A 144179-nucleotide genomic window follows, 5' to 3' on the forward strand; every position below is an offset into this window, starting at 1 on the left:
ACCTGGCTGGCTCAGTTGAGAAAACATGCAACTCTTGATCTCGAGGTTGTGAGTTCGAGCCCCACGTTGTGTGTAGGCATTACTTAAAAATAAAATCTTTAGGGGCGCCTGGGTGGCGCAGTCGGTTAAGCGTCCGACTTCAGCCAGGTCACGATCTCGCGGTCCGTGAGTTCGAGCCCCGCGTCAGGCTCTGGGCTGATGGCTCGGAGCCTGGAGCCTGTTTCCGATTCTGTGTCTCCCTCTCTCTCTGCCCCTCCCCCGTTCATGCTCTGTCTCTCTCTGTCCCCAAAATAAATAAACGTTGAAAAAAAAATTTAAAAATAAAATAAATAAATAAATAAATAAAATCTTTAAAAAAGAATAAAGAATTCTCTCTCAGATCCTATGAGGGATGTAATAACAGATGAGGAACCTGAGGCTCAGGGTTAACGTGATCTCAAGCCCTGAGCTGGTCGTTAAGTGCTCCCCTATGCAGACAGCAGAGAAGAGGAGAGAAGAAGCACTCATCCTGCCCTGTGGGGAGCTACGCCCACATCGGGACATCCAGCAGACCAAGGGAGATGCTTGGAAAACTGTTGAAGGAGAACTCCTACCAGAGGCAGAGCAGAAACCCTGCAGACACTTATAACACCCACAGGAGAGGACGTAGCACTTGCCCGGAAACCCAAGTCGTGCGCAAACACCAGGGCAAGAGGAACGAGAGGCTGCCCCTGGTAGACCTTGGCACTGAGAACCCTGATACCCTGGAGAAGTGTGCACGCAGACTGCAGAGACATGCCTTGGCCGAGCCAGATTACCTGGCAAAGCAAGTCCTATTGTGGTGAGCAACTTCCATATGAGGAGAGGCCTCCTCCTCCAGACAAGTGTCCCAAATGCAGCCCTCAAGGCTTGACATACCTCTCTGGACTGAGCCTCAGATTCAGATGCACATCTTACATTGTGATGCAACACACACACACACACACACACACACACACACACGAGTTTCCTGAAACTCTACTTCACTATATGCGTGATGCATCCCAGCATGTTCTACTCTGTTTGCTTCTACTTCTCTACCCCTCCTGGTCACAGCCCCAGCCTGCAGTTTGACGGAGAAAACAGGTGTGGCCAGGAGAGAATTGGGTGCTCCGTGATGCGTTGCAGGTTGTGTGAGCTGCACAGGGCTGAGAGAAGAGACAGTAGAGAGGGTTTGGAGCAACCCAGGAAGGTTTCCTGCGGAGGAAGCAACGAGAGCTAGACCCAGAGGCATGGCTGGTTCTGTTCAATTTAACAGAACTTAACAGACCTGTTACCGAGCCAGGCTGAGCACTTGGCCTTGGGGTGGGTGCAAACCCGGGGAGCATGAGTAAAGTATAGGGCGGATGGGGATGCCCGTTGTGCAGAAGGCAGGCGGTAAGGCTACTTTCAACCAACAATCACACCACATATGTAGTAACACCATTCCGTTTGCTGGTCTAGGGACCTGCTGACTTGGCCAAGGGCACACCACTGGTACAAGGCAGAGTCAGGCCTGGAGGCTACATCTCCTGACTCCAAGCTTTATGTTCTTTAAAAAAAATTTTTTTAATGTTTATTTATTTTTGAGAGAGAGAGAGAGAGAGTGCATGAGCATGGGAGAGGCAGAGAGAGGGAGACACAGAATGTGAAGCAGGCTCCAGGCTCTGAGCCGTCAGCACAGAGCCCGACGCAGGGCTCGAACTCACAAACTGCGAGATCATGACCTGAACCAAAGTCGGACACTCAACCGACTGAGCCACCCAGGTGCCCCTCTTTAGGCTCTTTTCAGATCTGACATCCAGACTGTCTGGATTCGAATCCTGCCTCCCCCGTGTCAACTTAATTTCCTTCCTGAGGCGTCCGTTTCCTCATTTGTAAAGTAGAGATATTAATAGTACCCATCATATAAACTTGTGAGGTTTCATGAGTAACGTTTGTAAACCACTTAGAGTGGCACCCAGCACATAGACAGTGTCATTTAAATGTGAGTTATTGTTATTGGACACATATTTATCGAGGGCCGAATACAGACAGACCAGGGGTAGGGGTGGGGAAGGAGAGGTATTGAACACATAATTACACACATAATTATACTTGTGGCATAATACTTATGGTATAAGTAACAAAGAGAAGTACAGGATGTTATGAAATAGAATAACAAGGGGTCCTAATGTAATCTCAGAGACCTGAGAAGGCTTCCTGGAGGAAGCGACATTTGAGCTGCCGTCCAAAGGACAAGTAGGAGGGAGTCAGAGCCAAAAGGAGGAGATGAGCTTTCTGGGTTGAGGGACCAGCATGTTAAGGGGACTGTTATAGGAGATGAGCAGCATTCAGAGAACCGTTGACCTCCGTTCTGCTAAAGCAGTCAAAATGCGCCTTCCTGTCTCCTGTCTTCCCAGTCTATACCTGGCCAGTGCTCGTTCACAGGATTTGTTGAATCCATCATTTTTCAAACACAGGCAGAGACTCCCTGCTCACATACAGAGAATAAACCCAGGGGTGGATCCAGCTGGCGATCGGAGCGGCTGGGTCTGAAGGTGTGCCCCTGGCACAGCGTTCATTGATTCTCGGTTGCCTGGGTGGGGTGACCCTGACACCTGGTGTGCTCCCGACCATCCCACTGTCCTCCACAGACCCCAGCAAGACTGTTCAGCGTGCCTCCTCTCACTTCCAAAAGTATCCCAGTTTGGATGATAAATTCTATGTTCATCTTGACTCTGGGACACCTAGGAATATCCTGGTACCATGACAGGTGCACCCAAAAATGCCACTTTGTAAACTGACTCTCTATTGAACGACTTCCCAGTTCCTGGGGGTTTTCAGCCTCTCAGTCCCTGCCAGAAAGTCCTCACCCTTTCCACAGTTGTTCCTGTCCCTTTTAAGAACAACTCACACTTTACGGTGGGACACTCCAGCCTGGCTATAAGACACTACTGTCCAGTGCCCCGTGGGCAGTAGGGTGGAGTGGGTCGAAGAGAGAAGGGCGCCACGGTGACCCAACTTCCTGTGAGCCCTGGCTCTGCCACAGCTGGCTGGCCGGCCCTAGGCATGTCGCTTGGAATGCCCGGACCCCGAGCTTCCTTTTGTCGCAGGGGGATAATGAACACCTCGCCCGTTCCCCTCATGATGAGGGTTTGCTCCAAACAAAGATGAGGAGGAAGCTCCCCGTGTCCCAGAGTGGGACCCCGGGTTATGGTTTGGAGATACTGACAATGAAATAGCACACTGATCAGGCTAATAATAACAGTGTTTTAAAACACCAGGACTGCCCCCGCAAGGACGTTCTAGGAGAGAAGCCTGCACTTTCCTGCTGCCCAGGCCGGTGACTGCCACAGCCAGGAATAAACCAAACTGTCAGCAAAGAAGGAGGAAGAGAAACTCCTGAGCGGGGATGGACAGGGGGCTGTGTGGGCAGAGGCCACACAATGTCACTCCAGCCGCTGCAGAAGGCATCAAACGGATTCACCATCCTGGTTGCCTCTGATAATTTTTTTTTTTCCTTTTTGGAAGCTGGAGATCCCCGTGCCAAGCCCTCAAAGCAGCCTGCCTTTCCATGCAATAAAGCAGCAGTGAGAAAGGCTCAGAGTAATTAAGTGGCTGACGCACAGAAGAAGCCGTTACAAAGAATTGACTAAATTGCCCATTCATTAGCAGCTCGGCATGGAAGGAGAATTACAAATAGGCGGCGGAGCCCGCAGTAATTCAATCTAACCTTGTACTTACAGAAAACAATGAGATAATGAACAGAAAAATTACCAGGCACATATTGTATTTTGTTAAAGGGGCGGGAGGGGGGCGGGAGGGGGGCGGGGGGGAGGTTGGGGGCGGGGGAGCGCAGGGCCGGACTGGCACATGCAAAGCTAATGGCCTCGCTCAAGCTGAGCAAACGTTTCTCCAACACAATCATACTTCTCAGTCTAAGGGCCTCTGGGGAGCTGAGATGAGGCAAGATCGCGCACAAAAAAATGTAATTTATAAGGCGTCTGTGGACTGGAATTTATCATCGGATCCGCTCGCCGCCGCTCAATTGATATGTAGTTGATTTCAAACAACACCCCCCGGGCGCCCAGAGGGAACATTTTTTAGATTTTACGCTTGGATATATCTGTTTAACTCGCCATTTACCAAAACAACGGCTGATGACAGCACAAACCAGTCACTCTGGAGAAAACACGCACACGCTCTCATACACACGCGCGCACACACTGGCGTCCAAGAGCAGCAGCCGACATAATAACAGCAGACAAACCTGCTCAGCCCGGAGAACACTGCTGTGAATCTGGAAAGGGAGAAGGGAGGAAGAAAAATATAAATCCGAGAGACCTAGTCTTTCTCTGTGGCTTTGCAGGACTTAGTGCTTGGAGTTGGTGTTTAGAGCTCACGCCCTGGTTTTCACAGCTGACATCTTCGCCCCCTTCCTGGTTGAGCAGCTTGGAAAGGCTCCAAGCCATGCCAGCTCACCTCTTCCACGTCTCTAGGCACTGCCAGTCCCTGTCTCGGACCAGATCTGGCCTCACCTGGGATCCCCAAGACCCTGGACCTCTGTGGGTGGGAAAGAGTGGGGTCTCCATAGGGGGATGTGGGAAGGGACAAATGGGTTGCAGACTGGAGCACTGATGGACTCTTCCTGGGGCTCCCAGGGCCTCCAGATGTGGCGATGTTGGCAAAGAGCAGTTTTAGAAGAATGTAGATGAGTTACACATCACTCCAAGGGATGAGAGTTCAGAGGCTGGGCCTACAATCACTTGAGGACAACAACCTGCCCAGGTTGGACACAGAAGGAAGAGCATCAGGTATGTTTCTGGTGTTGAAAAAAATAATAATTCACTGCACGCTTGCCAAAAATAGCGAGATCCATTTTATTCAAGACTATTGCAAAAGGGAAGAGACTAAACGCTCAACTCTGAATACAACAGTCCCGGTGGAGATTGATAGCCAGGGGGCAGGGGGTAGAAGAAGAGGGAAAATTACTAATGAGGAATTTGGTTAGGTGTCAGGGGTCTGCATATCAGGGGTGGAACATTCTAAGCAGGCATGGAGAGTTTCTTTGCTAAAACTGGGTTCTGCACACTAAGCAGAGGAGGGTTCGTGGCAGAGAGGGCTCAAGGAGCCAACTGAATTTGATCAAGGGACTGTTTGTCACTGGGTCCAGGGAAGCTATGTGGATAAAAAGCTAGTCATAGCCTGAGGACCTTGTCTTCCCACAGGGAGCCTGTGCCTTAGACCAAGTACCTAACCCAGTGCTTAGTGAGAGAGGAGGGACAGCTTGGAACAGTTTCCACCTGCAGAATCTGATAAACTCTGTGGCTGCAGAAGTGGGAACTCATTCCTGGACCACACACCCTCCATCAAAACAGACAGATCCCTCACAGCATCAGCTGTCAGAAAATGCTGGAAACACGGAACTCTGTGGGCAGGCAGCCTTGCAACTTGTCACCAGCCCGACCTCCAGCGGGGCTAGCGACCGTGACTGACCTGCCAGTAGGGGGCAGTCCAGCCCCAGGGGAAGGACACTGAGCTGGACATCCAGAAAAACCATGATTTTATCCCCATCGGACCACTGATTCACTGTGAGCCTCTCAGTACATCATCGCTTCCGGTCTCTGGGCCCTGTTCTGTGCATTTGGTTTTTTTTTTTTTAATGTTTATTTATTTTTGAGACAGAGAGAGAGCATGAACGGGGGAGGGTCAGAGAGAGAGGGAGACACAGAATCTGAAACAGGCTCCAGGCTCTGAGCTGTCAGCATAGAGCCCAATGCGGGGCTCGAACTCACGGACTGCGAGATCATGACCTGAGCCGAAGTCGGTCACCCAACCGACTGAGCCACCCAGGCGCCCCCTGTTCTGTGCATTTGTAAAATATCCCTAATACTGCCTGACCTTATGGCCACTTCACAGGGATGCTGTGATATATCTGGGAAGCAATCAGGTTACGAAAAGTCCACATGGATATTAAGCACGTCAAAGAATGAGACCAATAGTTCTCAAAGCCGTAGTTCCTGAAGGGTCGTCTGGGAGTGGTAATGGCAGCAGCACCTGGGAACTTAGAAATGTAAATTCTCAGGACCCACCCTAGACCTACTGAATCGGGAGGACAGATCCCAGCCTTCCGTTTTAACAAGCCCTCCAGATTCTAATGCAAGCTCAAGTTTGAGAACCACTGGTCTAGAGGATACAGACCGGGTAACTTGCTGAGAGTATAAAGGGCAGCTGAGAAAAATTATCGGGGGAACTGATCAAGCTTTTGTCTCCAATTGGATTATAACTTGTGCTATTAATCAAAAAAATTTTTTTTATTTCTTATTTAAAAAATTTTTTTTAAGTTTATTCATTTTTGAGAGAGAGGGAGACAGAGCACAAGCAGGGGAGTGGGAGAGAGAGAGAGGGAAACACAGAATCCGAAGCAGGCTCCAGGCTCTGAGCTGTCAGCATGGAGCCCGATGTGGGGCTTGAACTCGTGAACGATGAGGTCATGACTTGAGCTGAAGTCGGATGAGCAACCAATGTAGTGCTGTGTACTTTTCAAAGCACTTTCCGATACTCAATTTCATTTGATACTTTAATTTATTCCCTGAGGTAAGCAGCAGGCAGCTCACATAATATTATCCAAGGAAGCAAAATGATTCAACAAGTTACCCAGTAACAGTCGGGGACGTGGTAATGAGGCAAATAAACGCAGGACTTTGCAATGCCCCACACTGCCTTTTAATCACAACGTCATAGATCTTTTGATCTAGAAGGAATGTTACAACTGATACATCCTCATAAAGAAACGTTTCTCATTTTTCCTATTGCTTAAGCACATTCCCATTTTTGACCACGTTTCCGGTCACATCAAGTGTCTATGTGAATCCTTGACCCACGTGGGACTCTGGAGAGCTGGGGAGGGTAAGTGGGCTTTGTCCTTAACTTCGAAGGAACCATGACCCCAGCAGTCTAGCAAATACTAAAGGTTCCATTGTTACTTCCATTTTATTTTATTTATTTATTTATTTTCAACGTTTATGTATTTTTGGGAAAGAGAGAGACAGAGCATGAACAGGGGAGGGGCAGACAGAGAGGGAGACACAGAATCGGAAACAGGCTCCAGGCTCTGAGCCATCAGCCCAGAGCCTGACGCGGGGCTCGAACTCCCGGACCGCGAGATCGTGACCTGGCTGAAGTCGGACGCTTAACCGACTGCGCCACCCAGGCGCCCCGTTACTTCCATTTTAAAGAGGAGCAAACCAAGGATCTGGTGATGAAGAAATTCGTCTAAGGTAACGTGGCTACTTGGGGCTGAGACTGGAAGTCAGGAATCCTGACTCTTGGGTGCAACTACCTGCTGCGAAGTAGAAGCAGGCTGAAACACACCTTCGACGTTGACTGTTAAATAACGCCTTCGTGTCCAGAGACTTTAGGTATTGACTCAATCTCCATTTACCTCTCTGGTACTTGACCCCACTCATGCTCGTGATATACCACGGTAGCAGAATTCTCGCACAGAGAGTCGTGACTCCGAGGCTTTTAGTTTCCAGGAAGCAACTCAGTTGGGTTCGGACCCAAAGCACTGAGCCCCGAACATCGCACGCCATAGTTCTTTTTTTATATATATATTTTCTATTTCTTTGTCCCCATGTATGGTAACACAGGTAAACATGCAGTTATTAAGTAGTCTCAGTTTACAAGGTCATGAGGGATGTTGTCACGTAGGTGCATAGCCACGTTACCTTGAAGTTTTCTCTCTCTTTTTTCTCTCTCCTTAGGGAGGGGACCCTACCACACCATGAGCCATAGAGTCTTGAAGATCATGTGGCCAATGGGTAATCTGGCTTAGGAAATCCTCCTGTACATTCCTTGTGGGCCATTCTGCCTCTTCTTGAATATCTGCTGTGATGGGGATCTCACTGTGGCACAAGGCATTTGGGAGGTGCTGTACTGAGTCATGATGGGGCTCTCAGAAAAAACTTTGGGGGTCCTGTGCCAATTATTCCCACCCCTCACCTCTACTCCTATGTGTTTCCTTTCTCCAGAAGCCCTTTTGAGATTGCAGAACCCTTGGGAAGTGTCAACTTAAGTCACCATTGGCTGGACACCAGCCCACGCTTCATGACAGAACCCAGAGAATTCCATGCATGGAGTTAGTAAGTGGTTAGCACGAGCCCTGTGTGGAAAGAAAACCTGTCATGGTCAGGGCCAGTGGAAGCTTCCTGTGACTTTGACATTGAATATCCTAAGTTGTCAGCTGTCTGCATACCTTGCAGGAACTCCCGCTCACCATACCTAAAGTTGTCAGTGAGGAAGATGGTTCCATAAGCCTTAAGTAATCAGTGATGAGAGGCAAAGGAAGCTCTTGAAATCTTCCTAGGAAGGCATAGGGGTCCATCCTGAACCATGAACCTCTCTTGTTTTCTTAATCTTTCAATCAACCTTTTTTTTAAGGTTTTTTTTTTTAATGTTTATTTATTATTGAGGGACACAGAGAGACAGAGCATGAGCAGGGGAGGGGCAGAGAGGGAGAGACACAGAATCTGAAGCAGGCGTCAGGCTCTGAGCTGTCAGCACAGAGCCCGATGCGGGGCTCGAACTCGTGAACTGCGAGATCATTACCTGAGCCGAAGTCGGGCGCCCAACCGACTGAGCCACCCAGGCGCCCCTCATTCAACCTTATAATCTCCATTTGCCAGCTCTCACAATGGGACTAGATGTGGAGTACACAACAATTCATCCTGGGCAAAGGGCCAGCAATTAGTGGGATTATCAGTGAGTGACCATTCCCGGGATCATCTCGCCCCCCAAAAGCCCAAATCAGCCCTGTTCTGACTCAAAAAAAAGCGTACACACAGAATTAATTGGATTGCATTTTTAATGAGGCTCTCATCCCATGCTAGGATTAATGAGTTAGCCTTGATAGGGAGTTAAAGACACATTTTTATCGAGGGAAGATACATGATCCCGCTCTGACCTCCTCATCAGGCAGCTTCCTTGCACTTTCTCCGTTTCTGTCCACATGTCCACATAAGCTGTGGAGGCCAGGAGGTGACGAAAGGAGCTTATGAGCCCACCCTGTGTGACCTGAGCCCCTGATGGGCAGGTTGCTTTACAGAAGGATAGCGCCAGGACTACTGTGTACGTTAGTCAGTATCATTTTCCAGAGTAAAGAGGCCCAGATGGTGTGTGGGGACAGGTCTCAGTCAATCGGCAGTGCCTCATTTCTTCAGTGTCTCCAAAACCAGTGCAGCCCCATAAATGGGTTTGTTAGACAACTGATATTTCAGCTCTGATATATTTTCCAATAATCATTGATGAATATCTTTTCGAAGTTTATTACATATTTCCACATCGTACAAATAACACTTGCCAAGCATAATGGAACCTTTTCTTCCCACCGTTACCACCAATATGATTGTGCATTAATATTATGGCTCAGAAAAAAATGATATTTAGGTACTGAGGCTGTTTATCCCTGTACCGAATGGCCCCAGATACTAATATTTGGTATTTTGGAGTCTGAGCTTAGTAATCCTATCTCTTGCTGTCAGAGTTTCACCTGATATTTTTTGCTGTGATGAAGAGATATCGTGGCATGACAAGAAGGGTAGGCAAAGAGTCCCTAAGGCTAGAACGTGAGCTCAAGGAACATCTTGTCTTGCTAACCAGTTTCTAGAGCTTGCAACAGAGTAGGTGATCAATAATCAGCAGATGCATAAATGAATACAATGACTTCGTTTCCAATTCTGGCTTCACTGCTTACTAGCTGCCTCACCTTGGGCAAACCCTTAGTCTCAGTTTCCAAGTCTGAAAAATGGGAATAATGGCAATACCTTATTTTCAGGACTCTCACAAAGATCAAATTAATTAAATGAAAGCAGTGAGGGGCGTGGCCCACTCCTCTGGTGTCAGTGACATTTGCGGCCCAGGCAGCATTAATCAATGAGCCAAGAAACTTCATCACAGATGCAGTGTGTGTTACATCAGCCGGCTGTCTCCCAATCGGCTCACCTGGGCAGGTGACACGTATGTCAGGACCCACACACTCCCTCCCTGAGGACTGACCTCACCTCATCACTGCTCCCTGCCCCCAGGTCCCCCATGTGTCCCATCCCTATGATCTTACCAGATGTGAGGGAGTCATCCATGTAAAGCTGGATGGGACTTACTCTGCAGCCCTTTCCCTGGAGATCTGGATTGCGATTGCTTAAACTAGAAGACTTGAGACCGTTTTCCTAATCAGAATTGATACAGATTTTGATCAGGGACAGATCCTTTGTTAGGAGCCTCTCGGTATCCTCAATCCCCGTAAAGAATTTTCAAGAATAGGAAATGTGCATTTCAAAGAGGGAAAATGAAATGCTTAACCACCTAAAATGAGTAGCTGACAGTAGGGTTTTCAGGAAGCATCAGCAGGTAGAGATTATTTGGGCCACGGGTGGACGGGTGGAGCCAGACTCAGGAGACAGAGGTCTCGTCCATCACTTCTCAAATATCTCAGTGAAAGAGGCTACCTATCTGGGCAGACTTTGTTCACAAAGGACAGGAACCCCGAGTGACACCACATGGAATCATATCCCAATGTCTGTCTAGTTCACCTGGATGCCAGGACAAGCTCAGATATCCCGACTCATTTTCAGCTCATGGTGAGTTCCCTGCTCACCCCTAGAAGTCAATGCAGAAGTCTAATGCTAACAGTCTGGACACCTTTCAAGGAACTACTTTAAAGTCCTTATTACAGTTGTCACCAGGGGTCTTCTTATAAGGAAGACTCAGACATTAGTTACAACTACTATGGGCACCAGCACCATCCACACCATCACGACTGCTTATCATCCATCATCCGCCACACGAACACCACAACCATCACTTTCAATACCAACACCACGATCATCACCACCAACACCGCCACCAACACAATCGACATCACCAACACAGTCATCACCACCAACACCACTACCAACACCACAACCAACACAATCATCACCACCAACACAATCAAGATCACCAACACAATCATCACCCCAAACATCGCCAACAGTACAATCATCACCATCATCAACAAAATCATCACCACCAATAACACAACCATCACCACCAACACAATCATCACCACCAACACAATCATCCCCACCAATACCACCAACAATGCAATCATCACCACCAATAACACAATCATCACCACCAATAACACAACCAGCACCACCAACACAATCATCCCCACCAATACCACCAACAATGCAATCATCACCACCAACACAATCAACACCACCAACACATTCATCACCACCAATAACACAACCATCACCACCAACACAATCATCACCACCAACACGGTCAACACCACCAACACCACTACCAACACCACAACCAACACAATCATCACCACCAACACAATCACCATCACCAACACAATCATCACCACCAATAACACAACCATCACCACCAACACAATCATCACCACCAACACAATCAACACCACCGACACTACTACCAACACCACCACCAACACAACCATCACCACCAACACAATCAAGATCACCAACACAATCATCACCACCAACACGGTCAACACCACCAACACAACCATCACCACCAACACCACAACCAACAAAATCATCACCACCAATAACACAACCATCACCACCAACACAATCATCACCACCAACATGGTCAACACCACCAATACAACCATCACCACCAACACCACAACGAACAAAATCATCACCACCAATAACACAACCATCACCACCAACACACCCATCACTGCCAACACAGTCAACACCACCAACACAACACCACTAACACCACTACCAACACCACAACCAACACAATCATCACCACCACCAACACAACCATCACCACCAACACAACCAGCACCACCAACACAATCATCACCACCAATACCACCACCAACACAATCATCACCATTATCAATCCAGTTGTCACCACCACCACACCCAAATCACCCTCAGCCTCAGGACTGGATTTGAATGAGTCCAGTCAGTTATGATCTCTGTGACCGTCTGAAATTTATTGAAACTCTCTGAGTCTCAGTGTCCCGACGATAATAACTTCTAGAGTCGTGAGATTTAGAAGATTTAGATTTAGAACCCGCCAGGGTTCTCAAGAACATCAATCAGATTTTCTCAGCTCTGAGAAAAGAATGTAAAGTTCATGTCCGGTCGGGCTGGCTCTTGGTCCTGCCTTGTCCCGCCGTAGTGGGCTGCCTGTTTTGTTTCTTCTCTTGGTCTGTTTCCTCCCGCCCTGGAGACACGGTCAGGGAAATAGTGAATTTGCTGGAGGAGATGCATCTATTCTTGCACACTTGTTGTAACAGATACGCACAACATGACAGCCAAATCTATCCTGCCAAACTCCCGGAGCCCGGGGCGTTTTGAATAGACAAATGCCAAAAGTTAGGTCCCGTCCAGCTTCCTCTGACACTCGCACCATCTTGGGAACTTGCTAATTAACACTGACCCGGAAGAGAACATGCCCGATCGAGCACCATTGCTGGGTGGCGCTCTGCCTGCCATCCACCTCCCTCCCTCCTTCCTTCCCTCTCTTTCTTCCTTCTTCCCTTCCTGCCACCCGCTCCTCGCCATTAGTTCACAAACCGCCGCTGTGTGCCCGTGGCCCTGAACCCGAGGGTGCCCGCCCTGTCCGCATGCTCCCTCTTGCTCCGAGGCAGGCACGATGGCACCTCTGTCCCTCTGCCCACCCGCTGTCCTCTGGGAGGTCACAGCTCTTGGCAGACGATCAGTTGTGACCCGCCGGAGGCGCCACCCCGCGTGCATGCCGAACACCATCTTCTCTCCCTCCCGGCATGCCAGGCTCCTCTGACGAGGAAGGGGTAAAGACCCTCCAGGGTTCTCAAGAACATCAATATGTTTTGTATTTAATGTGCTGGCTCTGTTACAACAAATTAAAGCGAGGGGGCCTGGTAGAAGGGAACACAGCCCGCCGTTCCTCTGTCCCTCGTCGAGCAGGAGGTTCTGGAAATGGCACTCCAGTGCGGGGAAGGAGTGCGCATTACACCCCCCTGCAGAAACAGAGCAGACATTAGACAAAGCCCCGAGTCTTAATGGGACGCATCCGGCAAACATCTGAGCTTGGGCCTTCAATCACAAACGCTGCAGGATTTAAAAATGAATAAACTTCACATTGGGTTTCTCTTATTTATCCTTTATGCAAATTGTCCCTGGGAGGACCCATTACGCGCACTGCATGGGGACAGCAGAGGCCGGCTCCGGGCTTGGAGGACCACTTGCAAGCAATTCCTGGCACGCCGGGCCCGTCCTGGCGCTTTACGGAGGGAGAGAAAGTGATCGTAAAAGGGAAATAAACAGATTCAGAGTGTTTGGCTCACGCAGAAAGCACAGGCACGCACGCACACACACACGCACACATACACACGAGCCACATGTGGACCACATTCAAACAGCCACGGCTGACACCAACAAGGGCTTCTGCACAGACAGCACATGTCACCTCCCCGGTTATTTTCTTCCGCTGCCGATGGGAGGAAGGGGGTCTGTTTGTGAGGCCGAGGGAAGAGATGGGCAGGACAGCGAGGGGCACACACGTGGTGGAGACCCCTGGTCTGAGCAGGCGCTGTGAGCCATAGCCCTGTGCAGGTGCTGCACCACCCCCCCAGCCCCTGCTGGGACCCTGCTGGGACTCCCGGGGAGCTAACAAGCTGGGGTAGAGCCAGGCAGTAGTGAGCGGGTCAGGGAGCTGAGGCTGTGAGCTCGGACTAGGGGAGCCAAGCGTAATCAGCCTGAACGTGGTAAGGCCAAGAGCAGGGACACGTGGGGCTCTTAGGAGGAGGACAGAACCAATGGAAGATGGAGACATGAAGAAAACAGAAAGCGAAGAGGGGAAGACACCGACCACTCCTTGTTCTAGCGGAGCCGTCCCCTGCTTAGTCCAGGCCCCACGTTCAGGCTCCTGTAAGCGCAAAGAGCTCGCCCGCTGTCAGCTCCTCACTCATACTGGATGGAGGCCCGTGTCTGCCCCAGAGTCAACCCTGTGGCTTTGGGGTCTTGACGGTGTGGCATCCCCTCTGCCTCTGGCACAGAACAGGGACCCTGGTGAGTGTGCAACAGATGCTTGCTGACCGAGCAAACGTCAGGTAAACACTGGCTCTGAAGTGGGTTAAGCCAGCAGAGCAACCCGCTTTTGGAAACCGTCTGCTGGTCCGGCATAACGAGTGACTGAGGGCCCTCGACAGACAGTTCTGAAAACAGAAACACTCGACTTAAACTGAAATCGGTCACCTGGCTCCCTGGGACCTCACCCTGGGGGCACCGTCAGCTGGTCCCCCCTCTGCTCCTCTGCCGGGTCTTGCAGGCTGGGGGTCACTCTCTCCGCTTTATAGAGCATCACGGGGAGATGGGGGCAAGGCCCCTTGCCTCCCCCGTTTCCACTCTCACTCTCATCCCCAAGCTGTGGCCACCCACTGTGCCACGGGGTCAGAGGAACCACCACGCTTTCCGACCTCAGTTTCCCCCACTCCTGCATCCGTTCCGCCGACGCTGTTGCCCAGCTCACGGCTGATTTCCCCCAAGGGTCCTGGGGCTCACGTTTTATCTCCACCATCCCCACCTCCATCACCATGGCCAGCCCGCATCGTCCATGGGGTCCGCAACAGCCTGGTTCTGGTGCCCCGTTCTGCCCAAGCCCAGCAGGGCTTCCTCAGCGAGGCACCGCTTTGTCCTTCCTCTTGGCCCTGCTCGCCTCCCGGGCTTATCACGTCCAGCCAGAACCTTTGGCTGATTCTTGAGGTTCTCTGTGGCGCCCTCTCACCACTGACTTAGACCCGAAGCCAACTGCCTGCTTAGTAAATTAAATTCCTCTCCTCGCCCAGCAAGCATTTATTGAGAACCTACTAAGTGCCAGGCCCGGTGCTCGACTGAAGAGATTCATAGATGCGGGAACATAGTCTGTCCTCAAGGGGAGCACAGTGCTTGGGGCACCCAGACTGGAGAATCAGCTATTAAGACATAAGGTGATCTTTTAAATTCTCAGGATGGTTGGGGCAGGAGTTGAAACTGAAAGAGGGGTAGGTGCAGGGAAAGAATGTCTCCCAGGTATATCCCCCTTGAGGATATTGTTTCTTAAGTTACTAGTGCATACTTTATGGAAAAGGCAGCCTGTCATTTCCTGTCGGGGGTGAATGTAGGCGGACAAACGGAAAGAAAAGGGAGCAGACCTTTAAATTCTTTTGACTCACTTGCCTTGTGACAAACACCATGCCGAGAAATGTACACTTTTAATCTCATGTAAATGGTACAGAATTCCAAGACGTTAATGCTAAAAAGGACTTGGCATGATACTGAGTGATGACTGCAGGATACGGCAGACAGGACGGCGTCTTAATTAAGAGCCCAAGCTCCGGCACCGGGTTGCCTGGATTCCAGTCCCATGTGGGCTGTGTGCCCACATTGGAAAGTGGCCTAACCTCTCTGTTCTTCCATACCCTCATGGGCTAAATGGGGACAGCAATTGCACCTACCTTGTAGGGTCGCTGTGAGGCTCACGGGAGTTATTATAAGCACAGCACATGGAACAGTGCCTGGCACAGAGCTGGTGTTAGCTATTATTACTGTTCTAAGTGCTGTAGGTGATGAATTCATGTCCTTCTTGCAGGACCCCTTGGAGGTAAATCTATACATACTCATTTCCCAGATGGGAACACTGAGGGACAGAGAGGTTCATTAGTCTTTCCGAGGTCACACAGCTGATAAATGGAAGAATGCAGACACTTCAAAGGCCACTAGTAAGTTCTCCGGGAGACCATGGGCACCACTAGCTGAGAAACCTCCTGGTTTAATCTTTGTTCTAAAAAAAAAAGAGACAGAGAGAGAGAGAGAGAGAGAGAGAGAGAGATGCATGTATTGTAAGGCTTTTGAAAGCGCTCCTAAAAGGATTTGGAAGCCATCGATCTCCGTCTGTCTCGCTTTTCAGGAAAACAGGGATTGAGTGACAGGAAGCGATCTACTCCAGGTGGCAGACAGAGCGTGACCCGAATCCAGGACTCCTTTTGGTCACCTCTGGTCTTTCCTCTGGGCCACCTCTATCCCTGATGCCTTCACAAGCCCTCAGGCAGATTTAAAACGTCTCCCTAAGTGTCCAAGATGATTAGGGCCACGATGGGGAGGGTGGCTGCTGCTGCTGGTCGGGAACCAGGCCTCCCCTAGAGGAGCCAAGAAGAAGGCCAAGGGGCCTGGTTTTGGAGGGAGACTGCCAAGGCTACCAGGGAGGCCGGGCCTCCACCAGTGCATCTCTGCAAATTCAGGGGAGTAATTTGCGTAGGGAAAATGTAATTACTCAAATTGGAACAGGGCCAGGACCTCAAGGCCTGGACTGGGGAAGTGCTGGAAGATTCTTCAGAATATAAAAGCTGCCTCCTTTCTCTGCACCCACCCCCAAACCTCCCCGGGCCAGGTCAGAGCAGCCTCTGAAATGAGAACATTCCTACTGAGACCCCTGCCAAGTGGTGGGGCCTCCTCCTTCCTGTAGCCTTGGGGGCTGGGAGGGCAGGAGCCAGGGAGGCGCTCCTGGCTTGGGAGCTTGGATTTCTGTGTCCTCACGCTCCTGCCTGGATTATTTGACGGTGATGCTACTTAAGCTCTCAAGTCAACCGGTTTGTTTAGTTGGGTTTTAGAAGTCGTGGTTACACTGTTGGCTGTCTGCTGTCCTCACTGGGAAGAGTTTCAAATCAACTGACCTTTGACCAAAAGAAGGAGGTAAGGAGCAACCCTCCCAGCGAGAAAGTCCGGGAGAGGAGTCTCAGACCACCTGGGACATCTCCCTTCACCTTGACGTTCCCCTTCACAGGCTACGGGAGCCGAATTTTACTACCCTCACGCTCCAGACCTCTAGAACTCTACTCTTCCACAACCTTCCAGGTATTCCCCAGGGGACTCACGGACACATGACCCACGTCAATGTCCACATACCACGTGACGAAGACTATCTCAGCCACACCTCCTCCCGCAGAAGACGGACTGGGCATTCAAGAAGACTGTGATACCCCGCCACTCAGTGGCAGCACGCGGAACGGCAGGAGTTCATCTCTCCGTCCGTCTGTCCACGCAGCCGTCTGTCCATCCCATCCCTCAGGTAAGAAAGCCAGCGGGCAGCACACCTGGCTATCTGGGCGCTGGGCGAGGAGGCAGAGGACCTACAATGCAAAGGTAATTAAGACTCATCTCTCCTTGGGTGTTCACCTTGAGTGGGGCCAGGATGGTTTCCTGTAGCTGCCATTAGCATGACGGTCCGGCAGGTGCTGTCCTGGGATAACCCAGCCCTTACTTATTCCTTTGCTGGTGAGGGAATGTTTTCTTTAAGGGTTCCTGTTTGATTTCCGAAGCTGGCACAGGCTCTTACAGGAAACAGTGGGGGACTGTTCCACGCATGGAGAAGTGCCTTTGCTCAGGGCAAAATCCGCTGCTTGGTGAACTGCTCTGCCTTCCCTTCACGTCAGTATGATTTGAGGGAGCCATTAAGCTTTAACAATGCAGAAAATAAATCCCCATTAAAATATATGCACCTTAAAAAAGCCGAGCTCTCAACCCAACCTGCCTTCCCCATCCCCACCTAGCACTAGCTTGACTATCCTTCGAGGCCAAGGAAGAAAACTTCTGATGCCAAGAAGCCTCCCTTGATCCTTCCTGGCTGCGAGTGATCTCTCAACCACCCATAGATGTTTATTTATCGAACACCTAGGCTAGCATTTGATTCGGATCGCAACCGAATTGGATGAAAATGTGTCCTCTTCCAGAATGGCTACCCAGTGGCTTTCAGATTTGTGTTCCTGTTCTTTATTCTCCTGCCCCATTCCTAGAAGGCTTAGGAGTGGCTCCTAAAATGTTTGTTGAATGAATGAATGAATGCGTGGGGCTGCAGAATTAGACGTTTTCTCTCCGGACCCCACCCTTACTGAAATCCACGGCGTTCAAGATCTCTAGCAATGGCAGCATCCCCACGGAGCCCCCAGCAACACTCAGCTGGGCCCAGCTCCAGTCTGCCCTACCCATGGGAAACTTTTCCCTAGACTCTGATCTCATGTGGCTGGGAGTTCCGTTTGATCCCTCCTTCTGTCTTATTGACCTCTAATATCATTTACCCTCTGCCGGGCCGCACACTTTTCATCTGGTTATCATTTGCCTCTCCAGCTGGAGAATCAAGTCACTAAACACCAGGGCTTTCTCCCATTGTTCCCTTCAGAGACTAGAATGTGCTGAGAACACATGGGTGCTCAGATTTGCCAAAGGCTCCGTCATCCCCGGGCTCACGGTTTGGTCTAAACATCTAAGCAACAGATAAGCAGAGACTAACATTTTAGAGCTGAGCCATTTCTCCAGTTGCCCAAAGAAAAAAGGGTCTGGGACCAGCAAGGCTTTGGGGGAGAAATGCAAAATCTGGAAGCAAAGCTGTTTGCTCTACGGAGGACGCCATGTCCCCGGGTCAGCCTGGGGTGGCAAGGCCTGGCGTGGCTCCTTCAGCCTGTTACTATCTCACTTGCCCTCTATTCTCATCGGTCATTCCTTCTTGTCACATTAAGTGCCGGGTCCTTTTGTCTCCTGGGGAGGCAAAAATAAATGAGAGACAATCCTAACGCTAATAAACAAGTTTCTGGTTCGTGGGAGAGGTAGATACGGAATCAGATAAATTGGTGCAGCCTGGTGCCGCTAAGAGATCTCCAAAAACATGATACCAGAAGGGGACTTCTGGAGACTACGGCCACTCCCTCTGCCTGTGGGAGTTGATGAAATCTTCCAGAAGAGGTGCATTAAACTGGGCAAAGCAATTAGGGAAAGAGCCTTCCAGGCAGAGTATGGTGAGTGTGTTTGTTTCCTATTATTGTTGTAACAAATCACTTACTCATTAGCAGCTCACAACAACAGCAAACTTATTGTCTCATAGCTCTGGAGGTCAGCGGTCTGACAAGGATCTCACTGGGCCCAAACCAAAGTGCCCACAGGGCTGTGTTCCTTTCTGGAGGCTCCACCGGGGACCTTCTAGAAGCTGCCCCAACCCCTTGATTCATGGCCCCTTCAAGGCGAAGTCCTTCTCAAATTGCATGGCTCTGACCCTATTCTGGTTCCTCTCCCAGTTGGGAGGACACTTGAGACAACATTGGGCTCACTGGGATGAGCCAAAGTCATCTTTCTATTGGATGGTCAACTGCCTAACAGCCTCGACCGCTCTTTGCCACAGAAGGTGACATAGTCATGGGCTCCAGGGACAGAAGCACGGACATCATGGGACAGCCATTATTCTGCCTGCCACGGCAAGGCCAAAGGCACGGAGATGTGCAAGGACCTGTTCTGTCTGGGGACAGAGAAGTGTTCTGAGGTCGACGTGGAGCGGTTGATGGGGAGAACCTGATTTATAAAGGTCCTCACATACCAAGCACAGTATTGCTGTGGTCTTTCGCCCAGTGTGACTTTTAAGCAGGCCTTGTCCGCGCCTTGTCTTCTCAACAATCATCCCAGCAGCGGGATGGCAGGGGACTCCTGGCACAAGCCCCACAGGAGGAGACAAGGCCTGAACCAAGGCGGTGGCACGCAGGTGGATAAGAGGGGATGGGCTTGAAGCTATTTTGGAGGGATACTTGCCAGGAGGCCAGCTATAATGGAAGATTGCAAGATGTAGCCCAGCAGGTTTAGGTGCCAGTGGGGCACCTGGGGGAAGAAACCCCCCCCCCACCCCGGCCAAGGTGGGTCATGAGCTTAGGGGATGGGAAAACTCCCACTTACTTCACAAGGGCATTGTAAAGACTGATTTAAAAAGTGATTCCTGCCGATGCGAGAACAGCAGTAAACATACCGTCACTCAGTGGCTCATCACAGGCAAGATGCACACGGTGTCCCCTCTGATGATACCATTGTCTGCTTGTCAACAAACGTTTTACTGGCCCCTAGGCTCCATAGGGAACCAAAGGGATCCCTGAGGAGTTCCTGCCCTTGCCAGGTGCCGAATATCACTGGGAAGCCAGGACACCTACGTCAGGAGAAATACAACAATGTAAGTGCTCAAAGCCTCAATAGTCAGGCCCCGAACCTGGGTGTAGAGAGGTGTCTCCTTGCCTCTCACCCCACACATCCAGGGATCCTCATCAAGCCCTTCGGATTTTGTCTTCTATACACTTCCTGAGTCTGCTTCCCTTCCTGCTTTAAACTCGAGCCTTTGTTATTCCTCATTCCAATTATTATTAAAAGCCTCTGAACCAGGCCCCCTTTCCTCTAGTCTTGTTCTACTCCCATCTATTCGATACGTGACAGCCCAAGAATGAGTTTTCTAACTTTAATCTGATCGTAACACTCCTCAGTCGGAGATGATTCGAGAAAATACAGGGAGAAAATTCTAAATGTGAGAGCGGGGAAGCCCTTTCTAAACGTGACACACAACAGGCAGATCAGAAAAGAAAAGAATGATAGATGTGAATACGTAAACTTAAAATTTTCTGCTTGGTAAAAAAAAAAAATTGCCGTAAACAAACAGCAAATTAAGAAAAAAAAAATTGTTTCAATATAAATGATGAAGCACGGATAGCCTAACTATATAAATTGTGCCTACAAATCAAATCAAGAAGAGAAAAACCTAACAACCCGATGCAACAGTTGGCAAGGGAACATGAACAGGAAATGAAATATAGATGGCTTTTAAATACATGAAAAGGAGCTCAATTCACCATAAGAAAAAATGCCAATTTCCTTAAAACTGGACACCATCAGGAGGGGCCCATCAGAAAGTTCGATAATATGCTACACCGATAAGTTAGAGCAAACAGCCACTCTCAAATGCTATGGGTGGGCATGGCTACCATTTGGAAAGCTGTAAGTATCTACCGATTTTTAAAATAAAATTCTGGGGGCGCCTGGGTGGCGCAGTCGGTTAAGCGTCAGACTTCAGCCAGGTCACGATCTCGCGGTCCGTGAGTTCGAGCCCCGCGTCGGGCTCTGGGCTGATGGCTCGGAGCCTGGAGCCTGTTTCCGATTCTGTGTCTCCCTCTCTCCCTGCCCCTCCCCCGTTCATGCTCTGTCTCTCTCTGTCCCAAAAATAAATAAACGTTGAAAAACAAAATTTAAAAAAAAATAAAAAATAGATAAATAAATAAAAAAATAAATAAAATTCTGGGCACCTGCACGGCTCAGTCGGTTAAGCATCTGACTCTTGGTTTCTGCTCAGGTCACGATCTCACGGTTCGTGGGTTTGAGCCCCATGTCGGGCTCTGTGCTGACAGTGCAGAGCCCGCTTGGGATTCTCTGTCTTCTTCTCTCTCTGCCCAGCCTCCCCTGTTCTCTCTCTCTCTCTGTCTGTCTCAAAAATAAACATTTAGAAAAATAAAAAGCATATATTCTTTGAAAATTTCCATCTATAAAATGAATTTTGAGCTCAGCTACAGTTATGTATGTACATAGACACAAATTTATATATTAGGATATTCACTACCAATATCCAAAACGTCTTCAACAGGAGACTGCCTCAATAAATCATGGTATGTATATAATGGAGAAGCTGCACAAAGATTAGGAAGAATGAAGGGGGAGAAAATGAAGGAAACAGTGCTACATACTTCAGATGGAACTATCTCTAAGATACAGTCATAGCAATAAAAGAAATACATAGCAGCTACTTTATGTCGGGCAGTATTTAAAAAAAAATTTTTTTTTAATGTTTATTTATTTTTGAGAGAGACAGAGACAGAATGCGAGTGGGCTAGGGGCAGAGAGAGAGGGAGACACAGAATCTGAAGCAGGCTCCAGGCTCTGAGCTGTCAGCACAGAACCCAACGTGGGGCTCGAACTCACGAGCTGTGAGATCATGACCTGAGCTGAAGTTGGACGCTCAGCCGACTGAGCCACCCAGGCGTCCCTGTCAGGCGCTATTTTAGATTTACATATAGGGGTGCCTGGGTGGCTCTGTGCTGACAGCATAGAGCCTGCTTGGGATTCTATCTCCCTCTCTCTCTGGCCCTCCCCTTCTCTCTCTCTCTCTCTCTCTCTCTATGTGTCTCCCAAAAATAAATCTTTTAAAATCTTTAAAAAAAGAAGATTTACATATTTATATGTAGTTTTGTATATATAGGTCTTTATATATATTTAACTCATGTGATCCTTACAACTCTATAACATTGGTATTATTATTATTATTATTATCATTATTATTATTCCCATCTTATAGATGAAGGAACTGAAGCACATTTGAGTTAAACAATTTGTCCACTATGAAGATATATATGTATTTCTTCCTGTGAAATGTCTTTTTTCTTTCTGTGCTTCAATGTGGATATTTACATCTAATCTATCTTCCAATTCAATCATTTTTTCCCTCAGTGTGTGTAATTCATTGAGTTCTTCATTTCGGTGAATTTTTTTTCAGATTTGGAATTTCCATTTGGTTCTTTGGTTTTCTACTAAAATTATCAATGTTTTCTCTAAATTCTTTCAGCATAGTATTCACAGTAATTTTTTAAAATTCACTTATTTATTTTTTTAGTAATCTCTAATGTGGAACTCAAACTCACGACCCTGAGACCAAGAGTCATGTGCTCTTCCGACTGAGCCAGCTGGGCACTCCTCATAGTGATTTTAAACTCCAGTCTGATAACTGTACCCCTTGGGCCCACTTCTAGTGTCAATCTCAGTCTCTCAGTCATGTCTTCTTATCTTACACACCTGGTTATGTTAATGAGCGTCAGACGTGTATGTGGAAAATTATGGACATAATTTGGTCTTCTAGATGATCTTATCTTCTTCCAGAGAGGGTTCATTTTTGCAGGGCAGTTGGGCGAGAAGCTCTAGCAATCGCCAATTAACCTGACTCCAATTGGGAAGTTGGATGACTTAAAGTTGGCCTTCAATCTCTGTGAAAACTGATCTATTTGTGATTCACCTTTCTCCAAAGGTGGAGTGCATTGGGGTCTCAACCCAAAGCCTGGGTATGTAGCAGACCCCACCTTCCGGATGGGCTCTGAGCGTCCATGTTGATTTCATAGTCCTTTGAGTCTATAGAAAGCTCTGCTCAGCTTCCAGACCCTTAGTCACTAGTTTTGAAAGCATCACACTACTCCTGAGGGAGAAACTGCCTTTACTTGTTGGCTTTATTGCTCTGGTCTTGCCCTTATCCCTCTTCTAACTTTTGGCCTTGAAATTCCTCAAGACCTTGAAAACATTCCAATACCTTCCAAGAGGTTTTCTTTCTTTCTTCCTCCCTTCTTTTCTTTCTTTCTTTCTTTCTTTCTTTCTTTCTTTCTTTCTTTCTTTCTTTTCTTTCTTTCTTTCTTTCTTTCTTTCTTTCTTTCGAGAGCGAGAGAGTGTACACACACATGTGAGCAGGAGAGGGGCAGAGGGAGAGAATCTTAAGCAGATTCCACGCCCATCACAGAGCTCAACACAGGGCTTGATCTCATGACTGTGAGATCATGACCTGGGCAAAAATCAAGAGTCAGATGCTTAACCTACTGAGCCACCCAAGGTCCCCTCTGTCTTTGTTTTTGTTATTTAAAAAAAAAAATATTTTGTTTGGGGGCGCCTGGGTGGCTCAGTCAGCTGAGCGTCCGACTTCGGCTCAGGTCATGATCTTGCGGTCCGTGAGTTCGAGCCCCGTGTTGGGCTCTGGGCTGATGGCTCAGAGCCTGGAGCCTGCTTCCGGTTCTGTGTCTCCCTCTCTCTCTGCCCCTCCCCCGTTCATGCTCTGTCTCTCTCTGTCTCAAAAATAAATAAACGTTAAAAAAAAAATATTTTGTTTGGGGGCGCCTGGGTGACTCAGTCGGTTAAGTATCTGACTTCAGTTCAGGTCATGATCTCATGGTTCGTGAGTTCAAGTCTCATGTCAGGCTCTGTGCTGACAGCTCAGCCTGGAGCCTGCTTCAGATTCTGTGTCTCCCTCTCTCTCTGCCCCTCCCCTGCTCATACTCTGTCTCTTTCCCTAAAAAAATAAATACACGTTAAAAAAAATATTTTGTTTGACCTTTCTGGTTGTTTTTAGAAAGAAGGTTGGTTGAAAACAACTCAGTGCCCTTCAGCAGATAGACTTTTAATTGGAAAAAAGGTGAAAAAAGCACAGGGAAAATCTAGTCAAGAAAGCTTCCCAAGTCACGTAATTGCATAGAGGAAACGTAACCTAGAAAAGTCATTTGGAATGTATCAAACGAGCTGAATCGCAGACAGGGGACAAGGAAGTGGTGTGGAGATCAAGAACATCAGAGCCTGAGGAACAGAGGAAGCACGAAGTTATCAGAGCTCAGGAGCCAGGGCCGTCCATCCAGAGCCGGGACAATGGCTTGACCAGCAGAAGCCGGGACCACAGATCCAGGAGCACCAGGCATGCTGCTTAAAGGCGGGGAGGAAGAGGGAAGTCAGAGATCTTGATGATCCCCGCCTTCTGCCCTGCTGTCGCCTTCCAGTGCCTCCTATTGACCAAACTTCACAAGACACAATGGCCACAGCAGCCTGGGAAAAGCAGAGGAAAGCATGGGGTGAATCCTAGACCAAGTAGGCAAGCGACTCAGCCCCACGCACGCTTGGAAAGACACCTAAGAGACTAGAAACAGTGATTGCTTCTGGGGCGGGCGGAGGATGAGGTTTCGTAGCCGGGAAGCTAGAAGACTTACGTGTGCACATGGTTACATAGTAACCATACACATACCCGTGAAAGGTCGCATTATACCCTTGCATGGCTCCCACCCGCCACGGCAACATTTTTCCAACCTCAGCGTGGTTAAAATTACCCATTACCCTGAAGACAATGCACACTCTGATCGGCGGGTCTGGGGTGTGTTTCCGGAGTCTACGTTTTAACAACCGACTCACGTGATTGTGGTGGTCGGTCCAAGTTAAGCACTTCTGAGACATGGTCGCCAGCGGGGCAGAATTCAAACTCCTTCAGAATGACCGCAAGTTCGTTCAGGGCATCCACGACCAGTTCTGCTCCCAACCGTTCCCCGTCACCAAGGCAGAGGCCCGCGCCTGCTCCTTCCTTCCACGATGTCATCCAAATTCTCAGTGCACTCGGTGCTAGTAATTTGTGTGTCTGCATTCCTCATCAGCACCCGAGGGCGGAGGACTCTTCTTCTTATTCATATGAGATCCCAGGAATGCCTAGCCTTGTACCTGGCACATAGGAGGTGCCCAATAAATGCTGGTTACGTTGACTGGTGGTTTTCAGAGACGAGAGGAATCAGAGTCAGCCGAAGTGCCCAGAAAGGGTTTCCCAGAGGAGAAGCTGCCTTAGAGCGGAAGGGAAATGCATCCCAGGCTGAGGAAAGGGAATTCACCGAGGTACCAAAGGCAGGCAGGCTCATTTCTATTAGGGAGCAACCCTGGCGATGAATATAAAGTGCTTTGTTGTTGTTGTTGTTGTTGTTGTCTTTAAGGCAAATTCCCTAAAACCACACTCTGTAGGTCGCGTATCCCCCCCCACCCCCTATCTGGGGCCATAACTTCCCCAGATGTTAATGAGTACTTCCAGCATTGATCGAGGGGAGAGAGACCCCTACGGGTTTATAAAACATGCAGATGACTGGTTTTTAACGAATGCAAAACGTCAAACAAAAGCAGCATCACAGGCTGGTTACTCATGCATAGTAAAGTTCCCAGGGAAAAAGGAGCAAATAAATAGGAAAAAATACCTTGGCTGGAACCATTCCTAATAGGCAATGGACAATTGGGAACAGCAGGGGGATGCAGGGACACGGGAGCAAATAGCAAATACATTTGGAAGATATCAGCAAGAGTGGGATCAAGGCAGCACCAAATGGCCCTCTGGCTTGTGTTTCTATGGGGCCTGTGTTCAGCCCTAGGCAACATAAATGGACAGGGCAGAGCTTCTGTTTGTTTGGTGGGTGGCTGGGTGGGGGACATGATGGAAGGGGAAGAGCTGGACATATGCACAGCAAAAAGAAAACAGTTCTAGAAATAGGGTGTTTCGATGGGACTTCTATGTGTCCCATTTGGAGCTAGAAGCCACCAACTTGAACTCTGCCCTTGTTAAATATGGACCGGACTTAGCTGGACCCAGGTATTTGTGTCCTCACACAAATGAGTTAGGCTTTTCACGGTATTTCCAAATGTGGTCACATGTATGGAAAGTCACTCTATTTGTCTATGTAGATATGTGGGTTTTTTTTTTTAATGTTTATTTATTTTTGAGACAGAGAGAGACAGAGCATGAATGGGGGAGGGGCAGAGAGAGAGAGGGGGAGACACAGAATCCCAACTTATTAGTTCTGAGAGAGAGAGAGAAAGAGCACAAGCTGGGGAGGGTCAGAGAGAGAGAGGGAGACACAGAATCCGAAGAAGGCTCCGGGCTCCGAGCTGTCGGCACAGAGTCTGACGTGGGGCTCAAACCCACGAACCGAGAGATCATGACCTGAGATCAAGTTGGACGCTGAACCGACTGAGCCACCCAGGGGCCCCTGTGGAGTTTTCTTAGGGCAACGTTTCACCAAGTGCCCCCCTTCAGCTGCAAGGAAGGGCCTGTTCTGCAGTCTGCAGGCTTCCCCAGAGCGGTGAGCATAGGTGGAAAATGTCTATCCAATCTCACGCTGCATCTTAAAGTTTTCTGCAAATGTTGGACTCTGCCTCAACGTCTATCCACATTTGTTTTCATGTGAAGTGGTGTTTACGGTGGACACCTGATGCGTCCTCCGGATCCTCTTCACAGGACAGACACATTCACAATCTGACTGTCAGGAGTGTGGGCTGCTGGAGGCCCACGGCCGTGCTGGCCTGTGGCTGATGGATGGTGGGTAGGAAATACGAAAGTCCACCTCCTTGCCTCGACTTGAGACAGCTCTGAAGGGCCATCTTTGTGGGATCGGCGGAGACCTTGCTTCACGGCTACCCCGTTAGAGGCCAGACCTTCCCTTTGGCTGGATCCCGCCTTCCTTCCTTACAGGAGTACTTTCTGAGAGCATTCTCCCCAAAAAACTCTTTTTCGGAGCTCACTCTCAGGGAACCAAGACAGCATTTGAAACACTCACTTACGTTATGTTAGCGCCCCACCCCCACTTCTATCTTGCCACCGTCCCGGTCAGGATCTTGGCAGTGAATGGAGGTATTCAGCTGGGATTTTGAGCACAGTTGAATGATGAGCCGATTAACATATGGCCAGAGTTAAAGCAACCATCAAGGACTGGTGAGGCAACAAGAGACTGGCCATATCAAGGAACCATGACCACCTTTGGGTCTGCAGGGGCAAAGGGGTCGAAATGGTTTAACTGGAGCCCAGGGAGGTGGGGGCTGCTGTGGATGGGGCACTTCCCATAGGGCCGTAGGTGTAGAGGCCTGAAGCCACGGCCAAATACATACCCCAGGGAACATAAGGAGCAGGGGAGGAGATACCCCACCCCCTCTATCCCCCCTACCCTTGATTTCTCACTGATGTCTCCCATCATTCAAATCCAGCTGGAAACAGGGCAATGTTCTTGATCTTTGAAGGAGAGCCCACCGGGACCCAGAAGCGTGGAAAACGGATGGCTTTGGGGAAAGTGGCAAAAAGGCAAATGCTAATACAAACTCCAAGGGACACACCGTGTTATCAGTGACGTCACTTCCCCTCTGGCCTACCGCTCCATCCTTCCAAAGAGCTCCCCGGTGCGGTTATAGGGGAGGGCCCCTGCACCAGTTCAGGCCACATGTGCGTGTGGGTTGGGGGGCAGGCAGCCCTGTGGCTTAGGCATTGCTTAGCCAGGAAGATGGATTCAGAAGAAAGAGTTAGGGGGTGTGGCTTGAGCCCCAGTCGCCAAAACAACGTGCTTCCGAGTAGAGGAAATGCTCCTGCACGCATGCTCCCGGGAGTTTTCCTCCTCGTTTCGTTAGGCCAACAGGGACACGAAGGCCAGAAGGGCTGAGGCAGAGGAGCTCCCAGGGAGGAAAGCAGCGGAGGGCATGAGGCTGTCAGGTCTTGAGCAGCAGGATTAAAAGGCAGAGACGAAGCTGAGGTCAGCGCTCAGGTGATCAGAGAGAGCGCAGCAGCGTCGAAGGCTTTTGAAGCCAAATTAGGGGTAAAGCAAATGCCACTCCCCAGTGGCATTTTCCCCTCAGAACTGTCACAACCTGGGCCAGGCTTGTAGGCCAGTTTTCTGGTTTGGACCTGGCCATTTAGTAATTATAAGCTCTGGATTCCTGACGTCCACCAGCCCAGCGATGTTGACCAAGCACCTTGCCCAGCGCACTCAGAACGTTGCTGCCCTGACGGACGCACTTGCCATTCCCGGGGGGCCCTGCTTTGCTTCTCGAGGGAGGCCGTCCCTCCTCTGGGGCGTTGCTTCCACACCAGAGGACTGCTTAGGGCGAGCTAGGAATGAACACGGGAGGAAAGTCGGCCCCAGCATCCAGCACCAGAAGCCGGGTGGGCCCCATCCTGCTCTCCTGGTCTCGTTTCTCCGCATCTCACTCTGCCGCCTCCAGGGGGCCTACTCCTCCCCTCCGTCAACCAACCACATTCACCTCTTAGTAACAGAAAAACTCCAGATGCAACTGTCAGCAGAGGTGGGCTAGAGGAAGCGGTGGGCAGCGGGGTGGGGCCCTGGCGCCCGCCAATGTCCATCTTGGGCCTGGGCCACGTTTGCCAGACTCCAGCATCAGGGATGGCCACGCAACTGGTGGCCCTGGCCAGCGGAAGGGGGCAGAAGGCCTTAAACGGCCACTTTCAGGACTTGCCCCTTAGGACCCCTCCCCCACACGATTCCGGCTCTGTTTCCTCTTCCGGCCGTGGAAGAGAGGACGCTGATAACCTCGAGGGGTAGGGAGCCACCGCATGGAGGGAGCAGAGTCCGAGAAGGACTGTGCAGGACAGAGAAATGGCCCCTCCCCGGCATTACCCCCTGCTGACCCCCTGTCACCTGAACAACCCAGCTGACTTGTATTGTCTTAAGCCATCAACTTTTGCGCTTGTGAACACAGCGAGCCAGTCCTAACAAAGCATGAAGCTAGTGAAGAAAGAAGCTGAGGCCTGCGTGTTTAGGAGGCCTGCTGAAACGGGTGATCAAGAAATTTGGTATTTTCCTGTAAGAAAAAGGGGCTGTGAAGGTTTCCGAGCAGGGGAGGAGCCTAGTGTCCCAGCCGAAATGCTCTCTGGCCTGTGGGGGGGACCAGAGTGGGCAAGGCTGGAGGCAGGGGGTGCTGGAGTGAGAAGCAGCTCCAGTGGCGCAGGGGGGTGGGGAACGCGCCCTGGGCCGAGGCTGGGGCAGGAGAAATGGGCTTGGGGAGGGGTGAGATTGCTAAGAGGCTCAGCAGGAAGGACGCATAGAACCCAGTATCCGGCAGGATATTGGGCGGGGGCAGGGGAAGCATGGAGGAACATGAGGAGAACTGGGGGGGGGGGGGGGGGGGGTTGGGGGAAGCCAGTTTGGGAAAAAGAGGATGACCTCATGTTGGACATGTGAACTCGAGCTGCCCGGTGCTACAGAAGGAGAGAGGTCCGGCCCCCGTTGCTTGTGACCTTGGCCCTGAGGAGAAGAACTGTGAATACTTCTCTCCTCTGGGCTGAAAGCGAGAAAGGAAAGACAAGCCATGTATAAATGTCATTAGCGCTTTCACAGTGATAAAAAAACAAAAAAACAAACAAACAAAAACTTTTAAAATAAATGAGGTGCTACTAAATAAACGAATCACTTGAAAATGTACATGGGGGATAGCCGAGATAGATTAAAAAGCAGATTAAAGTAACATCTGTATATTAACATCGTCATAAAATGGAATGGTAATGGGGGGAGCGTGCAAGGTATTATAAAACAATAATCAGAAACATTATGTCAATTATTGAAAACCACATCACCAGTTGAGAGGTATTCCTTAGTCTCTGATGCTTCTGCAGCCATTTGTTCCCCGACTGGCTCTACAAGAAAGGCCTGCTCGATTTCTTGATAAACACCCCTAAATTCTATCACGATATATGCCCAGCTCAGGGACGGGGTTTAGTTAATTCTTCTTGTCACCAGTAATAACAGTTCTCATGACATGACAGCTGAATGCTCTCTCCCCGCCTTGAATGGTTAATGGCCCCATCCAACATGGCCGAAACCATCAGGAAGTAACATGGATTCCTTGTAGTTTTGATAACAAAAACGGGCAGTCATCAGCTTTGCATCTGTAGACCAAACAGATCCGTAGATCTGCTTATTTTTAAACTCTTAACCCACTTTCCCATCTGATCTTCATGGAGACCTGGAAAGCTGTGCTCTCATTTGAAGCACGAGGAGACTCAGTCCAAAGGGTTGTGTCACTTGCTCAAAGTCACCCCCCAGGATGTTGGTAGGCTCTGCACCAGGTCCCATGTCCCTCATCCACCCCCCACCCCACACCCCTATACTTCTTTCCCTTTGCCCCTCTCAGCCCCTCCCAGCCTCTCCTTCCCCTCGACCTCCACTTGTCCTTGTGAGTCCAGGCCCAAGCAGCAGCTTCACCCCTACCACAGACCTTTCCTGCTGGCCTCAGCTCTTCCCTCAGGGCTAGTCAGCACTTCTCTCTCGCTGGTCTTATTAGATGCCCACCCAGGGCCATTTTGTATTCCCTTGCTCACCAATTCCACCCCTGCGCCCCATCCCCACTAGAAAATCCCCTTTACTGAAGGTAACAGAAAACAGAAGCCAGCAGACAGCAGTCTCGTGCCTTCACCTCAGGTTTTCTCAAGGTCATTTCCCACCCTCCCCACCTGCCCCCCATTCTCAGACAAGTCCCTCCCCACCCCCTTTAAACCTTCTGCATGGGCCCTTGGTGTTCTGCAAATCGACACCACCAATAACCTTCCTTTTAAGGACCTCCCTCCCCTTTGATGGCTCCATCTTCCGGTCCTGTAAGTCTCCCTTGTCCTGCAAACCCATTTCTTTCAGCCTCACTTGTGCTCTTCTTCGGGCTTCTGCCTTACCTCCTACCACCGCTCACGAGCAAACTTCCATAAAGAGAAGGCAATTCTAGAGGATACACCTCAGTCATTGGGGGAGCTTGTTAAGAATAAAGATTCCTAGTTCCCCTTTAAGAACTAGAACTTCTTATTCTAAAAAGAAACTTCTGGGGGCGCCTGGGTGGCTCAGTTGGTTGAGCGTCCAACTTCTGCTAGGGTTATGATCTCACAGTCCATGGGTTCGAGCCCCGCGTCGGGCTCTGTGCTGACTGCTCAGAGCCTGGAGCCTGCTTCAGATTCGGTGTCTCCCTCTCTCTCGGCCCCTCCCCCATTCATGCTCTGTCTCTGTCTCAAAAATGAACATTTAAAAAATTTTTTAAAAAAATAGAAGAAACTTCTGCATGGTGAAAAAAAGTCCTGCCCAGTGAAGGAAACCATCAACAAAGCTAAAATGCAGCCTTTGGAATGGGAGAAGATATTTGCACATGACATATCCAATAGAGGGCTAGTATCCAGAATCTATAAAGAACTTATCAAACTCGGGGCGCCTGGGTGGCGCAGTCGGTTAAGCGTCCGACTTCAGCCAGGTCACGATCTCGCGGTCCGTGAGTTCGAGCCCCGCATCAGGCTCTGGGCTGATGGCTCGGAGCCTGGAGCCTGTTTCCGATTCTGTGTCTCCCTCTCTCTCTTCCCCTCCCCCGTTCATGCTCTGTCTCTCTCTGTCCCCCCAAAAATAAACGTTGAAAAAAAAATTAAAAAAAAAAGAACTTATCAAACTCAACACCCAAAAAACAAATAATCCAATTTAAAAACGGACAGAACACATGAAAAGACGTTTCTCCAAAGAAGACAGTCAGATGGAGAATAGACAAGTGAAAAGATGCTCAACATCACTAACCATCAAGGAAACGCAGATCAGAACTACAATGAGATACCATCTCACACTCATCAGAATGTCTAAAATCAGCAACACAAGAAACAACAGGTGTTGGCATGGATGTGGAGAAAAAGGCATCCTCCTGCAACTGTTGGTGGGAATGCAAACTGGTGCAGCCACCGTGCAAAACAGTATGGAGGTTCCTCAAAAAAGTTCAAAATAGAACCACCTTACGATTCAGCAATTGTGCTTCTGGGTATTTACCCAATGAATACAAGAACACTAATTCAAAGGGATATACTCATCCCTATGTTGATAGCAGCATTATTGACAAGAGCCAAGATTTGGAAGCAGCCCAAGTGTCCATGGACTCAAGAATGGATAAAGATGTGGGCGCCTGGGTGGCTCAGTCGGTTAAGTGTGACTTCGGCTCAGGTCATGATCTGGCGGTCCGTGAGTTCAAGCCCCGCGTCGGGCTCTGTGCTGACAGCTCAGAGCCCGGAGCCTGTTTCAGATTCTGTGTCTCCCTCTCTCTCTGCCCTTCCCCCGTTCATGCTCTGTCTCTCTCTGTCTCAAAAATAAATAAACGTTAAAAAAACATTAAAAAAAAAAAGAATGGATAAAGATGTGATACACACGCACAAGCGTGCGTATGCACACACACACACATACACAGGAATATTATTCAGCCATAAAAAGAATGAAATCTTGCCATTTGCAACCACATAGATGGAATTAGAGAGTATAACGCTAAGTGAAATAAGCCAGTTGGAGAAAGACAAATACCGTATGATTTCACTCCTATGGAGAATTTAAGAAATAAAACAAATAAGCAAAGGGGGGAGAGAAAGAGATAGAGAAAAGTCAAGAATAATTCTCTATAATTAGAGAGAACACACTGATGGTTACCAGCAGGGAGGTGGGGGGGGGGGCTGGGTGAAGCAGGTGATGGGGATTTAGGATTGCACTTGTCATGATGAGCACCAGCTGTTGTGTGGCAGTGGTGAAACACCATATTGCACACCTGAAACAGATATGAAACTGTATGTGAACTAACTGGAATTGAAATAAAAATCTTTTAAAGGTAAAAATAAGTATGACGTAATCTATACAATCGAAGTCCTAACCCAAAGAAAGAGGGAATGGCTATATCAGTATCACAAAAAAGAAGACATCAGCGTCAAGAAAATTACTAGGGCTAAGGAGGAATTACAGAATCATAAAAGGGCCGTGTCAAGAAGGCCCCACAATCCTAAATATGTAGGCACCTCCCAGCCGAGTTTCCTAATTTCTGCACAAAGTGAAGGCTGACAGAACTGAAAGAGAAGCAGAAAAATCTATAATCACACTTGGAGACTTTAACATCCCTCCCGCAGTTACCTAGAACAACTAGGTAGAAAAAACACTGAGGATGTAGAAGAACCAAAGAGCTCTAAGAACCACCTTGACCTGGGATTAATAGAACACTCCATCAGAACACAACAGAAAGCACGTTCTTTTCGAGTGCACGTGGAATATTCACGAAGATAGACTGAAGAATGTAATTAGCTTGAACAAATCCAAAAGAATTGGAATCGCACAATGTTCTCTGGTCATAATGGAATTAAAATTAGAAATCAGTCTTAGAAAGGTATCTGGGAAATCCCCAAATATTTAAAAATGAAGCAACACACTTTGACATAAGCCATGGGAGTTCAAAGAGGAAATGTCAAGGCTAGTGGTGGCAAACGATAGCCCGTGGGCCCCATCTGACCCGCCACCACTTTTTATAAGAAAAGTTTTACTGGAATACAGCCATGTCCATTCATTTCCATATTGTCGCTTTCCTTCTAGGAGGCCAGCATTGCCCTAATACCAAAAAAATACCAGGCAAAGAAATTACAAGATAAGAAAACTACAGACTAACATCTCTTATAAACATAGATGTCAAAATTCTGCGCAGAAGTTTGGTGACTCAAATCCATCAATATATATTATAAAAAGGATAATCCATCATGAATAAGTGGGGTTTAACCCTGGCATGAGGGGCTGAGTCCACATTTGAAAATCAATTAATGTAATTCGTTATATTAACAGACGAAAGAAGAAAAACCATACGACCATCTCAATAGGTACAGGAAAATCATTTGACAAAAGTCAACATCTACTCCATGATAAAAATTCTCAGCAAACTAGAAATAGAAAGAAACTTCCTTAGCTTGCTAAAAGACACCTGCACAAGGCTGTACCACTGCATACCTTATTGGGATGGCTAACATCAAGGAAGCATGTGAAGATGTGGGCCACCTGGAACTTTCAAACATTGCTGGCGAGAATGCAAATGATACTCCCACTTTGATGCACCCTTTGGCAGTTTTCTGTAAAGTGGACCGTACACGTACCATATGACCCAACAGTCCCACGCTTAGTTATTTATACAAGAGAAATGAGCGATTTGGATCGTGGAGAACCCGTATGTAAATGTTGGTAGCGGCTTTGTTCATAATACCCAAACCTGGAAACAAACCAAATGCCCTTTAGGGAACGGATAAACAAACTGTGAAACATCTTTATAATGGAATACTACTCAGCAATAAAAGAATAAATTATTGATATAGGAATCAACATGGATGAATTGCAAATGAATTATGCCAAGGAGGAAAGACAGCCTCAAAAGGCTACATATTCTATAATTCCACTTACATGATGTTCTGGAGATAAACAAACCTATAGAGACAGAGAAGATCAGTAGTGCCCAGGTGGTGGGGGTGGGGGAGAGGAGGTGATGCCAAAGGGAATTTCTGGGGGCGTGATGGGCCTGTTCTGTATCTTTTTATTTTTTTTAATGCTTACTTATTTTTGAGACAGAGAGAGAGCATGAATGGGGGAGGGTCAGAGAGAAAGGAAAATACAGAATCTAAGCAGGCTCCAGGCTCTGAGCTGTCAGCACAGAGCCCGATGCGGGGCTCGAGCTCACGGACCGTGAGATCATGACCTGAGCCGAAGTCGGACGGTTACCCAACTGAGCCACCCAGGTGCCCCAGGTCTGTTCTGTATCTTGATGGTGCTCACTTAACTCTAGGCATTTGTAAAACCCCATAGAACCATACACCAGAAAGAGAAAATTTTACCTTATGTAAAGTAAAAATAAATGAAATTTAAAGTAACATGCAAACAGAATAACATCTAACGTTATGGAAACGTCTAAAATTAAAAAACAAAAATTAAACAAAAAGTTGACTTCACGGGAAGTCAGTGTTTAAATGTAATCGGATATTTGAAAGAGCTATATTTTGATTCATTTATAGCCATTAATTCTGTAGTTCATGACTAGTTAATCATATTATTAGAAAGAAGGGCAGGGGCACCTGGATGGCTCAGTCTGTTCAACCACCGACTCTTGATTTCGGCTCAGGTCATGATCTCATGGATCATGGGTTCAAGCCCTGAGTCAGGCTGGTCGCTGATAGTGCAGAGCCTGCTTGGGATTCTCTGTCTTTCTGCCCCTTCCTTGCTCATGTGCTCTCTCTCTCTCTCAAAATAAATAAATAAACTTAAAAAAGAGAAAGAAAGAAAGAAAGAAAGAAAGAAAGAAAGAAAGAAAGATCTTAAGGCACAGAGACATTATACAGATGAGGTTCAACTCGGACAGAGTAAACGTGACCCAGTCTGGAATAAGGTGCACTTCTGGTGAGAGCAGACCCGGGATATTTTCAAGGCTTCTGAGGACTTAACATTTCACCTTTTATTCCCCTCTAGATCCTGGGCTCATGATTTTTTCTTTTTAAGGGGTGGTCAAAGATACAGGGACCCCAGTGCACATATGTTGTTGGTTCAAACAACATTCCTACAAGGTAGGCATTATCATTCCCATTTCACAGATGGAGAAACTAAGGCCAGAAAGACCAACTGACATAGTCAAGGCCTCAAAGCTAATAAAGGCTAACGTTTGATCACCCTAGTCTGCCAGCACCAAAGTACATGTAGACGGGCCAGGCAGAAGCAGTTCCAAGCTTGCTTGCTCGTTGATCAGGAGAGCTGCAGGGACAGAGTGAAAATCCCAGCTTCGTCAAGGAGGTGGGCCTAGATTATAAGAGGAGCCACGGGAGACAGAGAGGCCATTTTGGCTTTCCAGAGTTGTTGCGGAGAATTGTTCAGCCTTAGGCGGGCAGAGGATTCAGCCGAAACACAAGGCCCAGCTCACTCATCCGGTTACATTGTTCCCGTCTTCCCCCTTCCCGGAGCCCTTCCTTCCCACTAAGGTGCAGATGAGGATTAATGACAATGGTGGACTTTTAGTCTCTGCGATCAACTAGTGTAGATGTCATATGGCATCTCTACAATAAACCATACCTGTCAGAAACATCCAGAACACAGGTGCTCAGTCCCCAAAGGCCCCCACGGGCTGCATCTGACGAGCCTCTCAAGACTTTCATCCATTCACTCATTAGTCAGTCAGTATTTTAGCGGACCCACCAGCAAATTTATTAAGTGCCTACTACGCGTCAGACTCAGCCCAGAGGGCTACAGAAACCAGGCCCCCGCTGTTACCGTGGAAAGGGATCCACTAACAGTGACTCTGGGTGGGAGAAGTGTATCACCTGCCTCCTTGGTTATTAACAACCTGAGTATTTCTCGAGAAGGAATTCTAATTTTTACCTACCTCTCAGAGATGCCGGAGGATCAATTAGCTGATGTTCATCGGAGACAGAACGCAGAGAAAACTGGAAAATGAAAACTGGAAAACTATAAATGAGCCTCTTCTGCTATTCTTGCCATCACCATCATCATCATCATTATTTCTGCCGAATGACTGTTTCATCAAACTGTTCCCACACTCCTCGTCTAGTCTAGAGAATAAGCCTGAACGGAGCCTGGAAATTAAGGAGTTAGGAGAGGCACTCCTCCAAGTGCAGGGAGAGAGCTTTTCTCGGTTAGCCATCGAATCACCCTCTAAACTTTCCCTTCCTGCCATGGAGTTTCACACGGAGAGGGGCCTCATGTGGAAGAGAACTCTGGGATGGGGGGAAGCCCCACCCCCAAATCCCCAAGCACCCACACTGAAGCTGTCTTTTCTCCTTCTGTGTCTTTAGATTCCTGCCGTTCCTCTCACTCATGGAATTTGCCACCAAAGCACCAGCTCCGGAGGCTGCAGCTGAAATGGTCGAGGATTAGGTGTTAGCACAAGCGTCAGAGCACCAAAGCCTGGGCCAGGAGCATGCTGAGGGAGACAGGTGACCCCGAGTGCAGTGAGGACAATGCGGTCAGGGGAGAGCTGGGACAGCTGTCGGGCTGGAAGGTGCTCTGGAAGATGGCAGCCGCCGGGAGGAAGGAGCCCGAGCGTCCCTGCGTCATTTTCCCTCTGTCCTGGGACAGTGGCGTCCCGTGACGTTCGCAGTCACGATGCATCAGAAGGGTCCATCCCAGCGTTAGAGGGTTAAGGGGGGCGCCTGGAGTCCCCCGGGGACACACACAGAGGCCAAGACTCCAAGGGCATTCCCAAGTCCTCCTCTTCACACGTGTAATACTTATTCGGGGCCTATCTTACCCCCAAGTTGGTAAGTTGGGCAGACATGATGGTATCCATTATATTGCACTTAAGCCTTGTGCCCAAGGTAAGAGGGGACGCTGTGTGTACATGTGCGTGAGCCTGTGCCTGTGTGTGCGAATGGGCGTGAATAGGGTACCTGTCCTATCCACTCTCACGCATTCATGCCTGGTCTCCCCTCCTGTAAACCACAGAGCCCATCTTCTACCTCTCTTTCCCACCCCCACCATCCTCGGCAGAGTGTTTGGTTCAGAGCGAGCATTTCCTCCGTACTTGATGACAATTTGTTGATTCCAAAAGAGTTTATAACACAGCAGTGACAGTCATACCTACGTCGGTCTAGCTTTATTGAATTTTAAATGCCTTTGCATGAGTGAAAATTCATTGTTCCTTTTTTAGCACGTTACCCATCTCAAAGCTCTTTCAAGTGCACGTTATTAGTACATAAATTACTTTGGTTAGCATTTTAGTCTCTTGTAGGGGGATGGGAAGGTGACGCACTTAGCAGAGAGGGGCATTTTTGGGGGGGTCAGGTTCCATTTGAGGAGGGCCATCCCTCTTCTTTCTAATGGGGTAAAGAGAGTTGAGATGACATTCAGGCTCTGACACCTGCTGACTAGCTCCCTGAACAAGTCTCAAAGCTTCTCTCAATCTCACATACCTCACCCATAAGAGCAGCATAATAAGACCTCATTCCCAGGACTAGGGGTGAGAATTGAGGTAACCCGGACCATGCCCAGCGCATGCAAGCATCCCATAGAAGTCGGCTCTCTCTTCCCCTCTTTCCTCTTCACAGTCGGAGAAAGCTTCCGGGAGGAGCCACGACTTACAAACGCATCCAGATAACGAGAGAGGACCCAGACCTTGGCCTCGTGTGATTCCCCCGGATTCCCTCACCTTCTACGGGTGGGAGGGCGAACGGACAGCAAGACCACCACGCCGTCTCCTTTGCCCTCTGTCTCGCCCCACCTCTCCCATTCGAAAGTCTCCAGAAAGAATCACTCCATCCGTCTCTGTTTATGTTTGTTTTTCCAAAACACTCCTTGCTAAATGCAAAGTTTTAATAACAGGGAAATGATCATTTGGCGGGTTACAGAGCAGTAAAAGCTAGGTGGGAAGCTGCACAGACACCAAAATATGGGGCGCATTTGGTGCTTACAGTGAGGAAATGAAATATTTAATAAGCCCAAAAATGAGGAGATGTGAAGCAGTTTTCCCTTCCCTTCCTTCTCCAGCAGAAATTAAACAACTTTTACACACCACGTAGTTTTCAGCAGAGGATGCTAATGATGTCCCCGATGCCCTCTTCATCTGATCAAACTGTATTGTCTGTGTCAGGCTGCCAATTAAGGCAGGTTTCTCCTACTCCACACACTTCCCAAGCCACCATAAAGGTTAATTGAATCATGTGCGGGCGATGCTCTGGTGGACAGGAGGCTTTAGGACTCCATTTTCAGACCTTCGGTGAGGAGAACGAATAAAAAATAGTGCGAATGTCGTGCCACCAAGTGGGGGCTCCCGGGAGACACGCAGCCCCTCAGTCCTCCCTCCCCTTGTGTTCAGCTTTCTTGTGTCGCTCCTTTCACGTTCTTAGGACCTTCTTCCATTTTTGCTCCACTCTATGAAATGCCATTTGCTGAGCAAGACAAGAGTTGTCTGAGGCAGGCCCATCCTGGGGACGGGATCTGACCCAGATGGCCAGCCATAGCCTGGCCCCCAAAGCAAGCCTTCGACCAAAGACCTGCTGCTTCCCACGCACTTCCTTGACTTGAGCATCTACTGCTCAGAGGGTCGTCTTTACAAGACTAGATTTATGGGATTCTGGGTCTTTCTCAAGACGGAAATTATTGACTCAGATGAAGAAGAAACTATGGTTTTCAGAATTTGCCACATGGGTCGCTAGAGCATAGAATCATGGACTGCTAGAGTCAGCAAGCTCCCTAGATACCCTTTCACTTGGTCTTCTTGGACCGCAGATGAGGACTCTGGGGTCAGAGAGGAACCATAGCTTTCCCAAGGGCACAGGGACATGGAATAGAAGAAATGGTGGTAGAATCCTGGTCTCTTGAACTAAGAAAATCCACAGACAGAACTGGCATTGTCTGAGCTTGTTTGTGAATACACTCTATACCCACCCACCTCAGGGACACCCATCTGTATAAAAGTGTGGAATGTGCTACAAAGAACTTTATGAATTCATTAAATCAGATCCCCAGGGGCCTTCACTCAAAGGCATCCTTAGTCTTGGGTAATGTCTTTAAAATCTGGGTGACGGGCACCGAAGAGGGCACCTGTTGGGATGAGTACTGGGTGTTGTATGGAAACCAGTTTGACAATAAATTATAATTTAAAAAATCGATTTGCTCTTTAAAGTCTATTTGCTTTTCTGATTTGGTTCCGACTGCCATTTCCCATAGTTCATCCAAGCGGGTGAAGCCCCCTGCTTAACGGGGCTGACTTGTTTGATTTGAGATGAGCCTTAAATTATGGCTGCTTTCAAGAAGACCGCGCACAGTAGACCGGAAAGGAACCTGGATCCTTGAGTCACCCGTGGCCAGTAACCGTTACTTGAGCAAGAATACACTTCTACTCTGCTTAATATTTGGAAATAGGCACTGCTGCCTGCAAACGCTAAAATGCCATGGCATTGGCCTAAGGGTCAGATGATGAGCAGCAGGGCAAGCAACACCGGAAGCAGGAAAGAGGGAGCTCCACGTGAAGCAGTCGCCAAACACATGACGGAATTGTCACCTTCGGTAACTTGGAAGCCAGACTGAGATGCTTACAGAACCTGTAACCCTAAGGGAAGACGTGGAAAAACATCCAGGATGATGGGCTTCGTGTATCTAAGCTATGAAAGAAAGCTGTGAGTTCTGGCATTGAAAAGCAGGGATGGAAGGGAAGAGAGAGAGCCCAGAAATTTGAGAGTTCACACGGTTGGGAAGGTAGGCTGCTCCTGAGCCAGAAAGAGCAGGAGATAGGCTTCTCCCGTCCACTCAGACCTGTTGCTTCAGATGTCCCGGGGGAGGGGGGGGTAGCTTTTGTTACCTTGGGAGAAAGAGACGTGAAAACAAGTCTAAGAAATATATCCAGAATAGAAGTTTTGTTGTGATTCCTGGTATGTGGAGTTGACCGGACAGGCGTAGACCAGAACTTTCTGAGGGAACTGTATTATAGAAAAGGCCATCAGCTGTAGGGACCCTATAATGGCTCCAGGCCTTCAAACGGCCAAGCAGAAAGAGGGCTGTGAGAGCTGGCAGCCCCAGGGAAGGCATGCACGTCCACACATTTTGGCATTGGCCGTGGAAGATGACAGAGAGGAACGTCTTAGAAAGTGAATCCAGAGACCGTGGAGAACCATGGACAAGAGGGAACCCTGATGCCTGGAACATGGTAAATACTCAAGAAACTACAGTTTTCGCCGTATTTCTTCAGCGATTTTTTTTGCTTCTTGCTATCGATACTTTCTGCCCTATTTTGCTCTAACAATTCTGGGATAGGGTAAGATTGCTTGCTGACTCTAAGGACTTGAAAATCCAAAAGAGGACTAACAGGAACTGAGTACACTGAGTATTTAAAATGTACGGGGTAGCACTATCACTGATCCTGCAAATCAGGACACTTTCAAGACGGAAAGATTGGCCTAATAAAACAGCAGGTGTTAACGGAAGATTGTCCTAGATAAACCGGAATGGGTGATATTTCTAAAATTGTGCCAGGCGCTGTGCTGTGTTCTTAAAATATTTTATTTAATTACTGAACTGACCACATTCAGGTAAGAGTAAATATCATTATTCCTATTTTGCACCTGGGAAAATTAGGTTCAGGAGAGGTTAATTAACTTGCCCCTCAAACCACACCACAGCAGGTGAACAGAAGAGCTGGGATTCAGACACAGGTCTCTGATCGCGAGGCTCCTGCCCGTGCCATTGACCTTCCTGCCGTCGAGCCCTCAGGATTTCTCCCCTTATGAGGCTCCTTTGCGTCTCCGCTTGTCTCTCTTTAAAAAAAAAAGCGTTAATGAAATTTTCCAGGTATCCAAAATATTACTGAGATTTTCGAAGGCCCGTATACCACCACCCTGCTTGAGAAGCAAAACATGACCAGTCTATTTGTACTCCCCCATGTATCGCTTCCCAATCCTGTCTACCTCTTTCCCCCAGAGAAGCAGGAGCTATCCTGAACTTGGCTTTGTAATTCCCACGTAGTTGCACTATCAACTCATGTGGATGTGTGCACAAAAGGCACACGGACTGGTGTGGCAGGTTTTTACGCTTGTGCAAATGGTCATGTGCTACGCCTCGTCTCCCACACCTCCCTTCCGTCATTCAACACTAGTGAAACACTGGCTTGTCCGCGTTCAGGGCTGCGTAGTATTCCGTTTCGTGAAAACACAACAGCTTATTAATTTGCTCCCCTTCTGATGAATGATTAGGGTAGTTTTGACTGCTCACTATCGCAAACCGTGTTGCTAGGGATCTTGCTGTAACTCTGCCTCCTGCATACTCTGCCAAACGTTCCGCAGAGTGTAGACCTGGGGGCGGGGTGGCCGCGTGTCAGTGTTTGCACATCTCCAACTTTCTTAGATATTGCCAGGTTTTTCTCGAGACTCGTTTAGCAATGGAGCCTCTCACCAGTAGTGGGTGTGAGTCAGGCTTGCTTCATACCCTCACCAAATGTTGGGGTGGTCAGGCCTCTTTCGTTTGGCAATAATATCTTGGGTAATATTCTGAAACAGCGTCACGTGCTTTTAACTTGTATTTCCCCGCGTTTCTTGGATTACTCAGATTGCCCGAGGGACGGACCTTCTTTTCATAGGTTTCCTGGCTGTTTAGTTTTCCTCCTCTGTGTAGTAACAGCTTCCCCCTTTGCCCTGCTGCTCCTCTGTCCCCGGAGCTGGTCTTCTCTTAAGAAGGCTGCCTTTGTAAGAAGAAGTCATTATTCTTCTTCCTGGCTCTGCTGTGAGAGCCAAGTCTCCTTGTGGCTTAGTGGTCATACTGTCAATGGCTCCAGAGAGAGTGTCAGGGGATGATATAAATAACATCAGGAGGGTGTTATGAATGTCCCACGATCTCACAGAATTCTTACTTGCAAAATCCACGCTTCTGGGGAAGGTCTCCCATCCTGAGGTCGCTGGACCACTCCCACGGATCTCTTCTTGTAAGTGTCTAAAGTCCTCTACAGGAAACGCTTTGACGCATGTTTTCGTTTTAGCCATACTTTCGAAATCAGAGTGAAATAAACATTTTCTGGGCCATCTTGTTTTGTGGGACTTCTGTGGAATTAGAAGTGCTACGGTTCTGATTATAAACATCTTGGTGCCAAGTGAGGTTGGGCCTAATAGATAAATGGAGGTGGACCTAATAAGTCCATCGGTTAAGATGCTAAGGCTCTAATAATAGAATAGCCATCTTTTTTTCCAAATTTTTTTTATATTTATTTATTTTTGAGAGACAGAGCGAGACAAAGTGAGACTGGGGGAGGGGCAGAGAGAGAGGGAGACACAGGATTGGAAACAGGCTCCAGGCTCTGAGCTGTCAGCACAGAGCCTGACGTGGGGCTCGAACCCACAGACTGTGAGATCATGACCTGAGCCGAAGTCGGACGCTCAACCGACTGAGCCACCCAGGCGCCCCAGAATATCCATCTTTTTAAACATGACACTTAAAAAAGAGACATTTACCCACCTCTAAAGAACCCCCCCCCTAAAAAAAACAGACAGAAAACTTTTACTGTCTTCTATTAATAAACGTGGGGATAGGTGGTTCCATGGCCAGTTCAGAAGTTCGGTCCTATCGTCAAGGATCCAGCCTCTTTCTTTCTTCTCTGCCACCCAATTTCATACCAGCTTTCCAGACCCAGGCTTGTTGCCTCGTAGTCCCAAAAGAACTGCTCCAAGCCCCAGGCATCCTGTCTCCATATAACCAGGTTAAAGGGCGAGAAACCAGGGTGGGACTGTGTGAGTGCTCACCAGAAGAAGAGGAAAATCTGCCCCCTTGAAGTCCACCAACAGACTTGTCTTTGTACTCCAACTGGTCGCAGGGCCACTCCTCCTCGCAGAGAACGCTGGGAAAGCAACTGTCTGGCAGCCTGAGCCTCTAGGGTAGAAGACAAGCTTTGGCAGCTTGAGAGGAAAAGGGGAGGATGGCTTCTGGGCGAGTACATTCTGTATTTGTGCCAAGCTAGAGCCACATGCTGTCACCATGTGCTGTAAAGCCAACAGTGTTGCAGAGGAATAAGTGGCGAAAACTATGAAAGAGATTTAATCATCATCTGGGACCTGCTGCCACAGGCAAACCCAACTCAGAATGCTGCGCGTACGTTCAGTAAAGCAATGTCACCTCTTCTTTTTCTGTACCCCCCCCCCCACCTCAAAACACCCACCCTTGGCAGCATAAAAGACCCTGGCGGGCTCATGCAGTCTAAGTTTGTGCTTAAAGAAATAACACTGTTACTGCTTCCTTCCTTCTGCCTTTCCTGAGGCCCCTCAGTTAATTCCCTGGCCACTTTGTCCCTGGTTCATTACTGAACACACATATGGATTTCCTTCTAGCAAACCTGGCCTTCCCCTGGCTTTCAGGTGCTGTTAAGGTCTCTCCTCCTGCGGACTTCATACATGGCTTCTCCCAGGGAGACCGCATTTCATTGCAGGAATAGGATCGCGTGGAAGTCAAAGCACAAACTTTGGGGTCAGACAGAATTGCTTTAAAATCCTGGCTCCAAGGGTAGAGACATCAATAGGATCGTAAGGATATAGTAGGAGTAATTTTATGCAAATAAATTCAACAACTTGGATGAGATAGGCACACTGTTAAGAAGACACAAATGACAAAGACTGAAGAAGAAATAGAAAATCTAGAGTCCTATAGATCTATTGAAGAGATTTAATTAGTAATAATAATATTAATAATAGTAATAATAATAAAAAGCTTTCCAGGAAGTTTTACAAATAAATATCAGGAAGAAAAAGCCAATCTTCCACAAACTGTTACAGAAAATAAAGAAGAAAGAACACTTCCCAAGTCATTTTATGAAGATTGAGACCATTGCCCTGACCCCAAAACCAAAGACATTACAAGAAAAGAAATGATATGCTCATGAATACAGACATAAAGATCCTTAATAAATTATTAGTAAATTGCATACAACAACATATAAGAAAAGGGTGATATACCATGGCCAAGTGGGATTTATACCAGAAGTGTAAGATTGGTTTAACATTCAAAAGTCAGTCAATGTAATTCATCATAGTAACAGAATAAAGAAGAAATACTATATGCTTATTAAAACAGATGCAGAAAATGCATTTGACAAGACTCAACACTCACTCGCGGTTAAAAAAAATAAAAACTCTCAACAAACAAGATATGAAAAGGAAATTCCTTAAACTAATGAAGGGTATTTATGAAAAATTAATAGTTAACAGCATACTTAACAGTCAAATACTGAATATTTTTCTCCTACTATTGAAAACATCAAAAATACATCCATTCTCATTACTCCTATTTAATATTGTATTGGAGGTCTTAGCTAGTGCAATAATTCAAGAAAAAAAAATAAAAATGTTATAGATTAGAAAGGAAAAAGCAAAAGTGTCTTTATTTGCAGAAATAGGTACTTAAAAAGTCCTAAGAAATCTATGAAAAAGCTACATTTGTTCATACAAAAGCTCGTTAAAAATTATTCATAATAACTATTTCCATAATTGCAAAAAACAGGAAAGAATGAGAATGTCCATCTAGAGACAAGTGGATAAACAAATACTCAACAATAAAAAGAACCAACTGGTTTGTGCACAATCATGTGCATAAAACATTATGCTGGTTGAACAAAAGCCAAATACAAAAGAGTATATAGTGACTTCTGCAAAAAAAAAAAACAAAAAACAAAAAAAACTAATCAATGCTGAAGAAAACAGATCAGTGTTTGTCTGGGACGGAGTGGGAATTGATTGGGTAGGGGGACAAGGAAACCTTTTGGAGTCATGGAAATGTTCCATGTCTTGACTGTGGCAGTACTTACATGGATGTATACATTTGTCAAAACTCATGACACATATCCTTAAAATGTGTGCATTTTACTGTTTGCATATTACACCTCAGTAGAGTCTATTTTAAAAAGTCTTCTGTCCTCATCATTTACAGAGGGGCCTGGGTCAGTTATTTTAACCTGCAGAGCCCCAATTTCATAAAATGGCCACAATATTTACTTTGCAAATGTGTTGTGATGATCTACGTAAGGGTTACGGCAATCGAAATATGATACTTGGGACGGAGTGAGTGAGCACCTAATAAAAACTAACTTATCATTAGAAAGTTAAAGCTGAAGTCACCAAGAGATGAATCCTTGATGGCAGAGTTTAAGATATCACAAGAAACATGGGAGACACTTTAACTCAGGAACCCTTGGTGTGCCTCCCAATGGTCATTTTTCCTAATTCCTCCAAGCTAAAGCTAGGTCTGGAACTGAAATGATACGATCTTATGTCTTAAAGCAACTTTCTTTCATCTGACTCCCAAAGCCATCTTTGGGAGGAGGTAGATCATGAACATATGACTCTACAAAGTGCGGGGAAGGAAAGGGACTTGCCCAAGGTCGCGCAGCTCAGTCGAGTCTAAAACACAATGATTGGGAGCAGCCTACTATGTTATCCAGAGACAGGTGGGGAGGAGGACGGGGAGGGAGGCTCTGGCAGAGCATCAGAGCAATTGCTCTGATTGAAGCATTTTACTTTAGGGATGAAGTGTCAAGCCCAAAGTCCACAGAGAAAATCAGTGGCAGCATGAGGCACCTCCTGAATCTCAGCCTGGGGAGTTCTTCCTGTATCTCCTGCCTCCCTCTCCATCTTGGAAATGGTGATGGACCTGGTACTTGCTTTTGACCTTCAACGGGGCTTAAGCAGACCAAGACGCCCTCCTCCCTGTGTTTCTCTTGTCTTTCTGGCAGTGTGGTCCTCTGTCTCCCCTACGGACTCCCGCCAGGACAAGCAAGTAGAGATGATGTAGGTCAGTGGCCTGTCGGCCCAGCTGTTCCGGATGCCAGGGAGGAGTCCTGGCTGCCCCAGTCCTGGCTGCCAGGGAGCAGAAGGGGTGGAGTAATTAATTTCTATGCATATCATTGCCAGGATCACTTACCGATCCAAGGAGGGAGATTGGAGATGTCACCCCGTAAATTGAGTCAGAGCCTTCACCTCGGTGCTTGGCTGGCAATTTTACACAGTGCCTGACACAGTAACAAACACAGGGTACAAAAAGGCAGCAACTCCCCTGGGTGATGGACGGGGGGAATTGGCCCAATAAATTGTTCCCTGTAAAAAGCCATGTTTCCCTCATTAAAAGACAGTGAATTCTCTATTGCTTTTCATTAGCTCTGGCCTTGCTAGACATGAGGTGTAATTGACAGTGTGGTTACAGGAGGTGGGCCCCGAGGTGAGGAAGACAAAGGAGCTGAAAAGAGATTCTTATTTATTAAGGTGGAGGTGACAGGCGGCTGCTTAATAAGTTTTTGGCGTGGGGGCCAGGAGATGGGAGAGCGGTGGGGTCCTATGAGGTCTGCTCCAAGGACATTGTACCCAGGAGGCTAAAGCGCTGGCCAGGCCCAGGACAGAGGCATGCCTGGAGCAGTGGGGGCTGAAGGTCATTCGTGGTCACGAGTTGCACCCCCTGCCTGGGAGAGGACCAAGGTCCAAAGACCTGAGGGTCTAGTCCTGGATTTGTCACCAACCGGCCACTAAGCAGTCTTGGGGAAGTGACCACGTCTTCCCAGGTTTCAGTTTCTTCCGCTGACAATGGGAAGAACGGAATCGAGAGAGTGCCTGTCGGTGAAAGCTCCTGGGTGGGCGGGTGGGGAACGGTGCAGGGGGTTAAAATGCTACAGACACACTTCCGGTTTTTATAACCGTTTCCTTTCTTAGCATAAGCACGGACCCAAGAATTCTGTTTTTCTTCCATGGGTTATAATTCTACCCTCACTAATCATTGTGGTGCTCACATTGTCCCAGATGGGGCCCCTGGGAGCCTTCAAGCCGGCCCCTGGGTCTCCCGACGTCCCCTCTGTTCCGAGAGCCTTTCTTTACCTTCTGGCACAAGCAGGTGTTTTAGGCTCATCCTTTACATCTTCTACTTTCACACCCCAGCGCAGGTTCCTTTTAGTGAGTCCGAAAGCCAAACCAATCGAATAGGAGCGATGCCCCCATCTTTAAAAGTGAGGTATGGGCCACCTGTGAAGTACGTAGCCTCGCACACATCAGGGGTATAAGAAGGCTGAAGTCGAAGCGGCGAAAGGGTGTTTGGGGAGAGTGTGAACTGTGGGTGTGCTGGGAGGCCCGCGTCTCGTGGGAGAGGAAGGTGTGCCTCCCCTTGACCTCAAGTCTAGGGAGAGGGGCTTCCAGGAAGCACTTGGAGAGTGGGCGGGGCCCCCAGAAGTCAGAGGGCACTAGGCTGGTGTTTGACACGTGCCCAGGGTAACGAGGAGGTGAGGAGGCCACGTGGTCGCGCTGGAGCTCCTCGCGCAAGGCAAGCCCAGCCAGACTGTGGGGACCCAGGGCCATGGGGAAGGTGGGCATGGCCCCACTCACCGCCCGAGCAAACGCATCACCCCTCACAGGCATTGCTCCCCAGACCGTCGGGAGAAGCCAACTAACTGGGCCAAAGGCATACCCTGGTAGTAAAGGGTGTGGCCCTTTCCACCAACACTTCTCCCAGGAGGTTTTGCATTCTCCTCTTTTCCCTCCTCTTCCTCCTCCCCAGGGGCGCTCAAGAAGGGCCATCCCAGATGCCTGGCACTCCACGCCTAGTTGTCCTCAGAAGAAATACTGGCGAAACGGGAGCCTGAAAATTAAACAGCATGGAGTGTCCGACAATTAATTTGATTTTATACCCATTGTTTATTGAATACAAGTTTAAAACTACATTAAGGAGGCAGAACTGCGCAGCGTAGCGTGAAAATGAGCTGGAAGCTTACCAAGCGGAGGCCAGGAATCAGCAAATCGGTCAGCTGGACAAGATGGCTCCAATGAAGATAAAAGCAAGAAACCACGCTTAGGTTTCATCACGAGAAGATCCTACCTGAAAGCATTTGATGTCCCGAGCCCTGGGCTGGGGAGTGGCGTGGGGCTGCCTGACCGGCCAGAGTGGAGTCAACGTCAGCCATAGATCTGCGAGGAGACTGCACTGGGCATCCCCGAGCCGCAGGCGGGGAGGCAGGATCCGTGCCGCTCGCCCACGTGGTTGGTTGATGGTTAATTTTACGTGTCAACTTGACTGGGCCATGGTCACCCACGTATCTGCCTAAGCATTATTCCGGGCGTGTCTGTGAAAGTGTTCCCAGAAGAGATCAGCATGTGAATCCGCAGAATGAGTAAAGCAGACGGCCCTCCCCGATGTGGGTGGGCCTCGTCCAACTCGCCGAAGGCCCGAATAGAACAAAAAGTGGAGGAAGAAAGGGTTCCCTCTGGATCTGTCCGATCGAGCTGGGACAAGAATCTCCTGCTCTCAGCAGTACTGCTTCTCAGGCTTTGGGACTGAGCCTGGGATCTACACCGTTAGCTCTCTGGCTCTCAGGCCTCTAGCAGCTCTGGCTTTCCTGGGTCTCCCGCTTGCCGATGACTGATCGTGGGACTTCTTGCCTCCACAACTGCACGGGCTAATTTTTTATAATGCCTGTCTTACCATTGGCTCTGTTTCTCTGGAGAACCTGACAAACACAGCCTATCCAGACGCCATTTGCTCCGGATTGCTGGAAGGAAGACCTTAGAAAGCCCCTCTGGGCCAGGTCTCTGCCCTTTAGGGTTCTTTGGCTCCCCTGGATTTGAGCATCTTATAAGCTTCATGACCTCCTTCTCACCTGAATCCTAAATATAGACTTTGCTTTCTTCTCCCTTGCCTCCAGGACTTCCTGGGACCCTGACCACAGACTCAGGTCTTAACCTTGTCCTACCCAGTCCCCTTCATATCAGAACATCATCATCACCTTGACCCTTGATGCCCTGTTTACCTCCTGGCACCTTGGACGTGTAGCCTACGGTGGGCTTTAGTACCTAGTGGGACTGCCCAGAATCTGACTCACCACCCACGCGTCTGGCTGAAGGCCCTCGGTGCCACCTTGACCACCAGCCTCCCAGCCTCTCCCCAGCCCCACCTCATCCCATCTTGACTTCGTATTGTGGGCTTCCGGCCTTGTCCCATCTCTTTCTTTCCTGGGTCCTCATCAGCTTTCGCTACCTGCTGCCTTTTTGGCCCGCTGTGGTCAGTGTCTGCCCAGCGCAGCCGTATCTTCCAGCTGGGCCACTTGGCAGAACCCCTCCCTCTCCTGCCACACCCGCTCAACCTCAAGCCGGGCTGTCCTCAGTGATAAATGTATTGACTAAGGAGTCCAGACGCCCCTGGTCCAGGTTAGCTTGGCTGCCAGTCCCTGTAAGACTTCTGATGCCGGATGACACCTTCTTCCTGAGGCTGTGTCCCACTTTGGGCCCCAGTTTCGGTAACTGGGACCCCTGCTTGTTCTCCTGAGTCTCAGTCCTGATAACTGGCCAAACCCCAGCTTGTCTAGCCCTTGGGCCCTGCTTTGGTCCCGTCAGCCCCACTCCGGCTAAGCATTTAGGGGCTGCCATTTGCCAACATGGCGGCCACCATGTCTCTTGTTTAATTCCTGTGCAAGCCAGATCCGAGCCTCCACACCTCCGGCTGGGCTGTCCTGGTGCAGGCTGGCCTATCGCTGTGGACACCACCTTTTCCCATTGGCTGCATCCTGTCAATCCCCAACCCGAGTCCCTCCCCAGGGAGGTGTTGTGGCAACGTCTCAGGCTCCACCCCATGGAGACCACCATGTGGGCAGCGATATTTAGTCAAACAGACTTTTCTAGTGACTAATTTCTACACCATCAATTCATACGACCGAAGTGTTGAACTGAACGGATAGAAAAGGTAATAGCGAACACTCAGTCTATTGGTTTTTCCACCTGCATTCTCATTAAAGAGTAGAAGGCAGCAGATTATCAAAGCCTAGATCATGTGTTAAGGACCGATTGCAAGAGTTAAGAGGGAGAAGAGTGAAGTCAGTCAGTGCAGGTCGGGTCAGAGAGATTTACTGCTTCAGAGATCTTTGGACCTTCACCTTCATTTTCTGTGCTGTTGGAGATGAGGACCTTGGTCTATAGTCTTCCACACCTAGAATAGGGCTAACATTATTGATTCATGCAAGGATGTGAAAACTTAGGGAATTTTCATACAAATTTTATGTAATAATTTGTCAATCATTCAAACATTCACTGGGTTACCTTCTCTGTCTCAGGCAAGGTGTTGGGCGCCGGGGATCTAAAGATTAACAAGACACGGTTGCTCAAGAAACTTGCAATCTAGAGAGGAAGATGAACTTGGTTGTTTGTGGTCAGTGCAGTGATAGCAATATGCAAAGTGTATTATGGGAGCAGCAGGTGGGGGGGTCTGGGGAAGAGGCAGAGATGAGGATAATGACTACGGCCCAAAGATTCAATGTGGCTTCATTAGACAAAAGGGGACAGAAGAGCTTTCTGGATAGAAGGAGCAGCATTAACAGAGGCATTAGGTGGAGGAGCAATTTGGAGAGGTGTGCGTGTGTGTGTGTGTGTGTGTGTTCAGGGGCATGGGAGAATTTGAAACCGATCAGGGTTCTTAGAGCACAAGGTTAAGGGCAGAAAATAACATGAAATCAGCCTGGAGATGTGCAAAGGCCCAAGTCTCCTGTTAAGAAGCCGGTGGCGGGGGGGTGGGGGGGGGGCGGTCACCTGCCCATAAGAAATGGGAAATCACTTGATATGTTAAGCTCAGGAGCGACATGGTCAGATTTGGTGTGACAATGCCTGCGAGGCCCAGTGGGTGGAGGAACAGGAGAGAGGCGAGCAAGCCGCGAGGCAGAAAGAGCGGCGCAGGGGATTAACTAGCTGGCATCCACCTGAGGGGCCACGAGAAAGTGAGCCAGGCGAGGCATGACGGCCCGGTGGCGGGTCAGGACACAGCGTGGAAAGACGAAAGGATGGGGAATACAGAGAAGGGCACGGAGGCCATTTGGGACATGGTGACAAAATTAATTTCACTGCAACTAGAGTACGAGAGCAGAGGACAGCTTTAAAGCAGCGAGAGAGAAAAAGAGAAACATTATCTTCGAAGAGCAGGAGTAGGACTCATAGCTGACTTAGAGCCAACTTCTCGACAGAAATCTCGGAGGCCAGAAGACGGGGAATAATGTATCCAAGGGCCTGAAGAAAACAGCTGCCAACAGAAAATTCCTACAAAGCATATATCCTTCAGAAGCGAAGATGGAGAGGCTTCTGCTTCCTGGCGGGATACAGGAGCTTGAGGCAGGCCAGCATCCCCACCAAGAACAAGTAGACGGGCCAGAGAAGCAGGGAAATCACTCTCCTCTGAGTGGAGGCAGTGGAGGTCTGTGGAGAAGCGGACTCCGGAGGGGCTGAGCTTCTGGATAGGAAGGAAATTTGGAGGTGAGCTGATTTTGCAGCGAGGGGAGTCTGGGAACGGGGGTTTGCATCAATGAAAGGCCACTGGCGGGGACCACAGAAACCAGCGGAGCTTTGGGGGGAAATCTGGGGGACTCCATCTCATGGTCTGTTTCTCTCTCAGGTAAACTCATAACCCAAACTCCCTGTTGCACCAGCTCTGCAGGACAGATGGGGTGAGGCCTTGTCTCCTTCATCCCGGTCACGATGCCCTCCTGGATCCTGCCAGATGCCTCGGCCCAGATAAGGGTGGGTCTGGAATCTGTCCTCTGTCCTGGCCAGCTTTCCCCGGAGCTCACGGGGGGTGGCATTAGTCCAGGAATGCTTTAGAGGTAACAGAGCTATTTCAGTCGAGTTGGAGACTGAGTGTCAGGGGCATAGGAGAAGAGCTGGTTTCAGAAATAAACCCCCACGTGCCCGAGCGGCTCAGTAGGTTAAGTGTCCAACCGTTCATTTTCGTTGAGGTCACGATCTCACAGTTCTTGAGTTCGAGCCCTGTGTCGACTCTCTCTTTCTCCCTCTTCCTCTGCCCCTTCCCTGCTTTCCCTCGCTCTCAAAATAAATAAATAAACTTCAAATAAATGAATAACTAAATACATAAGTAAACAGACCACCACACCTGAGCTAGGTCTTGGCGGCCATGATTAAGGAGAATCCAGAAACCTGAAACCCTACCTTCTTATCCCTGGACTGCACTTCTCCTCATGGCTTCCCTCATAGGCATGAGATTTTCTACTCTGCTTCTTTGCTTATTATTCTGCTCTTGCTGCCTGGGGTATCCTTCCAAGCCACTCCACCCCTTTCTAGCTACCCATTGTTTCCCTTACCAGCCCTACCACCACCATGAGACCATCCACATCCCGCATGGATGCCCTCTGTCCTCAACACTTTCAGACTACTTAATATCGTATGGTTGGTGTTGAAACCCTCCGTGGACAGCTCCCAACTACTTACCAGCCTGGAAGCTCCTTGAGGGCAGGGGCTCCAGCCCAGGGCTCCTCACATAATATACATTTGATACATGATGCTTTGATGTTTTCATGCTTTGTGTCTTGTGGAGTAGAGAGGGGATTGTCATCAAGGACTGGCTCCCCTCATCTAGAGCATCTGAGCCTACAGATACCTCCAAGGAGGGTTCATCTCAGGCCCATTCAGGTGCCACGTGTGATTTATAAATTCACCGGCCGTGTAGAATCTTGGACAAGTCACGGGACCTCAGATGGCAAAGTGTAACAAGAGAAAAAATAATTCAATGGCTAAGACAAAAGGGGTTTCTACTTGCTTCCATGGATGATTAATTCAAGATCAATGAGATCAATGCCATGTCCTATGCCTCCTATGAGAAATCCCAACATTGAACCCAACAATAATTTCAATGTCAATTGACTGGGCTTATCCCCTCCCTATCCTTAGGTTCTCGTCCAGGAGCTGGCAGAGCCACCTCTTGTTATCCAGTGTGGCAGGCTGGATAATCACCCCCAAAGATTAGAATCACCCTAATCCCCGGAACCTGTGAATGTTACCCTATGGGGCTAAATGGACTTGGCAGGTGTGGTTAAGGGTGATTACCACAAACTTAGTGGCTTCAAACAGCACAAATATATTATCTTTCAGTTCCGCAGGTCAGAATTTCAGCACAGGTCTCCCTGGGTAAAATCAAGGTGCTTCCAGGACCAGTTCTTTCTAGAGGTTCCATGGGAGACTCTGCTCCCTTGCCTTTTATGGCGTCCTTTCTAGCTTATAAAGGCCACCTGCCTTCCTTGGCTCATGGCCCCATCCTCCAAAGCCAGCCATGTTGGGGCCCTTTCTCACGCTGCCGTCTCTCGGATGCCTCCTTCCAATTCCCCCTGCCACTTTTAAAGATCCGTGTGATTACACGGGGCCCCAAGGGATAATGCAGGATAATCCCTCTATCTTAAGGTCAGCTGATTAGCAACCCTAGTTTCCCTTTACCACATAACCTTACAGATTCACAGGTTCTGGGAATTAGAACGTAGACACGGGGGCAGAGGGTCGGGATGACATTATTCTGCCCGCCACAGAAGGAAGGTAAGGAGAACATTCCAGGAATGATGGAAAAGTATAAGCCTGTAGTAGTTGTTTTGAGGGACAGACAACGAGGGGACCAAAGACACTAGGGTTCCAGAAGGACAGTGGTGAGAATAAGATTAAAGAGGTAGTTTGGAGCCGGATGGGGGGCAGGACGCCAGGATGGTGAAGAGTTCTGCTGTCTAAAGAGAGAGCAGGGTTATCTTGCTAGGAGTGTGGTTTAACAGCTACCAAGTGTGGTGAAAGGCAGGACCGCAGCGAGCCTCTGACATTCGCTTCTTTGACTTCGTTTCCATCACGGCCCTGGGCCAGGAGGAGAAGGGATAATCCAGGGCACAATGTGGGCATCTGTGGGATAGGTGCAGGGCTATGACCAAAGCAGCAGGACACAGAAAGCTGAGAGAAGGTGCCAGGAGGGGAGGAAGAGAGAAGGTGGAGGACAGGGCAGAGTTTAACCCACTCATAACCGGCTCCCACCTTTTAATTCCCATTGAATAGGCCTGATTCTGTTTTGATAGAAAACATGCCCAGCGCATGGTTCAGGAGGCTATAGAATTGAGAGCTATTAAATACTAAAAAGACAAGGTGAGAAACAATTTGCAAAATCTCCTCTTTTTATAGACTGCAGCGATTGAGAAAAATTGAGTAAATTCCCCAGCTGCCTCAACTGCAGTCTGTTTCAAGATTCCATCAATTTTTTTACGGTACAATCAATATTTATGAATCCCCAAAGAAATGTCGCAAAGAGAAACCCGGCGCAACGTTTTCTCAGTGGTTTGCAGAGATGGAACAGGGGGGCCTAAATAACTTTTAAAATAATCTCAATGACAATCAAAGCCTCTTCCATAGCCAATATGGTTTAATGTCGGTGTTTATATTAGCGCTGTTCTGCCCAGGGTGGGGGCGGGGAAGGGAATGCGCTTTGGTTAATCTGTCCAAAGGATGACACTTACTGTAAGATGCTACTTAAAAATTCAAAGGAAGTGCTATATTAAAAAGTCCCTGGATTTTTTTTTAATGCATTAAAATATCCTCCATTGGTTAAGCAATGGATTTTTTCAGTCAGCTGGAAAAAAAGATTTCTGGGGGAAAAAAAAAACAGACAAACAAATCCACATTGCTTTAATGGCTACTTTAGGTTTAATATCTAAACTTATTTAAATAACTCTGAGCCCTCCTGCTGAGAAATATTGAAAGTAATGGATTCCTTTGTGCGTAATCTCCCATTTAAATGTAGAGTTTAATTTCCCTTTCGGCTAAACCTGTGTGAAACTAGTCTTGAAATGTCCCTCTAAAAAAAAGAAAGCCCCATCTAGAATATTTAGGGGGTTCCTTTATTTTATTTAAAATTGGTTTTGGGCATTAAAACTAAATAGTCAGCCCACAGTGAGCCCACAGACCCCCTAAGTTTATACCTGGAGCCCAAGCCGGGTGCCGGGGACTTGCTGGTACCCATGGGCCCAGATTGAACACCTTGACCTTGTGTAGATCAAGCACCACCTGTGACCTGGCAGACCTCGCCCTCAGTCCTCAACATTGTCCCCATTCTTCCCATAACGATAACACTGGAAATCCTACCATTGGAGCTTCCGCTCTGTGGCTTACGGTTTTGATTTCTGTTCCGTGCAAACTGCCTCAGGCAGGGTCATACATCTCGTGTGGATGAGGGCCATTTGGGGTACATGATATGCATAGAGTCCTATAACGTCAGAGTGGGAACTAAGACCTAGAAATTGATCGTGCTGCCCTTTTATTTGGCAGAGGCCCAGAGAGGGCTCAGTCAGTGTCAGAGGTGGGACACGAGTCCAGGTGTCTTGGTTCCCAGGCCAAGGTGCTTTCTCCGCCCGGCGTATGTTCCACACCAGCAGACTCTGTGCCTGGCTCTTGCTCACCCGGGTGTTAATTCATGTGCTTTTCCATCCTCGCTGCACACCTGAGAATTTCGACAGCACGTGTGAATGACTATGCCTAAAACCGCGGGTATGGATTAAAGCACAATATATTTTTTGTAACTATTCCAGACTGGACAGGCATGAGAACACGAGGGTTATTACCAAAGCGTTCCTTTAGCTGTCTTCTCTGAGTCGTGCAGATAAAACTCGGGTTACAAAGATGCAACTTGTAGATGGCTCTTTCCACGACACCCCACTGCAGAGAACCAGCCATACCTGGGCGGGCTTGTCTCATGATAAGCTTCCACGCTGGCTGGGATAATTCATATGCAGTGGTACGGTTCCTAGCTGAGAGTGAGCACAAGGTAATGATGTCAGTAGATCAAAGACAGGACCTGGAGCAGGTATTTGAGGGGATTTGATTCTGAAATCAAGATCTGGTTCTGAAATCAAGATCCATTTCACAGACTTGCTGTGAAAACACGAGGGGCAAGCATGAGCCACGGGCTAATGTGGTCTGCTGATAGAAAGCTGTAGGCCCATTCTATCTCTCAGCCTCTAACACCACCTGTAGAACGGCCTCATGTGCCAAATGGCTTGGCCCTATAATTCGAAGGACGCCATGAACTCCATGCTCTAACGCTTTTATCCCCAGCAGCCTAAGTCGAGCGTCATAATGTCTAGTCGTTTCTACAAATACAAACATTGAAAACTTCAGTTCAAATGCAGAGTAAGTACCCAGGGGAAACACTGCTGTTGTTAGCCATTAACACTTTAGCTAGAATCAATTCTTCTGTCACCCAACAGGGTCTTGAAGACTGCAGAAAGTTACACTAGAAGAGGAGAGAGAGTCACAGGACAGATGTCAGCTGCCATCTAGGGAAGGGAGGGCCAGTCAATAGGCGATCCATAAATCTTGACTACATCTAAAGAAAAACATGAATTTTACTGATGCCACTGACTAGCTTACCTTTGGTTTTTAATTACTTGCAGTGCGATGAGGTTAAGTTAGCTTGTGTCTTACGTAATTTTAACACCCAAACTCCCCTCTTTCATCTTCTGCCTTTCCAGTCTGCTGGCCACAGAGCCTACAGTCATCACCAGGAACCCAAAACATGCAGAGGACGCTCAGAGTGAGGGTGAGTGGCTCATTATCCTTGTCATTCTGGCCCAGAGTTAGAATCCCTGCTGGTGGTATTACTTTCCAATATATGGGGCCTGTGTTCACGCTGTTGGAATGTCTCTTAATTAAGAATCTTTTTTTGTCTTATGCATAAATTAATCAAGGTAATTATTGTAGCATTATTATTATTACATTGTACTTATAGAGCACTTACCTCCAAGGTGCTCAAAGTAGTTTATAGATTTTTTTTTTTTAATCTAATGAACTCTAGTAGCCTCTAGGCAAGATGGAGAGCCGAGCAGGGATTGTTAGAGCCACATTGTAGTTGGAGAAAATGGGTCAGGCCAGAAGCAGGGGTGGCTGTGAGTTGCTGCAAAATAACTCACTCAGATTTGCTTCTATGCCCCCATCCATGTTCTCCGATGCCCGGGGCAAGTCGGGGGCCAAGAAGAGGGATGTCTTTGGGACACCATAGGAAATGTTCCTTCTCCATCTACAGAAGCCCACACAGCACCTTTAGGGCCCAGAAAGCCCCTCCAGGAGGGTTTGGACTTAGAAAACAGACCAGAAAGATCTGTCTCGCCTCCCTTTCTTCCTCTTTTTCTACTTGCCTTGAAGTCTGACCGAGTCCCCAAGCCAGCTGCTGCCTGGCGGAGCTGGAAGCGAAGGGTGTCAGAGAGAGGAGGACACTTCCCAGCCCTTGTCGCCAGCACCCCTCAATTTACTCCAACCGTGATGCAAATTGTCATGATTTCATGCATCTCCTCTGATGCCCTAGGTTCCCCGAGAGAGCACGGGGACGGCACGGAGCAGGCACCACCGTGGTCCGGGGCAAATCCCATTGCTGACCGAGATGGGGAGGGGACTTTCCAGCCCTCTGGAGCAGCAGGAGGCCACAGCACCATGTAAGAGCCTTGAGCTCGAAGTTCCTGCACTTAGTGCTGAAATAACTGTAACAACAGTAGGGGCGAGATGACAATCGTATACGCCTATATCCAGGCACAGGTGGCAGGCTTTCTCCTCTCACGCGACTGCTGGGGGATGCTGGGCTGTTGACATCCACATCGTCGAAACTCAGCAGACTCTAGTGGTCGCTCGTCAGCCTGTAAGCAAATTGCGGTGCTGGCAGGGGAAACAGGTGTTAACGGACAGTGAGCAAAGAAAATCCAGTGATGTGTTCCGCAGCTATGGGGTCTCTGCCTTGAGAAGACCCTCATCCATGACATTAAGCAGGCCCGATCCATAGCAACCCATGTGTTCCCTCAACACAGAAAACCTCTCCCTTCCCCTCTCCCTCTCCGCCTAGCTTAGTCCAGCTCGTCCTTTACGGTGACGCAGCTCTGGCATCACTCATTAATTTCGCAGTTATTTCTTGCAGTAGTTCCTTTAAGAATCAGGCACTGTTCTCGGCACTGGGGTAGAGCAGTGACAAACGTGGGGGAGGGCAGATAGTATAGGAATAGTAAATTTTCCTGTAAGTTAGAAAGTTGTAACTTTCCGGGCCTGGAAAAAAAATATTACAACAGGGGAAAGTGGCTAGGGCACTCTGGTAACGGAGGCGAAATTTTAATAGTGAAGGCCTTTGAGCAAAGACTTGAAGGAGATGGGGAGCAAGCCACGCATATTGGTGGGAGAATGTTCCAAGGAAAAGGAACAGGAAGAGCAAGGCACCAAGACCGGAGGACGGTTGATTCCCTCAAGGAAAAACAAGAGGCAGTTACTCTCCAAAAAGCAAAAGATAACACGTGTTGGCAAGGACGTGAAGAAATCGGGAAGCTTGTGCACCGTTGGTGGGGGTGCACAAGGGTGCAGCTGCCATGGAAAACAGTTTGGAAGTTCCTCAAAAAGTCAAGCATAGAATTACCGTATGAGCCAACAATTCCACGCCCAGGTATATACCCGCACGGATTGAAAACGGGGACTTCAACAGATACCGGCACGCCGATGTTTATGGCGGCATCATTCGTTCCAAAAGGTGGAAACAATCCAAGCACCCATCAATAGACAAGTGAACGAACAAACTGTGCTGTGTCCATACCATGGAGTATTATTCAGCTGACCACCATGAGGACCTGGGCTTGGACTCTGGCATGGAAGTCATAATGGGGGAGAGGGTGGAGTCGAGGAGTGACATGATCTGACTTTAATAGGCTTGTACGTCAAGGGCTAATGAAAGAGGCACAGGGACGGAAGTAGAGACCGATGAAATGGAGGCGACTGCAAAATTCTAAGCAAGGGATGGCAATGGCTTGGGGGTGGCAGTGGAGGTGGGAAGAAGAGCTCGTGTTCTCGAAGTAATTTTCAGGCAAAGGTAAACATAATCACTGATGAATGTGGGGTATGAAAGAAAGAGAAGAATGAAGAAAAAAATCGAAAGGTTTTTGACCCGAGCCACTGGGAGGGAGGTGTCAGTTACCAAAAATGGCAGGCTGGGGGATTAGGAGATCGGTGGGACAATGGGATGTTTGAAATGCTTATTAAACATCCAAGTGGAGGTGTCTGGCAGGTCGTTGAATACGTGAATCTTGAACTGGGAGCAGTTCCGACTAGAGTTACAATCGTTCTTCAGCATACACTTGAGACTGGAGGGGACCACCAAAGGAGTAGGAGGAGACAGAGAAGGAGAGCTCTGGGAACTGAGCCCTGAAGCATCCAATTCCAAGCTGAGAAGCAGCAGCCAGTCCAGCAGGAGGACAAACAGGAGTGTAGGGTGCTCTGGAAGCCAAGTGTTTTGGGAGAGAGAGTGATCGACTGTGTTCCGTGCTGCCGAGCGTTTAAATAAACTGGGACTGAGTATGGGCTATTAGATCTGGAATAGGATGACAAGAACCATCTCAGTGGAGAGAAGGAGGTGAAAGCTTAAATAGGGCAAGTTCAGGACACCTGGGTGGCTCAGGGGGCTGAGCATCTGACTTGGACTCAGTTCATGATCTCGCGGTTCGTGGGTTCGAGCCCCACGTCCGGCTCATTCTGGTCAGCTTGTCAGCGCAGAGCCTGCTTCAGATCCTCTGTCTGCCTTTCTCTGTCCCTCCCCCACTTGCACTCTCCCCAAAAATAAATGTCAACAAAATAAATAAATAAAATAAATGGGGCAAGTTCAAGTGAGAAAGGAAGGAGAAATTGGAGGCAGAAGTAAAGAGAAGACTTCTGAAGAGTTTTGCTAAAGAAGAACAAAGGAAAGAGGCTCCTGGGTGGTGCAGTCGGTTAAGCGTCCAACTTCAGCCAGGTCACGATCTCGCGGTCCGTGAGTTCGAGCCCCGCGTCAGGCTGTGGGCTGATGGCTCGGAGCCTGGAGCCTGTTTCCGATTCTGTGTCTCCCTCTCTCTCTGCCCCTCCCCCGCTCATGCTCTGTCTCTCTCTGTCCCAAAAATAAATAAACGTTGAAAAAAAAATTAAAAAAAAAAAGAACAAAGGATGGAGTATAGATGGAGGGGAAGCGGATGAGGAGGAGGCTAAGAAGGCTGTCTTTCCAGCTCCTGTCCTTCGTCCAAGTCACCAAGTCTTACCGCAATGTGTCCAAACACACAACATCTCGCAGCAAATGTTTGCTAAACTGAACTAAGTATAGATTTGACAGATAGTCACGTTGATGTACAGAGAGGTAAAAATTGGTGGAGAAATAGAAACAGTCAGGGAAACACAAATCAAAACCACACGGAGATACCACCTCACGCCAGTCAGAGTGGCTAAAATGAACAAATCAGGTCTGGACCAAAGTCCAATGTCATCAAAGGCTCAATTCATTGGCCAAATTCAAGCCAATTGGCTTGAATTGAATTTGAATTCAAGTGGCAAATAGAGGGCTGCTGATTCTGCTTATTTCTTCACTTTCTGGCCCTTGTACTGAGATGTTTAAACCCTGGGCACTTGGCTCACAATTAATCCGCGCCTCCTTTTCTGCCTGATAGTGAGAAGTGAAAAGCTGACCGTATCCTGCATAGAAAACTAAAAGCTATAATTCTTAACTCTCCTCTTGGCCAAGTGACGCCTTGCCCTGGCCTCCAAATGTCACGTAAATATATCAAGTTGGACATCCTAACACTTAACTCTGTGCCAAGCGCTGTATTAAAGCCGTTTGTATGTATTAACTCATTTCACCCTCTCGACACCTTTATGGAATGAGTTCTGTTACTGGCCCTGTTTTCCAGATGAGAAAATTCAAGCATACAGACATTAATTAGATTACCACTTAATTAATTTGTAAGGATATGTAGATTATGAGGGTCCATCCGGCTCCAGCCAGATCTGAACCCCATCCTGACATTCTCTCGCTCTCCTCTGCAAGAGCATTAGGGTTTTAGGGAAAAGCACCAAAACTTGCTTTTACTCCCATCTAGTGTGCCAACGCTCTCTGTGTAAGGTCTCACTTAGCTGGAAGGAAAGAACCGGCTCTTGACTTCACCTTTGAAACTAGAACACGATTCTTTAAAAGATTAGATAACCATCACATGGGTGTCCCTAGACAAGTCATTAATGCCTAAGTCATAGGTCCCTCACTCAGGAAATGAAGCCCCCTTTTCCTGCCCCGTGTAGAGAATAACCATGGACAGTTTCAGACTGTGGGGCAGCAGGAAACAGCACGACCCAGGGCAGGGGAGGAAGGCTCAAGTCTGGCTCTGCCTCTAACTTCACAGATGACTAGGAAACATTCCCAAACCTCATCAACCCTCCAGCCCTTAGCTGCAAAAAAAAAAAAAAAAAAAAAAAAAAAAAAAGGAGATAGTTTTCTATACTCCACGTGGGCTACATAGTCCTCTAATAATTTCCTAGTTCTCCCACACTGGCACTCTCCATTTTCTGTGAAATGAAGAAAACAAAGGCTGGTTCCGTTGGTTGGGATGCTTCCCCTTACGTTGTGTGTTATGGCTGCCATTGGCCATGGCGTCCCAGACTGTCTCCACCCTGGTCTCATCACTTCGTGCAGCTTGTAGTCTCCTCTAACGGGCAGAGGGCAATGAAGCTGTACCCACGTGTGCCCATGGAGGTACTCTGAACAAGAAGCACACCTAGGGGGCCCAGGTCATTTTTGAACAAGTAAGTTCACTGAAGTCTCTTCCAATTTAGAAAACCTATAACTCTGGGAGAAGGCTGGCGTTTGTTGAGGACCCAGGAAGGCATAAACAAATCTTTCAGTAAACCCAAAGTGCATTCAATAATCTCGACACTTCAAGAGAATACCATCACCCCCTGGTTTATACTGATTCAAAGCTCTGCAGGTCAAATTATGTCGCCTGGTGTAGCAGTGGTCCTGAGTCACCCTGACATTGAAGGAGGGTTCCCCTATTGGTGGTTCCATACTCACAGGCTGCCACTTTCTTGATTTCACCAACACTATGGCTAAGGCCTTGACTTTGGGAGGATTGCAGTTCTGGGATGTTCTTACCTGGCTTCTCAGGAGGCTCTGACGCTCCCAACATGTACCTGTCCTCTAATCCCAAGATAGAAACTATATTACCCAGCCTTTATTCCTTCACATCCTTCACAGACGTATATGTTAATGTCTTGTTTCTTGCCTCCCTGGAAAGGTGCCACTCTACTGGGTTGTGCTCCCAGATGAGAACCAACACTTACAAATTATACCCAGCAAGATGAAAATCTTTCTAAAGCAGTTTAGGCTCTCCTGCCTTCTTTACTGAATAAGCTGAATGCAAGTTAGGGTTTTTATTTAGTGGCACCTGGAAATAGATTCAGAGAACGTAGAATGGCCAGTATGGGCTTTTCACGGAATGCCCAATAAATAATTACAGAATAGTAGGGCTAGAAGACTTTAGATTTTACCCAATATAGTGACCAGTTTCTTCATTTCGGGCAGCTGTTTGGAACGTAAATGTTCTTTAAGTGTAGGAATAAATAAATGAATTTGGACTGAGCCATAATGCACGAATTCCCCCCAAAGCTAGGAGGGTACTTAGGGTTTGTCTCCTGCCTTTATAACCCTGAGTATATCTTTGAGTATCTGTCAGTGTCTTGTCTTTTCCCTCTTTGGGGGGCTTCACCTGTCATATTTTACTAGGGTCACTGCCTACCTCTGGGAGCAACTTCTCTTCTTAGTTCACCGATCCCGATATATTGATTATCCAGGAGCCAGATAACTGATCTTCGTTCACTGATGCAAAAATTAAGGGTACCAGGGCTCTGAGATAGAGCTTAACAGCCTCTCCTATTGATAAAGGGCTTGAATTTCTATGCATCAGTAGGTGAAATTTACTTTGGCTGGGGCTTACCATTTATTCCTTCATTAATCCACTATATATTTGGTTCCAGACATTTAGGACCACTTGGTAGTTGGATTTCCAGACACATGAAATATCCCTCCAGAAATAAAATAGGTTATGGACTAGTCCATTAGAACCATTTCTATGTGATGTATCTGATGTGATATGAATGGATTTTAAGAGCCCCCCCCACCCCCCGCATACAAGGCCTTTGTCATATGGACAGCTCTAAAGTCCAAATGCAGAGAGGGAGAAAAAGATGATCATTTTGCCACCCTCAAATTGTATTTTATTAAATTTTTAATCCTTGGGATTTCTTTAATGCTAATTGCTTCTGACAAGTCCATTGAACCTGCCTTTGGATTCTATTCACCCGGCACATCAAGGTGTTAATATTTCTTAATGTTGACACTTCTTTTTTTTTTTTTTTCAACGTTTATTTATTTTTGGGACAGAGAGAGACAGAGCATGAACGGGGGAGGGGCAGAGAGAGAGAGGGAGACACAGAATCGGAAACAGGCTCCAGGCTCTGAGCCATCAGCCCAGAGCCTGACGCGGGGCTCGAACTCACGGACCGCGAGATCGTGACCTGGCTGAAGTCAGACGCTTAACCGACTGCGCCACCCAGGCGCCCCAATGTTGACACTTCTAATGAAGGTACATGTGTGTTCTCCAGAAAAGAATTGCTAACAAGGCCTTGGTTTCTAGGGTTTTCTTCCCAGGGTCTTTCAATATAACCTACCAACAGCAAGTGGCAGCCAGGCCATTACTTAGAATCGGTTGTCCTCTACCTAAGTGCCTGCTGGCTCTTTGACTGCTATATAGTCATATCCTGATGTCTAAATATATAAATGTGCAAAGACAGTTAACTAGGACTTATTTGTGCCTTGGGAATTAAAAAAAAAGTAATTAACTGGTATTTTTAACGCACTTTCTCTTTACAGGATGATCTAGTTAAATGGTTCAGTTATAAGATCAGGGAATTTGGTACCTTTTGAAATAGCCCATCTTAAGTGGTTCCAAAGTTATCTTAATGGGCTGGTGGCTTGTGCTTTGTCTCCTGGAAAAACTAAATGAGAGGACAGAGCTGATCTGAGGAGCAGGTGCACCCAAGTGCACAAGGCAAGAGAGGGTCCCAGTCAACATCCACCATGATCAAGCAAGAAGTAAGCAGTTCACTCCCTGGGCTCAAGAATGTACTTAAAATATTATTTCAGATTTAGAAAAAAAAAATTCTTCCTCCTAACACCAAAGCAATTAAAATATCCATATTGCGATACTTAAGACATGGAAATACTTCTAATGTTTTTAGACAGCAAAGTCCAAATTCTACATTTGGATCTGTTGGTCAGCCCACACTGTTAGATTAAGGGTCAGAAAACTTGAATTCTGGGTAAAGAGTGTTGCCCACTAAAATTTGCTTTGAATAAAGCATGCATGACAACATCACTTGGCAAAAAAATAATAATAATAATAAAGTATGTGTGGTGGCCCATCTCCAAGATGCTCTCCAATGGACCAGGAGGTCAGACATCCTGACAGCAACCTTATGAGAGACCCTGAGCTACAACCATCCAGCTAAATTGCTTTTAGATTCCTGACCCTCAGAAGCTGTGTGCTGTAATAAATGCTTGTTATGTTAAGCCACTCAAGTTTTGGGGGGCTATGGTCTTACGCAGCAATGTGTAAGTAATTCAGTATGAAAATATATCAAAGTCTGAATCAGAACCCCAATATATGGATATGTGATTAGGCATAATTGGATGGTCACTGTGGGTCATTTCTGCCCTGTCATTTCCCCGGGTGATAATGCTCTCAGACCTCAACTGCCCTCCTCCATCTGGAAACTCTGCCCAGGACATGGGCTTTCCAGGGAGCTTGTCAAAGCTGGTGTCTTTACTCTTCAATGGCTCCATTTATGGGAACCAATCCATTAAGGCTCATAGGAGCACCACCCATTTAGTAGCTTTGGGCCTGGTGCTTTAGGACATTAGTTCTCTGGACAGAGAAGCCCCTGGGTTCTAGAGGATCTTTCATGTCCTGGCATATGGTGCCCGCTGGGACTTCAACTTTGTGTGTACATCTCTGAGCAATTCTAATTGATTGGGGCAACCAGGGACAGAAACCATATACGAAAGGAGCAATTGTAATGCAGATCCCACCCCCACCCAGTGCCATCTCCTGCTGTTATGTTGGGTCAAATGTGTGGGTCCTGACATGTGCAAGCTGTTAAGATTGAAGAGTAAACACCCTACAGTGGGGGGGAGCAGTCCTCTGAAAATGACAAACATTTGGGAGACGGTGGCCTGACGCCAGAAAGCAGGCTTTAGCCAAGTCAACCAAAGGATCAGCCAGAGTTCACGCGGGAAAGGAAGTCATTCCGCTTATATTAAGCCCAAAATGATTTACCCTGAGAAATCGCTGTTCGCAAAATTAGTGGAAGAGCTGAAAGAAGAAGCTAGAGCCTGGCTCTCCAGAATTAACGCCCTGAGCATGCGCAATCAATGCCAAACTGACCAGCCTGTGGAAGGTGGGAATTGGGAGCCCACGGTGGATCTATTGAATTTGAGAGCGCAGCGTCCTTAGTGCGATCCAGGGGTGACGAGGCCATGGCTGCTCTCACCACAGCTGTCTGTCAACACCCGCAGAGCTAGTGCTCATACCCAAAAAGCTCCTGCAGGAACCCCAGGTGTCTACACCATGCTTTCTTGCAGCGCTCGCGACACCCTCAGGGAAATTGCCCTGGCTTCCAAATGTCATGGAGGTATATCAAGTGGAATGAACTGAATTCTCAAACAGAACCCTAGCTGCGAGGGAGTCTCAGAACTGTAGGTTTTAACTTTCCAAGACTCTAAGATTCAGAAAGGCACATAACCAAGAGGTTGGAAAAAATGCCAAATGCTGATTCACCATTTCTAATGCAGAAAGCGAGCTCCTAAGGCGATTTCTAGATTTCTCTCCCTTCTGGGTGTAAAACCATGGAAATCTAGGCATGCGCTCAGGACATCTCAGAAGGCAGGGGTTGAAGATGGCCTCTTCAAGGGGGGTGCCTAACGGGCAGGCAAGGAGGTGACGGCAGTGATGAGAACGAAGGCTTCTCAGAGGGAAGTGAGCCTTGCTGAACAAGAGTCGGCCGCATCCAACATGTAGAGATGCTTCCTCTATGTCTGGCTCACAGGACAGAGGTTCAGCTTCACAAAGGAAGCTGGTGGGCCTCCTGATGGAGGAAGCCCACAGCACAGTCTCTATCCGCCACCCCTATCCAGGTATACGAAATTAAGCAAGACTCTGGACATCACTGGGCCCTCGCTCCCTCATCCCCAAAGCTCAGGGGTTGGACCAAGGTTGCTCTGTGGTTCCTCCCACCTGTAAGGTCCACAAGCCCAGGTCTATGTTAGTGGAATAACCAGTGAGGGGTGGGGGTGGGGGCACTGATGCCTCTGCCAACCTCCCTTCGAGCCGTGGCAGGGCCAGGACTAGGGCAAGGTTAGTGAGGTGTCCAAGGTAAAGATTTAGGGAGAAGCTCACTCTGCGGGTCCCACAAATGCTGACCCTGCACTTTTCTTAAATTCTGCACCCTATGTGCCTGACTCACCTCCCCCTAGTCCCAGCTTGGGAAGACAAAATAGGACACGTAGAGCCACCATGGAGCAGTGGGGCACAGTCTTGGGCTCCTTAGGGGAGTTTTGTGAGATGGGAGAAATTCTGAAAGGGAAGGTATTGCAAAGACCAAACATGATGAGTTAGCAGTTGGTGCCAGCCTTGGGGGCCAGGTCAATGTTCCCCTCTCCTCGCTGAAGGTTTCCAAGGGAAATGTCCCTGTCTAGGAAGAGGCAACACAAGAAGGCAGATCTCACAGTCAGTGGGAGAACTCCTGACCCCATAACCATAGGCCAAGGCCAGGGGCCTCCAAACAGCCATTTTTCAGGACTGTGTTCACCCTGCGACATCCAACGGAAGTTAAACTCTCTAGAGATTAACCCACTTTACTCTATCTGAGCTCTGTCTCCAGGAACTAACTCAGCCTCTGCGCTCAGAGCATGAGAGAGCTTACCCAGCGTTCCTCCTACTCTGTCTACAAACACACCCACTGATGTAGAATATCAAGTTAAGAGAGGAGAAGGGAGAGAGGGAGAAGAGTTAATTTAAGGGGAAAATTATCTCTGCTCTCTGGTAATAGAACCTGTAAATTAGGGCATTTAATTACCAAAGACAATTTGTTCATTTTGGATGCTAATATTTACATTAGCAACTGCTTTGAAAGCATGAAATCTGATGAATTGGCAAAACACTTTTACTCCTTTTCCCCGAATTAATCAAACGAGCTGTGATCAGGCTATTTATAAGTCTAGTTGAGTATATCTCCCTAGTGAGGGATTTTTTTTCCCCTCCCACCTCCTTCATATTTTGTGAGCTCTCACAGATACTCAGCTTTTCACCTAGATACTTGGTACCAGAGGATCTCAGTGGGAAGGTGTTTGATCTATTTCTATATTTAATGACACATTTCATCACGGCGGAACAGAGCATTGTGCCACCTTTGTTGGAATTATATTTCAGTGATAATCCCTTCCATTTGTACAACCCCTGGTGACTTCCGAGGGGCTCTTATGGAGATGAGCTCACCTCCAACGCCCACTGGTGAAAGTTGCAGCCTCAGACTCCGATGCTGATGGCTGATAGGTCTCTGTTGTCCCCCAACCCCACCTCCATCAAGAAAGCCTGGCTGAGTACGAAGGCATTAGCCTGGGAGGGAAAGGGGCCAATGGGTGGACCCAGGATGGACATCTGAGACCACCGTCAGAGCAAGACCTCCTCTGATGCTGGATGTTCTGATCTCGGATGAGCCTCTTGCCCTGATTCTTGACCTTAATACTGACCTACCCGATTCTGGCTGCTGACCTTGATGCTAACCTACCCTATCTGATTGCCACTCTTGTTTAGTCAATCCTCACGGGATCTCCTCTCCTCAGCCCAGAGACCTCAAAGGAGATGGCAGAGATATCAGATCCATGGTCCTCTCCCTTCACTAATTCCTCCACCACTATCAACAGCGAGCCCGGACTTATAGCCATAGAGCTGGGAGGATCCTGGAGAGACCACCTGGTCCAGCCCACTGACATGTAAGGATGAAGCAATTGGGACCCAAGATGTTAAGGCTGGATGTAGACCTGAATGGTGCATCATGGAGACACAGTGAAAGAACTTGAGAATGGGCTTGCTTGTTGGACTCTTTGACCTTTATTATTTTATTTTTATTATTATTTTTCCCACAGTCTCCTCTCACCAAGGCTGACTCTTCAACCTTTAATATCCCTTCTCCCAGCCCTGAGAGGACCCACTCTGATGCAAGACTTCTCCCAGGTCCCCAGCACACAAATGGTAGCTTTGAGAGCAGACAGGATGTTAAGAAGGGTGAGGAGAGATGGAAACGATGTCACCAGAGCCCCTGGCCTGGCCACATGGGATCTCAGTAAAATCATTTTACTGATCAAAAACTCAATAGGTATTCATGTCCTAAGAAACTATTATGTGCCTAGACTGTTCTAGGTGTGTGTTAAGGGTGTAGGGGAAGCAGACGAGTGTAAGACACATGGCTTGCCCTCAAGGCATTGGCGGTCCTGTTAAGGAAAGAGAAGTGTGACAAGTTAGCTAACCATTCAGTCCGGACATGCCAGGAGGTACAGAGAGTAAGTGCAGGGTGAGGAGGCCGGGGATGGGGACAGATTCCTTGGGGATGCATAAGCAGGTGTATCAGTCAGAATAGGCTAAGTTACACTGGGGTAACAAATGTCCGGAACTACCTGTGGCTCACAATAGCAATGGTTTGCATCTGATTTATTCTAACTTGCTCTGTGTAGATCAGCTGCATTGTTCTCTTCATTTTAGAACCCAGGCTGAGGCAACAGTCCCTCCCTAAGACATTTCTATTTGTCGCGGTGGCCAGAAAAGAGAGAACTGGCTGGTAATGCTTCTGCTTGGGTGTGTGTTACTTGTCATTTCTATTCACATTTCATCGAGCGAGTCCCACGTTGAGTGTCATTCCATCTTATGACCAAAACAAGCAACATGGCCAAGCCCACTGTCAATGGAACGGGGACATACAGAACTTATTCTTGAATAATAATACCATGTCCTACAGCAAAGAAAGCTTCCTGGGGAAGAAGCGACATGACATGGGCTTTGAAAGACAAATGCAATTTAAAGAAGAAAGGAAACATGACATTAATTCAGAGAGGCAGCATGTTCTAGAAGTCTAAAGAGTGGGCTCTAGAGGCAGGTTGCCCTGGGTTGAGTTGTGTCTATACCTCAGTTTCCTTATCTGTTTTATGGGAACACTAATAAAACATACTTGATACTTGTGAATTCATACAAATAACCATTATTTTTGGAATGGTGCCTGGAACATACTAAGTAGATACCAATAAAAATATATTAAATAGATACAGCCCTTATTATTTCAGATTTTGTGTAAGCCCAAAGGAATGAAGATTCAAGGTATGTTTGGAGGAAAACGAGGTGGAAACCATTTGCATAGAAGTAAAGGAATTATGGTAGACAAGACTAGCCTGAAAAACAGGTAGAATGAAGCCCAACCATGGGGGACCGTGGGTGCCCAGATGGGAAGCTTGAACTTGATTCTGACCCATGACTGCATGTGGTCACTTGGAGGAGATGTGACGGTTCCCGTTAAGGCCAGACCAGCCCTTCTGCTGCCACAGGGAAATGGCCGTCCCAAGTCACGAGGCACAGGGCAGGGCTGTGTCCCATCTCTTTCTCAGCCTGGCCTGGTGACCTTGCACGAGTTCCTTGACCTGTCTCGGTCCTGAATCTCCTCATCTGTGAAAGAAGAAGTGGCCTTGCAGGTCTGAAAGGGCCCTTCTGGCTCAGCCATCCCTACCCGGCTTCTAATTGCTATTCTCCGCTCTCTCCCAATCCGCATGGGGCCTGGAGTTTTCAAATGCTCCCTGACATCCCTCCCTACCAACCTCTACCCGCTCCCTCCCACACCCTTTCCCAACAACTCAGGCTTCTTGTTTCCCAGGAAACCCCCCCGTTTTTTGCCAACGGCGCCCAGAGCACAAAAATGCAACCCAAGCAGTCCAAGTGAGCCGCGGCCCCCCTCCCCACCCAGCGGAGCACAGAGGCGCGGGCCGGTATTTAATTAGTTTGCAATATTACATATCTTTTAAATCTTTTAATCCATTTAATAAAAAAAAAAAAAAGTTAAAACACATACACACAACTAACCAACTAACAATGGCCCCGATTTGTGTTTTGTCTGACGGGGAATAATATTCATGTCTACATGAGGATGGCATGTAATTAACATGTCATAATCAAAATGACTAAGTTTGACACATTATAATCACTGCATGGAGATTATAGCATAGCCAGGGGCGATCCACACAGCCTATCTTAATATCATTTGCATAATGAAAGCATGGTGGCAGTAATAGCTTTTTTCTCTTGTTATCATAATTTCACCCAGGGCTGCAAGGGGCTCCCGTACTGTCAGATGTTGCCTGCTAAAAGTCACTGTGACTTGCAGAAGGCAGCGAAAGTGACCCAGAGCCTTCCCCTTGGAACAATAGCTCGATGGCTGGCCTCTGATGAACGGAGTGGGGCAACACAGGGGATGAGCCCCTAGAAGACTCTCTTACGAACCCATACCCGTCAGACGTTGGGACAGTCTGCTCTCCCCGGGCCCGTTGCTTGCAGTGGGTATGAGATTTCCTTCTGATTGATGACAAGTACTGACATTCTTAGACACCAGGCAAAACTCGGTCAGATACACACATCGCCCGAAGCAGACCCCTTGTAGTTTAACAATCGCTTAAATGGGGCTCCTGGCCATCTAGTACCGTAGTGCTGACCCTGAGGTCAGCCAGGGGTCTACAAGCCACACAGGCCAAGCAGAATGGCCACAGATGGCTTCCGTAATCTGGACGAGTGCCTCATGGAACCAGTCAGGTGTGGGAAAGTATGCGAGCGCACCATCCTCACAGATGCCCCCTAATTTGCCATAGGTCCCATTTAAACCTTCCCTTCTTGCAACTTCCGGCTCAGCCTGCTCCCGTGGCCCCCCATTCCTTCTCCCCCACCTCCTGCTGCCCCAGCCCACTCGGGCTTTCCGGAAACCTCAGCTGGAAGCCCGTCTTCATCTAACCTGCTGGCACCTGCTTAGACCCACCTGGACCTCCCAAAGCACCTTGTACAGTAATGACATCGCAGTCTCAGAGAATCACGTTCCTTAGGACGGGAGGCATTTTTTTTTTTATTGGGACCTACATTTGGAAATCGTACCCCAAACAAACTCAAAGCATAAGAAAGACTCACAATCACCTCTAACAAACTAAAGGGGGGCGGGGGGAATGCTAATTTTACAGTAAAGAGACCTGGCAGACGTCACCTTCACCAAGCGATCAAGGTTGACATCACCAGTGATAACTCCTATCCATAGCACATACCTGTGATGATACGATGGAACTGGCACTTCGTTTCTCTGGTACTCTCCCCCAAATTCACAACTCCGATCTATTCGTGCCGGAACATCAGACAAACCCAAACTGAGGGGCAGCCTTCAAAATATGCGACCAGAACTATTCCTAAGTATCCAGGTCATGGAGGAAAAAAAAGGCGGGGGGGGGGGGGGGAGACAGGAACTGTCACAGATCCCTACGGGAACACAAAGCGGACAGGATGACCACGTGTGTCACGGAATCCTGGTTCGATCCTAGAGCCAAGAAAGTTCATTTGTGGAAAGACTAGGGAAATCCAAATAAAGCCCGTAGCGTACCTAATAGGATGCTACAAGCATTCATGTCTCCCTTTGGATAAATGTACCATTGTTACGTAAAATGTCAACATGCGGGAAAACTGAGGGAAGGGTATGAGGGAGTTCTCTCTGTACTCTCTTTGCAACTTTTTAGATTGTCTAGACTTTATTAAAATTAAGTGCTCATGTCCAGTGGGGGTTGCCAGGGGGCGGCCTGGCCATCCACCTGTCTCCTGAAAGACAGGGCGCTGGCAATCTACACATCGAGGCCAGCCAGGATACCCTTGCCAGTGTCTCTCTTCCTCATGCCCCTACCCTCGTGTGAGCCCTTCCCTGTACTGCCTTTCCCACTGGCTCCACGGTCCCTAATACCTCCAAGCCTTCGTCCTGTGCCCGCCCGGAGGTGCACTTCCTGGATGCGATGCGCCTAGATGCTAGTCACGTGGCCCAAGCGCTAAGACCTTTGTTGCCAAGTCCGGGCTGTTTTCCTCCCTGCCAACCCCCCTCCCCTATTTGGGGGGCTTGTCATTCACAGCTGCCTGCCAGTCATCCGGGTCCTGGGAAGGAAATGAGGCCGAGGAACTCAGGCGCAGAGCCCCCCACTGCGAGGGAAATGTTGACTCACAGCCAATGCATTTTAACACAGGGAAACTCCCAGCAAAGCCAGAGGGCTGTGCCTGGGCTCCTGGGAGCGCTACTTTCTGCTCTTCTGCAGGCCTGGAATTAATGTCATCATTCCCTCCTGGGTCGGAAAACTGCAAGAACCTCTCCACCACTATGGGGGGCCCTTCCACTGACCAGAGGGCCACTGTGTCCCCCTGCTCACTTTCACCAGCATCCCCTTACTGAGAAATGGCCTTTACGTTGGCAATATTATTTGAAAAGTAGTGAAAGGCCCCCTCCCCCTCAAAAACATCTACTGTCCTCTTTCCGGGTGCCTAGAATGACCCCGTTTGATGTGGATTCCTTTGAATTCAGAATGGTTTTTATTGCTTAATCTTCTCTCTAGGGTTCTCTCTAGGGTTGATTGCAAGGGGCAGAATCCACTCAAACTCCCCTAAGCAAAATGGGGGTGCGGCGGTAACTTCTAGAGCAGAGGATAATAAGAGTGGCCTGGCCCCATCAGGACCACAATGTCCTCGGTAAGCATTGCCTAGACTAAGCCTGTGACTCCTGTCTCCTCTCCTAGCTCAATTTGACTTTTCCTTCACCACCCCTTAGCACGGCTAATAATTATACACTGATTCTTGGGACTATTTGTGTCTCTTCTCTCTTCCCATTAGAATGTGGGCTCTGAAAGGTCAAGGGCTGGGTGCGTTTGGCTCCTATTGTGCCCTTGGGACTCCCATGGTGCCCAACACAGAGAAGCAGCCCGATGGATGAAACTAAACCCAGAGAGGGAATAAACGAACAAGAGGTCAGCCTGGCTTTCACGGAGACAGCGGCCCAGGGAGGAGGGAGGGGATGCGGCCAGACCCTCTCCATCTCTCCTGGGAGACAAATAGCCAGCATGACACGGGGCCATGCAGCCCCATGTAGCCATCATGCTTTAGGAGCGCTCCAATAGGGCACTCTGTCCCTGCATTGCAAGATAAAAAAAATCAGTATGCCTGAAAAGCAAACTGAATTCTTCCATGTTGGAATTGTTTTCCACTTCAATCATCAGAGAGATCAACTTCCCCAAGAAGCCCTCCCTCTGATCAACGTTTACCCCCTGCAAAGGCTGAACAGGTGATAAGTGTGGACACCCATGTCGCGACCAAGGAGAGCTAGGAACTGCTGTGAGATGATTTCCAAAGGAAATCAAAGTTTTGATGGTGTGGAGTCACGTAACCAGTTCTCCCCAAGATTTGTAGGACCACCCATGGGTGCAAGAAACGCGGGCTTGGGTTCACCTGCAAGTAACAGGATACCTTAAACATCCGTGTATTTATCTCACAAGAAGTCAAGAGCCGTTGCCTGCCTAGCATATGTGACAACGAAATGAATCACTTTTTAAGACTTCTCTTTCCGACAAAATCATTTCCAGCATACGTTTCAAAGCAGCATATTTTATTACGTATTTTTAAATGAACATTGGGCTCGGCCTGGAGGTGAATTCAGAGAACGCTCAGAAACTTCGCAACAGTCTGAATCATCTTGCTTCGCCTGAGTGCAATCTGTGACCACACGTGTATAAACATCCCTGTATGTGGCAGACTCGTAGCAAACAATGATGGCACAAAGTCTGCAAAAGCAGAGAATCTGAACTTGAGTTACTCCAAGTCTGTCATTCTACATGACCACACAGAGCTTCCGAGGTTGTGTTTAATTTTCAAAGGACGGGGGGGTGCCTGGGGGGCTCAGCCGGTTGAGTGTCTGACTCTTGATTTTGGCTCAGGTCGTGATCTCACAGTGCGTGAGTTGGAGCCCCACGTCGGGCTCTGCACTGACAGCGAGAAGCCTGCTTGGGATTCTCTCTCTCTCCCTCTCTCTGCCTCTCCCCTGCTTGCACCCTCTCTCTCCCTCAAAATAAATATATAAACTTAAAAAAAATACTTTAAAATGTAAAAGAGTGAAGCAGAATGGCAGGGGTGACCCTTTACAAACCACACCCAAATGGATCTGAATCTAGGGAAACCCTCGCCGGCTTACTCAAAGCAAATGCCTGTAGGTCAGTCCACGTGGGTCCTGTCGGTGACCGGCTGTGGCTGACATACATTCAGACCCCATGGTAACTGGCACAACCGCTCAGCGTTTGGACTAATGAAGGACTTCCGTGGGGGAGGAGGAGGATTTCATCACTGGCATTTTTTGGAACTGTTGGCACAAAAGCAGTCTGACTTCCAGTTGGCTTTATTACCGTTTTAAATTCTCTGCAGACCATGCAGCCCTTAATTGCCTGCAGGCAGTGCGGGTGCCTTCCACCTTTGGTGAGTTGCTGGTCGGGAGGAATATGCTCCAGGGTCCAGCAAGGCAGCAAGGGACCCCAGTTCTGTCCACATCTTCCCTCCACCAGCCTTGGCCTGTTGGCTTCTACCCTCACTTCTCCTCTCAGTCACCAAACGGCTGCTGCCCCTCCAACCATTACATCCACCTTCCAGCCACGACAAGTGGGAAGGGCAAAGGGACAGGGGCAAAGAATAGTAATAGCCAAATCGGTCCCTTTTTGCATATATTTTTTTAATTTACAAAGAGTACAAGGCACTTTTATTGTTGTTGTTGTGCAGTGCTGTGAGTTTTCAGAAGTGCTTTGAATTGGCCACCACCATCAAGAGATGGAACAATTCACGGATCGCCCCTCAATTCCCTTGGGGTGCCCCTTGGGAGTCAGACCTTCCTCCCAGCCCTAAACGCTGGCAACTTCTGATTTGTCTCCTTTCCTACCGTGTGCCTTTTCTGGAGTATCGTACAAACAGAATCAAACACTTTGAGTCTGACTCTTTTCACTTCCTCTCATGCCTCTGAGATCCAGTTCATTCCTGTTTATGCCATCATACGTTCCATTGTATGGACGTGCCACGGTTTTATTCATGCACCTGTTGAGGACATAGGGTTGTTTCCGGTTTGGGGCAATTATGAATAACTCTGCCGTAAGCACTCACACACAGACTATTGTGTGAACAAAAGTTCTCATTTCTCTGGGATAGATACCTAGGAGTGGGATTGCTGGGTCGGACGATTAGAGTATGTTGAACTTAATGAGGAACTGTTGAGTTGTTTTCCCGCGGGGTTGTGCCATTTTGCATTCCCCCCAGAAATGCGTGAGAATTCCAAATGTCCTGTATCCTCACCACTACTGGGCACTGTCAGGGTTTTTTTTGTTTTTATCCTTTAGACATTCTGGTAGATTTGTAGGGTTGTCTCATTGTGGTTCTAATTTGTATTCCCTTAATGACAAATGATGGTTGGCAGGTTTTCATGTGCTTACTTGCCATCAATATACCTTCTTTGGTAAAGGGTCTGTTCAAGACGTTTCTTCCTTTTACTTGGGCTGTCTTTTAATTGTTGGGTTTTGCCTGTACTTCATATATTCTGCTCGATACCTTATTTGCAAATACTTTCTTTCAATCTGTAACTTGAATTTTCAGCCTCTTAACAGTGTCTTTCACAGAGCAAAACTTTGGTGGTGTTGTAATCCAGTTTATTCTTTTATGGTTTGTGCTTTCGGTAACCCAAAGTCACAAAGATTTCCTCCCATGTTTTCCTCTAAAAGTTTTATGGTTTACATTTTATATTTAAGTCTACGATCTATTTTGAGTTAACTTTTATATAAGTCTTGAGGTATTGGTCAAGGTTCAAATTTTTTTTAATGTTTATTTATTTATTTTGAGAGAGAGAGAGGGAGAGAGAGAATGATAGAGGGTGAGAGAGAATCCCAAGCACTGTCAGCACAGAGCCTGCCGTGGGTCTCGAACCCATGAACCTTGAGATCGTGACCTGAGCTGAAACCCAGAGTCGGACACTTAACCGACTGGATCACCCTGGTGCCCCTGGTTCAATTTTTGCTTATGGATGTCCGATTTTTCTACCATCATTTGTTGAAAAGACTATTTTCACTTGAATTATCTGTGTACCTCTGTCAAAAATCAACTGGCCGCATTTGCTTCCTGCTCTGTTCCATTGGTCTGTGGTGTCTATTGTGACACCAATGCCATGTCATGATTACTTACTATTACTCTAAAGTAATTCTTAAATTCAGATACTGTGAGTCCTTCACCCTGCTCCTTTTCAAGTTGTTTTGGCTATTGTGGTTGCTTTGTCTTTCCATGTAAATTTTATCATCAGCTGAAGAATCTCTACAAAAAAAATAATAAACCTTGTTCATATTTTTTTTTGGTATTGTGTTAGATCTACATAGGAATTTCGGGAGAGCTGATATCACAAATGATATGGAGGCTTCAAATCCATAAATTTAGATATCTCTCCATTTAGTTCTTTGATTTCTTTTATCTTAGTTTTGTCATTTTCAGCCTATTTTTATAATATCTTGCATATATGTTGTTAGGTTTGCACTCTCTTTTGCAGCTATTGTCAATTGTACTTAAAATTGTTTTTGGTTTCTAATTGTTGACTGCTATATATAAAAATACGCTTGGGTTTTTGTTTTGTTTTGTTTTGTTTTGTTTTGTTTTGTTTTGTTTTGTTTTGTTGGCATATTGACCTTGCACTCTGCGCCCCTGCTAATGCCACTACTTAGTTCTGGAAACTTTTGTACATTCCTTGAGATTTTCTAGGTAGACAGCGTGTCATCTGAAAATAGCACCAATTTTCTCTCTTCTTTTTCATTTTATATGCATTTTCTCTTCTCTCTCTCTCTCTCTCTTTCTCTTTTTTCACCTGGTTGCATTGGCTAGAACGTCTAGGACAATATTGAAGAAGATTGATGAGAGTGCACATCACTGCCTTCTTCTTGATGTTAATGGAATACCATTCAATCTTTCATCATTGAAAATGATGTTACCTGTAAGCTTTTTGTAAATGCTCCTTTTGGAGTTAAAGAAGTTTCCTTCTATTACTAGTTTGCTGAGTTGTGTTTTTTTTCCATGAAGGAATGTTGAATTTTGTCAAATGCTTTCTTTGCCTCTGTTGATATGATCATGTGTTTTTTCTTCTTTAGCCAGTTAGTATTATAGGTTGATTGGAATTTCTAATGATAAACTAGTCTTGCAATCCCAGAATAAACCCTACTTATTTGTGATGTAGTATTCTCTTACTATATCACTCAATTCAATTAGCTAATATTTTTTTAGAGATGTTTATGTCTTTGTTTATGGGACATTGGTCTCTAGTTTTCTTAAGTTTATCTTGTTCATGTTTACTATCTATAATCTCCATTCTTCTACTAAGTTCCTCCGATGAATTTTTTTAAATTTCCATTTAAATTTCCATTTCCATTCCTGTACTTTTCAGTTCTAAAATTTCCATTTTTTTTTTTAGAGGCTCTATTTCTTTGCTGACACCTTTTTATCTTTTCGTTCATTTCAACAGTGTTTGGCCTGACTTCATGGAGCACGGTTATAATAGTTGCTTTATGTCTTTGTCTGATAATTCCACATCTGTGTCATGTTAGGGTTGGTGCCTGTTGATTGTGATTTCTTGAGAGCTGCTAAGATTTTCCTTCTTCTCTGTATAACAAGTAATTGTGTCCTGCATATCTTGAATCTGACGAGATTTGGGGTCCTGTTGATATGGATTGGAGATTGTTGTTCTTGTTGATAATTTGTTTTCATAAGCAATGAATCTGGTTAAGTTCAGAATGCAAGTCCTGACCTGCCTTCTTGGGGCTGTGGTTCCAATGTTCATCTTCTTCCTAAGGCTTTGCTGTGCCTATCCAGTCCATCTACCACATGCATAATTAGGGGCCAACGGGGTGGTGGTCTACCTTGTAGTTCAGTTCTCAAAAGCTTTGCTTTGTTGCATTGGGTCAGTTTCATATATGCACAGCCCAGAGACAATCCCAAGGCTTCACAGACAGATTTAAAAGACCTCTTTCTGAAGTTTCCCACTCTCTACGATTGCCCCCAAGAAAGGGCTCTTTTCCCCAGCACACTGGCTAGGAGGCCAGGGTTTCAGCTATCACATACTTATCATGATTAGTTACATCTTAGGGTGAAATGACAGAGGAAAGAGAGGGGAAATGGGCATTACTTCTCACACACATTCTCCAGACTGTGGAAGTCCCTTTTCCCAGTTCCTGTGGTCCAAGAGACAGATTTTCTCTGAATTTTAGGTGTCTGTGAGGCCATCTCTGTTGTTATTTCTGATGCTACTATGGCAGGAGTATGGCTTTGTGACTTAGGCTTGCCTTGGGGCAGGGCCAAAAACTAATGACAGAAAGAAAAATAAATGGAAACACCACTACCGCCCTGCTTTCTATCCTGTAGGAGCCCCCTTCCCAGTCCATTAGCCAGAGGGAGAGTTTTTCCTGTAGGTTTTTTTTTTCTTTTGTCTGTGCCATTCCAGAATATGGCTGTCTCAGAATCCAAGCCAAGATCCTATGGGAGGAGGATTCACCATGGTATGGATCATTCTTTGAGTTTTGATTACCCCAACTCACTATTATTATTTTCTTTTTGAAGTCCTCAGATAGTTGGTTTGTATATTCTGCCTCAGGGTTCGTCACACTTTGTGGGAGAGGTAGGGTAGAGTATTATGACCCCATCTTCATTAGATCCAGAAGTGTCCAATCTGTCTCTTTGTAGAGACAAAGCAACAGCTTTTCTGGAAACTCAAGAGAACCAAAAAATCTCTTTAGCCATAATTACGTCCCATGTCCCTGGCCACCCCTGGCTGGTCGGTGGCTAGAGAGAAAGAAGTTGTGGTTGGATGAGCCAACAACAGCGTTAGTCCACCCGGGAACGCCTGGTCCAAAGTTTGGACACAACGGCACTAAAATCTCTCATTCGGTTGATTATCTACTTCTCCTTTCTGATTCCCCCTTGCAGAAAACAAGTGTCCAGGTTAGGTCTTTGATCTGTATTTGTTATTTTCAATGGCAAACTTTAGCAAGTCTGTGTATCTCAGATGGCTGGGCTGTTGCTAGAATGGTGGAGGACACAGTCAGGGGAGAGGAGCGTCGTCAATTGTCATTTATTCATATTATTAACCTAAAACTTATTTTAATTTTAGCCTTTGATGTTGAAATGTTTCTAAAGTGTCTGTATCCACTTCTTGGCTTTAGTAATGACAAAAAAAAAAAAAATGGACTAGCATATCTCTCCTGGCTGAGAAGTATGGAGCCTGTGATGGTTAATTTGATGTGTCAACTTGGCTAGGCTATGACGCCCAGCTGTCTGGTCAACACACAAGTCCAGATGTTACTGTGAAAGTGCTTTTGAAGTGTGACTACGTTTGAAATCAGTAGACTTTGAGTAAAGCAGATTATCAGTCATAATGTGGGTGGGCCTTATCCAACCAGTTGAAGGGCTTAAGAGAAAAGACTTCCCTGAAAAGGAAGAAATTCTGCCTCTAGACTGTCTTCAGACTCAAAACTGCAATACTGATAAACTCCTGCTGGCCTCCCTTGCACATTCCAGACTTGTCAGACCTCACAATTGCATGAGACAATTCCTCAAAATAAAATCCCCACTCGTGTGTGTGCGCACGCGAGGGTGTGTGTGTGTGTGTGTGTGTGTGTGTGTGTTTAGCTTCTATTTCTCTGGACAACTCTGGCTAATACGCAGCCCAGAGCCCCAGGTCACTTCCAGGCTGGAGGTAGAGATTAGCTTGAATAAGTATTAGTTCCTGATGAGCCCGATGACGGAATTCACCGGGTTCGTTTTAGTTTTAGTGATAAGCACCTCATTATTTTGCACCTTGTGATTTGATTTATTTCCCCCCAAATGATATACTATTAGAAATAAGGGCTGGGGCGCCTGGATGGCTTAGTCAGTTAAGTGTCTGACTCTTAATCCCGGCACAGGTCCTGATCTCACGGTTTCATGAGTTCGAGCCCAGCATCGGACTCCGTACTGACAGTGCAGAGCCTGCTTGGGATTCTCTGCCCCCCTCTCTTTCTGCCCCTCCCCCATTTGTGTTGTCTCTCTCACTCTCTCTCAAAAATAAATAAACTTAAAAAAAAATTAGAAATAAGGGATAACCAGATACACCAGTGGTTGCCAAGAGTGGAGCCCGTTTCTGACCCAGCTCCGATTGTGTGTGTGCATCTTTCACACTGCTGTTAGGTTTTTAAAGTTGGTTGAGAGGACAGAAGCCGAGTATAGACACACACACACACACGCACACACACACGCATGCACACAGTTGATGCTGATTAAAGGTTTATGAGAAACAAGAAAATCTGATAGGATTTGGGCAGAATCTGACCAGTTTTAAGTTTTCCATCCCTAAGCCGTTAAGCCCTCACGAGCCATTATGTTTGTCCTTGGCATGGAAGGGAGACTAGGTCGGGGAAGGTAAATGGCAAGACCCAGAGTGTTTTAGACGATTATCGGATTTGTGTAAGATTTACTCTGTTCTTTAAAAAAGATCACACATGCACACACACACACACACACGCACCCACACACGGGTTTTCTGCACCAGGCAGATTGCAGCAGCAAATCCGATTTGTGGGTGAGACTTGTGAGCGGGAGTGTTGGTAGAAGTGCACACCCGGCACGTGACGTGGACAGCCAGAGAAGAAGCTTCCGGAAGCCGTCCAGACCTCCCAGCGGCAGTCCCACCCACAGGAAGTTGAACAGGTCCAGCCCTTCAAAGAAAGACCTTCCAGTTCACCTACAGCTTGACCTCTAGAGATTCACTCCTTCATGTCTAGAACCTTTCGGTCCCTGAAAGTCACCCCCCCTCACCCCGCCGTGCAGGTGCGTCGTGAAGGACTAGCCTGAAACCTGGGTGGTAAGAGTAGCCACTCTGTCTTAGCACTTCGTGTCGGACACGCCGGACGCTCACGTTTCTCGTTTAGCTTCCAGCTACGGCCCCAGCCGTCAGTGCGCTTTTCCGCCAATCTTGGGAACAAGTTCGCTTGTCCCCACTAACGCCACCTCCTCGCCTCACGCTGTGTCCACAGTCCATCCACTCCACTAAGCGAGGGCTGCACGTCACCAAAGCCACTCTTGTCGGCGTCACCCAAAGCTTCAGGGTTGCAACGTACAGGGGCCGTTTTTCTGTCTCTTGGGTTTACCCTCCCTCCCAGAAGCATGGCCCGGGGGGCTTCCGGCCATCCCTCTGTCCAGGATCTCCACCGCCTGGCTGGCCACTCCTGCTCACCAGCTCTCGCACTCCCTTCTCCCCTCGACCACACTGCTAAGTGCTGGAGGGACCCAGGACTCAGACCCGGCCGGGCCTCGTTCTTTTCTCCGCTCATATGTTTTCCTGATACCAAACTACACAGCCCCCTGGTTCACCCGCCACCCATTTACGGACCCCTCATTTGTTTCTCCCACCCTAAGCTCTCCCCTGGGCTCCGGCCAGTCTCGTGCATCCAGCTGTGTCCCCAACCTCTCCGCCTCAATATATGACAGGTCTGAGCGACTTACCCCAGGTCGCACAGCTAGCAAATGGCCTTGATGTGAACTCAAGGACGTCTGATCTCAGGGCCTGCCTTCTTAACCACTTCTGGGCCAGAATCCACGCAGATGGCTATACGCTCACTGAGGGAAAAGGCATGTCCATTCGCAAGATTTGGCCAGTGGCCTGGGACATAATTCTTCCATCATTTCTAGCTCTGGGGGATCACCCCACCCCCATTTCAAACAGGGACAGCAGTGCCAGAGGAGACAAGGAGTCACTGGGAAACCTGGCGTCTCTTCCTGGAGCACGAGATCAACTCCAAGGTGGACACTGAAATGTGGGGAGGAAGGCAGGCAGGAGAAATCACTTTTCTACAAAAACGAGATGGATAGGGGCGCCTGGGTGGTGCAGTCGGTTAAGCGTCCGACTTCAGCCAGGTCACGATCTCGCGGTCCGTGAGTTCGAGCCCCGCGTCAGGCTCTGGGCTGATGGCTCAGAGCCTGGAGCCTGTTTCCGATTCTGTGTCTCCCTCTCTCTCTGCCCCTCCCCCGTTCATGCTCTGTCTCTCTCTGTCCCAAAAATAAATAAACGTTGAAAAAAAAATTAAAAAAAAAAAAACGAGATGGATATAGCCTGGGGAGCGAACAAGATTCACCTTCGTGCCGCCCGAGACCTGTCATCTGAGGAACACGGTGTCAGGCCGTCAGAAAACAGAACAGAAGAAACATCCGTGAGATGCCCAATCTTGGCCCCCACGAAGCTCAAGGCCTGCTTTCCAGAAGCTTGTTTCTTTCATTTTTTTATGTTGCTTTATTTTGAGAGAGAGAGAGAGTGTGTGTACACAAGCAGGGGAGGGGCAGAGAGAGAGGGAAAGAGAGGATCCCAAGAAAGTTCTGTGCTGCCAGCGCAGAGCCCAATGCAGGGACCCATCTCACGAGACGTTAGATCATGACCTGAGCCGAAATCCAGGGTTGGACGCTTGACCTACTGAGCCACCCAGGTGCCCCCAGAGGCTTGTTTCTAACGCCTGCTTCCATCAGGCTTCGTGTTACTCCAGATGGTTGGTACAGACATTCAACCAAAGTGTCGGTGCACTTTGGAAGCAGATTGATGAGCACAGAGACTTTTGCTGTACCTCTGGTGTCTTCAGCTAAGCAAAGTAAGTCTGGAAAGAGAAGATGGGATAGTTCCCCAAAACTTCACAGACGAAGCAAATAGAAAACCTTTGAGAAGTTTCCAGAGAAACGATGGCCATTTCCAAAACAAAGGTTGCTTCGGACTTACAGGAAACTGGAGACAGTTTTGAAAACCAGTGGGAGTAGACAGGGAACACTCCTGAACTTGATCGGGCTGATCAAAGCAGTGACAGAAAGGCAGATCTGAGCTTCCCCCGCCCCCCTCTCCCCCGCCCCCCGGATAGCGTGGCCAGCAGAATAAAACCCAGGGGCTGAATCCATTTCTTCTCTCAGATCAAGGCTATAGCTTCTCCAGGTTGAAGGCAGAGGTATCAAGTCACAGGCTCCAGAAATTCTTGGAAAAGCCCTTGCTAAATGGTCAGAGGCAGCTTCAGATTCTTATTTCCCTCTCCGCCTCTCTGAGTCTGATGACTTCAACGAGCCCTGGCCATCCCAGCAAGCCACGGCTTTCCAGGGGGAAGCCTAGGCATGAGACCTCCAGACGCCAGTTCTCCTTCACCTCCATTGTCATGAGTTTCCAAAGCAACTGGAAAGTGAGCACATTTGGCCCTCCTAGAGATCACACGTGGCCCGAAGTTTGTTGTAAGCCATCGAGTCCCATCCCACACTGGTTATGCTATATTAGGAGCAGGATTCTGATGTCAACCCTACTGGACTGGAGTCCTAGCTCTACAAGTTACTGAGTGGCCTTTGGCAGGTTACTTGATCTCTGTTATTTTCTGAGCTGGCAATAATAACCGTGCCTTATCAGTAAGGTTGCTGAGAGGGTGCACTGAGACAGAGCAGGGAATTATTAGCACAGCGTCTGGGGGCGCAGCAAGAAGTCAGCAGGCAGAAGCTGTCATTGTTACTAGCCGTGTGTTGTTCAGCAAAATCTGGCCAGTCACAGTGAAGTTCGAATCCACGGTGTTTTGTTTGTGACTTAGGTGTGCAAAGCATTGGCCAGGAAAGATTGAATCACGCCAGCGATCTGCACATTCACAGGCCTCACCTGCACCCTCATAGGCTGATGGCCTCCCCTAAATCCCTGCTCCAGAGAAGAGCAAGTCCTTCCTTCAGAGACTTGGGAATGGAGACACCAGCAAAGAACCCAGAGCTGGGGCGCCTGGGCGGCCCAGTCAGTTGAGCGTCCAACTTTGGCTCAGGTCATGATCTCTTAGTTTGTGGGTTCGAGCCCCATGTCGGGGGCTCTGTGCTGACAGCTCGGAGCCTGGAGCCTGCTTCAGCTTCTGTCTCCCTCTCTCTCTGCCCCTCGCCCACTTGCGTTCCGTCTCTCTCTCTCGTAAAAATAAATAAATATAAATATAAAATATATATATACATATAAATATAAAAAAATAAATAAAAAAAATAATAATAAAAAAAACCCAGAGCTAAAAACTAGGGACTCAGATTCCAGACCCGGTGGCAAACGGGTCTGGGGGCCAAATTTCTCCAGCCGCCCACTTCTGTAAATAAAGTTTCACTGGAGTAGAGCCCCACTCATTCACGTCCAGAGTCCTCTGTGGCGGCATTCACGCTCTCACAGCGGAACTGAATGGCGGCTTCAGAGACTGGATGGCCCTCAAAGCCTGAAACATGTACTGTCTGGCCCTTTGCAGAAAGAGGTAAATCTTGAATCCATTCGAGTTGGAGCATCTCTGCTCTGGGGTTCTGAGGTTATATCTTATTCAAATGTAAATCTCCACACACAATGTCTAGCACACAGCAGGTGTTCCAAAGGCACTTGCTTCTTAAGTTATTAAAAAGCTGTTACTGAATATGTGTTCTTGCAGCATCATGCACACATCAGAGCCAATAAATGGAGGCTTCTTTGACCCCTCAACCTGCAAAATTCCAGAGATGTCTATTTTTGTCTTAGTTGATTTCCCATGGTCAGTGGCTCCTAACTTCAGTTTTAAGGTTTTCTGCCTCTGAGACCTTAGTCAAGTTGCTGGTGATCTCTAAACAGCCATTTAAAAAGCTCTTCTATAAAATGAACAACCCCCTTCCAATCTGTCACTTGAGTTAAGGAAGACTTTTTCTACATGGGGTCTCTGGGCATGTAGACGCCTGTAGGCACCTGCCCTCAATGACGAGGGTCTGAAACAGTGCCTTCGTCCACATCCAAGTTCTCACGCAGCTCCAGCCTACCTCGCTCAGGACCACCTCCCTCTGGGACCATGAGACCCCTTGCATGAGAACTCCAGAGAGGGGACGTGACGTGGTCAAGGTCACCTGAGGAATTTCAAAGAGTGAGAACAGAAGTCTAGGTATTCCTGATCCCTAGTCCCCTGGTCACCCACATCTAGGCTTCCTGGAGAGCCAACATTCCCCAGAAAACCTCCTTAGTTCGTTTGTACCATCAGACCACAGGACCCAATTTTTTTCCTTGGAATTCATGGTCACACGGTTCCAAGCAAAATTAAAAGAGAAAAAAGCATGAAATTCCTCAAGTTCACCAGCGTCACTGACCCCTGAGCGTGCGTGCACACATACCTGCACCATTTCCAGCCTTGCCTAAGACCCACCTCTACAGAAGAAGAGCTTCTCTTCCCTTCCAACACCAATCCATCCATCGGGGTTCAGCAGACCTGTGTTAACCATGTCTCTGCGTTTCTGCATTGCTGATATGTTGACCTCCGGGGATTTGCTGAGTCTGGAGAGGCTGCCCCTCTAGGGGCTGGCCAATGCCCAGAGATAATAAACAACGCACCTTTGAGCATGCTTTTCACATATAAACCAGGCAATCCAGAGTCTACACCCCCAATCCCTCCGGGCCACTAAGTATACCAAGCAGCTAGGAACAGCCTGTAAGCCCCAGGACCTGCTAAAATTATTGAGAATCGCCAGTCCTAAAACTGCCTACTCTCCCTTGCTCATTCTTTCCTGCAGAAAGCACAATAAAGGCTCTTGTCCACAGTTCTTCTCCTTCTGCCTCCAGATTGACCCCGGTGCTTCCCTGGATCGTTATTGGCATGACAATCTCAGCATTATCTCCCCTGTGACGTCTTCCTAACAGCCTTGACATCCCCAGGAAGTTTTAGGAGAGCTTTCTCTCATGCTCCCACTGTAGAGTGTATACAACGCAATTATAGCACAAGTTATATTGCATCATATAATTGTTTCTGTATCTTTTTTTTCCCACCGGACTCAAAACCGCTTGAAATCTGAGACTATTTCTGATTTTTGTTGACTTCTGACATGTACGAGATGTTGGATAAATATTGAGCCAACAAATGAATAAAATGAGATTTAGTTCAAGAACGAAAGAAGCTACCAAGTGTATCTTGCACCCACACCCCATGAACCCACCCTCACTGGTAGTCGTGACAGATATTTATTAGCACCCACTGCATTCTAATCATCCTGGTTAGGAGCTAGAGCTACAACAATGAATAAAATAAACACAGCCCTATCCCTGTGGCATCGCAATCTCCCGGGGGAGGTGGACAATTAAAAGCCATTACAAGAAAGTGTTGAAGGGTGTTCAGGGAGCTGGAAGGAGTCCTGCCATCGAGTGCAAGGCAATGAGTGATGAAGCTGGAAGGAAAATGAAGCCGGATGGCAGAGGGCTTTGTAAGCCTTGCTCCAGAATCTAGACTTTGTCCCAAAGGCAAGAGAGGATCGCTGAATGTGTGTCACGATCAAATGGGAGGAACCCCAATCGCACTGGCTTCAGCAGAGACAGTTAGTGGCACCTGCAGTTGAAACTGTGGGGGTTGGGCAGCTTTATCTAGAGGTGATCTGATTATCTAGAGGTGATCCAGGAATCTGGCTCAGACAAGCCACGGGGACCTGGCTCTGCCATCTCTCGGCTCGGCTTTGGTCTTTTCCGGGAGCTGGTTTCTGCCTTAGGCTCCACATGTGAGGCCACAGCTACGCTCACCTCACATCCTCCAGCAAATCCTTTCTCAAAGGATTCTTCAGGTGATTTACCCTAATGCCCTGGGCCTGGCCTGGCTGGAGCCTCCCATCCCCGACAACCACCGCGGCCGGGAGGGTGAAACGGGCCGATCTGTGGGTGAGACGGTTTGCTGCGTCCACCCGCCCCTAAGATGTGGGCTGAGAGAGCTGCTGGTGGGGAGGGCTTGGGGGTGGAGCTCCCTAAAGGAAAATCAGAGATGTGTTGCCAGTAGAACGACGCCCGGATGCTGGGTAGCAAAAAACAGAAACAAAACTGGAGACCCATCACGAAAGATTTTTGGCAAGGAGCGACTTTGTTATTAGATTTGTAACTAAAGACGACCCATCACCAGGGCACACCGTTGTGGCCGTGTGGGCAATGGTGGGGAATCCACAAGCAGGAAGGACAGTAGGAGCTTGAGAGGCTCAAGGAGACTGCTTATGCTAAGATCCAGAATTTGGTTCTATAAAAGGGTCTGGAGCTCAGGAGAGCGACATGAGCTGAAGATACAGATCTGGAGGCACCAGGATATAGATTACAGAAGGCTGCTAAAGCCAAAGAAGGGCATGGAATCCCCCCCAGGCAGGGAATGTTGGGGGACAGAGTGAAAGGCTGACTCAGAACCACCGTGAGGACCAACGCCTAAGGAGCGTGCCAAGGAAGAGGGGCCAAAAAAGGGGAAGAGGCCTGAGCATTAGGAAACCAAGGGAAAATGAAGTCATGGAAGCCAAGAGCGGAGAGGGTTGCAGGAAGGGGGCAAAGTCAGCAAGACCGGATGCTGCCAGGAGGCCGAGCAAGCACTGCAAAGGGGCCCATTGGATTCGTCCACAAAGCGGTCCTCTTACCCTTGGGAAGGGCAGTTCCGGCGAGGTGGAGGGTGAGCGGGCAGTGGGATTGCTCTGTGCAGAAGCTGAGTTCTGAGGACCAGAGAAACAAGACAGACTGGTGAGGGGAGTTGGTGGTATCGTGATGTACACGGAGGCTGTGCATTTACAAGGAGGCACGCAAGGATGCACGCTCTCTCCCGTGCACAACTGACAACTATTGGAGGCTTTTGAAGCCACACCCCTCACTTACCTCTTTTTTTCTCCCTTTACTCCTACGGAGACAAGATCAAAGCAGAAAAAAATTTTATAAATTTTTTTTAACATTTATTCATTTTTGAGAGACAGAGAGACAGAGCACAAGCCGGGGAGGGGCAGAGAGAGACGGAGACACAGAATCTGAAGCAGGCTCCAGGCTCCGAGCTGTCAGCACAGAGCCCCACGCGGGGCTCGAACTCACGAACCGTGAGATCATGACCTGAGCCGAAGTCAGGTGCTCAGCCGACCGAGCCACCCAGGCGCCCCAAGTGGAAAAGGTCATTCCAATCCAGTGCTTTATTTCCCCAGATAAGACTAGATCTACAGTAATTCAACAGCTTGTTCAAGGTTTCAGAACAAGCTGCTTGTAGAGCCCGGGACTTCTGACTTCCGGGCCAGCATTTGTCCATTCTCTCTCCGCCCTGTGTGCTGAAGATGCCCTGATATGGGACCCCTGCAAGGTCTGCCTGCCCAGCTGGGCCTTTGGCTTGAACGATCCTGTTCTAATTGGATCCCTTGAGGCTCTCATTCTGCGACTTGATGTGTTAAGACCCTACTCCCACAAAATCAATGCATGCCAGCCCTTCCCAGTATCTGCCTGCATTCAAATGACGCCTTCAGTGCTTTAACCATGAACTTGGGGAAATCTTCTGAGGGTGGGGACTTCAGCCTTGGGTGAAGCAGATATTTGGGAGAAAGTAAGGCATGTTGGTTTTTCTTAAATCCTTCTGGGAAACGTGCGTGTGCATGGGGGGGGGGGCGGTGCTATCTAGAAGGAACAAAGGCTGTTCAAAGCCATATCCCAAAACGAGGGTGTATTTTCCCATTCGGAAGGCTTCCCTACCTGTGGAATGCTCAAGCACTCGCCACACCAGCTTTCAAAGCAGATGGGTATTTACTGCGCACAAATGTTACATTGACTTTGGAATGTTCTCACATGTGCTCTTGTGGATTAATGAGCTCCTAATATTGTGATAATAATCATTTTCCATAAATATGCATAGTCAGCTTTTAAAAGTGTCACGTGGGGTAATTATTAGCTGTCTGGGTGCTAATCGCTCAGGGAAAATGTTTACTTGCGTGTGAAACGGAACCTGTGTTTGTTTTGTTAAATGCACTGCCTTACAACAAGCCCAGAGCAATTACCCGCCTGGTTTAAAGGGACTTGGATGCCAGGGAACCAGAATCGAGGGACGAATCTGTGCCAGTTATCTTGGGGCCTAATCCAGCTTTCAAACCTCATTCACAAGGGCCTGTGACGTGTTTGGTTGGATTTAGTCCAATAAAAACATTCTGAGAACCTACTGTGTGCAAGGGATCTCGGAAAGGGCGCCATCTTTGAAGCTAGTCGAATGAGCCTAAGTCCTGGCACTTTCTGCCTTGGGGTAAGATGATTAACTTCTCTACCTCAGTTTGCTCATCTGGAAAATGGGGCAATATCCACCCTCTAAGATTTTTAGGAGGTTTAAATAATATACATAAAGCACCTAGCACAAAGCCTGACATGTGTCAGGCCGTCAGCAAACATTAGGTCTTTCTCTCTTCTCACACACACGCTACGGCAGACACATGGATAATAAATGTACAGCCCACACCTTCCTGGATCCTTCCAAGTGAAGTGCCCATAAGACCGAGTCCAAGGAGAGCATGATGAAAGACGTTCTACTACTTGGTGGAGGATGCAGAGGTAGGAGAGGTATCATCTACTTAGGGAAAAATCAAGAATGAGTTCAAATCTTCAAGGAGACTTGCTCTTGCCCACCGACAGAGGAGATGGCCTGCTTTGGACATCTGCATTGTGCCCGTCACTGACGCCTCAAATTTTTCCTTTTGTCAACTCATTTCTGTGAGGCATTACACTTTCCTCCCCCACCTCCCCCACCCAGGAGTGAGACGATAAACCCCCAATAATTCAGGGTGGAGAAACGCACCCCAGTTATAGGGCAACAGGATAAAGGGGGCTGGGATTGAGGAAAGGGGGATTTCAAAAGGCACTGAGAGGGGAGACGAGGGGAGGGAAGACCGTCTTGTTATATGGGCTGCCCCAAATTGTCCACGTCCCTCCTGCAGGCCAGAGAAGAGAATGTGCGAAGGACGACACAGGAGGTTTTAGAGGCCAGGCCCGGAAGTGGCACGCACACTTCTCACTGCCCTCCGTTGGCCAGACTCAACCACGGGAAATGCAGTTTAGGAAGAGAAGAAATGGGGGTGTGGTGACAATTGGCCATGTGATATAAAAGTCAAAGTGCCAAAGGGAGAGACCTGGAGGGAAGGCCAGGAGCCTAATATCCAGATCTTACCCGGTGCAGGGTCAGTAGACTTGAACATCAGAAGAATAGAAAACAAGTGTTTAAAGCTTTAAGGATTGTTCGCACTAGAGCCAAAAATAATCGTATAGCTTCAGAGATCTGTCGATAAAGGGCCTTCCTATGGATTGACTCCTAGTCCTCAAAATATGTGTTGAAGCCATAACCCCTGACCCCTGTGAATGTGACCTTATTTGGAAATAGAGTTTTGACATATGTAATAAAGTTAAGATGAGGTCATTAGGATGGGCCCCACTCCAACATGACCGATGTCCTTATAAGAAGGGGACAAGACAGAGACATATGAGAAGCTGGCCATGTGACAATGGACGCAGACATTGGAGCGCTACATTTCTAAGCCAGGAACGGCTAGCAAATACCAGAAGCCGGAAGAGGCAAGAAAGGATTCTCCCCTACAGGTCTCGGAGGGAGTGTGGCCTCACTGACACCTTGATTTCTGACTTCTCGCCTCTAGAACTGGGAGACGTCAATGTCTACTACCTTAAGCTGCCGGTTTGTGGTCCTTTCTTATGGCAGCCCCGGGGATGCTAATCCACTCTCACTGGCCCAGGGCTCAGGACGAGTCGATAGGAATGGAAGCCAAGAAAACTCCTGGCCTGGATGAAGCAGGAGAAGGTCTTGGCTGGGATCTTGGGAAGAAGACATTAGATGGGGCAGAAGCGGTTGGCCATGGAGGGATTTGAACGTGATCTTGCCTGCAGCGTAGAATTACCAGGAGGCTCTTCCCGAGGCAGGTCTGGAATCTACCATAGCTTGCCCCTCTCCCACCTCTTCCCATGTGACCAGGGGAGGACCCCAACCTGGTCTGGACATTAAAGGGGGTCTTAACGTGAAAGACTTTAAAGAGACAAGAGTTGACTCCTTCTCCGGCGTTGCGTAGCCAGTATTGCTAACTTCTAGAAAATAGAGGAGCCCCAGGGAAATCTAATAACAGCCCTACTTAAGAGCACACGACAATTATTACCTCCAACTGTGAGGGAGGCTGAGTAATTAAAAAGGGTTCTTTATTTTGATTAAAAAGATTCCTTTTAGTGTTTCTGAATCTTTAGTGAAAGCCTAGAACTCTATTTTTAGACACAAAACAAGATACGTGGCCAGGGGCACGGGTGTAATTTAAAACACGGGATGAGCATTTGTAACCTGAAAAATGAGCACGCGCCCCCAGTGGCCCCCAGATCGAGCCCAGCCCCACCCAATGGCTTTCAGAAGGCACAGCAGCATGACAACCCCAACCCCGCCGCCTGGATTAATAGGAGGCCCAAATTAATTGGTTTTAATCACTATAAATTTCCTTCCCAATAAAATTTCAAGAATTTCCAATCATGCTGATTTATATGTGTAATTAGAAATCCATTCACAGATGTCACACTGCTAGGTGGTGGGTAGTGTAAGCCCCGGCTTAACTCCAGCTAGGGGCCTGAGCCATGAAAAACGATAAGGGGGAACTTGGCAGGAAGTTGGGACACAGAGCACGCCCCCACCCCTGGAGGCTCCACCCCCAAAGTCACGCGGGGGCCACTGACCAGCAGGCATAGACTTCACCTTCTCTGGCCCCCGGCCCTTCCCGGCCTGGACAGGAGCGGACCGAAGGGGCTTGGCGTGTACCACACAGGCTGTGCCGGGTAAGTACATTGGGTGAAGCCACCCTCACAGCCCCCAGGCCTCCCTTCTGCCCAGAGCAGCAGTGAGCGTAATAGCCGTGGGAGGAGAGAACCCCAAGAAGAGGGAAAATCAGCCTACCTACACCCCCCTTCCGACAGGCAGGTTAATGTCTTGGCAAGCTGTCCATTCTCCAGATCAGGCAAACGCAGGCTTGCATGCAGGATCGGCCGGCACACTGGCTGGACTTCGAAGTCCTGCTCACGTTCCCTCCTCCTCTGCGGCTCCTAGCCCTTGGGCCAGGGGGCCCCGTGTCACCGAGGGAAGTGGGAGCAGGGAGGAGAGGACAGAAATGGCTGCATCACCCTTTCCCCTCCGTGACCAAAAGGAATGGGAAAGTCTACATGTGAAGGGAGAGTCATCAAGAGTTTTATGCCAGAAATTCACCCGGATGGAGGCTGGTGGGGAGAAGAAAGGAAAATGGAAATGGGGGCTCGGAGAGGCTATGTGGCTTTTCAAGGTCACTCGGCCAGCACAGCAAAGGGAAGAAGGGAAGGAAGCTGACGTTTATTGAGCATCTATCATATGCCACGTGCTCTTTGTGGGCCCCCCTCGCTGGAACCCTAGTGAGTCCTGGAATCCTAGAAGGACAGAAAAATGGGGCTCATATAAGTTAATATTAAATCTCTTGCTCATGGGGCCACAGCGGGCTGGAACCAGAGCCACGGGCACTCACCCCGAACACAGTCAGCTTTGCTGCCGTCTCTCACCGCCCCGGGGCCCGGCTGCTTCGAGCATCACCTGCAGGGGAGTGGGTGAGGGTGGTTAGCCAGCCGGGGGTGGTTCGCAAACGTAGGGGCAAACAAGTTACTGTTTGGGCTGAAGGAATCTATGTCCCAGCTAGGCTGCGAGCAGCCTGCAATTAGGGCCAGAGCCCGTGCCTCTCTCTTCTCCCACCCATTGTCCCATACAGGGTGCAACTTGGAACCACTTTATCAGCTTGGCTCTGAGTTTAGGTTCAGGGCAAAGGACGATGGGTTTTTGAGGTACGAGAAGACTGTGGCACCAGGAAGCGCTCACTGAGGGGAGACGCAAGGGGCCATTCAGTGGGGAGCTGGAGGGTGTTAGACCCCAGAGGGAGGGTATAGCAGGATCAGGGCATCGATAAGAAACACCCTTTCTCTTCCGCTCGGTTTCTTTCGGCATCGACTGAGAAATTAAGACACAAGAGCCTGCCAGAGGGAATCCAAAACGACCGAGTTCTTAGTAAAGCCAGCTTGGAAATACGACTTGAGCCACCAGGCCCTGCTTACTTGACTCCCGAATTAGACACGGATCCTCTCCTCCCAGGTACGGCAGTGGGCCTCCCCCACACCGGGCTGGACCTGCCTCTGTAAACTGCCCGCCGGGACGGGGAGGTGAGACCGCACCTGCCAGCAGAGGCCAAGCTGAGAAGAGAATGGACGCACGCTTCCATCTGTAGAAGCCAGCTCTCCCCTACGTCCTAATGCTGGCACTCCCGTCCCGCGGGCCAGGACGGGAGCTCTGGAGTGGCTCCCCCTACACGCTGGACGGGCACGTTGACAAAGGGAAGGGGGCATTGGTGGCCCTGAGGTCAGACCCTGCCAACTGTGCCTGCCATTCGTGAAGACCCACCCTGGTCTCTCTGCGGACCACAGGGACCACCGCCTGGGTCTCAGAACCACACCGGCCCTCCAGTGCTCCCCCACCCAAGCCCACCCCACGTGACACAGACACACTCGGAATTGTCTTCAATAGTGCTCGGTCTGCAAAAGTGATTGGTCGGCTGGCCCACTAAGCCCGCCTCCCCACGAAGAGAGAAGAAGATCATCTTTGTATCAGCCTGATCCTTTAATGTGCCTCAAAGCTGCTGCTCGGGTCTAAAGCAGACCCCGGCCCGAGCAGGGAATGGGTGGAGAGGTCTTAATGGGGAGATTAGTGTCTGCCCAGGCCGTGCCAGAGCAGGGTCCTAAGAGGAGATTTTAGAGGTTGGGCAATTTTTAAGGGCTTAAATGTTTGATAATGCAGGGCTCAATTGCATTTATACATGTTGGGGCCTCGGCAGCAATGTACCACCCCGGGCGTAATGGATGTTGCAAGATTTGATTTTAGTAGTTTAAAAATACCCAAGTAGTCTGCAGGCTAATGGCCATTGGACAGACTCATTAGTGTATCAATAATCGTTCGGCATTCTGAAATCCTTTTAATGCTCTGGGACAGCAAGAAGCAGGCTGTGGAAGGGAAGAAGGTCATGGGGGAACTTGCGAGCCAGTTAAACAAGCGAAGACAATGAATGGCCTGGGCGTGCTCTCCGCCACCCGTGGACTGGTTTAGACAGCAGTGGGGTGGGGGGGAGGTGGGAGGGTGGCAGGGGGTGGGGGGAGCTCTTTGTAACTGCTCGGGGAAGGGATGTTGGGGGAAAGCTGAAACAAAGCCTCGTGCAGCCTGGTCACAGACCGGCAGTTGAAATGGATTCTACCTCCCCCTTGCTCTATCTAGCCACCTTGTTCTTTGCAGCCTCATGGTTTCCACATTTTCTCCTCCTCACCTTGTCTCACGACCTCACCCGGTAGAGTGATTGCCTCCAAACCGCTGACTTCCTGTCCGTCCAAGTTCCCATCTCTGCCCAAGCCCTCCCCTCCTCCGTAGGCCACTGGGCCTCTACTGTCGCCCATGATCTAGCACGTGGTTCTGTACCATTACTGTGCATCGCCCCCCCCCCCCATTGACATATGAGTTCCTGGCCAGTCACACCGTCCCTGCCACATGCTAGGTGCTCTGTCAGGCTTGAGAGGCTGGTTCTGAATCTCTCCGGTGTTGTCTTGGCCGCCGAAACCCTCTGAGTATTGGGCAAAACTATGGACTACTGCGCACGTGCACAGAAACCCACAGATGGACGATATTGTACACAGGTCCAGGGGGTACACCCACCCGTGATCTCTTCCCCGATCCCTGAAGATCAAGCTCTGGAAGGATGAATAAGCCTTTGCAGGCTGGGTGGTTAGTTGCAAGGCTCTGCCATTTGAACGGGAGACAAAGATTTCCTGCAGCTCCTACGCCAGGACTCCGAGGAGCAGAGCATGTGATCAGTTTCTCATTTTGTACCTTAGGAGTCCAAGAAGCAGCCTTAGGAAAGAGAGAGTTCTGAATACCTTTGCAGATGGAATGTTCTATTGTCAAAGACGCTCTTCAGTTCCTTCTAGAGCAACGTCACTTCTGCATGGAGCACTAAGCGGTAGGGACCAGCAAGGTCTCGGCCATGGCCAAGACACCCCTCTGCGTCCTGCTCACTCCCACCCTGCCTGGAGTCTCAGGGGACCTAGCTGGGCCGTGGAGGAGAGGGGGAGGGGATGGAGGGCAGTGGGGGGGGGGGTGATCTGCACAGATTCCCTGGCCTGCAGCCTCGCTGAAGAAAGGCCTATGGAAACCTCTGAGCACTACTGAGCCTTATCAGTTTGGCCCCAACGAGGGTGCCTGCTGGGTCATCACTGTGCTGAAAGAATGACCTCCAAGACACCCGCCCCACACATCTTGTCCACGTCAGAGCACCAGCCATGCTCCCAGCTTCACCCTAGGGCAACCTCGCTAGGCAGGGACCAGGTCTGAGGGTCTCCCACTCTGCAACTCAGGGAAACTGAGCAAGGACGGAACGCAGTCAAGAAGCAAACTTGAAGTCGACATTACTGCTTCAGGGGAACGTGGTGAGTTAGCTGGATTGCCTGTCTCTCCCCTTGTGGCAGTCTGGCCTCATTCTTCCCATGAGCCCTGAGCAAAACTTCCTCCTGCTGGAAACAGCCCCTGCTGAGCTGCGCCCCACCACTGCTCATCCATCCATCCGTCCATCCGTTCACCTGCTCCTCCCATCCTTCCTGAGCGCCTTCCATATCCTGCTCAGCCCCTGTCCTCACTACATGTTTGTGAGCACGAGTGTGTCTGCTGCCCATCTACGTTTTGCTTTCATGGTTTCTGGGGGTGCCCTGGCCCCCCTTAGATCGTAAGCTTCTTGGTAGGACACCCCATCTCTAGGCTCTTACCACATCTGTCTTTCATCCACTAAACTTTGAGCACCTCCTTTGTTACAAAGGTAAATAAGAACACTCAGTCTGGTGTGGTGATGGATGCATGGCACCATCCATGGGGGGACTACAGGGGCAGGGGAAACACAGAGAAGGAGTCCACTAAGATGGGGGTCTTGGGGAGGCTTTCTGGAAGGGTTGGTAAGGGAGCTGAGTCTTAAAGGATGGGCTGCAATCCCCAGGCACAAAGGGGCGGGTGTGCGGGGAGTGGTAAGGTTTGCCAGGCAGGGGGCACAGGAGCAAGGCCAGGAAGATAGGAAACACCATGGGCTATTGGGGGCCCACTGACTGGAGCTTGGCCTTGTGGGCAGAGAGCCAGGAGCGCTGAGATGGCGGGAGAGGCAGGGGGCAGATCCTCTCCTCGCTCAATCTTAGTGATCCTCTCCTCACTCAATAAATAGATTTATTCCACAAATCTATTCTCAGCCAGGGCTCGCTCTAGGGGGCGAGGACACATCAGTGCTCAAAACAGACAGTGCCTGCCCTCCTGGAACCTCATTCTAGTGGATGGAGAAAGTCCATTCACACACACACACACACACACACACACACACACACACACGGGCGCCTGGGTGGCTCAGTGGGTTGAGTGACCGACTTCGGCTCAGGTCATGATCTCACGGTTCGTGAGTTCGAGACTCGCGTCGGGTTCTGTGCTGACAGCTCGGAGCCCGGAGTCCGCTTTGGATTCTGGGTCTCCCTCTCTCTCTGCCCCTCCCTCACTCATTCTCTCTCTCTCTCTCTCTCTCTCTCTCTCTCTCTCTCTCTCTCTCTCTCAAAAATAAATAAGCACTAAAATAAACACACAAATAAATACATAGTGTGTTGGGGCGGGGGCAACATCTTACAGCTGTCAAGGGAGGGGTCTTATAGATGAGCACTTTCAGTAGATTACTCCAGGGGCTGGCCTCCTGTCCTCACTAAGCAACCGAGCTGGTCGGACGAAGACAGACAGACCCAGCTATCTCCAACCCCACCTCCAGAAGTTGTCCTTGAGAGCAGCTCCCACTGCAGGGAAAACTAATAAGGCCGGCGTTTTATGATCCCCCTACCTCTGATGGCCAGAGGCAATTTGAAGTCAATAAAAGGTGCGCTGCTCCAAGGGTGTTTTATGGCTCGTCAAACCATAAAACCCCATGGCCATGTGACCAAGGCGCTAGAAAGGGGCCACCGAGTGGATTCAACAGCCCTCGGTCAGGAGGACTTCCAAATTAGGCTGGCGATCGACCAATTACAGGAGGAGGGAGCAGATCTATGAAGGAAGCCCCCTGAGCTCGCTGGCTATGGGGCCCAAGCTTTGGGAGCCCCCTGCCCACAGACAGAGCCCTCCCGCTATGATTACAAGAACCCTCGAGAATCCCTCACCTTCTCCTGCTCCAAAGCACCCCTCATCCTGCCCTGGATGTTTAAAATCCCCTTCCCATGGGCCCAGGTTTCTGGCCACCAGAGACCTGTGGCCTAGTGCAGTTGCTGCCTTTCGGTCTGAAACTCACTCCACCCACCGCCCACTGACTGTGACCTTGAGCTAACCATTCACTGCACTTCAGGCTTCTCCTTTTTCAACAGGGGTAATGAGGCCTCCACGGCTGGCTTGTTTAGAGACGCTGGCACCCAGAAAAGGCTCAAGACTCAGAATCTGTTGCGACAGGAGAGGCACCACTTCAGCTGAGCGAGAACTCAAGCCCTCACATCTCTATGCGATGTCACCGAACGCCCTTGGGACATTTTCAAAGAGCGTCCATCCGTCCACCCATCCACCCACCCATCCATTCATCGATCCTTCCATCCTTGCATCCATTCAGCAACAAACACTGGTCACCGTCTCTGAGCCAGGCCCTATCCAGGGGCACCATGCTGAGCCCGTACCAAGCCTCCACCGGATGGAGGTTACATTCTAGTGATGGGAAAGAGGTAATCCATGTGGGAAGCTCAGGTGGGTGTCCGTGCCATACAGAAAGACGTAGCAGACGTAGGAAGAGGAGGACGCCCTGTTTTCAAGGGGTTTGCATGCTAATGACAGGAAATGGACAACGACCCATGAGCAGATCAAATACGCGTGGGTGTGCATGTGTGTGCACACGTGTGTACGTGTGAGTGAATAAACAGGGTGCCCTGACAGAGAATAATGGGAATGTCACTTAGATGGAAGTGACAGGCCAAGGACTGAAGGACGGAGAAGGAGTAATGGAGAGAGAGAGAGAGTCCAGGCAAGGGGAAGCCCCTGCAGTGGGGAGAGGGACAGAGATGCTGCAGAGGGCCCCGTCTGTGCCCAAACGGCCCCGCGTCTCACCTGATCTTCGCGGTGCCTCTACTGTCCCGTTGCTGCTGTGACAAACGTCCGCAAACGTAGGGGTTTAGAGCAACACAAACTTATTCCCGTACAATTCTGGAGGTCAGAGGTCCACAACGAGTCTGGAGGGGCTGAAATGAAAGTGCTGGGCGGGGCTGGTTCTCTCCGGAAGTGCCCGGGGAGAATCTTCCGGGCGCAGAGGCTGTGATGCGCTTTTTGGTTCCTCTGCTCCCTGCTTCCGCCGGCTTCCTGCTGACTCTGGCCCTTCTGCTTTCCTCTGAGAAGGACCCTTGCGATGGCATTAGGCCCATGGAGATGCTCCGGAGTAAAGATCGCGTCTGAAGAGCCTTAACTTAATCACATCAGCCCTTGAGTGTCGTGTAAAGTAATATGTTCACAGGTTCCTGGGCGTCTTTGGGGGCCATCATTCTTTCTGCCACAGGGATGTCTGGTGGTCCACGTGTGGCTGGCAGGAGGCTGAGGAGGGTTGCAGTTTCCAGGGCCCCCGGGGTAAAGTTATAGCTTTGGACCCTAAGCCAGAGTTACCTCTCTCTGCCCACGGGGTGTCCTTTCCGCTCTGAGGTCACTTCCTTGCTCTGCCGTGGAGTGAAAAATTCTCCTGGGGGACGAGCCACCCCAGCCCGACCCACCCGCCCTACCACCATCAAGGCTCAGGCACCGCCTCCCGCAGGGTCTCCGTCCTGGGGGCCCCAGCAGCAGCAGCTCTCTGGACAGGAAGTTCTCCTCTGGCTGTGCTCACCCCTTTGTGGCCTGTAGGAGATTCCCCTTTCCCGGTGCCCCCGGAAACCAGCCCGTGGCCCTGGCTTGGGGGCCGGGCCCCTCTCCCAGCCTGCCACCAGTCACCTCTCCTCGGGTGAGAGTCCACGTCACCTCCACTCCTCACTGAGGTCGCACGTCCTATGGGCACCTTCCCTCGCCCTCTACTTATTTAGCCAATAAAGAGGTGCAACGGCAGGATGCGGGGACACTGAGGACCGCTCGTCACAGGTGGGAGGAAGAGGTGGGTATCAGGCAGTTTTTCAGGGAAGGACGGGGGTGAGGACTATGGGAAGTCAGAGGAAGGACACACAGCTGGACCAGGTATGGGGTGGCAGGGGGTGGGGCGGGGGAGGATACATTTCCGGAGAAGGAGGCAGCAGGTGAATCTGGCTCCAGCCCTCAGTGACCCTCCCTGCTCGGCACCTGGTGAGACAGCACCCTGGCTTCCTTCAAACAGTCCGTGTGGGTGGGCATTTTGAGGGAGGGATTCTGGGCATGACTTCAATCGTGCAGGGCAAGACAGCAGGTGCCTGCACGATCTGAGCACCTGCCTGCTCAGAGCCAGAAAGGTCTGGAAGGATGGATGGAGAGAGGTGGAGAGGCAGTGGGCAAAGGGCCAGGCAGGCCCCTCCCTTGGCTACCCCCTTCTCTGCCCCAGCTAAAACCGACCCCCCCACCCCCCCACCCCCCGCCCTCATCGATTTTGTAATCACCAATGCCCCTGGCTCCTTCTCTTCCCACCTACGTAAGCCAGGAGGCCTGGGCGGCTGCTCCATCAGGCATTAGGTTCAGGCATTAGCTGGCCTTGTGGCTCTTCAGGGAATGCTAATGCACCTGTTCTTTCTGGAAGTCAGTTCCCGCTGGCCCTCCTCTGCCATCTCCTTGACTCTACCCGCCCCACCAAGCCCTCGCTGACCTCTGCCAGAGTGTTCCTGAAATGATGGGCCATTCCATTTTCCCTCATCCCTACTTTGCAAAGCCGAGGACACGTGTGCACGAAGCTGCCCTCGCCTTACCCATGGGTGGATCCGAATCAGCGTCGGGCCAGTAAAAGGGGCAACGACCAGCTCCCTGGGAGGAAAAGCCCTGATTTGTAGCATTGGCCAATTTCTTTTTTTTTTTTTTAATTTTTTTTCAACGTTTATTTATTTTTGGGACAGAGAGAGACAGAGCATGAGCGGGGGAGGGGCAGAGAGAGAGGGAGACACAGAATCGGAAACAGGCTCCAGGCTCTGAGCCATCAGCCCAGAGCCCGACGTGGGGCTCAAACTCCCGGACCGCGAGATCGTGACCTGGCTGAAGTCGGACGCTTAACCAACTGCGCCACCCACGCGCCCCTAGCATTGGCCAATTTCTATGGTGTGAATAGCCCTACTGTGGCCCACGTGAAGTCACCCACGGACTGCACGCAGACTTGGGAGGGGATGCCGTAGAACTGGCTCCAGCACACGCCCAGCCAGGCAGCGTTGAAGCGACCCGCCAGCCCCACGGCCTCGCGCCGCTGTCTCCAGCAGCCACTGCTGTGCATGAGTGCAGGGCCTCTCTGAACCAGGATGAGGCGTTAGGGGTATGGCCTTTTGAGTCAATCTGATCCAGGATGAAATCCCAGTTCTGCCATTTAATAAAATGGATGGCTTCCGGCCGGTTGCTTAACCTTTTCTTATCAGTGAAATAAGATTAATGTGACTTGTATCCCAGACCCGTGAGCATTACGAGCTCCCGCGTACAAGTCACTTCGCACAGTACGCCTGCGTACGAGGCATTCGGTAAATGTAGGCAGCAGTGGGGGAGTGAGACCCGCAGAGCACGGTGCTGTTTGGGGAGTCTACGAGCAAATGCTGAAGGACACCCGGCACCCGGCATAGTCTCTGGAACACTGTCCGAGCCCTGTGCAGACCTCTTGAGAATTAGGTGGGGATTGGATCTTTGCCTTCAGATTGGAGAGACGTTACCGCTGTATTTCATTCGCAAACAAAAAAAAAAGATCGTCTGTACATACAGACTGAGTGATCTTGCGACTTCATTTTGCGATGTCAAGGGCATCAAGAAGCTCTCCTGTCCCAAATAATACGTTTCGCACCTGCTCAATGACACCTGAAATTCCGCCGTGTGGCCTCATTCTAACACCGAGCTGCCAGCACGCACGCAGAAGCAGAGCCCGAGGTCACCGGAGGCTTGCTAGCCAAGGGAGGGCACTGGGTGCAGGGGACCGTGTGTGTAGAAGGCGAGACCAGGGGAGGGGCAGGGCTCTAGACCAACGTGACGGTGTCCCAGTTTTGCTCAGACGAGCCTCAGTCCAGAGGGAAGGTGATGACAGTGGCTCCCGGCACCTTTGTTATTTGGGAGAATATTCAGTCTGGGGCAGTAGAGGACGGACAGAGACCCACGCAGCTGGGAGCCGGCACAGGGGCAGCCTGGGCAGTGCAGGATCCAGGATGGGGTGAGGCTTCCTGGGTTCCAGAGAGGCTGAGAATTTGCTAAGAACACAGGCTAGTTTGGGTTCCTTAAGCTCACACGTCACCTCCAAGATCCTTTCAGTGACATCTGTGGGCAGGGAAAGTAGCGACAGGAAGAAGGCGTCACTTAGGAGTTTGGTTTGAAATAAAAACTCTTACCCGTGTCACGAAGTGGGGCCAGGAAGTGATAGGAGAGGAACCCTGACTTAGAGGAAACGCTAAGCAGGAAGAAGGGGGAGGGGGGGAGGCAGGAGGAAGGGGAGAGGAAAAGGCGAAGGAAAAAGGAAGCCATGGAATAACCCCAGGGAGGGGAGGAGAAGAGGCAGGGGAGGCCGCAAAGGGAGAGGAGGAGCAGAGTGGGATCTGCGAGGGAGGAGGGAGAGCCGGGAGGGTGAGGGGCACGGGAGGCGGCGGGAGGAAGCGACGGAGAGAGAGGACTGGAGACCTTGAGAGTCTTACATTTTGATCAAGGCATGACTGATAACATTCCAGCGGACCATCTTTCAGCCCCCTTGTTTGATGACAAAGCTCATCCCCCGTCCGCCATCCATTATCGGTTCTCCCTCCCCGAGGCGAGGGCATCAATAATGCTCCCTCTCCGCGATGCTGTGCCTCCCCCACGCCGCACGCAGGCCTGGCCATCGCTGGTGGGCATTCCCGCCGCACATCATTACCGCCCAGACCCCATCCCTGCCCCCACCTGCCGGGCGGCTGACCACCCTCCCCAGATGCCTCACTCCCGCAGGGAGCCCCTCTGTGGAGAGCTGGGCCCCGACCCCGGACCAGACGGGCAGCCGGTCTCCACCCAGGCTGCTGGATGATCCCTGACATCGTGGTACCAGGGCTTGATTTTTAAAAATGATTGTTTAGTTTTGTCTTGTGTTAATTAAGAGGGAGGCTGAACTTCCCCACTCTGGTTGGCTCCTCCAAGAGACCTAACAGTTTGAATTTGAATGCAAACATCCTCAAACATCTGTTGCCGTAATTTGGTTGGATTAACTGTCTAGTTTGCTGGGCCATCTGCTGTCCTCCCCAAACCCCATCACTGCTCTTACCCCCGCTGGGCTGGTATCTCACCTGGCTGCCCCTCTACAGGTGGAAGAAGGGGGCCCAGAAGGTAACCCCAGGTCAAAGCCACAAGTCTTCTTCCAGAAAAATCTGGAAACAGGCTGGCCAGGCCCGACCAGGTACCAAATGCCAGCAAGGGGAACCCGAAGAGGGAGGGTCATGTCTAGGCAGCTGGGAGGCCAGACCTCAGAGCTGTGTGACCTAAACCAGGTTTTCCTCCAAGGCTATCTGAGCCTTTCTCTCCAAGGCCAGAGCTGCCGCGCCAGGATGCTGGGATGACACCCTGAACGGCTCTGGGAGCACTGTTCTATATGAAAGGCATCCCTGGAGTTGTACAGTAGACAACCCGTGCAGCTGTATTGGGCAACTTTGCGCTCAGTCCCTGCAGAAACTGTCTTGAGCTGACATCAGGCTCCCAAGCTCCCTACTCTGGCTCTGCAGAAGCACAGCCCAGGATGCCCAAGCTGCTGACCACCTCAGGCAGAGGGCTGCCTCCCAAACAGGATCAAAGGCACAGGTTTCAGGAGTCCTGCAACCTGCTTCAGAGGCCTCACTTGGGGACACTGCGCTGCCATGTGTGACCTCAAGGCTCGTTTCAGTGGAGCCCCAGCCGGGACGTATTGCTTGGCCTTGCACTTGAAGTGGGGCCGGCTCAGGTAGACGGAGGCAGCAAAATAAACAAAAGAGAGCAGGGATTCGGATCCTGGGATTTACTCTTCTTCCGCAGCCCCCTCACCGGACTCGTCCTCCCTCCCCCCACTCTCCTCCCTTCGGCCACATCTCTGTTCCACGGTCCCCTTGGCTGCATTCACCCCGTGACTCATGCCATTTTCTGAGCCCGCATGCCTCACTCCATCTCTGCCCATCTCCCAAGGTCCAGGTCAGGTGCCTCGTCCTCCCTGGGGCCCCCCAGAAACGATCTCCCTGTTCCCAACGCCCATGACATCTGTGAGGGCCACCCGGGGAACAGTTGCTATCTACTTCCTCGTATTACTTTCATTGCTTTTCCATCTGCACCCACGAGCTCGTGCTTTGTAAGCACGCGCGGCTGATGAATGAATGGATGAGGGAATGAATGAAACCGTCTGACATCGGCATAACAACGAAGACCCCCGCACCCCTGGAAAACCTGAGTGCATATTCCACATGCAGATGTGGGACCTACAACCTCCCAACACCTGTCACCGATTCCAGGGTGTGCACAGGTTGGTGACTGCCACCGGGAAGGGGTCCATTTCGCTGGATGCTGCGAACAAAGTCAGACAGTTAATAGAAACCTATTTCTAATTGCTTGACATATAATAGATACACCTCCAACCAGCTGAGACCACTGGATCCCATTCAAAGCCCTGCTTCCTGGCTTACACCTAAGCCTTTCATGTTTTATTAGAGCTCTGCACATTTCATTTCCTTTTATGTGCAGAAGAAAATGGACCCTTGGTTCTAGGACACTCACAGCACACTTTTACTTGTCAAAGGGCAGCTCTGTAGGAAGCAACCCCCCTGCCTCAGATTGGTGAATTCGGTTTCAGCAAAGGTGGAGAAGGCAAGGGTCACTCTCTACCCCACAGCCTCATCCAGGAGTATCAAGGTCCCGACTGCGTGCAGGCCAGGGACGGATCGGATGTGGACAGGACAGGGCGGCCCTGTTCCCCGGCTTGCGTTCCTGCTCACCGCGAGAGCAAATCAGCACCCCAACATCTCCCAAGTTAGGAGCTGCCGCTAATGTCTCAGCAGAGTGGAAAACTCAGCCAACTCTGTCCCAAACAGGCCTCTTGTGGCAGTCCCGTGGGTCCCTGCCTCCCCCAGCCTCTCCCAGCCTGGACATTGAGACCACCCACAGCCACACTGGCGAAATACCAGCAACCTTGATACTCTCCCCAGCCTGGAGCAGCCTGGGATCCATCATCCTGCTGATGCTGGGGCACTTGCTGGGGCTCCCAGTGGCCCTCGGCTCCAGAGGGGGCCGAGCGTGGCAGGATTTTCTCGGAGCAGCACGAGGGGCTTGTCCCCACGAGGAAGCCCAGAAGGGTGCATGACGGGTGCCACGGGGCCACGGCAGTCTGGCCTCCTGAAACCACACCCCTAGTCACAACCACACCCAGGTTCCTGCCACAAATGGACTGCTCTTCCCAAAACGTGGCACGGAGACGCGTTCGCCTCAGACATGACCGTTGGCCAACACCCAAGACTCTGTGGGACCGGACACCTCAGAAGTGGACCTCCAGGACACTGGGACACAGGCTTGTGGCTCTCTGTAGCTGACCAGGGACTTCAGCCTTCACCCCCTGTGCCGGGACCAGCGATGACAAAGCCCTTGGTTAAATCTCCGCGTGTTGGCAACAGTGAAGTTTTAAGCTTTATGAAACCATGGCCATGTGTGAGGGTCCACCTTGTCGTGTATCACCTGCGTTCAGTAGCAGGAGACTCTGAAGCCACCTTTGAGTCTCCTGCGTGATGAGTCACCTGTCCCAACCACATAGCACCATGTGGCAGAGGGGCATTTCACCCCCAGCATCCAAAGCCTGGGGAACCTGAATGAACTGTGTTAGCCCCACGGGTCTCCCCGGTGCCCTCCTGGCCTCGCCGCTCCGTGTTGGGACCTCCAGAAGCAATAAGAGTAGAAGAGGCAATGACCTTCCCAGTCGGACAGGGTCGTGTTTCTCTCAAGGGTAAATGAAGGGCTGGTCTGCGAAAGCCTCCAAAAATAACAACTGCCGTTAAAGCATTTTAGAGAGAGGGGATAAGGTTAACTGTAGAACTGGACCCAGACCAAGGACAGCAGCCCCACTGGCTCTGTGTCTGGGAGGGGAGAAGCCACAGAGGGCAGTGAGCCCTGTCACCCTCACTTTAGCCACGCGAGTGGGCAGGGGCAACGTGAGCCCCCTCGTCAGCCCATCGTCACCTTAAAACCTTCTGTAGATCACCAGGGCTCTTAGGATAAAGACCAAAATCCTTGGTGGGCCTGGTCCTGCCCAACTCCAGCCTCCCCGTGCACCAGGGATCCCTGGCTCAGTGCATCCCGGTGTCCCCCCGGCTCTCCCGCCCTCTGCTCACATGCAGTCCTGTGCCGTGTCCCTGGGGGAGCCTCGTCTGAGCTCCAGAACAGATCGCAGGCACGGCTTCTCTCTGGTAACCGTTGCAACCACCCGGATCTTTCTTCCGGTGTTGGACTATTTGATTAAATATGCCTTCCTCTGGACTGTCAGTCCCGTGAAGGCAAACTCTGCGGGTTTCGCCGCGAATGTTCTCCTCAGCAACTGGCACCGTGCCTGGCACAGAACAGACCTGTCTGTTGCACAAGTGAATGAATCCAAGAAAGCTTCATTAAAAAGCAAAGGTTCAGGGGCACCTGGGTGACTCAGGCGGTTGAGCCTCCGAGTCTTGATTTTGGCCCAGGTCAAGATCCCAAGGGCAGGATTCTCTCTGCCCTTCCCCGACTTGTGTGCACAGGTGCACACGCTAAAGAAATAAATAAATACACACATACGTAAAAGCGAAGGCTCAGAACTGGTGAGATGATGGGCTGGGCCAGACACGACCTGACAAACTGCAGGCAGGGGCAGGCTGTGGCTTTGGAAGCATGAACCCCAGGCTCAGATTCTCTGACCCTGTCCAGCCCCACCCTGACCCCAGGGCCTGGTGCCGCACCGTGCACGTGTCTGCAGTTGACAGTTCGCATGGGACAAAGCGCTCTCGTGTATACAACACGCTCCAGGGCTATTGTCAAACAGTCCCATTTCTCAGATGAGAAAATGGCGTCACAGGTGCTAAGCACCAAAGTCCAATGTGAACCTAGGGCTTCTCCCTACACATGGGACATCATTTTTTTCACCCGCACCCAACATGTAAACGATTCCCTTAAACCCCTCTGAGCACCATTGTCCACTCTCCTATTTTCTTCGACCTCATGACTTAACATATTTTTTATTTCCCTACTACCATTGTAGTAAATATTTCAAGATAGAGGACCTAAGTGTGTTTTATTGAAAAAAAATGCTTCGGGGCGCCTGGGTGGCTCAGTCGGTTGAGCGTCCGACCTAGGCTCAGGTCATGATCTCGCGGTCCGTGAGTTCGAGCCCCATGTCGGGCTCTGTGCTGACAACTCAGAGCCTGGAGCCTGCTTCGGATTCTGTGCCTCTCTCTCTCTCCCTCTGCCCCAACCCACTCGCATCCTGTCTCTGTCTCTCTCAAAAATAAATAAATGTTAAAAAAGAAAAAAAGTTTTACTGAATGAAGTCCAAAGCTTAGATTCTGCTCATCCCTCTAGTTAATTGATAACCAATTGATAACGGTCGATTTATTATCCCCATTCAGTCCCATCCTGCCGGACCTCCTGCTTCTGGATGACTGTTCCACCGGCCACGTGACAAAAAGCACACGTAATCTTTCCGTTCTTTGTCTCCAACCCCACATTTTCCAAGATACTCGGGCTTTAAAGGCATGAAGACCTCATATCCATCTCCATTATCCTGTTGGTGACAGAGTGTCTCCCAAAAATCGTGTGCACTGGAACCTGAGAATGTGACTTTGCTTGGAAATAGAGTCCTGGCAGATGTAATCAAACTAAGATGAGGTCATTTGTGTCCTTACAAGAAGAGGAAAAATTTGGATACAGAGACGCACACGGGCAGAAGGCCATGTGAGAGAAGACAGATCGGAGTGGCCGTCTATGTGACTAGGAGCACCAGGGACTGCCAGCAATCACCAGAAACGGGAAGAAGAAGGGAGGATGGAGATTTCCGAGGGAGCACGGCCCGACCTTGATTTTGGACATCCAGCCTCCAGAACGGTGAGAAAACAAATTTCTATTGTTTCGAGTTACTCAGTTAATGGTGCTTTGTTACAGCGGCCCCAGGAAAGTAACACAGTGACCATGACCATTTTTTTCTTTGCAACCCTCCTGAATTTTACCATTTTCCCCCTTCGTCATTATTGCACCCCTCCTGTATGCAAAGCATAAGGTTAGGCTCTGGAGAAGCAGACCTCACTAAGGTCAGGGAGTACAAATCCACATCCTCAAGAAGCTTAGGATTGAGTCAGAACTGGAAGATGCATCTGGAAATGGCCCAGGTTTAAAAAAAAAAAAAAAAAAAGTGTGCAGCGAGGGCCCATGAGGGACAAAATATTTGCCAGGGAGTTCAGAGGACAGGAGAGTCTCTGGAAAGAAGGTGCTTTGGAAAAGAGAGAGATTTAAGGCACATCTTTAAGGATGACATCGAATTTTGCTGAGTAAAGCTGAGACGGACGTGACGTGGAAATGCAGAAGTATTCCATTTGGGGAAGGGCCAGCCTGGCTGGGGTGGGGAGTCGCGTTAGAGGTGGCTGGACAAAAGGAAGGAGCCTGGATCACAGAGCGCTGGGATGCCACACTTAAGGATTAGGGCTGGCCCCGAGAGGTGGGGTGGAGGGCGGGAGAAGAGCCCTGAAAGCCTTCTGCTCTGGACTGACGTCATCCCGTCATGCCTTAGGGCGGCGACCAAGCAGGGTTGTTACCGATAAAGTCCTGTCGAACGAACCAATAGAAACGATGGTTCTGTAGTTATGCGTTGGAAACACCCTTCTCCGCTCTACGATTGGAGTAACCACACAGTGAGTCCACTGAATTGTTTCTTCCCAGACAAGACTTGCCCTGGCTCTAAGGAAGTGAGCGGGGGTGGGGGGAAATTGCGGGCGGGAGACGGGGCACTGAGTCACGCCGTGGTCTGGGCATCAGTCAGAACAAAGAGGAAATAGCCCCGTGTCACTGCAAAAGTGGGATTCCCGTGATCAAAGTGCAGTGTGTGCCTCACTTTATCTAGCACATGGCTCCAGGGGAGTCTAAATGCTGGGCTTGGGAGAGCCCTGTCCTTCCAGACGCCAGGACAAGTGCCCGGCTTGCCCAGGGACCCTCTCATTTGGCTTCTGCACAAGTTCAGCACTGGTGTTTAACTTTCCTCCCTTTTTTTTTTTTTTTCTTCCTCCCTGTTATTTAAATGGTTTTAAACATGAAACTAGGCCAGGAAAAGGGGGTGGCATTGTTTTAATAATTAGCAATTATGATCGCTGCAATATTAATTGCATATTTCCATAGCAAACACGTCCCCAGAGGGCCAGGGGGAGTGGTGGTTAGAGACTGCCAGAGCCTAAAACTGGAATTCCTGAGAACAGAAAGAGGAGAGGAAATCAACTTCTTCCATTTAAGCAAATTACCACGGGGACTGCAGGGCCCCTCTAATTAGCCCAGCTCGCAGGAGCTGGTGAGCAGGCTGGTGGGAAGTCTCACTCGGTACCGCCGGGCCTGCCCGCGCAGGCCCCTGCCCCGTTATTTCTTTTATTTTTGGCATTTGGGCAAGACAGCAGCTTGTTTCCAGGGGGGCAGCTGGGCCGGGCTGGAGGCTGACACTCCAGATCTCAGTGCCCCGGGCCCCCAGGCTGGGACCCCGGGTTCATTTGTGCAAATCCTGACCACAGAAGGGCAAAATGGGACAGGACCGCAGGCAATTCCGCGTGGTGGCGCTCGAGGGAGGCTGCGGCAGGGGAGGCCACGGAGCCTGCCTTTCCGATTCCGTGACACAGATCGAGGGGTTCAGGGTGGAACGGGGGTGGGGGGAGGAAGACGCAGAGGGCGCGGGAGAAGCAGGCGTGACGGGAGGAGAGGGAGAAAGGAGGGCCCCCAAGGGAAGGTGGTGCTGTAGAAAGAAGCAGCAGCCGAGAGGGGCAGGCAAGGGAGTAAGGGGGCCTGAACTGCAGGCAGAGGAAAGAAATGAGGGAGAGCGGGGTAGGGATTAAAACGAAAAGGCGACGGAGCCATCAGGCCGAAGGTAGGATTAATCAGAGAAGACTTCCTGGAAGCGGGGTCCTTCATGACTGCTTCTGGGGCTCTTTCTAACCCATCACACCTCCTCCCCAGCATCACCTTTCATTAGCCACTGAGTTCTTAAAAGCAAACTTCCTAAAACAGAGGCAAGCCCCGCCTGGCTGTGTCTGTGGCCAGGGGGCCATCTCCCAGGAGGCGGAAGAGTCCCATCCACCTGCTCCTGGTCTTTTTCACAGGACACATGGTCTTCGTTTTAAAGTAAACTTGCTAAGCAAAACTCCAAATTCACAAATAGAGACGTTACAGGGTAATAATTCTCATTGTAAAAGGGTTCCCCCTAAGGTGCCTTTAAATGGGGGGGGGGGACCCTCCCCGGTGCATGGAGGCGTTTGTTTACAGATCATCGACTCCTCGATGGAGAAGCTGGGAGGCTTGACGGAGAAACTTACGCACAAAATGTCTCTGGCTGCTTCCAATGGAAAAAGATAAACAATGAAAATAAAGCGAATGTGCTTCAAGAGACGGGAATCCAATCGTGCAACGGTAATGATAGTGATAATACTTGATGCATACAAGTGCCCGTCATTTTGCAGAGCTCTTCATGCCTCCTGTCCCCCGCCCCAGCCCCTGTCAGAACAGCGGTGGGGCCATCACCCTGTGCATTGGCAATGCCACAAGGAAGGGCAGAAATCCGTCCCAGTGGGCAGGTGAGGCTACGAGGCCCGAAGGTCTTAGTGCCTACCTGAGGTCACACCTTGCACAGGCAGACTCTGAACCCCGCCCACACTCGGTGTTTCTGGGGTTGTTTTCATCACCTCTTGCTCCCCGTGCGGGCGAGAGAGGGATTCCCGCCCTAGGATGATAGGGACAATGGGACACACGACACCCAACACCAGACAGGTGAAATGGACAGCAAGCAGTCCCTTGGTCACAGATGCTCAAATCCCGAGAGCGAGGATGTCTCACGCTGTGCAGAGCCACCCGGGGGGATGCCCTCGGGAACAGAGGGAACAACAGGGGCTGTGGAAGGCAGGCTTTGTAGTGGAAAGATGCCCCCTGGTTCCTGAGGGAAGGTGTGACCCGCTTGTTTGAATCATTCAGGGATGAGCATGACCAGAATTGGCCCGTGGATAAGGACAGTGGTGTGGTTGGGGACCCTTATCTGTGGAAGCAGGGTGAGGAAGGGAACATTAGTTTAGATGCTTTGGGGTCCTCCCAATTTCACCAGCTGCCAAAGCAGCACCTTAGTCAGACTTTAATCTCAGGCCTCGCACCACAGAGGTGCCCTTAAGGACAAGGCCCCATACCCGTCAGCACCCTGGACAGCCCATGTTTCAATAACATGGCCAAGGGCTTCTAAGAAACGATACCACCCAATGCCCAAACCAGGTCAGGAGATGATGTGTCCCCAGGGCAGCGCAGGGCCAGCGGCTCTGTCCCAGAGCAGCTTCCCCCGCCCCCACCGCCCACCCTGGCCTGGGCTGGGTGGGTTATGGGAGCCCCAGCCCATAAAACACATTCCCCTCCCACCCCTCCCACCTTCCTCTGTTAACAAGTCTGGAAGGCTTTGCTCACTCTGTGTGTACACAAACATTACCCGGTGTATTTTTGATCTTACTTATCCCTGGGAATCCATCTCAAAGCCGCCTTTGGAAACTCCTAAGCAGGATGTAATGCGTGGATTTCAGCCTCTGCTCGATAGTTTGCAATGTAGTTATTCCCCAAGCCTTAGCATGTGGGAAGAAAACAACCCAAGCAGAAACATGTTTAACCAAACAGCAGCTTGGGGGTGGGGGGAGATGGGGAAGGGAGAAAGAAAGGGAGGGACAGAGAGGGGAGGCCCTGGGCAGCCCTTGTGCCTGCTTCTTCCAAGAACTTGCTAAATGATTTCTAGAAGCTGCCTGCCTCAGCTCCAGAACTGTCTGGGCTTCCTCTGGCCAAGGGTGCCTGCCGGGGGCTGTTGGCAGAGGGAACTATGGAGGGAGGTCCAGGGGCGAGCAGCAGGTAGAAACGTGGAAAAATGCTCCTGCCAGAACATTTGAAAGTACTTTGAAGTTTAAGGAGAAAAACATAAGGACATAAAACATGATTCCGCTACAATAACTCTACGAGGTAAGCATGACTAAGGACAAAAATTAAACGGCGATAAAAAAATCAAAGTGCTTTGTAATAACTGGGTGGCGGGCGGGACGTTGATTCCCCCCCCCACCTTGGAGAAGTCTTCTATTATAATAATAGTGTTTGGGTAATTATAATATTTTGGTGTGATTATGAATAGTGTTGGGGTAACTGGTAAGAATCAGGAAGGAAAAGAGAGTGTGGTATCACCCCTCTGAGAACTAGTCATCCAGATAAAGGGGACACTTGAAGCCATCACGCAAATATCTCTTAATTAAAAGGAGTCAAAGGGAATGCTGGGTAGGCTTGAAATTAGGGATTGGTCTGTAAGCAGAGGTGGCTTCCGGAAGGAGGAAGTGCCGGAGATAGAAACAGCCACACTGAATCTCTTTCAACCCACCCCCTAGGCAGGTCAGGTCTGCAGGAGTGATCGGTTTTTCCCCGGTGTCTTTTATCCTTTGTGGAGGGCCAGCGCCCCACCTCAAATCACCTGAAACCAGAGCTTACGTGACCGGGTCCGAGCCACCCCGGGACAGGAGGCTGCAGAGGGACAGACGTAGGTGAGGAAGCCCAACCTGCAGCCACCACGGCCACCGGAATGGCGTGGGAGCCTTAAGGGACGAGACGAGGCTCTCACCCGCTCCCTGCCGAGCTCTGGGTGCTCAGTACGTTTCTCCAATACACGTCCACACTGGGTGCCCACGCGTCGAGATTCCAGAGATCTCCGGACCCTGTGCTGAGGGTCTGGGAGAGGTGGCAGCCACGAGACCTCCAGTGCCTTCGTCAGATGGATGCCACATAGACAGTGGTAACTATTTACTGGATGGAACCGGGAGGAAACAAGGCCACCAGGAGTGCTTCGTGGCTGAGGCATCCGACACAGAGGTGACACGGGCTGTGCTGGGCCTACAGCTGTAGCCCCTGAAGTCTTACCCAGTTCCTCATAACCCTTGATCCCAGCTCCCACCACACGTCTCCCAGCGCCGCTTCTGTGCCCGGCCAGCTCCCCGGATCCCACCTCTGCCCACCCCGTGCCTATCACGTGTCAGCACACCCTAGGCTTCCGGTGAATCGCTGTCCCCCACTGAATCTGTGTAGAGGACTTTGCACTGTAAAATCATGTTATGCTGTATTGTATTCCCCAATATTGCTCTTATTATACACTCCAATATTACTATCATCCCCAATATTCTTATTATTATCTCCAATGAGCGGGTTCATTGTCCTTATAAGAGTAGACATCTGCGTGTGCACGGGCCACAAAGGTGAACCGAGGACGGGTCCGTGCCTAAGGGCCAAGTCCATCTGGATGGACAAGGTCAAAGGCCGAGGAAGGTCAGAGCTGAGTTAGAACCTGAGGAGCCAGCTGGCGGCAGGCAGGAAACAGCAATGGTGTGGACAAGCACAGATGTTCAGTAGTTCCCTGCTGCGCAGAAACGCACCGCGGACGCTGGTGAAGGGGCGAGAGTGGCCCGGGACGAGAGGGCGCTGAGGACGGGCAGTTCTCATTTCTGCTTTGGCCAAACGCGAGTCCCACTGAAAACTAGGAGACGCTGCGTCCCCCGGAGGGAAAGAATGTTGGGGACGGACAATAGCCTCAAATTATTTTGGACGCGAGTGGAGGCGGAAAGAAGTAAGTAAATAGGCAGATGAAAGAAAAGGAAATTTGAAAAGATAGAAACGTCAGAGCTGGGAAGGGACATTAAGGATTGTTCTGGCTGAACCTCCAAGTCGACAGACGAGGACATCAGGCCCCGCGAAGCTGCAGGATTTCCCCAAGGTTAGCGAGTGATCCAGGATTCATCCCTAGACCCGTGTCTGTCCTTTCCCCTTGTCTAACGGCAGGATGTCATTTACCGTCGGTCTCCTCCACAGAAATATGAGCTCCCGGAGAGCAGGCACCGTGTCAGTTTTGTCTCTCCAGCACCTAGGACGCTGCCCGGCACATAGTAGGTGCCCATCAAATGGGATGGAATCCAACGGACGGGATGCAATAGAATGGGTGGAACAGAATGGGTGGGATGGAACGGAAGAGTTAGCAGAGCTGGATTCGGGACTAGGATTCGGGTGTCCTCATTTCCATTTGATGGGAGAGGCAAAAGACAACCGCAGATGCCCTCCCTCCTGGCCTTCCTCCTGTGGGATGCTTCACCTCTGTCTCCACTTCCCTTGTCTCCAGCCAACTGATCTCCCACCCCAAGCAAGTAGGGAAAGGGTCTCCAGCACAGGCTGGGCTGCTGGGAACCAGGAGCCAGCCTCTTGCCTTGGAGACGGAGGACAGAGGACCAAAGTCCCCGTCCTGGGTGAGAGCAGCTTTGGGAAGTGAGGGGCAGTTGGTTAGCCAGAGGTAGAGAGGCAGACCCTAATCCAGGTCGACTCTTTAGCCAGAGAAACCAAGAGAGACACAGAAGGCAGCTCAGGAAGTAGGGCCAAGGGCCACTGCTGAGCCCGTGCTACAAAGACCATGCCACCTCTGCTGCCTGCTAACTTCTCTCCCGAGGCCCACCGCAGGGTCATGGCCAATCCGCCAATCCCAGAGTATGTACTCGACAGCCTTGGAGAAACTGGGAAGGGGTATTTTATGGCAACCACAGTGACAAGCCCTCCTAATTCCACGATTGCATTAGGGTGGCAAGACACATGCTTCCAGCACATCACCTCCATTCTCCCCGATGCTGGGGCACTGGATCTCTGTCCATTTCTGTTCCCTCCCCCATGACGACCAACCCCACGGTCACCACTCACACGCCGTTGACTCTTTACCGTTAAACCTGCCCCCACTCGCAGAGCCCAGGCCAATTATCCTCAGAGTGACTCTTGGCCAGTGACGGAATCCAGGCTGTGCTTTGGGGGCTGAGCTGGACAGGATCCCCTTGTCTGGTTGTCCTGTCAGTGCTATGTCCCGGCCGTTGTCGGGACTGCCTGCCTAGTCCTAGAGCCGTTCCCTGACTTGAGGAATCCGCGTGCCTCCTGGCTTTTTGACACGTGCCTCACATTGTCCCCAAGTCTCTGTTCTATTCATCTCCCTCTCTGACACTCACCTCCACCCGCACCCATCACCATCACACCCTTGACTGCCCACCAAAACCACACCACCAGGAGGAACCCCGTGACCTCCCACTGCTGTGTGTTCACCGACCCCCTCCGCCCTCCTGGGCTGCAGAGCCCCTGCCTGCATCGCGACTGCCATTTTCCGGGTCCTTGCCCCTCTGGTGTTGCTCCCAGCCTTGCCTCGGCACCACCAGCTCCGACTCCCTATCCAGTCTGCCCACAAAGCCCACGATCCAATATGGCTCCCCTCAACCACGCCACCCCTCACCTGACCAGGGAACTGGCCACTAGCATCCACTACTGATTGCCCAGCGAGGGTGGCGGGGTTGAAGGGAAGAGTCCCAGCAGAACAATGGGCTGTTGACTATGAATTCCAGTCCTCCTTCCACCCCTGCCTGTTTAAACAGTTAGAAGACAGGCTTTGTCCACTATGTGTGTATACACATATTAGCTACACTACTGCCTATCCTACTGATCCCTGGGAATTTGTTCCAAAGCCGCCTTTTGGAAACTCCTAAGTAGGATGTAATTCGGCGGATTTTATGTTCCGCTCACTGGCTGGCAAAGTCGTTTATTCCGCAAACCCCTGGCACATCAGAGAGAAAGACGATGCATGAGAAACGGGGCTGTTCTATGCCCGTCCACCTGGCGTGGCCCCAGCCTGGGCTGCGGAAGACGAGACCCCCTTGGCTAGACAGAGTCTGGGGAAAGTTTCCTAACGTCAAAACTTCTACCTTCTCGGCTTCGATACCGCGGGTTGTTAGGATGAAAGAAACAGGCTGTAAATGGCGTTGAAAAGCAAATTGCATTTGCTTCCCCCAGCCGATACAGCCCTCGGTGCCACTTGCCAGAGGACGCCGTTTACCTCTCACCTGAAGCAGCCATTTGTCATGTGTCAGAGAATCTGAAATAAAATTCCTTTGTGTACGACTGTCTAATGAAGAGGTTCTTAGCGTTAATAATTTACTCTAAATGCCATCCACACATTGCTTCTCTCGCACCTTCAATCTAAGCTCTCGAAGCTGAGAGGTGTGCAAGGATTTCTGAAGATCCCAAAAATGTGTTCTGGAATAACATTTACACGAAACATCCACCTGCTTTAGATGCGAGGCCGGTGGCTCCGCTTGGAGGTGTTAACATGCCCCAGGAGAGCCATCCGCTTGGCGGGGAGGAAGCTTAAATCCACGGAACCCGGGAGGGGAGGGGACAGGAGGACAGGCTTGCAATGCAGAAGAAAGAGAACAGGAGTGTTCGGGCACCATTTGACCGTATCTGTTGAGGGACTCGACGCGCCAGGCTGTCATGCTTGGCAGCAGGACTGTGGGCGTAAAGCCAAGGGCTTCTTCACCTTCGAGACCTTTCTGGAATGATGTGGGGCACAAATCAACAAACGTAGACAAACATATTCAGCTTTGTGAACGAGGTGGATGTGTTGCCTGTTCTGGCCCTCCCCACCCCAGCGAGGGGGTGTCCTTCGTCTGGCTTCCTTTCTTTTAGAACTCTCGGCGTTATCATTGACGTGGGTGTCCTAGGAAGTCTGGGGGGTTATAACAAAACCCTATAGATGGGGTGGGCGGCTTAGACCACAGACATTTATTTCTCATAGTTCTAGGGGCTGGGAAGTCCAAGATCAAAGTGCCAACAGCCCCGGAATCTGGTGAAGGCCCGCTTCCTCGAGAGGAAGAGAGAGAGAGAGAGAGAGAGAGGGAGAGCGAGAGATGGCTGTCTTCACATTGTGTTCTCACATGGCCAGAGCAGAGACACCGAGGGCAAGGTCTCGTGTCTCTCCTTGGAAGATCACTGGTCTCATTCCTGAGGGCTCTGTCCTTATGACCTGATCACCTACCAAAGGCCCCGCCTCCTGATAGCATCACATTGCCGGTTAGGTAGGATTTCAACGTACAAATTTGGGGGGGGGGGGGGGGGGGCGAGGAGGGGTGGGGTGGGCCACAAACATTCAGTCCATAACAGACTGGAAGGTTCAAGGTCAAGGACTAATCTTTTTTGTCTCTGCATCTAGCACAGTGCTTGCCAAACACTGACCCACAGTGTAGACAACCTCAAACCCTATGAGACAGGATACTGATAACAGTGATCAGTTAGGGACACAGCATTTGGCTAAGTGAAGTGTAAGGCCTGGATTTATTTCAGAGAAGTGAGGCCTTAGGTGACAGCCGCCTGTCCTGAGGTCCTAGCCACAGGGAGGTGTCCCCAGAGGCCCTGTGGCAGCCTGCACAGTTTCCACATTTCTAAAAATGGAGGACGCAGCCGCCATATCCAGGGTCCTGGAGACTTTGCCCAAAAGCCAGTTCGATGCTGAGGGGCCACTGGCTTCCTCCTACCCCAAGGATTCTCAGTCTCAGAAGACACGGCAGGACTTTTGGCACCCTCATTGCCTCCTGACATGGTACTCACATTCTGAGAGGTTCAGAGCTCACCCACCCTCTCGCAGGGCTCAGTAGGGACAATCATGGCTGAAATTAAGCAAGGGAGGCAGAGGGAGAAGACTGGGGAGGACCCGCAGACAGAAACAGGTGCAGGGAGACAGGGGATCGCTTCTCCCGGCACCCAGGCGAATATCGTTCCCAATCCAACCCAGAAGTGGCCTGACAGAGGCCTTTTGTTCCTGAGTCAGTGCTCCGTCCCTTACAGGCAAGAGTCCGGCCTGAATACACCACCCAACAGACCCCTAGGTTCGAGGCCCTTAAGAAGCGGCTGGGACCAGAAGAGGCCCAACCTAAGAGTCACCCAAGGTGACAGGTGACATTGCCAGGAAGGATGCGAACTTGGGGGAGGGGCAGCGCTTTGAAAAAAGGAATGAGAACTTTGAAATAAGTACAAAACCCAACGATATCCTTTATAAATCTACATACGCACAAGGTGGGAACATTAAAGTGGACCATTAAATATTACTAACGAAGCCGTCGCTTTCTAAATATATTTATTGTGTCCTTGCAGACACGAAAAGCTGAAGATGGGAGTGGAAATCTTAATGTGAATGTTTTTTCCAAAGTCATCATTTTCATTCTTCCATTTTCCTTTTGTTGTGACGAGGTCCATTTTTCGTTCTTGCTGTTGCTTATTTATATCAATCTTTGTCGTTTTTCATCCATCTTGGCAAAGGATTGTCTATTACAGTGGCCTTTAAAAAAGACAAAAAGCTTTTGGTCTTATGAGTTACCTCTTTTTGTTTTCTCTTAAATTCGTTTGAGTTTTCATCTTTATTAATTCCTTCTGTTTATTGGCTTTGGTCTTGTATTGTTTATCTAATTTCTTGGGTTGAGGTCCACTTATTTTCAGACTTGGTGTCTTGTCATTAATGGATCTAAGGCTGTAAATTGCCTTCCGAATGCCCATACTCCGCATATTTTAATATACTGCGTTCTTGTATTTGTTCTAATAATGCAATTTCCTTTGTGATCGACCCTTCAATTTGATAATTATTTAGAGGACTAAGTTATTTAAATGCTGATGATTTCTCATTTTATTGCATTATGGTCACTGAATGTGACATTTAGGAAAGACAGTGATCTTTAGAAAGATATTGATATTTTATTTGTGGCCTAACACATGGGCAATTGCGTGAATGGTCCAGATATGTTTGAAAGGGGCTGGTGGTCTCTATTGGTTCAGCATATATCACACATTTTGATGTCATGACCCTTGTTAATCATGTTATTTGTAGCCTTTATATCCTTACCTAGTTATCCTGCTGGTCTGCAAAGAGCTAAGTTAGAGCCTCTGATCTGATGCTGTCTTTATCTGTTTCTCCAAGGAATTGCTATCAATTTTTGCTTTATATATTTTTCAAGTTTTTTATTATGTGCATAATGGTTTATGATTGTTGTATATCATCTGAACAGGAAGTTCCTTTCAACATAAACTATTCCCCTTTATTTTATTTGTTATGAATATTGTTCTTCCTGTGTCTTGTGTCATTAACCTTCCCTGATATACATATCTTTACATCTTTCCTTTGATTTTCAACTTTTCTTTTTTAAATTTTTTTTTTCAACATTTATTTATTTTTGGGACAGAGAGAGACACAGCCTGAACGGGGGAGGGGCAGAGAGAGAGGGAGACACAGATACGGAAACAGGCTCCAGGCTCCGAGCCATCAGCCCAGAGCCTGACGCGGGGCTCGAACTCCCGGACCGCGAGATCGTGACCTGGCTGAAGTCGGACGCTTAACCGACTGCGCCACCCAGGCGCCCCTGATTTTCAACTTTTCTATTAGCTTTGTATGTGTATCTTGCTGGAAACTTCATGAAACTGGATTTAAAAAGCCCAGATTGAGAAGAATGAAACTCATTCACAAGGATCGCGATTGCTGATACGTGTAGTTATTCTAACGATGCCGTGCATGTGCATCTGTCTATCCTATTCGTCAAGCTTTCCGGTTCAGTTTTTACCCACTTTTCTGCCTTTTGCTAATTTGTTTGAGCTGTTTTCATTTGAATCCAGTTTTCTAGCATATAGAGACCATACCCTAGATTTCTACTTTTCTAGGGTTCATGCTTAAAATTTCGTGAGTAATCCCTTGTACCTGCCGTAACGACATCTACAAATAATCAATAGCTAGAGTCACCCTAAGCTCAAACTGAAAACAAACCACCTGCCTATCCCTCCCTCCCCACCTCTGCCTGGCTACTTCCTATCCTGATTCCTGATAGTGCCTAAGATTTTTGTTCTGCTTTTTGCTTTTCCTATATTTTTACAATAAACAACAGGCTGTACTAATTTCTCTTCACTTTACTGCGTCTTCCTTGTAGATGCATTATTTGGTACTCGGTTGCATGTGAGACAGTCAGTTGTATAGAATCCGTCTCAACTTTATTCAAATAGATTTGGGGGGGGGAAGGAATTAACATGTTTTTATCCTACAGGCATTGAGAGTTATTTGAAAGTGTTTTAAGAGTTACTTTGCGAAGGAAAATGTAATATTTTGTTCATTAATGTTAGGAATAGGTTTGGCTTTGTTTAACAAAAAAGCCCACAGAATAGTAGCTTAAAAACATCAAAATGTATATATTTTTTTCTCAAGTAAAAGAAAGCCCAGAGGGAATCGGTGCAGGTCTAGTGTGGTCACTACGTGGTATCAGGTACTTGGCCATCTGCCTTGTTGTTTCATAGAACACGGTTTCTGTTCCCAAAGCCACCTCATGCGTCAATATGGCTGCTGGGACTCCAGCCATTACATATCCAAAATAGCAGGAAGGAAGAACACAGCAAAAGACGAGCTTCCCATCCTTTGAAGGAGACTTCCCAGAACACAATAATCCTACCTATATTTATATGCTATGTCTAGCTGTAAAGGAGGCTAAGAAATGAGGGTTTTGTTTTTTTAACTGGATGGAGACGTGCCTACATTAGGGCACATTACGGTGAAATTTAAGAATAGCAGGGATCAATAGAAGGTCCTAAAAGCTTCGGCAGAATAGAACAAAAATCACATTAAAAATAAAAGGTCACATTCCAGGGGCGCCCGGGTGGCTCAGTCAGTTGAGCATCCGACTTCCATCTCAATCACAATTCAGGTCACAATCTCACACTTGGTGAGTTCGAGCGTCACATCAGGCTCCCTGCTATCAGCGCGGTGCCCACTTCAGGTCCTCTGCGCCCCCTCTCTCTGACCCTCCCCTGCTTGCACTCTCTCTCTCAGTCTCTCTCAAAAATAAACAAACATTTTTTTAAAAAGGTCACATTCCAATGATTCGGAACCAGAATATCTACAGCTACACTGGCAGCTAACAGGAACCCAAGCAAGAAAAGAGGTGACGAAAAACCCCACGAAAATAGCTGATGGAATAGTTGACACGTTTGAACGTAACGAGAAGAGATCTTCAGGTCCGTAGGAGAACTGGGGAGTGGATTAGCAATTCTGTGCTCACAGGTATACAAAATAAGCAAATAAAAAGAGAAACCACGTACTAATCCAGGGGGGAGAAAGAAAGAATTATAATCGTAACCCACCGCACAGCTTAGCGTAGTATTTATATGGTGACCCAGAAGCGACTTTCACCAAAACTTATGCTGGAGTTTCCTTGGCGGGGGGAGGGACAGATACATGTGTTTGCCATGGAGGAAACCGACACGTTAAGCCCACGAGTGAACTAAAATCTCACTTTCCACAGCTGAGAGTCAGTAGATAACTCTTAAAACTGAGAAACGAATAAATAGCGACATATACCGGAAACGGAGAAATACGGAAGTAAAGGACACAAGAGGCAGCCGAAAGGGTTCACGGCGGTAGCTTCGGGGAGTGTGAATTTAGGGTGCAGAGACAGACCCGGGGGCACACTGCTCTTTTGCATTACTCCCCCAGTAATACCTCTTTTCTGTACAAAACTGTCCCAGTTTGCCGAGCAATATAAATCAAAATATACTTAAAGAAATATATTAACACCAGGCAATCTGGGGCTACTTTTTTCTTTGTTGGCAGGGGAGGTGATGGGGAAAGAAGGCATCTCGTGCTCTAGCCCCAATACATTAATTCTTCCAAAGGGGAATTGGAAGGCTGGTAAATGTTCTGAGTCTGTACTTGTCCAGTACGGCTTCATTTTACCCTCACACTTGAATGATAATTTATGTTCGAAGCCATTTCCCCTCAGAGCTTTGAAAATGTGCTCCATTATATACATATTTTTTGTATCCAATTTTGCTGATGAGGAGCACGGCGTCAATCCAGCTCTCGTACCCATGTGTAGTGGGTCGAATAGCGTGTCCCCCCCAAAAGACACGTCCGCTTCGTGACTCCCAGCCACTGTTTCGAGGGTGACCTTCTTTGGGCAGATATAATTAAGTTAAGGATCTCCAGGTGAGCTCCTACAGGGCGGGGCCCTAAATCTGATCAGTAGTGTCCTCGTAACACGAGAGGACACAAAGAGGCCCAGGAAAGAAGGCCGTGGGAGGGCGAAGGCAGAGATGGCAGTGACACGGCTGCGAGCCAGTGAAAGTCCGGCAGTGGCGGGAGCCCCCAGGGCCAGGGGACAGACGTGGAACGGACGCGCCCTCAGAGCCTCCAAAAGGAACCAACCGTACCAACTTTCTGATTTCAGACTTCCGGCCTCCAGAAGGGTGGTCATTATATTTCTGTTGTTTGAAGCCACCGAGTTGGTGATACTTTGTCACAGGAAACTAACATCCGTGCCCGGAATCGTGTTTTCTTTCTGAAGGCTTTCGGGATCCTCCCTGTACCTTTCGTGTTCCAAAATCTCACGGTGATACGTCTGTGCGGGTGGGTTTTAAAATTTTGCTGGCCACGTGAATGGGCCCTTCATGTCTGAGGAGTTTTATCTTTCTTTGGTTCTGGAAAATTCCCTTCGATTGATTCCTTTAGCGTTGCCTCTCCTCCATTATTTCTGTTGTCTCCTTTTGGGTCTCTGTATTCCTGCATCCTTGGTGTTCGCGAACTTTTCATTCCTGTCTCCTTAGCTTTTGCACTGCCTTCCTGGAGAAATTCTTGCCTTGATTTTTCAACAACTCTTCCTTTATCCTCGCTCATTCTGCAATTCAGTGCCTCAATTTTGAGATTTCGTTATTTCAGCTAACAAACTTTTAATTTCCCTGCTCTCTAGTCGCTTCTGATGCTATGGATCCAAGAGCCTCCCTAGCTTTTCGGAGATACCTTCCGGCTGGAAGAAAAGTTGCCGTGTGTCCCCAGAACGCCATCATCTGGAACCTTCCTCGGGTCTTCCTATTTTCAATCAGGAGAAGAGTCCAGAACGGATCTCCGATTCGGACATTGACCGCGGTTGATTGCACCTGGGCGAGGCACCAGGCAAGGTGCAGAGCACCTATTTAATATGCATCACCCGATTTAATATCATTTATTTAATGTTACCACAAAGACGGTAATATCAATATCCCCATTTAATAGATGGACAAGCCAAGGCAGGTAGAGTTTACTCGGCCCTGATCAGTAGTAGAGATGGAATCTGCACGTAGGTATGGCTCATTCTAGAACCGGAGCTCTTGGCCACTCCATTATTTTGCCCTGAATTATGTTGCACAGATCACAGCCCATCTCTAGATATCAGTTGGTGCATTTGTTAAAGGAGATTAGTGTAGAGCAGCGGTTCTCAGCCGGGAATGACTTTGCTCCCCAGGGGACATTTGACAATGTCTGGAGACATTATTGATTGTCACAACAGGGGAGAGAAGAAGGGGCGTCTGGCATCTAGTGTGTAGGGGCCAGGATGCTGCTAAACGTCCTGCCAGGCACAGGACGCCCAGAATGGTCCAGCCCAAGCATCAGCTGTGCCGAGGCAGGGACACCGTGGGGTAGGGCATCTGAAACCTCTTCCAGCCCTGCGAGCCCGTGGCGACAAGTCACCAATGTCAGTGGGAAGTGCAGGAGAGCATCCCCAAAAGGCTTGGGTGGGCCCAGGTCGCCACTGTCATGACAGAACACACCTTCAAGGCAAGGGACAGGCGTCCCTCCCAGGCCGGAGAGCTGTTCTGTCCCAGAGGTTGTCAGCCCCACCGACCCCAGACTCCACACACAAGCACCTTAGCACCAAGTTGACATCCGCTGGGCAAAGCCCCTTGAGACGGGACGTGCATCATATAAATGTGGGAGGTCCCCCTTTGTGTCTCCTTCTCTCCGTCTTAGACAGGTAGCCGTGCTCCGTTCTGCTTCTCAGCCCCAAGGAGTCCTGCAGGGTGGTGAGCAGAAAAGGACCCCAGGACAGGTGGCCGGAAATGGCAGTACCGGAGGGAGGCAGCCAGATGTGGGGGCGGCCGGCTGTGTGGTGCACCTGCAGAGGCTGTCCCCAGGCTGGGAACACAGCCTCGCCACAGGAAAGCACGCCTTAAAGGGTAGGGGGGGGATGAGAGGGGCTGGCGGGGAGGGGTCTACCCAGCTGTGTTCAGGGGAAAGCCCCCCGCATGGCACATGTCCTGAGCCCAGTGTGATCAGTCACACAGCAGCGGCGAGGTGAACCGACCCTCTCTCTCCTCCATCCTTCGCCTGCTGACCAGGACCCAAGGCCAGGAGGGGGAGACACGGGGGGCTGCCCGCGGTCCCCAGCCCGAGCCCCAGCCCAGAAGCCCTGGGAGTGTGCCACACCTCCCCACAGCCAGGCTGAATCCTGGTGGGCCCGGTTCTGCGCAGCGACAAACGGGGGGAACGAAACCTCAGCTCATCAGTCCCTGTTTTTCAAACTCAAATCCCATTCCCCTATTGACCCACAGGAACGTTAATCTTCATTTCTGATTGATTTTCTGTCAATATCTCCCTGCCTCGCCCCCACCCCAGCCTTTCCATCACGCAGTTAATGAGCTGTAAACAAACACCTGGATGCGCTAGGAGGATGGTTTTCCAGAAGCTTCTGGTTCTGCTCTGGGTGTATGTGCGTGTTTTTGCTCACGTGGGGTCCCCACAGCACACGAGTTGAGGATACCCTCTCCCCGATCCGAGAAGCAACTGGCCACGACCCAACGTGAAGGCAGTGCATTGAATAAACCCCAAATCTCTCTCCTCTGCCTCTCACCACCCCCTCCCTGCGACTCTGGGTGAAGGGCTCCCGAAGGAGCAACTAACTAGACAGGCAGTGGTGCATCCAGGACCACAATGTAAGGATTTGTTCACCCGCTGGCAGGGTCCTGGGCTCAGCCGGGATCTGGCCTGGAAAAATCAGGAGGGGAGCCCTGGGTGTGACACCTAAGCGATGTCCCAGGCTGTCAGAGGGGCCAAAGGCTTGGAAGCTCCCCCAAATGACAATGGGCTGGATGGAGAAGACAACCACGGCCCCTCACCATGGGGTCTCAGTTTTCTCATCCATCAGATGGGGTCAGGAATTCCTCTCCTCTCTACCTCTCGGGAGTCTTAGAAGGATCTGGGGACACAGGGATTAGGAAAGGTGTAGGGCTTATTACAGACGTCAGGGAGGTGACCATCCCTCTCCTCCCTGGTCCTTCTGGCCCCAACGCCGCCCGCCGGGTCCCCATCTGCCGCCGAGGCCCGGGAGTTTTTCCGCCGCCCGGCTGAATGTTAACACGCAGGGAAAACTTCAAGGAAAACATACAGCTGATAAAAATTTAATGCTATATGTAACAAAGCAGAATGAATATTTAATCCGTGCTTTTATGCGAAACCACATAACCAACCGGCCCCACGCGGCGGCGACGACCGCGCGGCCCTCCCCCGCTCGCGGCGCCCCGCGCGCGGCAGCGAAGCAGTTAAGCTGCTGGCAACAAGCAGCTCCTAATAAACACTCGGCTAATTCTGTAGGAAAAGCACTAATTAGAAAAGCAATAATAATCGGTGTAATTGCTCTAAATTACCCTCCTAACAGAGAACGGCGCTCGGAGCCGGGAACGCAGCTGCCGCCGCCCAGCCCCGCGCCCTGGGCCCGAGGCCCCGCGCTCTGCTGCCCCCTGGCGGCCGCCGCGCGCCGCGCCCGCCTGGCCTCCGAGGGCCGCCGCGCCAACCCCGACGCTCGGGCGCCCCCTGGTGGCCGCGCTGTCGTACTGACCTGCGGACGGGCCGGAAGTCGGGAGAACCCCAGAACTCCTACTCGGACTTTCTCCTCCGCCCTCAGCCTTTCTCCCAGAGGACGGCTGACACAGTGGCTGGACTCAAGGAAGAAAGAACGGGGTCAAAATCACAATGGAGTGAGTAGACCTCTAAAGAGTCCTCGAGGTTCAGGATGGGGTGGATTTGGGGGATTGCTTTGCCAATGGGGTTGAAACAGACAATCCCAAAGAATGGGGGCCTTCCTCAGAGGTGGGAGCTCAATATTACAAGGGAGATGGAATGTTCCGGGAAGAGGGCCGGGACAGCTGCACCAGCATTGGAGTCCCCTGCGGGGGCACGACTGCTTTTGACCTGGCCTGAAATTAACAAGGATGCGGCGTCATCCTCACGCATGCGGAGCAGGGACAGGATGTCTCACAAGATCAGGCCCGCCCCCGCCGCCAGCGCTCCTGGGGTCAGCCGATAGTTTTCAGGGTGAGTTGGGACCCTCAGCTTGTGCGCCTCTCTGCCAGCCCACCCCAGGCTAAACCCCAGGCATCGTCTTTCTCCTTCACGCGTATCCTCCCCGCTCACGGCGTCTTGAGAGCGCGCTCGGCTCCACGTCCACGGCGCCGGAAGTCTGCGGTTGCCACCCAGTAAGTGCGTGGTGGATGAGTGCCCAGGACATGCTGGGGGCCGACGTGCGGGGGAAGGGCATGCCCCCTGGCCCGAAAGCAGGGCTGAAGCCAAAGATGCCAGCCAGGAGCAGGGGGGCGTCCTCCGATGTGAGCGGGACAGAGGACACCGCCGGCTGGGTGGTCAGGGAGGACTTCTGGAGGAGGCGTGGTCCCAGCCTGGCCCCTGGAATCTCATGCCAGAGGTTTAGAGCGAGGATGAGAGCGTGGATGGATTCTGGTAGGGCTCACCCCTCAGCAAAGGGAACAGGGAGGGATGTGCGCCCAAGGAAACCAAAATGCCGCTCCCCTGCCCCCAGGCCCCCCATCACCCTACCCCCTTCCTGACACCAGTGCCCACCACCCTCCTCTTTGCCCCCAAGCCAAGACAGGGGGAGCGTGACGGGGGCATCACTCCTCCTCGGGCACCGTGTGCCGGCACTGCGCTTTCTGCCTGGGGCCCAGAAACCCCGGACCTGTCACCCACATCCCCAACGCCACCTGTCCCCATCGCCAACCGCATCCAGCGCCCGGACGGTCTGGCCCCTCCTGCCGTCTCCTCCCAAGCCTGGCACCTGAAACTACTCTAGTCCTAAGGGAAACCCGAAGACCAAGGAGTGAGAGACGGTGCCCTCCTGCTCACCTCCTCTCCGGGAGGCGGAAGCTTTCAGCTCAGAAAGCATCCCAATAGGTAAAGAAACAGAGGGCCACGACATGAAATGCGAATTCTCCCTCCAGGAAGGCCTCCCTGACTTACCTGTCATCACAGAACAACCTTGGAATACACAAGGGCCGGCAGCGGGGGGGGGGGGGGGGTGGGGGGGGGGGGGGGTGGGGGTAGGGGGAAGGGGGGAGGGTTATGGCTCCTCCATCAGGTGAAGGGTGGCTCTTAATGGGTGGTATTCACAGGGAGCCGCTTTGGGGCAGGTTCTACCCATGTGCCTCAGGGGCATGTCCGCACAGGGATGGAACCACAGCTGCCGGCCCTTGCCCTTCCAGTGAGCAGCCCCCACCTTCACATAATACAGAGGCCGGGGCGGCCTAGCAGCCGCGTGCGCAGCCTGGGAACCAGACTGCCTGGGTTCAAATCCTGGCTCTCCCACGGACTCCCTGTGTGCCCATGGACAAGTCTCTTAACCTCTCTGTGCCTCATTTTCCTCATCAATACAATGAGGATACTAACAGTAGTAGGCTAACTCATGGGGTTATTGGGAAAGCTAATTGAATCCGCGCGTGTAAAGCGTCTGGAGTACAGGACACACTCAATAAGGGTTTAGCTATTAATACTATCTGATTTGTGTAATAGAATCAGACGTACCCATGCTTGAACGAAGACCTGCCTGGAAACCTCTGCATGTAACGATCTCCAAGGTCTCTTCCGGCTTTAAAAGTCTAGGATTTTAAAATGATTTCTTTTCCTTTACTCGCTTTCCCACCCCCTGAGCCTTGGCCCCTGCTGTTCCTTGCCCAACACACGATCTCCTCCTATCTGCCTGGCGGGCTTCCTCGTCTGCCTCACTCTACCGTCCCTCCCAGGGGCAGCTTTGTCTCCCCGCCCCCCACCGGCCCCCACCAGGCAGAGGCGGTCTGCCCCTCCTCCCACAGGCTCCTGGCACTCGGGTCCCCATTATGATTTGTCCCCCTCATCTGTTTCCTCGTCTCTCCTAGGAGCCTGGAGAGCTCAGGGGGTCAACTCTCGCCTTCCCCACATTCGGCCTAGAACTGATTGGTCTGTTGATGTTACATTAAGGTTACAGATGAGGAAACTGGGGCACGGAGGCATGGAGCGAATTGCTGGAAACACATATATGCGCGCACGCGGACACAGAGGCAGTACCGTTTCCGAGGCGATCTGTGGGCATCATCTCACATCTTGACCACCGCAGAAGCTTCTACTCCCCGCTTCCGTGGGTGCCCCCGCCTCTAGCCCATCCTCTGCATAGCAGCCAGGGACCTGGTGAGAAACATGGCTCAAAGCAAGTCACCGCCCACCCAAGACTTCAATCTCACTCAGAGTTAAAGCCTAGTCCCTCCAGCGGCTCCCAAAGTCCCGCATGCTCAGACCCCAAGCTCGTCCTCCTCACTTCTCCTCCCCACTCATTTTGCCACACGGGCCCATTTGATATTTGCAGACCCCAGGCACGGTCCTACCTAGGCTTTTCCATCCGCCTGGGTGCCCTACCCCCAGATGGCCACGTGGCTAACTCCCTCCCAGCTTTTCTCTTTTTTTCATGTTTATTTATTTATTTTGAGAGAGAGACAGAGAGAGAGAGAGACAGAGAGAGAGGGGGGGGGCAGAGAGAGAGGGAGAGAGAATCCCAAGCAGGCTCAATGCTCAGCGCAGAGCCCAATGCAGGGCTCGATCCCACGAACCGTGAGATCATGACCCGAGCCGAAATCAAGAGTCGGACACTTAACGGACTGAGCCACCCAGCCTCCCCACCTTCCCAGCTTTTTAATCGCTGTTCAGATCTCCCTCCTCATAGAAGCCTGTCCTGGCTGCCATAGTTCAAAGAACATCCAATCGTGCCTTGTCCCTCGACCCATCTTGGTTTCCCTTCACAGAACTTCCTCACTTGACGTGGTATATATATTTCATGATTTTTAGCTAGACTGAAAGCCCATGAAAGCAGACATTGTGCCTTTTGTTCACTCAGGCATCCCCACACCTGAAATAATACTTGTCACATAACGTGGGTTCAGTAAATGTTTGATATACGTGAAACTCATTGCCCGGTGTGAAGTCACAAAGAAATGGATTTCTAATGGTGGAATTTTATGCATTGCTGCTGGATGGGCACAGAGTCGGTGCCAGAGAAGATTTGAAGAATAAAGTGACTTCCTGATGTCTCTGTCAGCACCCTTTGTCTCCATCTGAAGGCAGGTGGATGGCGCGCATCTTCACTAGAAAGACTTTCAAAGTACAGTCACCATCGTGTTGGTGTTGGGTGGTCGGTTTCGTTGGCTGGCTGACTGGTTTTCTGATGATGGGTACCTGCGGGGCACTCCCTGCTTTCTTCATGATGTGAGGTTTACCAAGGCACAGTGGACACCGTCTCTCTTCCCAGGGGTCTCTCCTCACTCCAGGCCCCACCCCCAATTGTCTCTGGCCCAGCCAAATGGAAAATTTAATTTGCAGCTAATTAGCCCTGAATTTGGTGCCCCTTGTCAAGTTACAGGACTGCCCCTTTTCCAAGAGGGGCGGGCTCCCCACCCACGTGTGACCAACATTTGACATTGCCTCTCTAGGGAGGGAGACAAAGGCCCCCAGCGTACCATTGTCTGGGCTCAGGGAGGTCAGGGGCAGGCAGATACAAAAGCCTGATGAATTCTTCATTACCCTCTGAAAGGGTGATTCCTCCAGGCCTTCGGGCCATTGCGCACAGGTGGGCCCTTGAATGGAGAAGCGCTTTATTTTCTCAACCAACCTGGTTCTTTTCTTGAGTCTTTGAACAGGGCTGCCCGCACCTCCTTCCCACAGCCTCCTCCCCTTGGAAATGCCAACCATGCAGTTTAGCTGAATCCAGAATCCCCACTGCCAGGCCAAGGCAAGGTCGCGCCAGCATCCCGGGAGACCCTCCCCGACTTCCCTCCACACCACAGCACCTGCAGCTCATCAAGGCTTCAGGGACCACCGGGTGAGACCCTGGTTCTTGGTGGAGCTGTCCCCTTCCCGGCTCCAAAAAGGGTCTCCAGGGAGAGAGCTGTTCCTCCTTCCGCATAGAATGGCCTCAGGAGGAAGCACCCACCCCAAGCTTCTTCTCCACCCCCCAGGAGACCCAGGCAGGACTGGGTGAAAAGTCTGGAAGGGAAGGGGCCACGCTCTGCCATGGCGCCCTCTGCCGGGGGGTCCCATGCCACCTGAGGATGGCCAATTCCATGCCCTGTCCTGACTCTGAGGGTCCAAACAACTGTCCCCTGCCCTCAAGTTCCCCTCTCACCCAGGAAGCCCTTCGAGGCCGCAGTCCTCTGGCCAAGTCTCCTCCAGAAGTAAATGGAGGGGGAGGGAGGGAAGATGAAGCCTGGGGGAGGGGCCGGTTTGAGTTAATGAGCTATGTGCTTTCCTTCCCTATAATCCACGGTATTTGATGGAGCGGCCAATTTAACTTGGCCGTGGGATAATTTGTCATGGGGTTGTTAGGATGGGGAAGCTAGGGTGGGATGAGGAAGGGCGGGCAAGGCAGGGGACTCTCCCCGCACTTCCTGGAAACCCTCCCGGGGGAGGTGTATTCCATGCACCAGAAGCCCAGAGACAGAAGAGTGGACTGGCCGAGGGCTCCTGGGAGCAGAGCTAGGATGGGATCAGGGAGGGAGGGATTGGCTCAATGACCCCAAGACGAAGACCCTGGCCAAGTGGAGGACCTCGCCTCTCCCCTGAAGACAGGGGTGTGACTGCATAACACTCCAGGGCCTGGGACCCGAACCACTGTATACATATTTATTGGATCCGTATAATCCAGGAACCGACAGATTGATTGGCTCCAGGGATCAATGAGTGAGCTCCACGAGAAGCTTCTCTGCATCTCATGGAGGACGTCAGCTTTAGATGGTTCTTCGAAGGTAACTCATTTTACGGATATGCTGGGTGGCCACAGTTTCCTGGTTTGTCAAGAGAGCTGTCCCAGTTTCCACGTATTGTCCCAGGGTAATTGTTAATAATATTGCCTTCCACTCACAAGACCACCTTTGCACTGTGGACAGTAACTGTTATGTTCCCCCGCGGAAGAGGAGAGGGGTGGTCACGCTCAGGTCCCCTGACATGCTGTGTTCTTCCTGCTGCGCTGAACCACGCGCCTAGACCTGGCTGGCACTCAAGTCCACAAAATTGGAGGCCCCCTACCCACTGGAACCTTCCTCCTGCAGGAAGCCCCGCATGATCGACCGCAGCCCGCAGGGGCCCGCCCGCCTCCGAGCCCCGCCCTCCCAATCCTGTTTCTCCCTCCCTGACCCGTTTCTCCACCAAAAAGTGCCAGAGTGTGGGCGGGGGTGCGTGGAAGAGGATGCTGGAAGGGTCGCAGGGGCCAGAAGGTCGGGGTCTGGGATCAGTCACTGCACATTTCTCTCCTGGGATCTGAAACGCAACCGCGGCTGGAGGCCCGACGGGGAGATGGGGAAGCCACACATCCGGATGGGGCTGGAATTCAAAGGTTGATTTGACCATTTGCATCCTACGGTCCTGAGAAGAGGGGGACGGCCAGGCCCTCTCTAGCAAGATCCTCTAGGCTGCTTTTCTGGTAGGCTCTGGCCCCGACTCATTTCCATCCCACCACGGTGACCCACAGACCCACTTTCTGGTCCCTCTGCCGTCTTGTCCACCCATTTTTTTTCTGCCAGCCTGCTTTCGAGCAAGCAGCGCCAGGCACCGGGTGGAGTGCCGGCTTCTCTCGCCTCCCTTCTCTGCTTGGGAGGTGTGGCGTCCCCCTCCTCCAGGCACCCCAGCCTTCCCACTTCTGGATGGAGAGACCAGGCTCCTTCCCCAGTGCCCGGAGCTGGGGCGGGGGTGGGGGTGGGGCGGGGGGGAAGCCTGCCGTCCACTCTCTGGAATGTAGCACCACCTAGTGGTAGGCTGCAGCATGACAGTGCCACCAGTGAAATGTCAGTGAGTCGACAAATTTATCAAACATCAAGACACAGGCATGACGCCAGGCCGTCATAGGCAGATCAAGAATAGGCAGAAGATCAAGGGGAAGAAAAGGCAAACAAACAGATAAAAATCCAAGGCATGCTCCTCGCACCACAAGGCCCCTACTCTGAGCATGAGCATGAGTCAGACCATCATGAATCCCGGCTACAACTCTTACTAGCTGTGTTACCCTGGCCATGTTGTTTAACCTCTCTGTGCCCCAGTTTCCTCTTTTGTAACATGGTACTATGACAAGCACCTCTCCCCAAAAGAATGTAAAGATGAACTGAGCTGAAGGATTAAAACACTTAGCACAGAGCTTGGCAGGCGGTACATGAGTTTTTTTCAGTGGATGCTATTCTTATTGAGATGATGAAACGATTAATTCAGGCTAAAACGTGTACGAATTTGGGGGAATGTCCACCCAGCGTTGAATTGGAATTACGACAGAGAGCTTAACAGGAGAGGTGAAAAACTGAGTAGGACCCTGTGGAAAATGTGGGGCCGGTAAGCAAGCCAGTAAACCTCTTTAGACCTTGTCTTTGAGAATAAGACAAAGTACTGGAAGGTAGAGACTCCAGCAGATAATCCTTAGGCTAACATCTTTCCGCGACTAACATGAATCACACACCCACCGGGTGCCAGGCTTTGGAGCCTCTGAGACAAGGAGATATAGTCACCAACCCCCAAATTGCAATCTGGCTCACATCACAGAGAGAAGAGGTGGTCGGCTTCCCCGCCCCAATCCCTACCCCAACCAGTGAAGGCAAAGGTCAAGGCTACCTGTTAGGAGCCTATCCTCAGCAGGCAGAATCTCCAGGATGTCGCCCCCTACAGGGTGAGCCAGGAAACAGCAGGGCTGCAGTCTTCATCAGATGCTTGAGGGGGGGGGGCGGGAATCACCCCCTCTACACTCCCCTGGGCTGTCAACAGAATTCATCTTCTCACAGCTCAGGACTGAGGGCCCTGTGTTCCTGCTGTCTCTCGGCATTTAGAGGCGCCTCACAGCCCCCTGCCCCATGGCCCTCTCCACTGACAGCTCATACATGAGAGTTTTTGCTTCTTCAGGACTAGCAGAAAAGTCTTTCTCTTCCAGTCGCACAGAATCCTCTATAAAGAAACGTAATCACGGCAGTGATTTCCCATCGTCTCTGCCGTATTCTATTGATGAGAAGCAAGTCACAGGACGCAGCCACACTCTGGGGCAGGAGGCTGTACAGGAATATGGATCACCTGGTGTGGCTACTACAGTAAGTCAGGCAGGTGATTGCACTTAAATCCAGGGGCCTTGAACCGGAGAGAAAAGATACTGATCGGCTTTTGATTAGATTCAGTACGCTTATTAAAGTTTGTAGGGTAACCACCAAGAGGACACAACTAAGATATATAACTCCAGACTAATGAAGGGGGGACCAGAGTCCTCAGTACAAAAGCAGCAAACAAAAAAGGGGGAAAAATAATTGGAAACTGAGCAAGTAGGAAATGCAGCATAATACAAATAAATCCACACTCATTAGTAGTGATAAGCGTAAGTGGATTCATTAACTTGCCAGTTAAAAGATAAAGTTTGTATCACTGAAGTTTTAAATCATCCGGGTACAAGCCATCCGCAAGAGACATTTTTAAAACGCAAAGATGCAGAAAGTAAAAGGATGGAAAAGGTAAATAAACCATCAAAATAGTATTCAAAGGAAAGGAGACTGGCTACATACATTGTGATTTGGTCGAGTGGGGTATGATCCAGCAATGAAAATGACTAAACCACAGCGATATTCGCCAACCAGGACAGACTACTAGAATGTTGATTTAAAAACAATTTTTTTTTACGTTTATTTATTTTTGAGAGACGGAGTGAGACAAAGTGAGAGTGGGGGAGGGGCAGAGACAGAGGGAGACACAGGATCTGAAGTAGGCTCCAGGCTCTGAGCTGTCAGCACAGAGCCTGACGCGGGGCTCGAACCCACAGACCGTGAGATCATGACCTGAGCCGAAGTCGGATGCTCAACCGACTAGCCACCCAGGCGCCCCTAGAATGTTGATTTTTTTTAAAAAGCCAGTCATAGGGGCGCCTGGGTGGCGCAGTCGGTTAAGCGTCCGACTTCAGCCAGTTCACGATCTCGCGGTCCGTGAGTTCGAGCCCCGCGTCAGGCTCTGGGCTGATGGCTCAGAGCCTGGAGCCTGTTTCCGATTCTGTGTCTCCCTCTCTCTCTGCCCCTCCCCCGTTCATGCTCTGTCTCTCTCTGTCCCAAAAATAAATAAACGTTGAAAAAAAAAAATTAAAAAAAAAAGCCAGTCATAAAAGAATGCACGCAATATGACTCCACTTAAATAAATTTCAAAAGCACTCAAAACTAAATATATTATTTGCAATACATCCCTTTGTGATAAATTATAAAGAAAAAAGAAAACAAAAAAATTTTCTCTGGAGATGGGGAAGGGGTTTGGAAAGGGTACCGGGAGGTTTCAAAGTTATGGCAATGGAAACTTATTTTTGAATTATATATTTTTTGAGATGTATATTTTGAATTAAATGATACAATACATGAAAACAATTTCTTAAGCTTCATGCACAATAGATGCATATTCATTTTCTTTGTATTCTTTTTTAATAAGTTCGTATGTATAATATCCTTTCCGACGTGTTTAAAATTCAATAATTATTTTAAAATTTTTGAAATCCTGATAGCTTACGTGCTCTTGACCCAGAGGAAGAGCACAGCAGTGGCACCACGAGAAGACAGGCCTCTCCCTGGGATTGCCACGAACTTCACAAACACCAGCTGGTAGCATCCTACAAGGTCAAGTCTCTATCAACATAGCCCAATACAAGACACAGAACTGCTCATGACCACTGCCGCCAGGAGGTACTCTCATGCTGGGGATTTGAGGCTAGACCAAGGGATAGATCCTTGTTCCTTTTTGTCTTTCCAGTGAGCCTGATAGATGTCTGCTCCACTCTGGGCATCTCAGAATTCCTGTCCAGGTTAAAAAAAAAAAAAAAAAAAAAAAAAAGAATCCCTATGACGCTACGTGCCTCTGTCACTTTCTCATTTCAGACGTTTTTTGGTAATACCTGCCGTGTGCCTGACCGTGGGCTGACTGCCAGGGATACCACAATGAAATATGACAAACGCAGTCCCACTCCCAGAGGCTCAGAGCCTGAGAGCGCTGTAGACAAGCAAACAGGCAAATGCAACAGAGAATGTTAAATACGGGAAGGGCGTGAGCTCTGTGCATGGGGGGAGAAGACAGGGAAGGTTTCCAAACTCAGGGTGGAGACAGGGAGCCTGGCCAAAATGGCTGAGAAGGCAGAGGGTCTGTGATGCCACCTCCCAGCATCAACCTCACTCAGGGTCCAGAACAATAGTTCGATCTGACACCCGAGGACCAAACCTTTCCCGTCTCCAATAGGCAGTCTCCAGTACCCACCGCGGTGGTGAGCCCCACTGTTTGGCGCTATGCTTGTCTCACACTGGGGCCTTCCTTTGGGTTGTCCTACAGCACGGGGAGCAGTCCCGCTGAGCTGGTGGCTGCAGGTGCCTGTCCTGCCCTGCCCTGGGCCCTTGGCAGGGGGTCTGGTCTGTTGGCCTGCTGCACGACAAGCACAACTGAAGGAACCAGACTCCCGTCTTTCCACCCAGAACTCCAGAAGCATGCAAGGCCAGTCCAAACTCTGGAGCCCAGGCAGCCCAATCTGGGGGCACCAGGAGAGGAGGCAAGGAGGGTGGGAAAGAGGGGGGGGGGGGATGTGCATCTATAGTGGGGAGACCGGTTCCACAACTGTCTAGCTGGGTGGTCTTGGGCAAGTCACATCATACCTCTGGCCTCAGCTTCCTCCTCTGTGAATTGGGCATAGACATGCCTGCCTCTCGGGAGACAAACAGGGTGAAGGACTGGCTCAAGGAAGCCCTCTCAGAGATGCAAAGCTCAGTCTTTGTTCTCAAGTCTGGCCAGGGGTTTCCAGCCCCTCTATCTCCACTCGGGCCGAGACGCCTCCCTCCCCACCCAAGGCCGCTCTCAGCACACCCTCCGCCCAGACCAGACCCAGGCTCACCCAGTTCCTGACTCTGGACTCCCATGTGGCCTCCCAGGGGGCCTCGGGAGAAGCCGAGTGCAGAGTGGGTGGAGAGGAGGGCATCACACCCTTTCCTACAACTTGTGGGACAGGAAGTTGGCCAGGGCTTTTCCTGTTGCCCAAAGGGTGCTATGCACCCCAGCACCACCAGGTGGCCCCAAGGAGTCAGCCACTGCTTGTAACTCGGCTCCAGGGACGCCTGAGACAACACGTTATTTTTTTTTTTTAATTTTTAAATGTTTATTTGTTTTTAAGAGAGAGAGAGAGACAGAGAGACAGAGCGTGAGCAGGGGACGGGCAGAGACGGAGACACAGAGTCTGAAGCAGGCTCCAGGCGCTGAGCTGTCAACACAGAGCCCCGATGCAGGGCTTGAACCCACAGACCACGAGATCGTGACCTGAGCCGAAGTCAGACGCTTCACCAACCGAGCCACCCAGGCACCTGGACAACAAATTATTTTGAAAGTACAGGAGCCTGAAGCAGAGAGACCGCCACAGAGAAAATCCAGGCGAGCCTCCTCAACCATTCAGAGGCCACAGACCAATTTAAGAATCGGATGCAAATTATTGACCCCCCTCCCCCAGAAAAATGCCCCAGCACGTATATTCGATATTGTCATACAGCATCAGAACCGCAACCCATCCACGGATCCTCTAGAATTTCTTGTAACTCAACCTAGGTATCCCTGCCCCTGACCTTGGCCACTTCGCTCACTGTCTAGGTGATAAATGAGCCCGTCTACCTCCAACCCCTGTGATCAGACCCATGCCTATATCCATCCTGGTGAAATCTGGTTGAGCTGTGCCACCAATGAAACCTAAGAAGAAAGTCACCAAAGATTAGCCAGTTTAAAGGAAGGGGCTTATCAAAATAGGGAGGGACTTTGTGGTTTGGGGAATTGCGAACTAATGGTCTATGAGCCCCAGACCTAGATTTTATTTTTTAAATCAATAACCAATGCCTCTTGTGCCAAGAGAAACCATTGCCCCACTACCACCTGCATATAAGGGCACAGAGACAAGGGTGCAGTGGAGAGGGAGGGAGGTAGAAAGGAGGCAGAACTTAGGACAGAGGACAGACTTCCCCCTTCTAGGTACCCTGGGGGCCACTCTGTCTTCTAAACAGAGGGCGCTGAGCCGAGGTCAGACTTTAGTCCATATTAGAAGGTCATTTACTTACTCCAGTTGTTGACCGAGTGACGGCTATGTGTATGCCAGGCACTGGGGATACGACAGCGGCCATCGAGATGGACACGACCCCCCGTCTTACCACCTAGTGAGAAAGACACTCTAGAAACTAATTACTCTCGTAATGAATCACAGCCGAGACACGGGGAACAAAAAATGTCATGCTATGGGAATATATAAGAGGTAACCCGGAGGAGAGGAGAGGAAGGAAGAAAGGCTTCTCTGAGGAAGTGATGTTTAAGCTGAGCTGGGGGGTGGGTAGGAGGAAGGCAGGTGGAGAAGGGAAAAACAATATTCAGGCAAAGGGAACAGCGAGAATAAAGCCGTGTGGCCGGGGGAAGCCAGTGTGGCTGGAGCAGCGGCCCCATAAATATTGTCAGGGGTCTGCACCATTTCAGAGGTGCCCTCAAGGCTACTGCAGGGGTCAGGGACCAGGCAGGAAGGCTGCCATCTGCTCTTGGAAGAGAGGAGCAGATCGGCCCTGTCGACCCACCGAGAAACACCAGCTACTTGTGGGGCGCTCTCCACTGTGGGTATCAGTGACAAAACTCGCTTGGGTCCTACTATTCAGAACTTCCATGGAACCATAGAGTCCTGGGAAGCCCCCAAAGAGACCATCTAAAGCCGAGGGCATGATCCTGGCTGCACAATCAAATCACCTGAGACACTTGGAAAAATACTTATGTTCAGACAAACGCGATCAGAGTATCTGGGCACAAGAATCCATCACGGGTACTTTGTAAAGCTCCTAGATGATCCCAGTGAACAGCCAGGGTCGAGAAACATTAGTTTTTTTAGTAGATGGAATGGCTGAGGCCCTTTTACAAAATTATATATCTCAGAAATGTATGCATATTCACATTTTACACAAATTGAAAGTGATAAAAAGAGCAGGGGTCAATGAAATTTCGTGTTTAAAATGTGGTTGAACTTAGAGAAAAGGGGGTCTCCCTTTCTCTTGCTTAGTCCAGAAACGTAGTATTTAAAAGATGGATATAGGGGCACCTGGGTGGCTCAGTTGGTGAAGCATCCGACTTCAGCTCAAGTCATGACCTCATGATTTGTGAGTTCGAGCCCCGCGTCGGGCTCTGTGCTGACAGCTCGGAGCCTGGATCCTGCTTCGGATTCTGTGTCTCCCTCTCTCTCTGCCCATATCCCGCTCACACCGTCTCTCCCTCCCTCTCTCTCTCTCTCTCAAAAAATAAATAAACATTAAAAAAATGTTAAAGGTGGATATATAAGTTATTATTATTTTTAAAAAATAGTATTGTGGAGAGCCGCATGCGAAAACATGAAGTTGGACCCCTTCCCTACCCCTGCACAAAAGTTAACTCAAAATGGATCAAAGACCTAAGTGGAAGAGCTTAAAACAATAAAGATCATAAAGGAAAACATAGCGGTAAATCTTCATGCCCTTAGGTTAAGCAAAATCTTCTTAGATACGACACCAAAAGCACAAGTAACAAAAGGAAAAACAGACGAAATGGACTTCATCGCAATTACGAGCTCCTGCGATGCACACAATACCATCAAGAAAATGGGGAAAAAACAACCTACATCATGGGCCAATACATTTGTAAATTATGTATTTGATAAGGGATTGCATCCAGACCATCTAAAGAACTCTTACTACTCAACAATAAAAGGACAAATAACCCAATTTCAAAGTGGGCAAAGCATCTGAGTCGACGTTTCTTGAAAAAAAAAAAATGTATAAATGGTCCATAAGCCCAAGAAAAGGTTCAGAATATCATCAGCCATCAGGGAAATGCAAATCAAGACCACAGTGAGATGCCACCTCACACCCACTAGAAGGGCTATAAGCCAAAAGACAGAGGCTGTGGCAAAGATGTGGAGAAGCTGGAACTTTTATACAGTGCCGGTGAGAATGTAAGATAGCTCAGCCACTTTGGAAAACAAATTATCAGCTCCTCAAAATGTTACACGCAGAGGTATCGTGTAACGCAGCGATTCCACTCCAAGGTATAGAGCCAAGAGAAAGGAAAACATACCCCCACAACCTACACGTGCGTATTTGTGTCATCATGGGCCACGATGGCCCCAAAATGGAAACAACCCAAAAGCCCATTAGTTGATGAATAGATAAATAAAATACGGTGTATGAACACAGTGAAATATTATTGAGTGATACAAAGGAATGAAGTATTGACACGTGCTACAACACGAGAGAATCTTGAAATCGTGACGCTAATTGAAAGGAGCCGGTCACAGAAGACCGCGTGTTGTATCACTTTATTTCTATGAAATGTCTAGAACAGGCAAATCTACAGGAAGTAGAGTAGCGGTTGCCTAGGGGCTGGGAGGGGGTGGGGAGTGAGTGCCAGGGGGTATGAGATTTCTTTGGGGGGTGATAAAATGTTCTGAAATTGATTGTGAACCACTCTGTGAACATACTAAAAACCATCGAATCGCGCAATTTAAGTGAGTGAGTTGTGTAGTATGTGAGTTATATCTCAATAAAGCTGTTTTTCAAAAACAGCGTTCTACTCGCTTCCTTATTCTGGGTAGTATTGGGTCATTGCTTTTCTATATTTCATATTTTCCATTCTTTTCCTCTTTCCATATTTGTAAGCCCACTTATCTATCTGGATTTGTTTCTTATGTCTGATCCGGTGATCTCCCTCCATCCCTCTTTCTCCCTCTTTCTCTTTTTCTTTCTCTCTCTCCTTTCTTAGCCTTTCCCTACTTCATTTCTTTCCCTCACCAAGAAGTGCCGCCTTTGCAGATTTGCTCCCATAGAGAGCTGATAAGCCACCAAGCAAGTGGCTTTTCAGTGAGTCAGTGAACTTCAGGTCTTCCCCCTTGTCACTTAGGAATTACCCAAGTCTATCTGCCACATCACATTAGATTGCGTCTTCAAAGAGCAAAGGGGGGGAGGGCCCCTAAGGCAGATAGAGCGTATGGCCAAGTTGATTCCTTGGCAAATGGAACCATTTAGGAAGAAGACTTTTCTGAAATCTTCTCTTGCTCAGGTGCCCTATCCTCTAAAGGGTGCCAAGTCACGTAAGGCCAACAAGGGCAGAGGGGACATCTGACGAAAGCAGGAAGACGGAGTTGCCCAAATGCGGCAGATCGCGTTTTCCAAAGGTGGCTATAGCAATATTTCGGATCCCACATTCTCTTCCGAGTTCTTGGACAACCCTCTTAAAAAAGTAGAATAGAATTCCACTCCTTTGAATACTGTGCAGCCGTGGGGTCTTTCTTTTAATGAATCGAACACAGCGGATGTGATGTAGTCAAATTCCTGATGCTAGGTTAGAAAAAGTGATACGTCTTCCATATGGCACTCCCTCTCTCTCTGTCCCTTCCTTTGCCCCTCGCTCTGTCTCCCTCTCTGTCTCTCTCTCTCTCCCTACCCCTCCCCTCTTTTGTTCTCTCTCTCCCTTGGGACCCAGCCTCCTTGTTCTGAGGAAACCCCGGCCTCATAGAGAAGCCACACACATGTGTTCCAGCCAACAGTAAGCGAAAGTCTCAGCCCACAGCCAGCATTGACCTCCAGACAAGTGCAGGAGGGAAGGGGGGAGGAAAAGAGGGAAGGAAAGACAGAAGGAAGGAGGGGGAGGGAGCTTTCATAGTTTCAGTTCCCAGCTTCCACACCCACCCAGCTGACAAGTAAAAGACAGGCAAGCTTCCCTGCTGAGTCCTCTCCAAATTGCAGATTCCTACAGTTACCTATCACTGCATAACAAATTACCCCATAACTTTGTGACTTGAGACATTTATTTTCCCACAGCCTCTGCAGATCAGGAATCTGGACATGGCTTGGCTGGGTCCCCTGCACCAAGGCCTTTCAAGGGCTGTGATCAAGGTATTGCCTGGGGCTTTAATCGTCACAAGGTGCCCCTGGGGAAGGCTGCTGCAGTCCAAGCTCACTCCTGTGGCTGCTGGCAGGATGGCCTCCAGTTCCCTGTCGGGTGAGCCCAATTATCACGTGGTGGCTTACTTCCCGCAAGCCATGGCGGTTGAACCAAAATGGGAGCAAGATGGAAGCCACCGGCCTTGTAACCTAATCACAGAAGTGACATCCCATCACTTTTGCCACATCCACTCATTAGAAGAAAGTCACTGTGTCCAGCCACACATAAGGGCAGAGGATCAAAGAAGGGCGAGAATACCAGAAGCCATGACTGGATGCTGCTTGAGCACTCAGCACGAATAACGCCTCGTCCATTGAGGGCACTTGGTTTGGGAATGGTTTGTTATTCGGCAGCCAGAAAACACCAACGCACAGGGAGATGGAAGTGATGGGTAGGAAAACTGTATTTGTCAAGTATTTACTATATGCCAGGATCATTTCACAGATGGGAAAACTGAGGCTTAGTGCTTAGTGACTTGCTACCGCCATGAGCGACAGAATGGGAATGAAACCAATTCTATCAGATTCCATAGCCCATGACCTTTTCACTTTTCCACTCTCCTGTCCTCTGAAGAGAAACAATTCCAAACCATTTGAATATTAAATAGCGTTTCACCAGTGGCTTGTTTTTTAAATCCCTAAATTTAACCAGCAGAGATTATTTCTAGCTACACTCCCCCACCCATACTCCTTCAACTCTCAGTTATGAAGGACTTTCCTCTTCACGCAAATTCTGCGTTTGATGAAACTGGCAGGACCAGCCCACTATGCTTAGCTGGATTTTCCTCCATAAAAACAAGCTTTCTGGAATACTATTATTGCTTGCCCATGGTGAGGACATAGATTCCAGGAAGTTGGTTTCCAAAGCTAAAAAAAGAACATGAGGCAGACATCTGCTTGAGCAGAAAAGAATGCAAAACCCAACTGCTCCTGTCGCTGGTGTGTCCAGCCCCACCCCACGCCCTGCCACCTGTCCCCCAGGAGGGGGTTCAGACTGAACACATAGCAAAACTTTGTGTTTATTCATTTATAGTTCCAGGATAGGAGGAAGGCTGACTTTTAATGGCCAAGTTTTTAAAAATACAATGTGCACGTTAATTACCTTAAGAAATCTGTTTAAAAACTAATCTTAGATGAGAGATTTCTATTAAGGGAGACTGAGACATTTGTCAGGTTGGATTCCGTGACGGCTGTGTCTTCCCGGGTGCTGATTCTGGGATGTTCTGCATTTGGTCAGGACCATGCCATAAGCATCCAATTCTGTCCTCAGGCCTGGGAACTCAGCAGAGAGATGGTCCCTTCAGGAGCACACTGCCTGGTGGGGAGACAAGGCAGCCTTTTCCAGAAGCAGCAGATAACCCAAAGCAAACCCTAGGTGCTCAGGGTTGAATGATATTCTAGAAGATTAATCAGATCAGAAAGATGTCCTCACTCTCCTGCAACCCACAGTGATAATGGTTGTAGTCATAATGAGAATTACTATGTATTAACTGGACTGCTTCGTCCATCAACATTTAATTATTGACATGATTGAAATCAGGTCTACCATTTTATGATTTGTTATCGGTTCGTCTCCTCTGTTCTTGTTTGTTTACTCCCCCTTTCCTTCCTACTTTGGACGATTTAAGTGTATTTTAGAATTACATTTAATATGTCTATTTAATATATCTTTTAAATATAAATAGTTGCATGATTTTTAGAGGTTGCAGTAAGGATTATAGCACACACTCTTGATTTTTCAGTCAGTATTCTATTATTTCACATAAGATGTGGAAACTTTGCAACTGTATAGTTCCATCATTTATCCCTTACACTACCCCACCCCCAGCATTCTTTAAACAGTAGTTGTCACGTGTATTACATCTACATCTACACTATTATAATTTCATTTTAAAATAACCGCATGTATTTTAAAGAAATTGAGAGGAAACAAATAGTTGTATATATTTACCCAGACATTTACCATTACTGGTGTTCTTTATTCCTTTCTGGGGGTCCAAGTTTCCCTCTGGTATAATTTCCCACCAGCTTGAAGAACTTGTTTTGCTTTTCTTCCAGTGAAGATCTGCTGGCATTGTAAAAGAGTGTCTGCTTTCTTTTTGGAGGGATATATTTGCTGTATATAGAATTCTAGGTTGACAATGTTTCCTTCTGGTACTTTAACGATGTCGTTCCACTATTTTCTGGTACTCCATGTTTTCTCACAAGAAGTCTGTGGGTGTCAAAATTACTGTTCCCCACTACGTAATGTGTTGTTTTTCTCTCGCTGCTTTGAAATATTCTCTTTCTCTCTGGTTTTCAGTATTCTGACTATAATGCATCCAGATGTGGTTTTCTTTACGCTTATTTTTCTTGGGGTTCACTGGATCTCTTGAATCTATAAATTCATGACTTTCAGCAGATCGGGGAAATTTTCAGTCACTATTTCTTCAAATATTTTTTCTGCCCCATCATTTCTCTCCTTTCTTCTGAGACATCAGTAGACGTCTGCTATTGTCTTACAAATCCTAGAGGGCTTGTTCTTTTTTTAAGAAATCTTTCTCCTTCTTCTTCAGATTGGAACATTTCTACTGGTGAACTTTTACATTCACTGATTCTTTTTTCTGCCTTCTCTATTCTGCTATTAGTCCTGAGAGTGAAGTTTGTCACTATTGGAGAAAGAAGTTACAATTAAGCAAGAGAAATAAAGGAAGGCTAGAATAAACTTGGTTGTATTGTATTAGTGTTGGAGATATCAGAAACATGATGATGATGATGATGATGATGATGATGATGATGATGATGGGGGAGGGAGAGAGGGAGAGAGAGAGAGATGGGTTCATGCAAGTTAGTACATATACATACATTCCTAAATCTATTCACTGAAAGGATTTAGAAACACTAACACCACAATTGCAGTGAGAACACCTAGTGCTCAGATCTGGGTTTCTAAATACCATTTTCTGAACCAGAGTTCTTTGGAGAAATGGTTGATTCCCAGGGCTGGGGCAGGGAAAATACAAGATGAACTTTGAGCATCCTCTGGTACCTGAAAGTAAGGAAGCACTCAAAAAAATTATGGGAGCATGTCAAAGGCTTTAGGCCACTCTAAAAGAGCTCCCAATGTGTTAGTATTGAATTATATCCCAAAGAATAAAATAAATATCCTTTGGTCTATACTGATATAAACAAATAATTGAAAAAATAAATGAACAGGGTGGGGATGAAATGAGATACATAACGAATAAATGTAGAATGAATCGGAAAAATAGAAAATCACCATTCGGACATCTCAATGGCAATGGCTGCAGGCAAGATCCATCAACGAATGCTCAAATTAGTGGGTGAAAGTTCCAGGGAAAACAGGATATAGCTTCAAAATATCTTCCTCAAAATATTTGTTTATGACTGTGGTGGAATATGGAATATATTCACAGGTTCTTTGTTATGCCTTCCTTCAGGAGGTGGACCTTAATTTCTCTCCCCATGAGTGTGGGCTGAATTTAGACTCTCTTCTAATAAATAGAGTATAAAGAGAGAAAAATACTAACTGTATAGTGGGGAAACCTGGCAGACACCCCCTTAACCAAGGGCTCAAGATTAATATCACCAGTAATAAGACATATCAGCATCATATACCCCGTGATATAATGCAGTGAGATGTCTCCTCTGGGTATTGTTCCCCCAAATCTATAATATCAGCCTACTTGTGAGAAAGCATTTTACTAAACCAACTTCAGGAAATTCTGTAAAATACCAGACTCCTAAGTGCTGCTAAAAAGTGGCAAGATCATTAAAGACAAGGAAAACACGG

At 49.4% G+C, this 144179-nt stretch overlaps 5 long non-coding RNA genes across 7 annotated transcripts in view; 2 read left to right on the forward strand and 3 right to left on the reverse strand.

The window, feature by feature from the left end:
* Positions 1-54374: 54374 nt before the first annotated feature.
* Positions 54375-98847, reverse strand: LOC109493439. The gene is made up of 3 exons (XR_002147684.3): positions 98219-98847; positions 55833-56018; positions 54375-55711 (listed from the first exon to the last, which is right to left on the reverse strand). It is a non-coding gene; the product is annotated as an uncharacterized LOC109493439 (long non-coding RNA).
* Positions 91741-98563, forward strand: LOC109493440. The gene is made up of 4 exons (XR_006588348.1): positions 91741-91854; positions 94963-95087; positions 95482-95553; positions 97495-98563. It is a non-coding gene; the product is annotated as an uncharacterized LOC109493440 (long non-coding RNA).
* Positions 98848-106949: 8102 nt separating the features above from the next.
* On the forward strand, positions 106950-112622 carry LOC102901353. Of its 2 annotated transcripts, XR_002147688.3 has the most exons (3): positions 106950-107314; positions 107994-109864; positions 111847-112622. It is a non-coding gene; the product is annotated as an uncharacterized LOC102901353 (long non-coding RNA). The 2 variants fall into 2 exon arrangements; XR_002147687.3 differs by having other exon boundaries at positions 107994-112622.
* A 13848-nt stretch (positions 112623-126470) lies between these two features.
* LOC123381423 lies at positions 126471-135436 on the reverse strand. Of its 2 annotated transcripts, XR_006588350.1 has the most exons (4): positions 135301-135436; positions 132030-132533; positions 127461-127577; positions 126471-127015 (listed from the first exon to the last, which is right to left on the reverse strand). It is a non-coding gene; the product is annotated as an uncharacterized LOC123381423 (long non-coding RNA). The 2 variants fall into 2 exon arrangements; XR_006588349.1 differs by having other exon boundaries at positions 126471-127577.
* A 4803-nt stretch (positions 135437-140239) lies between these two features.
* The window catches only part of LOC109493441, an 8925-nt gene continuing 4985 nt past the window's right edge, over positions 140240-144179 (reverse strand). The window contains exons 2-3 of the long non-coding RNA XR_002147689.3: positions 142350-143034; positions 140240-141701 (exon numbers count right to left, since the gene is read on the reverse strand). This is a non-coding gene — a long non-coding RNA (uncharacterized LOC109493441). The remainder of the gene's footprint in view (positions 141702-142349; positions 143035-144179) is intronic.

Source organism: Felis catus, chromosome D3, assembly GCF_018350175.1.
Source record: "Felis catus isolate Fca126 chromosome D3, F.catus_Fca126_mat1.0, whole genome shotgun sequence".
In the NCBI taxonomy this organism is placed as follows: Eukaryota; Metazoa; Chordata; class Mammalia; order Carnivora; family Felidae; genus Felis; species Felis catus.